General features: G+C 40.0%; 2 protein-coding genes across 2 annotated transcripts; both read right to left on the bottom strand.

The window, feature by feature from the left end:
- Positions 1 to 11,610: 11,610 nt before the first annotated feature.
- On the bottom strand, positions 11,611 to 74,127 carry HOMER3 (homer scaffold protein 3). Its single transcript, XM_070931830.1, has 10 exons — positions 74,041 to 74,127; positions 73,427 to 73,630; positions 40,437 to 40,593; positions 39,387 to 39,518; positions 37,675 to 37,782; positions 35,178 to 35,299; positions 30,623 to 30,779; positions 21,885 to 21,992; positions 14,340 to 14,420; positions 11,611 to 12,983 (listed from the first exon to the last, which is right to left on the bottom strand). Exons 2-10 carry the CDS (start codon positions 73,429 to 73,431, stop codon positions 12,795 to 12,797), a joined length of 1,059 nt encoding a protein of 352 aa, XP_070787931.1. The 5' UTR covers positions 73,432 to 73,630; positions 74,041 to 74,127; the 3' UTR covers positions 11,611 to 12,794.
- A 4,384-nt stretch (positions 74,128 to 78,511) lies between these two features.
- LOC139308322 (semaphorin-4E-like) lies at positions 78,512 to 112,394 on the bottom strand. Its single transcript, XM_070931828.1, has 14 exons — positions 112,286 to 112,394; positions 111,493 to 111,638; positions 108,774 to 108,833; positions 103,468 to 103,566; positions 99,889 to 99,988; positions 97,767 to 97,877; positions 91,624 to 91,769; positions 90,550 to 90,617; positions 87,800 to 87,956; positions 86,883 to 87,105; positions 85,706 to 85,821; positions 85,400 to 85,566; positions 83,349 to 83,401; positions 78,512 to 79,305 (listed from the first exon to the last, which is right to left on the bottom strand). Exons 1-14 carry the CDS (start codon positions 112,392 to 112,394, stop codon positions 78,512 to 78,514), a joined length of 2,349 nt encoding a protein of 782 aa, XP_070787929.1.
- Positions 112,395 to 115,362: the final 2,968 nt, after the last annotated feature.

The raw sequence follows: 115,362 nt of genomic DNA, 5'->3' as shown, positions 1-115,362 counted from the left end.
GGCTGACTCTGTAAACTACTTAGAGAGGGCTGTAAAGTGGTATATAAGTCTAAGGGCTATTACTATTGCAATGTTGTTCGCTTTCTATGAAGCCACAAGCTTCGCATCTCCTCTGGGAGGCTCAGACAATCTGTGCCAGTCTTTCCGTGCTCTCATGTTCTCTCCTCCCCTGGCAGAAATGGCCCAGATGGGATCTTAATTAACAACAGGGAATTCCGGAGGGAATTGCATCTCTTTCCTCCTGTTTTAACGTTCGGCGTAGGCAAACAAACCACCCTGCACTTAACTAAGCCTCTGATGGATGGCGTAGAAAATGAGAGAACATTGTTTGGATTCGTGCATCGAATAAACCGTCACTGGATTCAGCCAGATTTGACGTAGTACATGGTGTGAGCGCAAGCATTGAGGCTTAAGCCCTGGCTAAATCCACCACATAGACCCAGTCAATCATATAATGCTTCTTCATGCAAATGCAGAATTTTCCTGCCATAGGAGGCGAAAAAGTAGGAATGAACGTAACGTCAAGGGACATCTATGGTGGCCAACATCCCTTTTCCGGTTTTGAAAGAGAATATGGTAAAAAAAGCAATTGGAAATGTTTCTTTTACAAGATTTGGGAGGGGTGGTGAACTGCCTTGCCAGTTCACCTCTTTAAACTAGATGGGAGAGCAGATTAAAAAATATGGGGCAAAAATGTGTGCCTGATGGGTGTGATTCTTTCAAAAACTATGGAAAAGCCGGCTGGGTGAGTTTGGGCCAGTCCAGGGGTGAAATGCTCCCGGTTTGGACCGGATCGCCCAATCCGGTAGTGATGGTGGCGGGTGGTTCGGAGAATTGGTAGCAAAAATCCCTGCGGCCTCCACCCCCATGCCCAGCTGAGCTGCGCGATCATCAGAGGCTGTTTTTTTTACTTTTAAAAGCATTTTTTCTACAACCTCTTCAGCCGAAAAAATGCTTTTAAAAGTAAGAAAAAAGCCTCTGATGATCGCGCAACTCAGCTGGGATTGTCAGAGCCTTTTAAAAGCATTTTTTCTACAACCTCTTCGGCTGAAAAAATGCTTTTAAAAGTAAAAAAAAAAGCCTCTGATGATCGCGCAACTCAGCTGGGACCGCCAGAGGCTTTTAAAAGCATTTTTTCTACAACCTCTTTGGCCGAAGAGGCTGTAGAAAAAGAAAATGCCTTTAAAAGCCTCTGGCGATCCCAGCTGAGTTGCCTGATCGTCAGAGGCTTCTAAAATCATTTTTTTTCTGTGACCTCTTCGGCTGAAGAGGTTGTAGAAAAAATGCTTTTAAAAGAAAAAAAAAAGTTGGCCACACCCACAGTCACATTACCACCACCACCACCACCACCAAGCCATGCCCACAGAACTGGTAGTAACAAATTTTAGATTTCACCCCTGGGCCAATCCCTTTTCTCTCAGCTCAACCTCACAGGGTGGTGGGGAAAATAAAGAGGTGGAAGGATTAGGTATGTTGGTCACATTTGAGTTATTTATAAAAATAATCAAGGCAGGATAAAAAAATAAATAAAAACAAAGCTGTCAGTCACACCAGCAGAGGGGATTGTGATGCCATTGGATGAGACCCCTTCAGGAGGGATAATTCGTTTGTCTAGCAAAGTTCAAATTCACCAAGGGCTATTTTTTTATTATTATTTATTTATTTATTTATATGCCGCCCTTCTCCGGAGACTCAGGGCGGCTTACAATGTGTTAAGCAATAGCCTTCATACTTTTGTATATTTATACAAAGTCAGCTTATTGCCCCCACAAACTGGGTCCTCATTTAACCTACCTTAGAAAGGATGGAAGGCTGAGTCAACCTTGAGCCTGGTAAGATTCGAACCTGCAGAAATTGCAGGCAGCTGTGTTAATAACAGGGTGCATTAAACCACTGTACTACCAAGGTTCAGAAATTTATTCTGAATGTGCATGTCTTGCCTTGTTGTGTGAATGCACATGGCTTCAAGTAACTCCGACCCTGTTGGATCGGAGAATAATCCCCACCGAGGTGAGAATTCCAGTTCTAATAACATCCTTGGCAAGCCTACAAACTAGGGGTGAAATGTAAAATTTGTTACCACCGGTTCTGTGGTGTGTGGCTTGGTGGGAGGGTAATGTGACTGGGTGGGCGTGGCCAACTTTTTTTTTTTTAACTTTTCAAAGCATTTTTTCTAATGCTTTGAAAAGCCTCTGCCGATCAGGCAACTCAGCTGGGATCGTCAGAGAAGTATTTTTTAAAAAGCCTCTCTGACGATCCCAGCTGAGTTGCCTGAGTTATTTTTTAAAAAATACCTCTCTGCCGATCAGGCAACTCAGCTGAGATCGTCAGAGACTTTTCAAAGCATTTTTTTTTACTACCTCTTCGGCCAAGAAGTTGCAGAAAAAAATGCTTTGAAAAGCCTCTGAGGATCCCAGCTGCGCTGTGCGATCATCAGAGGCGCTTTTTTTCACTACAACCTCTTCCGACGAAAAAATGCTTTTAAAAGTAAAGAAAAAAAAAAGCCTCTGATGATCATGTGGCTCAGCTAGGCATGAGGGGGGCATGGGGGGGGCACAGGGACTTTTGCTACCGGATTGGGCGATTTTTGCTACCGAACCACCCGCCGCCATTGCTACCGGATCGGGCGAACCGGGAGCATTTCACCCCTGCTACAAACGGCTCACAAAAAAATGCCAGCCTTTCCCATTTGCTTAGAGTGGATGTTCTAAGGCAGGGGTCTCCAACCTTGGCAACTCTAAGACTTGTGGACTTCAACTCCCAGAATTCCTCAGCCAGCAAAGCAGCCAGCAAAGTAAAGTCAGCAGCAACAGCCACTCGACAAACAGTCTCCATTTACAATCCCAGTTGTGCTCCAAATTTCTGCTGCTAGCGAGACAGTTGAGTCTTGCCCCATTTTACGACCTTTCTTGCCACAGTTGGCAAGTGAATCACTGCAGTTAAGTTAGTAACAGGGTTGTTGAGTGAATCTGACTTCCCCGTTGACTTTGCTTGTCAGTAGGGTCGCAAAAGGGGATCACATGACTCGGGGACATGTCAACCGTCATAAATTTGAACCCAGTTGCCGAGCATCCGAATTTCGATCATAGCAATAGCACTTAGATTTATATACTGCTCCGTAATTCTTTACAGCATTCTCCGGGTGGTTTACAATGTCAGCATTATTTACATATTGCCCCCAATAATCTGGGTCCTCATTTTATCAACCTCGAGCCAGTCAGGATTGAACTACTGGCTGTGGGCAGAGTTAGCTTGGAATACTGCATTCTAAGAATGGATACCAATGAAAGCTCCTGTTAAGAACTTGCTACCACCCATTCAACTGTGGCCTATCTTTGACCTGACTGGATCAGACTGAAAGCTCTTCGCAGAAAGACCCTCCTCTAAAGCCTGATCCTCAGAGGTGGTTACTCTCTTCCAGTAAAGCCTAATAATGTGCCAATCAAAAAAGTGGTGCAGCAGGTGGAGCTCTTGCCTCACAATCAGGAGTCTGTGAGTTCAATCCTAGGTAGAGGCAGATATTTCTCTCTGGGCACGATGAGAATATATCTGCTGAATATAACTCCGCATTGGTGACAGGAAAGGCATCCGGCCAGTAAACCCTCAGCTCCGTTCAATTGCCCAGACTCCACCCTGTAAGGGATTATGGGGTTGTTAAAAAAAGATGATGATGATAGGATGAGGATCAAAAATACTAGATTCTCACTTTTTTTAATGGCCTTCTGCTGTTGTAAGTCTAGGGCAGGGGTTCCCAATCTTGGCAACTTTAAGACGTGTGGACTTCAACTCCCAGAATTCTCCAGCCAGCATGCTAAGATTGGGAGCCCCTGGTCTAGGGTAACACTTGGAGACATGTTGATTAAAGCCCAGAAATGATCTGTCTGGGGTGTTCTTCAATTTCCCACTGCAGCCTCCACTTCCAAGATCCCCTTGTGGTCTCCTCTCCAACCCTTCTTAGCTTCAGTGCCTTGGAAAACAAAAGGAACTCTAGAAATTCTTAACAGGAATCTGCCCCACCACCATCCAAGTAATCCTTGTCTTTTATCTACTGCACAGTTGGGATAATTATTATTATTTATATTAGACCTGCCGCATAATTTGCTGTAAAATAATATATGCAAAGTGGTTGGAATAGATTTAAAAATTCTTAGGGGATGATTAATGTAAGAGTGGCAAGTTCTTTGAATACATTTGTATTAATAATGAGTTATTGGGGGGGGGGATTTCTCCCCCCCCCCAGCTCAAAGGACTGATATAGTAAAGAATTAACTATCATCATTTTAAACATGGCTTATAAATTAAGGTCCAGCTCGCCTCTCTGGAAGGTCAGTTTGAGGCTCAAAGCTCCCAGGAATCTTTAAGAGGGTGTACGGTTTTTTTAAAAAGATCTGCTCATTTTTGAACTCTCTAGTGTTGCCTTTTTCCTCTGCGTTGAATGGTGATGTGGATCACAAAAAACACTGCTTTGGGATTTATCCTACAACTCTATTATTAATGAAAGGACTTGTGCAAGAGCATCACTTAAGAGAATTGATGCTGTCGAAGTGTGGCACTGGAGAAGTCTCTCGAGAATCTCTTGGACTGCAAGATCAAATCAGTCGATCCTGAAGTAAATCAATCCTGACAGTCCTTTGGAAGGACAGATGCTGAAGCTGAAGCTCAGATATTTTGGCCACCAGATGAGAAGAGAGGACTTCTTGGGAAAGGCCCTGATGCTGGGAAAGATGGAAGGTGAAAGGAGAAGGGGACGGCAGAGGAGGAGATAGTTAAATAGTGTCACTGATTCATGAGTTTGGGAAAACTTAGTGGCGGGTGGGGTGGGGTGGAGTCTGGCATGCTATGGTCCATAGGGTGGTGAAGAGCCAGACATAATGTAGCGAATGAAAAACAACAAATCGCTTAGAGAAAGGGACCCTCCCCAAATCCTTATGTAACCCCAGAGAGATCCTGGAAGAATCTTTACCAACGTTCCCTTCTTCCATACAATGGAAGGAACCTGGGTAGGAATCCAGAGATTTATTTTTAGCTTCATCCCAAGCAATAGAACTGGTAGAGAAAGTTATGGGAAATCATCGGTACTGCAATTCATGTTCTTAAGGAAAACTCCCCAAAAATAAATGAGAGGAAAGAAAAATCCAAGAAACTAGACTGTTGCCAGCAGTTATAAAGGATAACAAAAAGATCGAGATTAGTGGATAAAGGAAAATAAAGTAAAATAAAACTCAAGACAATACAGATGCTCTTAATAAATCTGGACCTGTGAACTGGGGTTAAATCTTTAGGGTTCCTTGCCCCAAAACAGGATGTTTGCTATTTGGGGGTGCTCCATGATCCAGAGTTTGTACCAGGGGTGAAATCCAACAGGTTCTGACATGTTCTGGAGAACTGGTAGTGGAAATTTTGAGTAGTTCGGAGAATCAGCAAATACCACCTCTGGCTGGCCCCCGTGGGTGGGAATGGAGATTTTGCAATATCCTTCTCCTGGAGTGGGGTGGGAATAGAGATTTTGCAGTATCCTTCCCCTGTCACACCCACCAAATCAAGCCCACAGAACCGGTAGTAAAAAATTTTGATTTCACCACTGGTTTGTACTCAGATGGTCAACAGCTGGAGTTGCATAATTGTGCCTAACAGGCCAACTGATTAGATTGGCAATCGTCCACAGCTTGGTTACATCCAACTTGACCAATGCAATGTGTTTTATGCAGGGTTTCTCTTAAAAGGATCCAGAAATTATAAAGTCACAGAAACCTAGGCTGTGACTTGAGATCAAATGCTGCCCATTAGAAAGATCTGAACAGTTGCCAGGTGCTTACTAAGCACAATTTAAATTGTTGGTATTGACCTTTAAAGCTGTAAATGGGAATTCTGGCTGTGGATATAATTCATCCTAATTTATGGAGATCCTACGATATTTAAACGAGCATATTGGAAATTATAGACTACGAAGAACACCATCCAACAGAAATGCAGTTGGTCTGAAAACCACTGAAAACTCTATTGGTATGACAGATGGGTCAGGAGCAGGTAACATGTGAACAGCTAAAGTCAGCTAGCATGAAGTCCTAGAACAGCCGCCCCACAAAAACGAAGTAGCTCTGGGAACTTCACCTTGCTGTTCATTTTAAGTTTTCATCCCCATCTCCTCATCCATATACAGTGTGAACTGAGGGAGTAAAGAATGGGACCTATGGGACCTGCCTAGTTATCTAAAATGTTGTCCACTTCCTGATTGTGGAGGAAATAAACCCTCAATCCATTCCTAGTCTGCTGTGAAGGCAACTTCTATTTTTTTTTTCTTGCTGGAGTATACCGGAGTATAAGATGCAGCTTAGTTTTTGGGGAGGAAAATAAGAAAAAAGCTGATTGGCGGGTGGATCGGCCTCCCGGAATACCCCCAATCAGCTGTTCCCAGAGGTGAATTTTAGCAACAGGTTCGTTGGTTGTGAGCTCTGTGCCTTGGTTTTTTTTCAGCCTCTGAAACCTCTGTTTCAGAGGCTTTTTTTCTGAAGCTCCATTTCGGAGGCTTTTTTTCTGAAGCTCCGTTTCAGAGGCTTTTTTTCTGAAGCTCCATTTCGGAGGCTTTTTTTCTGAAGCTCCGTTTCAGAGGCTTTTTTTCTGACGCTCCATTTCAGAGGCTTTTTTTCTGAAGCTCCGTTTCGGAGGCTTTTTTTCTGAAGCTCCATTTCGGAGGCTTTTTTTCTGAAGCTCCGTTTCAGAGGCTTTTTTTCTGAAGCTCCGTTTCAGAGGCTTTTTTTCTGAAGCTCCATTTCGGAGGCTTTTTTTCTGAAGCTCCGTTTCAGAGGCTTTTTTTCTGACGCTCCATTTCGGAGGCTTTTTTTCTGATGCTTCGTTTCAGAGGCTTTTTTCAGCCTCTGAAACCTCCATTTGAGAGGCTGGGCAGGGTTACATTGAGAGTATAAGTTGCACCCAGATTTTCACCTTCTTTGTTGGGGGAAAAAGGTGCGTCTTATACTCCGAAAAATACTGTAACTGGTGGGAAATAGAAGGATTTATATTCTTCCAGTCAGCTGTTCATTAGCACTCAGGGTCATTGAGGCCACTTGAGGGGTTATTTATACCCTCAGAGTCACCTGAATTAGAGTGCAAACAGGTGTGGAACCTTCTTGGAACTGCTGAAAGTGTCTAGTGCTTGCTTTTCTAGCATAGATGTTGTAAGGTCAGAGGTCTCCAACCTTGACAACTTTACAACTTGTGGACTTCAACTCCCAGAATTCCTCAGCCAGTCCACAAGTTGTAAAGTTGCCAAGGTTGGAGACCCCTGTTGTAAGCGAAGCAGGAGCAGAATCCAACAATCGGGGAACCACCATCTGGACAGAACAGCATTATTGTCAAAGCTTGACATCTGAACAGCCATTTCTCAAGCTCCCTTTCTTTCCAGCCAGCAGCAGAGAGACAAGCAGCTTAAGAGAGATGTTTGGAATTGTCCCCAGTCATTCATGTTACAAAAATAATCAATTAACAGCCTTTCGCTGGACAAGAACAAAGCTTTGAATGAGGAGCCAAGAGACTCTTATGCTGGATCCAAAACTTGGCAACTTGCTGAGAAAACAATGTCAGATGAACACGTGGAGGGAATCCTTATCACGCTAAGATAATAGACAAACAGGACTGGGTTTGACCGAAATGAACAAGAAAATTATCCCAAGGAAGGAAGATTAAAAGGACTGAAAGACTAACCAAGGTCTCTGAGTTACAGGCTTTATATGATTGTAATGGATGTTAAGGACTGCTTCACAGAAAGGCACAGTGGGGGGTTCTGCCATCTTTTCTAGTGGGGGGCAAAATGGGGTCTATGATCCCTCACTGGTTTGCAGTGGTCGAGTGCCTTCTTCAGCTGCTACATTCTCTTTCATGAATAATTGAACAATTCACTTTCTCAGCAGATTCATCCTTTCCCCTCCCCTCCCCTCCCCTCCCCTCCATAGCTCCATCTCTGCTGCCTGGACCATCAGAACCATTGACAGGCAGAGGGAGACAGGATGGCTTTTCTGAGAAAGAGCTCGTTTGTCAAGATGTGATTTTATGGAAGTCCTGGGAATCCATCTCACCTGGAAAAACAACACGATCCAGGTGGCCAGGAAGGCCCAACAGAGACTCCATTTCCTTAGGGTCTTGTGTAAAAACAGGGTGGAACAACTGATGACCTCCTTTTACCGGTCCACCATAGAAAGTGTCCTCACTTATTGCATCACGGTATGGCATGCTAGTCTGACAGCCGCGGATAGAAAAACATTACAGAGGGTGACGAGTACAGCACAAAACATCGTGGGCTGCCCCCTGATACCACTAGATGACATTGCTAGGGCTCGTTGCCTTAGAAGAGTGAGGATAATTCTCAGAGACAACTCTCACTACTGGTCACCACTTCTTTATCCTCCTACCATCAGGAAGGAGATACAGAAGTATAGCCAGCCGCACAAACGGGCTGAAGAATAATTTTTATCCGTGGGCTGAACGAGAAAAAACATTGTAACTATGTAGTATGTTGGACTGCAGGGCCGGCGCAATATGTAACATGTTCACACCGGTGCAATAGGACTGGGTGTTTTGTTGATATGGTTTATTGGGTTAGGGATTTTCTGTCTTCACTGTGAGTTGTATTGTGTTGGGGGCGGGTGTTGTGCACTGAGGGAGCTCAACCTATCTCATTGTACATATGTTGTGCACTGACAATAAAGATTTGAACTGAATTGGATTTGAATTGGTCCCATTAATGCAGAGTCCCCTTTCAGTTAAAATAAAACCTCCTTTGCATTGAAAGATCCTTCCCGTTCAGGACTGGCTGTAACCAGGAAAGGAAGGAGAGCCCCTCCAGTGGCAGAGAGGTGGGGCACGAAATGGCTCGAAATAGCCCTGCTGCATGATTTGACCCCGTGCCCCTACTCTAGCAGAGCGCAGCCTTTCTACAGCATTTTGCACGGGGTTACTTCGGTTTTGTTCTTTTAGCAAGTGAGTATTTTTTTTTCCCCCTTGTGATGTTAAGAGCATCACTGATCCCTTTTCTGACGAAAATCAAGAAATCTCCATGAACTGCCAACTCTGCAACGAGCCTATGGAGCTGTCTGGGGCCCATGAGTGCTGTTTGTGTCCTGATCCATGTTGGTGCCTTCAAGGACAGTAGAAGGAGCTGCGCTGTCCCTAATAGTGCAGGACAATGAGCACAATCAGGGGCATCGGGGAATCATCCTGACTTGATCCCAGAGAAGCAAAGCTGCCGTAAGGTTAGCTTTGATCTTAACACAAGAGTTAACGTACAGGGAAGGACAAGAAAGCCTCTGGAAAGAGAAGGCCTGGTTTTTTTTGCCATCTCAGGTCTTGTTGAGATGCTCCAACTCCATCCAAGTGGAAGGAAACTGTTAAAAGAAGTTGGAAAAGAAAAAGACCTGCAAAGTTACCTGTTCCTTTCCTTCATCACCGAGCTATAAGCTTGCTGTGACTGGGGTTTCAATTTACCTGGGTATGTACAGGTTCACTTGGGAGGTTATTCCAAATTCTATCACAATCAGCCCTGTAGCGTTAAGCAAGAGCAGCTGAGATCAAACCAACATTTCAGTTAAATTTCTGCCATGAAAAGGGGGGAGGGGGGGAAGGCAAAGAAAAAAAATGTGAGACTTGGACCGTCTTATTAACACTCCACCAAACATGAATCAGGATCCTTAAGGACAATCCGCAGGTTCAAATGTGTTCTTAAGCTTTGAATTCTGGGTCCAGCTGTTTAGATGTAATTATGACAGTATCTACTTTTTCTACTAATAATAGGAAGGCAACAACATGAGGGATTCTACATCCAGCCTTTGATGATAAATCCATTATTCAACCTACCAACGTTTGCAGATTTCACTGGGAATCGCTTAATTTCTCTCTCTCTCAATATATAATCAGATTCCAAATGAAAAGTCTTAGTTGACTTAGTAAGATTACAAACAAATGTATCAGGGGTGGGTTCTAAATTTTTTTACTACCGGTTCTGTGGGCGTGGCTTATTTTGTGGGCGTGGCTTGATGGTCATGTGACAATTATTTAGAATCGGTTCGGTGACATCATATCGTCACCGCTACCGGCTCGGCAAAACCGGGCCAAACTGGGAGGAACCCACCACTGAAATGTATCAGTGATGAAATCTGAACCGGTTTACTACCAGTTCGCTGGCTGCGCATGGACAGTGCGCACCACGCATCAAATGCAAATTTACTTGCATTTATACTTACGTGGTGGTAAGTAATACAGCACGTGAGGGGCAGGTGAACAGCTGTGGTGCACAATCTGGGCATATGGGGGGGGCAGGGATTTTTGCTACCGGTTCTCTGAACCATCTGCCGCCATCGCTACCGGATCGGGCAATCTGGTCCGAACCGGGAGCATTTCACCCCTGAAATGTACATATAGTACATTAGATATTAACTAGAATCTCGTCTTAGAAGTAATGTACCTTATTACTGATTGCAAGGGACAAACTGACTGCAAAGACCCAGCTCATCCTTATAAACTGTTCAGCCAACACTGGAAACCGATGCTGGGTTCAACGGGCAGGACAGATCCAACAAGATTCTTCTTATGTTCTCGCTCTTACGTTAAAAATCAAAAGTGCTAGAATCTTACAATGGAAAGTTAAATTTAGAACAAAGCTTGTCAGCCTTCCCCGCGGGATTTCACTTTGCCTGGTTGAAACCGTGAAGAAATTCAAGAGAGTCACACAAAGGTTTTGTCCATACAAATCACTTCTTGGGTTATTGTTCCAACCATATAGCACTAAACCGAAGTGAGAGAAAATATCAATAAAAAAAACTTTCACTAACACCATTATTAACCATGTTATCAAACTGCAAACAGTACCCAAACGAACAGAAGAACCCTATCGTAACTAAGCTCAGAGACTTGGGTTCTTGAGAAGGGGGGGGAAGAAATTGAGAGGGGGGGGAGACAGCAGGGTGAGATTTGAATTTTCTTCTCTTTTCAGATCACATCTCTGGAATCAATGCTCAGCCTGTTCCAAGGGATCTTTTAACAAGCTGCTGCTGCAGCTGCTGCTACCTTTCCAGAAGCACGCTGGATTCTCAAAGGCCCTTTATGTCTCATGCTCAGATGTAGACCGTTTGCCGTGGCTAACCCAGTCATCTCCTTCCCTGGCCAGCTGCCTGCCTTTTATGTGCCACTAGGACACAATCTGGGATAGATACTGCATGTCAGATCAATAGCCATTCTTAGCTCTGGCTCAGTTGCTGCCAAAGAAGCTGGAGGCTGCTGCTGCTGCTTCCCATCCCGTTGTCTTGCTTTTGGGAGTGAAAAAGGAAAAAAAGGACTAACTCGTGGTGCCATGAAGTTGGTGACAATAGAGCAAAGATTCACACGCCCCTTTCTGCTTCATTTTCCATCCCCAGAGGGTTGCAAGGCCTGAAAATACAAATTTATGGCAGACATGGGAGTGCTATAGAGCAGGGGTCTCCAACCTTGGCAACGTTAAGACTTGTGGACTTCAACTCCCAGAGTTCCTCAGCCAGCAAAGCTGGCTGAGGAACTCTGGGAGTTGAAGTCCACAAGTCTTAACGTTGCCAAGGTTGGAGACCCCTGCTATAGAGTGCACCTTCCTATGCGGTCTTTCTATAGAGTTCTAATTCAGAACAGGAAAAGATCAGTCGATTCCTAAGGAAGCTATAATGGCTCACTGGAGAGAATGACTTTAGCTCCAAACAAATCCAGGGCTGATCCCCTAAGATAATTCTCTGAGTGACATGACATGTTAGCCTCCTCTTTCAAGCCTCGCGCTTGGGCTAACAAAGACAAGGAAAGGGGAATTAAATCAAGGGACACCTTTCCGAACCAGGTACTCTCTAACTATGTTGGAATTCACCTCCCGTCTTTCCTGGCCACCATGATGCCAGGTTGAAGGAAGCTAAGTAACAGGGGTGCATGCTAGAACTTGTGTTCCTACAAACTCCCACACTTTCCCCCATTTCTGGATCTGTTGCTTGGTGCTGAATTGCATTGCTTTGCCAGACAAAAAAGAAAGAAGGTTTAGTCTATCCTAATTCATCAGCGTTTGGCAGCTGTCCAACTGAGAAATGGTCCAGCTTGTACCTCCCCACTCCAAGGGATCACCTTTTTCTCTGTGGCTTTCATACCCTCCCACTCTTGCCTTTCTTTTTTTTTTCCAGTTTTTTTTCAGCGGAATATCATAATTTGCAGATTTGCTAAAAAATATTCAGTGCTGATTTTGAGATTAAAAACAAACAGCCCTCCCCACAATACATATAATAAAAGAAGAAGAGAAAAGAAGAATCGTCTTTTCTCAAGATTTCTTCCCAAAATGGATTCTCTAGGAGTGCTTGACTGCAAAGCTTGACGGAAGCGTTGAGTCATCTATAAAAAGCAGTCTTGCTAAAAACACAACACCAGGGTTACAGGGAAACAATAGGGGGATTTTGACTCGGCCATCGGTTCCATAGGATGGCCGAGGGGAAGAGTGAAGAGTTCTCTATCAAAAACTACTGGGGTGGAAAAAACCCATCGTATTGCCTCAGGATAGGCAAAAAACACATCACGGTTTATAGAAATGGAAGCATCTGAAAGGAAAATAAGGCTGGAGAAACTGGCTTGGAGGTCCCTCTCCAGCCGCTACCTCCTCTAGACTCGCTTCTCCCAAGATGTCCAGAGAGGAGAAAGGATGCGACCACTGGACAAGTCAAGCAAGTCTTCACTTCATCTCCATGCTGATCGCCCAAGCCCACCAAGCCAGGGTTAAAAGAGGGTTGGTTCTTCTTCCGTTTCCTGCTTTAGTTGCTCTCCACAAGTTTAGCCAAGTCTTGTCTGAGCTCACTCAGCTCGAAGATTTTCATGTCCATGATCTCTGCCAATTTGGCTACCTCCTGGTACATCTTCTCCCGTTCAGAAAGGGTCTCCGAGAGAGACTGTTCGGCCAAATGCAAGCGCCGCTCCAGCTCTGTGTTCTGTCTCTCTAGGTCCTAAGGAAAGAAAAAGGAAGAGTCCAATATTTGATTGGAAATCAAATATTCATAAGCTTGGAAAGGCCTGGCTTGGGCACTCTCTGAAAAGGAACCTGAGCTTCTTAGGCAGACTTCCCCCCCGGGCATCTCCTATATAAAAGGATTTCTGCTACAGTAGAAGTGGGAAAAGTTTTCCCCTGTGGGAACCCATACAAAGTTGTGGATACTGGTCATTCTGGGCTACAGTCATCTGATCTGGCATAAGGCAGCTTCAAATATTCATAAGCTATGATTCAGACAAATAACGTAAACCAGAAGGTCGAGAGGAAAGTCTATGGAGATTCTCAGTCATCCAGGTCATGGTTGTCCCAAAGGTGCTTTTTCCAAGAGGCAACTGGACTTTCTGGTTTTTCTTTGAAGACATTTCACTTTTCATCCAAGAAGCTTCTTCAGCTCTGACTGGATGGTGGGGAATGGAAGGATTTATATTCCTTGCAGACAGCTGGTCATCTGCATCCTTTTAGCAAGTCGTTGGAGATTTATCTGTGTCCTCCGGGTCACCAGAATAGTGCAGATAGATGATGTCATATCCCTCACCCTCTGTTGATAGAGGGCTGTTTCAATTTTGACATAGATGGCCTCTTTGACCCCCCCCCTTTCAAACCAGCAGTCCTCTCTGTCCAAAATGTGGACTTTGCTGTCTTCAAAAGAGTGGCATTTGTCTTTTAAATGCAGATGGATGGATTGCTGAATCTACTCCTGATGGTTTTGTTCTCCTATGTTGTGCCATGCATTTATGAAGTGGTTGTTTTGTTTCCCCAATGTACAGATCTGCACATGGCTCACTGCATTGTATTGCATATACCACGTTGCTCAGTTTGTGTCTGGATGTTTTATCCTTGGGGTGGACAAGCTAATGCAGAAGCTTGTCCACCCGAAGGATAAAACACCCAGACACAAACTGAGCAACGTGGTATATGCACGTTATCTACAACACAGTAGACCCCGGTGACACAGATAAACCTCCAATAATAAGAGAGCCTTAACAACTCTCTAAAAGGATGCAAATGACCAGCTGTCTGCAAGAAGTATAAATCTTTCCATTCCCCACCATCCAGTCAGAGCTGAAGAAGCTTCTTGGATGAGAAGTGAAACATCCTCAAAGGAAAACCAGAAAATCCAGTTGCCTCTTGAAAAAGCAACTTTGGGTCGAGAGGAAAGAAAACCAGGAAGAAACAAAGAAATGAATCACATCAGAATTGTTCACAACCCAAGCTGCTTGGTGGCAAAGAAACCACCCCATACAGGTATTTTGCCATGTCCTCCCTTGGACTTTTTCCATAACCATTTCTCACCCTCCATTGTCTTTGTTACCTGCACCTTTTGGTGGGTTTCCTCATATTCATCATCTGGTTGCTGCTGCAGCCCCTTTTGGTTTCTCAGTTGTTGAAGCTCCTGAACCATAAGTAGGCAGGGAGAATGTCATGAAAGAAAACGGAGAAGCTATGTTAAAACAAAATTGAGCGTGAAAAATGTAATTCATACTTCCACAATTTATTTTTGGAAACAGGGCAGATTAAATTTTTCAGATGAAATGGAACATTTTTTTGGACGATCATCTCCAAATCATAGCTGCTCCCTTCAGTTCTTGGCACTGATGATCAGGTACAGAGCTTGCAAACAGAGAGGGAGGCAGGAAAAAAAATCCTGCTCAATAGAAGATTCACATAATACAGGTAATGGGGTCTTTTCATGGTCCAGGTGTTGTGGGAACCTTCTAATCCAGTCAAGTCGTGAGGTGTAGTTTTAACCTCAGAGTATTTTGTTCAAAGGAAACAGATGCCATAAACTGGGAAGATGAGCTACATTTACAAATATCTGTATCTTCTCAAAAATCCTAACGAATTAACCTGGCAATCATGAGAGCATTAAGGGAAGATTCCCTGGGCATGGAATACAAACTGCATCAGTCACTCTTGCAGATGACCTGTGGCAGGACTTGGATGGAGTGATATGTTCTTTTGCAATAGTGGCAAATACCTGAGTCTTCGGAGAGGGGCGGCATATGGGGAGGAACAGGCTCCGACTCAATCCCTTCAAGACTGAGTGGCTGTGGTTGCCGGCGTCCCGATATAGTCAGCTGGTGCCATCGCTGACTACTGGGGGTGAGACATTAGCCCCCACGGAGAGGGCGCGTAACTTGGGTGTCCTCCTGGATCCATGGCTGTCTTTAGAAGAGCACATGACGGCCGTGGCCAGGGGGGCTTTCTATTAGGTTCGCCTGATACACCAGTTGCACCCCTTTCTGGATCGGGACTCCTTATGCACGGTCACTCATGCCCTCGTCACTTCCCGCCTGGACTACTGCAATGTTCTCTACATGGGGCTCCCCTTGAGGAGCACTCGGAGGCTCCAACTGGTGCAGAATGCGGCCACACGGGTACTTATGGGGGCGACATGGTGCTCCCACGTGACACCTCTCCTACGCGAGCTGCATTGGCTTCCAGTGGTCTTCCGGGTGCGCTTCAAGGTATTGGTTCTCATCTTCAAAGCGCTCCATGGCTTAGGGCCCGGTTATTTACGAGACGACCTTCTGCCACCGATAACCTCCCACCGGCCAATACGCTCCCACAGAGAGGGCCTCCTCAGGGTGCTGTCGGTCAGGCAATGTCGGCTGGCGACCCCCCGGGGAAAAGCCTTCTCTGTGGGGGCACCCACCCTCTGGAATGAGCTACCCCCAGGGATATGACTGATCCCGGACCTCCGGACCTTCCACCAGGCTCTGAAGACTTTTTTATTTCAGCAAGCCGGGCTGGGTTAAAAAATTTTTAATTGGTGAATTTTATGGGTAAGGGGTTTTTAAATTGGGGGAAGCCTAAGATAAATTTAATTTTGTTTTATAGTATTTTAATGTTTATATTGCATGTTTTTTTAATTTTGGCTGTTCACCGCCCCGAGTCCTTCGGGAGAGGGGGCACTATAAAAATTTAAAAAATAAATAAATAAAAATAAATAAAAATATAAATTGAATAAATTAAATTAAATTAAATTAAATTATCTATAGTTCGGGTGTAGGATGAGGGTGAAGGTTTGTTCTCCGAGCTTGTGGGTTGGTTTCCGAATGCTTCGTTACCAGGCTAGGTAACATCTTCAGAGGAGTTTAGGGGATGTCGGTGTTCTTCTGGTTATAAGGGCTTCAGGTGTGGGTGTGTCAAGTGAGGGTCTTGTGATGGGTCAGGTGTGAATCATCAGCGAGAGTCTTGTGATAGGGAGGTTACATCAGGTCAGGGTCATGGAGAGATGAACTGCTGGTGGTGGTGGTGGGAGTTACGTGGGTCAGTTGAGGGTCGGTGCCATCTCTGGTTGGCTGTGTGGTTGATTTGGATTCTGAGAGGTTCATAGGCGGGTTGTAGGTCCATGTGTCTGTTGATGGAATTGACCTACAACCCGTCTACGAGCTCGTCAGAATCCAAATGCCCAAGGCTCTGTCAGCAACACTAGGTAAACCAGACCAGGAAATCAAGTCCAGAAAAAGACCAGAACTAACGGTATACTTTTTTCAGATTTGCTATAAGAACAGAATCTTGCAAATCTGATTGTGCTATAAATCCCTGCCTTCTTATAATACAGCGGCGCAGGGAAGTCTCTGCCTGAATATTCTGAAGACGAACTTGTTTATGATGACTTTAAAAAATATTTTAGCCATCCTTGCCTATGTAATGGTTCTTGCATACTTCTTGTCAAGGTCACCTCCCTTACTCTCTACAGGCTCACCTTCTCTCCCCATTAGTTTAAAGTTTACATGAAACTGCTGGCTGGGGAATTCTGGGAGTTGAAGTCCACAAGTCTTGAAGTTGTTAAGGTTGGAGACCCCCTGCAGTAGAGGACCCAGCAGTCAAAAAACACACTTCAGGCTAGCATTTAGTACAGTAATGTAGTAATGAAAGCCTTGGCAAAAACATTCAGATGGTCTGTCGGTCTGTCGGTCGGTCGGTCTGTCTGTCTGTCTGTCTGTCTGTCTGTCTGTCTGTCTGTCTGTCATCTATCTATCTATCTATCTATCTATCTATCTATCTATCTATCTATCTATCTATCTATCATATTTATTGGCTGCCAATCTTACCATAGGGTAACTCTGGGCAGTTACAATATTAAAATATAAAACTATATAACTATATAAGTAAAACACTACAAAAACATAAAAATACAAAATTCAATAACTAAAAGATGGGGAGAGAGGTGTAGGATGAGTGGGGGGGGGAGGTGGGATCTGATATTAATCTATCAGCCACTTCCAACATGAAGCCTCTCCTTTGGTGCCCCAAGGCAACTGGCACAGCCAGGTCTTTAGGCTCTTATGGAAGATCAGGAGGGTTGGAGCTGACCTCGCTCGGGGGGGGGGGTGTTCCAGAGGGCAGGCATTAATGGCAGAGAAGGCCCTTCTGCTGGACCCTGCCAGCTGGAATTCTCTGTCCAATGGGGTCTGCAGCATGCCTCCTCTGCTGTCATAGGTGGGACAGGTCAAACCAGTGGTGAAATCCAATTTTTTTTTTACTTCTGGTTCTGTGGGCGTGGCTTTGTGGGCGTGGCATGGCGGGCATGCCAGGGGAAGGATACTGCAAAATCCCCATTCCCTCCCCACTCCTGGGGGAAGGATATTGCAAAACCTCCATTCCCACCCCACTCTGGGGCCAGCCAGAGGTGGTATTTGCCAGTTCTCCGAACTGCTCAAAATTTCCACTACCAGTTCTCCAGAACCTGTCAGAACCTGCTGGATTTCACCCCTGGGTCAATCCCATACAAAATCAGAATCGTGCAGGCAATGATTTCCACCTACAGAAGTGAAAGTTGGATTTTGAAGACGCAGGATAGAAAGAGAGCTGATGCTTTTGAACTTTGATTCGGAGAAGACTCCTAAGAATAATGCGGATAGTCAAGAAAGCTAACAAATAGATCATAGAACAAATCAATCCACACTCTTTTCACTCCAGGCACAAATGACCACACATTATCGTATTTTGTGAAGACACAGCTCTATAGAAAACTCCACAATGCTGGGAAAAGTGGGGGGGGGGAGGGGGGGAAATAGCAGCAAGATGGATGGGCTTCATTACAACAGTGGAGTACACTCTGCCGGAAAACCTGATGGAGCAATTAGAAAACAGATTATCCTAGGGAAAAAAAAAATATCTCAGCTGTTCACTAGCAGTTGACACTGATGTAATGGAACATAATCATAATCAAACTGCTTAGGGTAATTTGATTGCAGCTAGGTAGAAATGTTCCCCAAAATAATTGTTGTTGACTCAATTAGCATGATTAAGTGATGCGAGATCTAGCGGGAGGGTCTGGAGTAATGGTGAACCAGGTTAAGAATTTGGGGTGAATACTGCCACATTGTCCAATTCTACATGCTGGTGAATTGTGGAGGTAGGCAACGTGGATTTAAGTTTTCAAAAGCTGTGTGTTTCTGGTGGTTTTTTTTCCCCTTTGCAAATTGCGAGTTGGATCCTATTCTCATCTCTTCCTGCTTTTTTAGCTTTGTTGTCTCCCTTAGAGGCAACTGCAGTCATTGTGCATGAATGGAGCGCTCCTTATTCTTGTGTGGCCCCCCTGAGCGTTTCCTGTCCCTGTCTGAGTCCCTTCTCCATCTGGGCTCATTGAAGGCCCGGTAAGCAGGGGAAGTCGCTGGAGGCAAGGGGTTGTCCGGCTCTGTTTCTGAATAGCAGAAAGAGGATTCGCACGCTTCAGAATCAGTCATGCTACAGCAAGGCATCAATAATGCATCAGTAATGCCATTACTAGCTAGGCCGCTCGTTTTGCTCGCTGTGTGCGAGGAGAAGGCGCACCTCTGTCACGCAGGCTCCCATTTGTATCTGCGGGTGCACAAGGTGTAGCATTTGGCAAAAGGATCCTAAGAGACGCAACTGTCATTTCTGTTTACATTTCGGGGGATTCCCCCTTCTCCTTTCAAGGTAGGCACTCATGGAATTCTATGGTTGTGTCTTCCTCATAGTAGTGTCAGTTCTCTGGTCTCTGGCAATTTGGGCACAAAATCATCCAATTCAGCTTTATCTAAACCAGGGCAGGCAGCTCAGGCAGTTATTATCCATCCTCTGCTCCTTTTTTTTGCAATTATTAAAGTCATGAAATTTGTCAAGTTACAAGAGTAAGATTGGGGGAGTGTTGTTTTTTTTTTTTTTTAAAAAGGAATATTGTATCAACAAATATAGGCAGAGGTTCCCACATGTTCTCAGACACCTCAGACATACTTCAGGCGACTCATCATCTCTCCTGCACAATTCCAGGAAAAGGAAGGTTGGCAATGTCCCCCCCCAGCACAATCACCTTGGATATTAGATCAATGCAAATTCTAATTACTGCAGTAAAGGACAGAAAAGGAAGCCAGCATCGGTGTCCCCTGAAATTCTGTTTCCTCTACACGTTTAATCGGATCACTTGCTAGCCCAGTCAAATCTCCTTGCCAGGAGTTCTGGCAGCACCGTCACATAAATCAAACTGACAATTAGGGTAATGCAGACGCTCCGTCCATTTTTCTCCAGGAAATACCTGGAGGGTTCTGCGAGTCCTTTGCAACCGAAGAGCAAGTAGCTTCACTCTAATTGACTCCGTTAACCCAAAATTGTGGATTCAAAGGCTCTGATCAATGAACACGTTACGTGACCTGGGTTTGTGCTCTTCTAGGCTGGTTCATGGTAGCTATTTATTTAATGTTATTTGTACAGCTGCCCATCTCACATTTCTGAATCTTTTAACTCACATAGTTAAAAAAAACCAAATAACAATAAACAAAATGCAGGAAAAGAGTAAAAACGCAATGCAGGTAGTCCTCGACTTACGACCACAACTGAGCCCAAAATTTCTGTTTGTGTTAATTGAGACATTTGTTAAGTGAATTTTGCTCCATTTTACGACTTTTCCTGCCTCGGTTGTTAAGTGAATCAGTTAGCACCCCAGGTATTAAGTGAATCCGGTTTCCTCATTGACTGCTTGTCAGAAGGTCACAAAAGGAGATCACATGATCTTTGACCCAGCAGCGATAAAAAATATGAACCAGTTGCCAAGCGGTTGAATTTTGATCACATGACCATGGGGACGCGGGAAAAATCATAACTGTGAAAAAATGGTCGTTAAGTCCCTTTTCCCAGTGCCGTTGGAACGTTGAACGGTCACTTAAATGAACTGTGGTAAGTAAGACGAGGACTACCTGTAATCCCGAAAGCCAAATAATAAAAAACAGCTAATTAAAAGCAAAATTAAAATCGAAAAGCATAAAAAGCAGGCAAGTCGTGCATCAATCCTTTTAACCTTCTTGCAGACTCCAAACTGTCAGATCCCCAGGTTGGTTGACAAAATCATGTTTTTAGAACCTTTCAAAGGCGTGAGTCCAATCTAACTTCCCGGGGGGCCGGGGTGGGGTGGGGATCATGTTCTAAAGGGCAGGTGCTGTGGCAGAAAAGTCACTCCCTCCTGCATCCCGTCAGATGACCCTGCTTAACCAATGGGACCCACAGCACGCCCTTTCCGGTGGACCTGATGGGATGGGTAGACGTACAGAGGCAGACCCACAAATAACGCACCTCCATGCCCTGTATAGCTTTATAAGTTATTATCAGCACTTTTGAATTTAACCCTGAAACAGACTGACAAACACAGCACAGCCCAAGTAATTTTTTTTCAATCTGCAAATAGTGTGTTATTACTAATCTAATCTTGCAGAATGAGATACAGAGAATCGAGGGGTCCTTGGTGCTCTCTGAGCTTGCTTTTTTTTCTTGCAGATATTTCATTACCCTAACTACCGTATTTTTCGGAGTATAAGACGCACCTTTTTTTCCCCCTAAAAGGGGGGTGAAAATTTAGGTGCGTCTTATACACCGAATGTAACCCTGCCCTCCCACTGGCCCCCACCCTTTGGTCTCTGCCTCTCAGCAGTTACCTTCTTGCAGCAAGCAGCAAGAAGAAACAGCCCATTTCAGCTTCAGCACAGCCTAATTAGTCTCAGCCTCCTGAGTCTCAGCTGTTTTGCTCTCAAATGTTTTGCGGGGGCCTCTGCTGCTTGCTGCAAGGAGGTAAATTGCTGGGAGCAGATTTTTCTTTTCTTGTGCTAATCAAGCTATGCTGAAAGCGAAAATGAAAGTAAAGGAGGCTATTTTCTGTTTGCTGCAAGGAGGCAAAATTCCAGGGAGGCAGAGGCAGATTTCTTTTTCTTGTTTTCCTCACCAAAAAAGGTAGGTGCATCTTATAGTCCGGTGCGTCTTATACTTTGAAAAATACGGTAGGTAACATCATCAGTGCCAGTGATGATAGCACAGATGATATGATCTAACCGGGTAATGAAATGTCTGCAAGAAAAACAAGCAAGGCCAGAGAGAAGCAAAGACCCCTCACGTCAACCCTCAGCTACAAATATTCCCCTTTATTAGTATACACAGAAGTACTTGAACTGTGGTGGTGCAGTGGTTAGAATGCAGGACTACTTCTGCCGACTGCCAGCTACCTGCAGTTTGGCAGTTCGATCCTGACCGGCTCAAGGTTGACTCGGCCTTCCATTCTTCCACGGTCGGTAAAATGAGGACCCAGATTGTTGGGGGTAATAGGCTGTATTAGAGAGAGGGCTGTAAAGAACTGTGAAGCGGTATATAAGTCTAAGTGCTATTGCCATAAGCTTTTTACTAGCACTGATGATGGTACCTAGTTTGCAAGAAAACAAGCAAGATCAGAGAGCACCAAGTACCCCTCATGTCAACCCTGAGCTACAAATATTCTCCTTTATCAGAGAATTACTTATGTAAAACCACCCACAGATTCTCTCTTCTTGTTCTTAATTGTGGGCTTCTGAATTTATAAGCTCTGCTCGAGATTGGCAGCTCAGAGACCTGGGATGCAGCTACTGACCTCATCTTTGGCCTTCACCAACTGTTCCAGGTCTTCTAAAGCTGGGCAGGTCTCTTTCCTGACATCGCTTGAGGAATTGTGGCCTCTCTGGGCTTCCAGCTCTGCCACCTATGGGAAATTGGAGAGAAGGAGAACGGAGGTGATTACTTAGAACGGTGTCAGCAGAATTGTCGAAAAGTGATGGGCTATCAAATAATCATGACCATCAGCTTGAGTCTGAATAACACATGGATTTGAGATGAACTGGGAACCATCTTTATGACAAAAAGAGCAGAAAATGAATTGTCTTCTAGCCACAAATCACCCTGAAATTGTTCAAGATATAGATACTAAGTGGTAATACCCTCATCTGGATGATCTCTGGAGGGCCCAGGACAGGGGTTGCTCCTCTGTCCTAGTCCTATTAGATCTCTCAGCGGCTTTTGATACCATCGACCATGGTATCATGCTGCAGCGGTTGAGAGGGTTAGGAGTAGGGGGCACCGTTTTGCGGTGGTTCTCTTCCTTCCTCTCCGGACTATTGTAATGCTCTCTACATGGGGCTCCCCTTGAAGAGCACTCGGAGGCTCCAACTGGTCCAGAATGCGGCCGCGCGGGTGGTTATGGGCGCAACCCGCTGTGCCCGCATGACACCCCTCCTGCGCGAGCTGCACTGGCTCCCAGTGGTCTTCCCGGTGCGATTCAAGGTGTTGGTTACCACCTTTAAAGCGCTCCATGGCTCAGGACCCGGGTACCTTCGAGACCGTCTTCTGCCACCAATAGCCTCCCACTGACCAGTCCGTTCCCACAGAGAGGGTCTCCTCAGGGTGCCATCAGCCAAGTTATGTCGGCTGTGACACCCAGGGGGAAGGCCTTCTCTGTGGGAGCCCCAGCCCTGTGGAATGAACTGCCCCCGGAAATACGCAAGATCTCCGACCTCCGGGTGTTCCACTGCGCATTGAAGACCTTGTTGTTCCACCAGGCAGGGCTGTCAATATAATAATTTTAAATTGGGGTATTTTAATTTTTAGAGTTTTAAATCAGCCAAATCTATTTAATTATTTTAATTTTTAATTATTGTTGTATCTTGTGTTTTTAAACTGGCTGTACACCGCCCTGAGTCCTTCGGGAGAAGGGCGGTATAGAAATAAAATTATTATTATTATTATTATTATTATTATTATTATTATTATTATTATTATTATTATTATTATTATTATTATTATTATTATTATTATCTATGCCCAATGCTCTGTTTAAGTGGAGGAAAGGGCCTCAATCTTCATAATGTTTTATTTGCTTATTTTGCTCTACTGTGACAATCCATCCACTTTCCATATCTGAGTTACTGTATTAGAATGTTTGTTTTGAATAGGAGGACTGTAAAATTTCTGGAGTTTTCTATCTCTTAGAAATTTTAGATAGTTAGCAAAGTGACTGATAAGATTCTTTCTCAAACTACTGGTTACTCAGTCCTTTTCCCTGAATACTACAACCTTAAGCCCAGTCAAACCCATACAGCTCTTTTCTAACGTAATATAATCCATGTTGAAAAATTACTGTGGATAAGGCCCTTTAATTTGCACCCAGAGCCCTCCCAGTCAATCCCTATATCCAGACCAGAGTAAGCATACATGTGGCATAGCTAGCAAAATATGATGCTTCATCAGGGGTGAAATCCAACAGGTTCTGGAGAACCGGTAGCAGAAATTTTGAGCCGTTTGGAGAACCAGCAAATATCACCTCTGGCTGGCCCCAGAGTGGGGTGGGAATGGAGATTTTGCAATATCTTTCCCCCAGGAGTGGGGAGGGAATGGGGATTTTGCAGTATCCTTCCCCTGCCACACTCACCAAGCCACGCCCACCAAGCCACACCACACCCACCAAGCCACACCCACAAAACCGGTAGTAAAAAAAATTGGATTTCACCACTGTGCTTGATGCTTATTTATTAAAATCAGCAAACATCCAAAGGGCAAAAAAGAGGAAGAGAAGAAAGCATGAAATGTACATAATATATAATTCATGTATCTTTACATGCCGTATGTGTACCTATCAAAAGGCAGGGACTTTCCAGAACTACTGGAACAATACTCTGTGTAATGAGCACGGACAGTCCCAAAGAGAATAGCCCTTAGTTATTCAGCTTCTATGTACCTAACAGCAGCAGAAAACAGAAGGAAAATAGCAGACCCGATGATTCCTCCCATATTCCGCACCATTGAAGAAACAATTTGGTGAGCAGGAATGATGCATCCAACAATTCAGATAGGAAGCTTACTGGGAAATGTACAATTATTTCTGCCCGAAATTTAGCCTATTCTCCTGACATGTGCTTCGCCTTTTCTGTACCCTTTCATTTCTTTCAAGTGCAATCACTGCTATTTCTTCTCAATCTCTCTGATACACACACACATACACACACACACACACACAAACAAACAAACTCAAATGCAAACATATGCTTTATCAGCTTTTTTAAAGCCAGAAACCTCTCTATTCATTCACAGAATTGCTCTTATATATCAAACCCGACACTTCGTAGCCGCTAAAAGAAGGGCATTCACTGAAGGTAAGGCATCCGCTTTGCATGCTAAAATTCAATGCTCTCAGCATTTCCAACTTCTAGGACAAAAAGGGTTTGCTTTAGAACATGGAAATACCTGTCACTTAGATAGAAAGTCACTGACTGCTACTTGTGGATGGGCATGTTACTGGAAGAATGAAGCAGTTCGTAAGATGGAAGGCAGTCCACCCATCTTAAAGCATGCTGGCTGGGGAATTCTGGGAGCTGAAGTGTGCCTTTCTTAACATTGCTAATGTCGAGAAACATTCTGATTCCACAGGCTTGTCCTATACCCGAAATTTGTGTTTTTCTATACATAAAATCAAAATCAGTATTGCAATTCTCTATATGCAATTCCTGATAGCTTCTAAGGCCGTTGATCCTCCTGGTTCCTAGAAAGAATCAAGGCGAGATCCAACCTAGGAGAAATTTCCTGACAGTTAGAACAATTAACCAGTGGAACTGCTTGCCTCCAGAAGTTTTGGGTGATCCAACACTGGAGGTTTTCAAGAAGAGATTGGACAACCATTTCATGGTTCATGGTATGGCATGGGCCCAGGGTACTTGCAGGAGCACCTACTGCCAGCCTCTCACCGACCAGCGCGCTCGCATAGGGCAGCCCTCCTCTGGGTGCCGACAGCCAGGCAATGTCGGCTGATGGCGCCCAGGATGAGGGCGTTCTCTGTGAGCGCGCCAACCCTCTGGAATGGTTTACCCACCGGGCTCCGCACGGCTCCCGACCTCCGCTCCTTCCGCAAAGACCTAAAGACGTGCCTTTTTAAACAAATCGCCTGATCTGTTTTTAGTTTGGGTTTTAATATGGGTTTTAATTGTTGGTTTTTTTAATTAATCTAAATTAATTTATTTTTACTGTTCTACGGTTTTAATCCTTTGTGAGCCGCCCCGAGTCCTTCGGGAGAAGGGCGGCATATAAATTTGACCAAATAAATAAATAAATAAATAAACCATTTGTCTAGGTCTCCTGCTTGAGCAGGGGGTTGGATTAGATGATCTCCAAGATCCCTTCCAAGTCTATTCTTCTATCTAATATCTAAATCCATTATACACAAAATCTTAAAATAAGAAAGCCAATGCTAGTCTGATGCTTTTTATTTAAGTAAAGTAAGTGACCTTATATAACTCTTTCTCCCTTTTCTTTCCATTCTTTCATGCAAAAAGCCTACACACTATGCCTGAAGGAGCTCAACAAAATCAGAGGCCCAGCTGTTTTATACTGCTAACTCAAATCTGCAAGACCCAAGGAAGGGTGATTGCTTACACCCTTGCAAAATTATCAAAGGTAGCCGGGCTTCCTCCTGTTCCAGGCACGGCTATGCAAACAGCAGTGAAAACAGAAGCCACATAGAAGGAAGATTAATTTTGGGAACGGGCTCAGTGAATTGGGGTGCAGAACTTGATACCGATTTGTTTTTTTTAATTTGATTTATATGCCGTCCTTCTCTGGAGACTCAGGGTGGCTTACAATGTGCTCAGCAATAGCCTTCATCCTTTTGTATATTTATACAAAGTCAGCTTATTGCCCCCACAACTGGGTCCTCAATTTACCTACCTTAGAAAGGATGGAAGGCTGAGTCAACCTTGAGCCTGGCGAGATTCGAACCTGCAGTAATTGCAGGCAGCTGGTCTTAATAATAGGGTGCTTTAGACCACTGTACTACCAAGGCTCTTGGTAAGATGCACTAGTAAAAATAATGGAGAAAAGAAAAATCCCTGATGTCTTCCTGATATAAATGTAGAATTACAAATTTAGAAGAAGACAAGAGGGTGCTTGAAATATTCCCATTCTGATGGATGTAAATATAAGCTTCAGGCATAAGAACAATTTTACTAAATCAGATCTTAAAAGATTTGAGTTCAGTATTCCATATCTTGACAATCTTGTTTTTAAAAATGTACGTTAGCTAGAATTTCTCTGAGTGGTAGACGCAACGCATCTGTGAGTCACCAAGTTGGAGAAAGCCGTGGCTAGGTCCGGCTTGAGAACTATGCTTTTCTGTTGGGAAATTGTTGAGTAATGGAGTGATCTTTCCCACTCGGAGGCTCAGCTCCCATGATAGTTTTAACTTGGTTAGTGAAGGAACAGGGATAGAGTGTTGTGAGAGCAACAAAAAGTCAAATGAATCCAAGATTAAATTTGGCCCAAAGGGGGCTTAGCTAACTGATCTTTGTCAGTCATGTTTTGAAAACATGTAAATATTCTAGACCAGTGAGGGCTAACCTTTTTGCTGTCGCATACCAAAAGCGGGGGTCGCGCGGGGGGTCGCGCGCATGCGTGCCCACACCCACAATTCAATGTGCTCCACCACCCCTGCGCATGCATGCACGACCCCCCCCCCATGCTCCCCTTGTTTTTGACACACGATGGCCCGGTAGGCCCGGTAGGCCCGTTTTTCGCCCTCCCCAGGCTCCAGAGGCTTTCTAGGAGTGAAAACGGCCTTCCCCACCCCCCTGAAGGCCCTCTGGAGGCCGGAAATGGCCCGTTTGCCAACTTCCGGTGTGCCCGGAAGCCCCGAAAATCAGTTGGCCTGTGCGCTCATGTGCGCTGCAGCTGAGCTAGGGCAATGCTCGCATGCCCACTGATATGGCTCCGCGTGCCACCTGTGGCACGTGTGCCATAGGTTCGCCATCCCGGTTCTAGACAATCCAGCTGTCTTGCTTCCTTATGCAGCCTGGCTGTGGCGGGAGCAACCACTGGCCGAGCTGCTGCTGGGGGCACCGTGCCAGGTGTGCGTTGCCCCTTCCAGCGGCCTGCTTCCAGCAGGGATGGAGAGGACCTACCACTCCCTGTCCCGCAAAAACCAAGGAGCACCAGAGAGTTGGGCTGGATGAGAGGGAGCCATCCCGCTTCCTGCCTCTTTGCCGCTTCAAAGGGTTCTTGACTGGAGGCGCCACACACATCTCACACTTCCCGTCCCAACCCTGAGGCCACCGCCCACACCACCCAGCCACTGGGAGGCTTGTTTAAACGTCCCCCACAACCAAACACCCAGGGATAATCGACCTTCAGTGAATTGCCCAGGTGAAGAGAGCAAGGCAGGAACACTGGCCAACCATTGCTGGGGAAAGAGTGCTGGCGCTGGACCTACCAAGCAAAACGCCGGTAGTAAATCGGCTGTGATGGGAGGGGGCTGTGGAGAAGTGGGCACAAAAATTTGGCCAGTGCCAATTGTCTTAGTCCCCTGTCAGAGAACTCATTGGTAAGGCCTAGCAATTAGAATACACCTTCAGAATATTGGATTATTAGGAGGAAGATGAATCAAAGTGAAATTAATTTGAGTGCTGGAAAGCACCCAAAAGTGCAGGGAAGGTGGGGCTACCTTTGTGGGGACTGTTGATCCGTTAAGCGTTATTTTTTCCTATGCTCATCTTATAGAAGAAGGCCAGTTTGATGTAGTGTTTAAAGTACCAGACTAGAAAGCAGGAGAGCATGATTTCTAGTCCTGCCTTAGCTACAAAGCCAGTTGGGTAATTTTGCTTTGCTTTGCTTTTTTTTTGCTTGCTTTTTTTTAATTTATATGCCGCCCTTCTCCGGAGACTCAGGGCGGCTTACAATGCATTAAGCAATAGCCTTCATACTTTTGTATATTTATACAAAGTCAGCTTATTGCCCCCACAATCTGAGTCCTCATTTTATCTACCTTAGAAAGGATGGAAGGCTGAGTCAACCTTGAGCCTGGTGAGATTTGAACTTGCAGTAATTGCAGGCAGCTGATGTTAATAACAGTACTTTAGTCCACTGTACTACAGGCTCTTGTAGTACAAACAAATTTTGTTTGTAATTTTGGGACACTCTCTCCCTCTGAGATCTAAGAAGGAGAAGGGGAAGCTATTTCTGAAAATGTTGTCAAGAAAATTGCAGGGACTTAACAACTGCAGGAGTCAATGCTGACTTTAAGGCACAAAAGCAAGCAAAGACTCACATTTGTAAACACAAACTTTACAGAAATCTTCACTGATCTTTTCTCCAAAAAGAAAAACATTTGTCCCAAGACAACATAAACATTGTCCGTGCAACTTGCCTCCTTTGGGGAAAGTGGGCACATACAATACGACTGAATCTACAACTTAATCCAGGTGATATTTTATTCATGCATAAATGCACCCTTGCATACCAGTAAAATGCCCACAAAAATATTACAATAAGAGTTCTTCTCTCACTGAAGGCAAAGACATTGTTGGTGGACAATATGCTGACTCTGTAAACTGCTTAGACTGGACTGGAAAGCCCTGTGAAGCGGCATAGAAGTCTAAGTTATTAGTAAAGCAAAGGAAGATGAAAAATGAAAATGAATGGGAAGGTCAGAAAGAAATAATGAATGATACATGCGTGGCACTCTATTCAAGAATTCAGACACTTTTAAAAAAACGGAAACAGTGAAGTCTTATCAGTTCTGTTTTGGAATTACTGAATGTCCATGTAATTTGGAATCCCAAATTTTAGGAAGACACGTTTGGAGGAGGAGGAGGAGGAGTTGGAAACGGCACATGTTGCAAATGATGGCTTCATTCATTGCCAAATCAGCCTGAATGGCAAAATACACTAAGCGAGGCCGGATTGATCTACAGATAAAATCTATTTCGTCACACACAGATTCTCAAGTGTAGCAAAGCTGCTGCAGTAGATAAAAATTGTGAATGAAGGTTAAAAGAAGGTCACCGTGGGCTCTGAGCCGCCTTTCTTAAAACTAGCTTGTCACAGACTTTAGCAGCAATGTTTACTCAATAAGTAGGAAAAAGTCTCAGTTTGCCACCGCTCAACACTAGCCAGCTGCAATTAAGCGTGACAAAGCAGGGATTTGGGGGAAATAACATGTGCAACTTCAGAAGTGCTTCCCCGTGGTACCCTTTCTTCACCAAGCCTTACGGGAAACCAAGGCTCCATCAGAATTTGGTGTGCGATCCCAAATCCAGACAGCAACATGCATACCGCACAGAGAAGCTAAACTGATTGTATTTTTTAGAGAACGACTTCCCTCCCAACATTTCAACACAGGTAGCCTCAACTTACAACAGTTCATTCAGTGATCATTCAATGTTACGACGACACTGAAAAAAGTGACTTATGACTGCTTTTCACACTTATGACCGATTCAGCATCCCCATGGTCACACGATCAAAATTCAGACACTTGGCAAATGACTCATATTTATGACAGTTACAGTCGTGTCCCAGGGTCATGTGATCCCCTTTTGCGACCTTCTAACAAGCAAAGTTGAATGGGGTAGTCAGATTCACTTAATAACCATGTTACTAATTTAACTATTACAGTGATTCACTTAACAATTGGGATAAACATGGTCGTAAAATGGGGCAAAGCTCCCTTAACAAATGTCTCACTTAGCAAGACAATTTGTTTGGGCTCCACTGAGATTGTAAGTCAAGGACTACCTGAATTAAATCTAGTTTATTTTCACCATGGAAAATGTACAACAGATGGAAAATTCTGTTTTTTTACACACAATAATGAGTGAGAGCTGAAATTCTAAGAATGCACCTCATTCAATGCTTTTGTTAAAAAAATCTTTCAACAAATAGGTTTTTCTAGCTATTTTATGCCACCAATAAAAACAAAAACGTGGGAAAAAGAAAAGAATGCAATTTTGTTACAAGTATCCTAATTTTTTAAAAAAAATCTTAAAAGAAACAAAACAGTTTCAGGAGCTTAATCTATTTTATTTAGTTATTTCAAATGTCAATACTTCCCTTTTTATAAGTGAAAATAAAATTTGAGAGTTTGGACGTTTTATTTTGTACGTGTGAATGTTAAGATAAAGGCCACTTGTTAAGTTAGTCCCACGGTTGTTAAGTGAATCAAGCTTCCCCATTGATTTTGCTTGTCATAAGGTTGCAAGAGGTGACACTGCAATTGTCATAAATATGAGTCAGTTGTCAAGGGTCTGAATTTTAAGCATGCAATCACGGGGATGTTGCAATCGTTGTAAATCTGAAAAATGGTCATAAATCACTTTTTTCGGTGCTGCTGTAACTTCGAATGGTCACTAAATGAACTGTTGCAAGTCAAGGACTACCTGTATGGGCCTCAAAGGAATATGGTGGGGGAGAGAGGGCTTCCACCAGCCAGGATGAGAGGCCCTGTGGGATGAGGATGCCTTACTTCCCTATCCCTCCTCCAATGGAGAACCTTGAGTGAATCTCTTGGACCTCCACTCACTCGTTGGCGCAGTGCTTCCGTCTCCTCCTGATATGCTGCCAGCTGCTGCTTCCATTGTTCCACATTGGCATTAGCTTCATGCAAGGCAGCCACCAGTTTGTTGTTATTGTCTTGCAGACTGAAAAATTCGGCTTCCCACTGGACTTCACAAACAGACCTAGGAAACACAGGGACAGGAAAAATACAAAGCATTCTAAGTATTTCACTTATGCTGTACCTTTCTATCTTTCTTACAGCAGCTGGCATACTTTCCGTTAATCTATTATTAATAAAAATAATATTTCTATATTATAAATATAAATATAATATATAAATATATTAATATTTATATTTATATAATATTTATATAAAATATTTAATAATCCACATAACAACAGCAGCACGTATAATTTTTGCACAAAATTGGAAGAGTAATGACATACCAAGTGAAGAGAGAGTAATTAGTAAAATCATGGAATGTGCAGAAATGGACAGACTCACAAAGGGAACTCCAAGATAAAGAGGAACATGAATATTATTTAGTATGGGATAAGTGGTTGCAAGATAGGAAAAGGAAAAAACAGGACTAGGAGGTAGCCAGTGGAACCCAAGATAGATATAGAAATACAAATTACTTAATGTAGGCCAATAGTGACTTTAAAAAGTTTAGACAAAATGTAAAAGACCCAATTAGGGAGGAGTCAAATATGCAAATGAGAATCATATAACAGACTACAGTTGTGAAAACTTTGACAAGATTATACCTGACTTCTTTTTTCATTTACATGTTTTGTATGTCTTGTTATTACTTGTTTTGTTCTGTTTGTATCTTTAAATAAACAAAATTAAAAAAAAAAATGAAGGACAGCAAAGTGGGTGGAGGATTTCCCACAAGGGCTTTGAGGGCAGGTATATTTGGAGATGGTTATCCTGAATTTCAAAGTAAAACGACTTCAAAGGCAGCACGATAAACAGACTCTAAAAATACCCATACCCAATGAGCAATTAAGCAATTGTATTTGAATTAACTGCTGTTTCTCATATTGCTTTCAAGTTTCACTCAATCAATATGGTTGTCACCCACATGTCTAGAAGCCAAATAAAAACAATATTAAAATACAAATATTATCAATTTAACACAGCATAAAATCTTGCCTTCTACTAAGAAAAAACTCTGGGGAACTGCAGTAGAGCAACTCTGAAGACACACTGTTCCCCAGAGGGAAGCTAGTTTTTTTTTTTTTTTAAATTAATATTTACCTTTAGTGTTTAAAGGCATCAGCTGCCGCCACACAGCAAAAATTAACCGTGTGGCCGAGTTGCGTGGAAACAAGTTCACCATAGCCAGCTTTCAAATTATTGGTGTTGGTACTTCTAAATACATGCAATAGGCCCTCCCTTGTTAAGCACACTATGTTCTGTGTTAAAAGGAAAAAAAGAAAAAAAACCAGGTAATTCCCTTATTGTAACATATCGGGATAGAGAAAAAAACAGGGTGGGGATCTATACCTGAGCTCTGAGTAAGGAAATGAATAAATTGCATCACAAAAAGTCTTGATTCAGTCGGGGGCGGGGGGGGGACATGTTTTTGGAAAAACCTGATGAATAAATAAACCCCAATCCAACGCCCTACTTTCCTTCCCAGGATTTTGATAATGGAGTGGAACTACAGAGCCTACGGGGAGAATATAACTGCAAAAAGAAAGAAAAAAGAAACAGGAGGAGAGCACCCTGATACTATAGCTAATTTGTCTGAATTACCACAATTTTAGAGGTCCCACCAGTTATGTCACATGTAGAACACAGAAGCAGCTCAGCAGCTCACTGACTGCTACGACACTTTCTTCTGCATTCCAAGCTGCATTAAAGTTTCCTCCAAGTGAATTTGTTCCTCGATTTGGAGGATTCTAAAAGGTTTCGCTCATATTTTCAAAGCAGAAGCAATGAATCTAGAACAGGGGTGTCAAATTCTATTTCATTGAGGGCCGCATCAGGGCTGTGGTTGACCTCGGGGGTGTGCGTGTGTGTGTGTGTGTGGCCGATTGGGTGGGCGCGACCAACTGGGTGGGCGTGGCCAACTTGACACCACTCCCCAAACTGCTGGCATGTTTCCTCTTCGCCTCCTCTTCCTTGTTCTGCCCAGCTCTGGATTCCCAAGGATATTGACACACACCAACGGTCCTTATCAAATTTATTAAGTAGCAAGAATAAATCAAAGTCTGGCAAAGGTTGGCAACCAGCCCAGAAAACAAGATATGATAAGATTTTTCCAAAAATGCTCTGATGATAATTACAAGTTGTTTCTAGCAAGAAATTACTAACTGCGTGCGACTTAAATAGGCTAAGGGAGTGGCCAATTATCCTCAAGCCTTACTCTCGAGGAGACCTCCTCCTCCTGAGTAGCCACTCCTGCCTTTTGGCAGCCCTGCGTGCTCAAGCATTGAGGAGAGGCTCCTCCACTTCGCTCTCTCCATTTGAAGGAGCCTCTGGAGGTTCTGATGGTCCTGGCTGAGTCTCTGCCTCTGGCATCACATCCTCTTCGGCTTCCTCGCTGTCCGACGTGAGCGCCGGCTGTGCCGGCTGCTGGCACAACGCCACACCAGCCTCCTCCTCGTCGGGATCAACCATGATCCGCGCAGGCCGCTGGCGGGCCACAACAGCATTGGGTAGACTGGGCCGAAGCCACGCTGGTCTGATCTTTCCTCTTCGCACTGGGTAGACCAGGATGGCCCTGCGGGCCAGATCCGACCACATCGCGGGTCACATTGCGTTTGACATCCCTGATCTAGAGTAATTTTTGTTTCCTTTGGTACATTTTTATGGGAGCTTTTCAACATAAGCAAAGGTGGCACAATTTCATTGGGACTAACGATTGCCTCTGATCCTGGACTTGGTGGAATTATAGCAACTCTTGAAAAAGTAGTGCAGGAGGCCCGAACAAAAGTTAAATTTGACTTAAGTGAATGCACACGCAATTCATATTGGACACAGTTTCGTCTATGCTGCAGTAACTTATTTCAAAACGTTCTTGCTCACTTGCATGAAAAATTACAGCTTGATAACAAATGTTAGAGATCTCTGGAGGCTGCATTCCAGGTTTCTCAGACTGCATCAGTGAATTAAAAGTTCCTAGAATGGCTTGTAACAAAATAAAAATAATAGCAGCAATACCACACGACATGAAATTAGTAAGAAACTGAAAAGTTTTGTGAGGAAGCTATGCTTCCTCTGTTAGCAATGTTCATTTCGCAAACACTGCAAAAGATAATATTGTTGTGGCTATGTATAAAGTTGTATCTGCGTATGCAAAATGCACAATATTGATGCAAACTACAAAAAAGCTATTTCTCTGCAATCACATTAGTGGGTTGTGGGTTTTTTTGCAGGTATTTATTAATACACACATGTACACTGATAATAGAGAGAATTATGCCAATGAATGGAAGGAAATGAGTGGTACAGTAATCAGCACATACTCCAATTTAGCATTTAATTTTAGATATTTTTCTAGGGATCTGAATTTAGCAGGAGCAAAATGCATTAGCAGAGTGAATACTAAAGGAGCAAAGCAGGAAATCTCTTCATCACGAGCTGAATGGGGCACTCTATAAAAAGAGCATTTCATCCATTAGTAAAGGACGAAGTTTTGTGTGCGTGAGAGAGAGAAATAGTATACTTAAGGGAAGGAAGTGTTCTGGTGTGCAATGCTTTAAAAGCTGTTCGATCTGTTCCTGGGATCACACAGCTGTCCTTTGAAGCTGCCATGTGTGCCACAGGAAAAAATGTGACTGTTTTTAAGACTCGCAGATACACGTTATTTTCTCAGTCTGTGTATTCCAAAGCAGAGTTTGTAGAAGTGTGGAGACAGCCATGAAGAAGATATGTGACAGCCATTAGCAAAACTTAAGCTTAGCTTGAAAAGACAGGAAAGAGTAGGAAAGAAATTCCAGATTGCCCTGTGTCAATTCCCTTTAGTGTACAAGGAAGGGAAAGAGAAACACTGTCAGGTTTTCTATACTCTCTGTTATAGCCTATTATATCAATAAAGCAGAATTCCTGTATTTTTTGTGGTATCTGTTTTCTGACCTGGTTTAAGTTAAAGGGGTGACATTTTGGGGGTTGAATCAGAGGTGGGTTTCAGCAGGTTCTGACCAGTTCTGGAGAACCGGTAACGGAAATTTTGAGTAGTTTGGAGAACCGGTAGTAAAAATTCTGACTGGCCCCGCCCCCATCTATTCTCTGCCTCCCGAGTCCCAGCTGATTGGGAGGAAATGGGGATTTTGCAGTAACCTTCCCCTGGATTGAGGATGGAATAGAGATTTTACAGTATCCTTCCCCTGCCACGCCCACCAAGCCACACTCACAGAACCAGTAGTAAAAAAATTTGAAATCCACCATTGGGTTGAATCCAAAGCAACAGATAATCCTATAAAGTAACAAATCCACTGACATTTAAAAAAATAAAACAGGAAATAGTATCTCAGCATCTTCTTGATAATTCCACTTGCTTTTGTTAAACCACTCGGTGTAAAATGAAATGCAGAATATGTGAATCACACTCTAACTGGTTGCTCACCCTTCAGAGAGCATTTTTTTAATGCGCTCTCTTTCGGTTGTCATCTCCATGTCAGCACTCTGGCTCCGGAACAGCTTGTCATCTCCAGGACCATTGGAACTAATGATGGGGCTGGCCAGAATCTGTCAAGCAAAGGAACATGACAATTAAACACATGAAGGGAGGGGTTGCCTTTGCTATCTTCAAGGCAGCTTGTTAAGAAATTATTCTATCTTCCCGCCACACCCACATGCATATACCAAAAAAGCATCTCGACTCGTCCCAATGGGATTGGCCCACCCCATCCGTGCTGGCAGAGAAGGCACACTGTAGGCTAGTGGCCCCCAACCTTTAGGGTACCAGGGACCGGTTCCATAGAAAGAGGTTTTCCGTGGACCGGAGGAGACATGGTTTTGCATGCTGCCTGCATCTCTTGGATGCGGCTTCACTTATTTGTGTGGCCTGGTTGCTGGCATGCCGGTCCATGGATTGGGGGTTGGGTATCCCTGCTCTAGGCCATCAGGGAATTCCGGCTGGCAGGGTCCAAGAGAAGAGCCTTCTCTGCCATGGCTCCTGCCCTTTGGAACAACTTGTCCCCACCCACCCCACCCCAAGCGAGATCAGTTCCCACCCTCCTGACCTTCTACAAGAGCCAGAATACCTGGCTCTGCCAGCTGGTTTGGGACCCCAATGGAAGAGTATCACACTTGGAGGTTGTTTGATGGATCAATAGCAGATTTCCCCCCCCCCAATTCTACTCTCCCTTCCCTCCCCATCTTTCAGCTATAATTTGTAATCTGTATTTTTATGGCAGTTAGATAAATGGATCTATGGTTTTATTGCTCTTACTGTGGTAAGCCACTCAGAGTCGCCTTGTGGCGAGATGGTCGGCAAAGAAATCTAATCAATAGATCTCCAAATGGTTAATCTCAGTGCTGCACTAGAACTTCTGAACCTGTTCACCATCCAGGGAATCTAAAACATTCAATCTAGAATATCATCCCTCTCTTTCTCATATCCAAACTTAGAATAGCATTCTTAATTTTTAAGAGAATGCTATTCCTCCGACATTCTTTGCTGCTGGATACTCAAGCTTGTACTAAAATTATTCTGTTAAAATGGTCAAATAACACTTATATAGCCAAAGGGTCTGGTTTCAAAAATCCTATGTAATCATGACAATGATTCTATTAACTTCCTCTCTCTGCTCTCTTCCAGGGTTAGTTAAGTTTCCTCTCATTCTCCTCTCCTCCAGGCCAATGGACTGTTCAGACATCCTCCTCCTCATGTACTACTAATCCATCTGTGACTAGCCTAGGGAACACATGTCTTTCATCCTCCAGATCCATCTACCCCTGTTACCCAGGAGATCAGAGGAAAACAGCCATCCCTTGGTGGTGTTGTGAAGGAGATTGTCCTCCAAGCAAAAATCCCTGGTGTCTACTTTCTTCTCTTCTAAGCAACAAGGAGGCAGGGGAGATCAAAGGCATAATTTGTGGACACGTGTAAATTGCTCAAAATCATATCCTAAATAGGCAGTCCAAGCTGTGGAAGCTCTCTACTGATACACTCAAACCAAGTCAATTAAACCTACTGGTTGCATTCATGCAACGTACTGAGCAAATCTGATTCATTTGTTTTGTGGGTTGGCATACTGTGAAAGTCTGCTTGTTTATGATACGGTGCGTTGTATGGATCCAAAACTAAGCTAGAACAGTAACCAAGTTATGGAATCTGCAGAGTGAAAGAGAAAAAACAATGGAGTGTAATCCCCCCTAGTCCTACCATTTATCCACTTAAAAATAGTGGGATTCCCTGGAATAAAAACAGCAATAAGCTAACGTTGAAATCAAATTCAGAAAGCCCATTTCTTGTCTAGCAGCCCAAAACATTATATCGCTGGTCCTCAGAGCCACCTATAGTTCCTTAGCTGCCTTACTGTTGCAAAGCCTGGCCCTGTTATCTTGTCTCTTGACTTTTTTGTTGTTGCATCCGCACACTTAGCTTTATATCTGCTATTCAAAGGAGCTTATCTCAAAGGATCAAAGGAGCTTATCTCAATGGTAAAGGACCTTTCTTGTCAACAGAAAGTTCAGTCCCCAGTAACTCCAATTAAAAGGGTCTCTGGCGAGGATCAGTGAGAGGATCAGTTTTGGATCCTGGAGAGTCATTGCCAGTTAAAAATGGATGGGTAAACACTGGCTGAATGCAGTTCCCCTGGTGTTTTTTTTTTTTGCGCAGCCTCTCAGAGTCCTGCAAAATCCTACTAAGTTCAGCTTCAAGATGCTAATTTTGCACTGTGCAATTTCTTTACAAAAATAAAAATGAAAACAAATTGTGAGCCCCAGGGCTTTTTCATTTCATTCCATTTTTTAAAAAAATCCATGGGCCCCCGACTACAAAAAAAGATTTGCTGTCATTGACAGAGAGGTTGACCTGAATCATGTTTAATTTACAGTGAATTCAACCATCCCACTAAGGACCGGTGGATATGGGGACTTAGTCCCTCCAGACTTACTTGGTGGGAAGTCAAACTGAGAGCGGGGCTGGTTAGTTCAGTCTTATCCTGTGATTTCTCTCTGGCCAAGCGAGCAGCTTCTTTTACTTCTTGGAATTTTGCTGCAAACTGTTTTTAGAGCATACAGAACAGAAAACAAACAAAATACAAAAAAGAAGTCATCTACTGCTCTGGAACTTTCAATCTAAGCTGTGAAACTACAACCTTTGTTTTATCAGCTTCTCACCCTCCTCTGCCATCTTTCCTCTCTTTTGCTGAGGACTGTTGATTTCCACATTCTGAATGATAGGAAATCAATGTTTTCTGGACAGGAGTAAGGGTTTGGCTGCAGGAGTAAGAGCTATAAGCACTTTTCCAGGACTGAGTTTCAAATTAACTCTTACCTAAGCAAACACCCTTGTTGCAATAATGGGAAATGCTGGGAAGCAGCCATTTACAATGAATCTGAAGAGTTGGGAAAAAATGGTCACCTCATCCCTCTTATTTCTCCTTTTGGTTTAGGAACCTTGCAATTAAGGCATCCCTGCTTAAGTATTTCCAGTCAAGATGACTCACCACTACCGAATACAGTCTGGCAGTTCCACCATTAATCAGCAACTGCCACTAGAAGGAATTTTTCCTATGTTTATTCAAAATCTCTTTCCTGCAATTTGCACTATGATGCGAATTGAAGACAGAAGGGTCTTCAAATTAACTGAAGATCTACTCAGATAATTTCCATAGTTTTATGCCTCACTCTTCAGCCTGAATTCTTCGAGTAAGTTACAGAATCATTAAAGATACACATGGTTGTTTATACAAGACGAATTGGTTAAGAGTTTCAGACTAAGGAAACCCAGCTTCAAATCCCTATTTAGCCATGGAGCTCACTGGATGAGACAATCTCATATACCAGTGGTTCTCAACCTGTGGGTCGGGACCCCTTTCACAGGGGTCACCTAAGACCATCGGAAAACACACATTTTCAATGGTTTTAGGAATAATTTTATTGTTGGGGGTCACCACAACATGAGGAACTGTATTAAAGGGTCACAGCATTAGGAAGGTTGAGAACCACTGTCATATACTGTGTACTTTCTCTTACATTCACCCATCTCACAGGATGATTGTGAGGAAAAAAAAGACAAGGCAAAACCCTTAATACATTAAAAGTGAGTATTATAAATAATAAAGAGATAATTGAAAGAAAACTGTAGGCAAAGTATCAGTTTATAATGATGGAAATACTTTCAAAATGTAAATTTCATCTAGTGCTAAAAATATATTAAATCATACATCAAACAAACCTCGGGGGTGAGGAGTCTCTTGTTCAAAAGAAGGGCTGTTAAGGAAGACGAGTCATGCTTATATATCAACCTTCGCTAATCTGTTGGCCTCCAGATCTGTGGAAGTAGAATTCCTATTCTTTCCCTGCCATATGGCTTTGCAGGTTGGGATTGATGGTTGATGACATGGTCCAATACACCATGAAAAGTGGGGAAATTGATCTAGTTTGGTTGCCAACAACTGGCCTTGTTACTCTGTAAAGCTGTTAAAATCCTTCCTGAGATTGAAACACTGGTCTTTGTTGCTTTAAAACAATGAAAGAAATGAGAACACCCGCTAAACTCTGCCCGGGTTTTCTTGGAAAAGCGAGTAGGATCCAAACTACCTTTGAAAAACTTCTTTAGTAAAATGGTCCTTTCCCCCATCCCATTCCTATAATTCATCACCTGAGTGAGATGTTGTTCAGAAGGAAAGCCCAGCCCATACACTGTGTTGGCCCTGCTGTCTGCCCACTGGCCAAACTTCTGTGAGGTCTTTGTGAAGGTCATGTTGGGGGTGATGGTGCTATTGATGATGGCCTATAAGGAAGACAAACACCAAGACTTTTAGAGAGATTAGAAAAGGAATAATTTCCACAACTGGCAATTGCATCAATAGCTTTTGAAAAATGACAGGAAGCATGGGTGCAGGATGCAGTGATGCCCAGGCAGGCAACAACAAATTAAATGTATGTTCCCCCGCCAGCTTGCTGGTTATCCAGTCTGGGCAGCTCACACACCACCCTTACAATTTTGAAGAGATGCTTGCACAATTATGAACATTGTGCAAATGTTTTTAAATGTTCTTCATTGGCTCTAAATCAAGACCGTTGGGAAATCTGAATAAGCGTACTTTGGAATTTTGCATGATCAAATCAAACTGTTTCATTAATTAAAAAAAATGTATTTCTGGTACAGCCAATGCAGTATGATCACAAGGTCATGGGAGATATGGGTAGAAATTCCCATTCGGCAATGAGCTGTCGGCTGAACATGCCTCGGCTGGGTTGACATGAGGCTGTTTATCATATTTCAACTTAATTCACCCCACAGAATCTGTTATGAAGAATTATTAAGTAGTATATGTTTTAAGTTCCTTAAAGAAAACAGAATATAATTACAAATGAAGACAAATATATGTGTCCCAGGATAATGCTGCAGGATCCAATCTGGGTCGGTCACCAGGACCAGAGATTTTGTTTTCTGAGCTTTCGGACTCGTGCCGGAGTCCATCTTCAGGGAGCCTCTCTCTACCAGAGTGTGTACTGTTCTGTGTGTGGTATTTATAGCGGCTATTGTAAGTGGCTTTCCGAAAGCTTGGAAAAGCTCTGGTCCCGCTGACTGACCCAGATTGGATCCTGATGAATATAATTATCACAATTATTTTTCAATACTAGTATCATTGTTTTAAAACAAGAAACTGGACATGGGAGAAGCTGTTTGACCGTTAGGTCTCACCTTGGTGCCTCCCACACTGATGATCCGATAGACATTGCGAGTAGCATCATAGAAATAGGACACTGTCAAGGCATGTTTACTGGCAGGGATCCAGTTCCTCTTGGTGGCAGGATCAATCTGAAAGATGTGGGCCCTGGTGCTAAAAATTGGTTGCTCCCTGCAGAAGTGAAGAAAATAGAGCATGAGGACCTCAACTGTAGCAGGGAAGAATTAGGCAACCCCTATCCTTGAAGGGTGTGTTTCTCTAAGTTCACACACACACACACACACACTCACACACACACACACACACTAGGTCAAGGGTTATGTGAAATCCCTGGGTAGAGACAAAATTAGAATTTAAGAGGCTGATCTCAGTCAACAATGAACAAACTATGCCTTAAACTGTTATTCTTCTTCTTGTACATAATTGTGCAGAAGTGGGGAGTCTGTGGTAGCTAGTTTAGATATTCACTGTGATCAGAAAAGAAGGAATTTTGATATATTTAAGGATGTTGGTTTTTTTTGGGGGGGGCTACCTAGAAATATAGAAATATGCTCTCTCACATACACATATATTAGTAATGAAAATGAAGTTTTTCTCATTTTTAAGACTGAAAACAATATTCTCCCTACTCTGACCCAGATCGAAGTACAGATGAATTCAGCTTTCTCACTGCTTTCTGCCTCAAAGCTCTAATCAAAAAGGGAATTATACAACATCTTTAAACTGTTAATTTGAATGTTCAAGTACAGATTCTGTCTCTCTCTTCCTCGCACGCACTCAAGCACACCAACACAGATTATGGGATGATTAAGATAAGACATTACCTAATTGTTGACATTGGTTAAGACTGATTAAGGCAGCTGGTTTGGCAATAGAGGTAGTTAAAAGATCAGGTCATCTACCATTAGGTTAGTACAGTTGCTGGGCTAATATCCCACTTGAGTTAAGGTCTGGAACCAATTCATTTCCTACCAATGGAAATGTACACTGTTAATTGACACTGTACAATGCAGGAAAGGAGAAATAAAATGGAGGCAGGACACACATAATATTAGTTCTAAATTAGAACCAGCTAAAGCTTTTTAAAAATGTTAATCTGAAATTATTGGCTTCTAAAGGAAAGGCGAGGGAGAAATCCATGCAGCTTCCAAATATTAGGTTATGACAGCTTATTAACAATTCCCAAATTTGTGTCAGAAGGGTAACTAAGGAACTGGGCATTTTCTCTGGCAACATCTGAAATCTATGGGGAGCTGTTAGAATTTTTAAAAATCCACAAACCATTAAATTATATGTTTCCATATCAGCACGGTTTACAAAAAAACAAAGGATAAATGTCAGTTTGGTCACAACAGGTGAAATATAGCAATAGCTATAAAGCTTTTCATTGACTGTAGGCTTATTGTAGGCAGCCAATGAGTTTTACTGAGCTTAGAAAAGGGTGACAGGGCAAAAATTATTGGAATTGATCTTTTCAACACTGTAGCATGCTGAACAGGAGTGATCTCTAAGACACAGGGAGTCTGAATTTCAGTAACAGCATTTAGAAAACATCTGCCTTTGCAACACAACCATCCTCGGATGCAATGGCTTTGGTTTCCTGATGGGACATCAATTAGGAGCCTTGGTACTACAGTGGTTTAAAGCACCCTTTTATTAAGACCAGCTGCCTGCAATTACTGCAGGTTCGAATCTCGCCAGGCTCAAGGTTGACTCAGCCTTCCATCCTTTCTAAGGTAGGTAAATTGAGGACCCAGTTTGTGGGGGCAATAAGCTGACTTTGTATAAAAATATACAAAAAAGGATGAAGGCTATTGCTTAAGCATTGTAAGCCGCCCTGAGTCTCCGGAGAAGGGCGGCATATAAATCAAATTAAAAAAAAAAAAAAATTGGGAACCTGCCTTGGTACCCAAATGCTTCTCTGCAAGGTTCTTTTCTTTGTGGAGATAAATAGCTAAGTATTTGAAACACATAATATACATGAAAGCTGTAGAATTTTATAAGCAATAATGTAGGATAACATATTTTTTACTATGGTGGTTTAGCTTCCATTTTACAATCTATGCTACAGGGCACATTTCAGCCACATCATGGGTTATGTTTTCACTAAGATTCCTTTTGAATCTTCTATGTCTCAATGCACTGCAGCATGCAAGTTTTCTGGTCAAACGCTGCATGCAGATAATTTGGAAGTCTTGTCTATTGATTGCTTTGATTTCTGCAGTACTTTATGGGCATACGTACATTAGGGTGCAGGAGGAGCCTGGTGGTGCAGTGGACTAAACTACTGTTAAAGTAGTATTTAGCTGCCAGCTGCCTGCAATTACTGCGAGTTCAATTCTCACCAGGCTCAAGGTTGACTCAGCCTTCCATCCTTCCGAGGTAGGTAAAATGAGGACCCGGTTTGTGGGGGCAATAAGCTGACTTTGTATAAAATAGAACACCACTTGGGGGTGGGGGCAAAAGCCCTACTAAGCAGGTATATACAAAAGTATGAAGGCTATTGCTTAAAAGCATTGTAAGCCGCCCTGAGTCTCCGGAGAAGGGTGGCATATAAATCAAACTAATAAAATAAAATAAAATAAAATAAAATAAAATAAAATAAAATAAAATAATAAAATAAAATAAAATAAAATAAAATAAAATAAAATAAAATAAAATAAAATAAAATAATAAAATAAAATAAAATAAAATAAAATAAAATAAAATAAATTAGTTATACGTAGAGATGCTACCTGACTAAAAGCTGCTGTCCAAGTTATATTATTTCAGTCTGTTAGGGTGTGTGTAAAAGTATTTGTTGCTTGTGCAACGAGCAGAGCAGAAACACACAGGGAAGGAGATAAACGTCCAGCTTGTGTGAGAATAATACTTTATAGATAACAAACAGTCTCGGTGTAAGTAAAACAGTCCAAGGTCATAAACAGTAATATCAGTCCAGTAAGTATCTTCCCTTACCAAAGCAAACAGACTTTAGTAACTATTGGTATACAGTACCATATAATAGACTCAGTAAGCAACAGGATACAATCAGGTATCAATCCGGAAGAAGCAGGAAGAACCAGGAAGAAGGAACGCTTCTCTGTGCTGCTTATTTATGCACTGTAGCCTAATTACAGGGTTCAGCAAACCCTGATTACGTGGCTCAGTTGTTCCTTAAAGAAACAGATATTGCCTGACCAACAAGTTAGGAGTACGCTGCAAGCTGAACCTAACATTCTCCCCATTGGGCAGGACAATATACACAATAGATACAGAAATAAAAATACACATCCAAATCATACATAGTACAGTGGTATCAGTTACATTTCAGATTCTTAATCCAAATCTTTCACAACAATTGGTGTGTTTAATGGCACCTTGCGCTTTGGTAAAGTTGTCGGCAATATTGTCCTCTGATGCGCAATATTCCAATATAATCATGTTATCCTTAACACATTGCCGAACATTCAGATAACGTATATCAGTGTATTTAGTCCTTGTCTTTACAGCAAGATTCATTGCCATTGTAATGGCTGCCTGGTTATCTTCATAAACCGTAATAGGATAATCCATTTTGAATCCAATATCCTCCATCAACTGTTTATAATAAATCAGTTCAGTACATGTAAGTGATAGACAAGAAAACTCCGCTTCCATGGTAGACAAACTTATGTGTTTCTGGCGAATTGATTTCCATCCAATCAGGCAGTTATCCAACATGATTGCTATTCCAGACGTAGATTTTCTGGCAAAACTGGCATCAGCATATGCCTTTAATATCATATTGGCATTTGGTTCTAAATACATAGCAAAATGCAATGTTCTTTTAAGATACCTAAGAACACGTTTAGCAGCCTGCCAATGCCTATCAGTAGGCTCTGAACTATATTGTGCTAGTTGATTAACACTAAAAGCTATATCAGGCCGTGTCCAGTTGCTCAAATACGACAAACTGCCTATTAATGATTGATACAGTTCTTTACTGAACTGTGGACTCTGCAAACTATCCTGTTGGAATTCCTGTGCCATAGGAGTCTTGGCAGGTTTACATAATTCCATCCCATATTTTTTCAACAATTTGCAGATCTTATTAGATTGTGATATTTTAAATCCTCTAGATGTTTTCAGGATATTCAGCCCTAGATAATGCCGTATATGTCCTAGATTTCTAAGTTTAAATTTTGTTTGCAACTGACCGATAATCTCTCTGGCCTCAGCGTCAGTTCTGGTAATTATGGCAATGTCGTCTGTAAAGAGTAACAAGAATGAAACACATCCATCCTGTTCTTTTTTAAACAGACATTTATCTGCTACGCCCTCATAGAACCCAATGTTATGTAATTCCTGCACTATACATTGGTTCCACTCGTAACCTGATTGCCTTAAACCATATAGGCTTTTCTGTAGCCTCCAACACTCAGTTCTATCCTGTGTATCATAACCAGGAGGTTTCTTCATATATATTGTATGCCTCAACGGAGCGTTCAAATAAGCTGTCTCGACATCTATATGAGTAATAGAGCATTTATTTCTAGCTGCCCAAACTAGCATCGTTCTCAAAGTGCTCGCTCGTAAACTGGGAGCAAAAACCTCGTCATAGTCTCTATCTGTCTGTGAGAACCCTTGTGCAACAAGCCGAGCTTTATGGGTTACTACCCCATCTACACTTTTCTTTACCTTATAGACCCACCTACAGCCTATAAGTTTCTCATTTGGTGGTATCCTTACAACTTCATAGACACCAAGCCTCTTCAAAGAATTAATTTCTCTATCCATTGCCTCTTGCCAGGCTTTTTGCTCCTTTTCTGGATATAATTTTATATCATGATAACTAGATGGTTCGATATCTACTTGGCAAACCACTGTGGCATTATAGCGATCTGGTGGATGCCGGTCCCTGGAAGATCGTCTAGGCATAACAGGACTAACATCAGGTATATTGGGTTCATCCTCCCCTAACCCTAATTCCTGTTCCTGTTCTTCCACCTTAATAGATGGTTTATCATCCATCTCAGATGAACTATCATCAGGAATATGGTCTATCTTAACATCAACATCTGTAAAACCATAGTCTGCTTTTTCTAACCTGTCCCAGCCTTCATGTTCTAGGAATTTAGCATTAGTGCTACACAAAACTTTTGTTGTTCCTGTTTCCCAGAACCTATAGGACCTATGGTTAGCCTCATAGCCAACAAAAATCATTTTCTTTGCTCTCTGTTGGTCCTTCCTTCTCTGACTAACCGGTATATGCACCCAGGCTGGTGCACCAAAAGTATGTATATAACTTAAATCCGGCTTCCTCCCGTGCCATAAAGTAAAAGGAATTTTTCCTGTAGAGGAGTGCACCACATTATTTAAAATATGATTGGCACATAGTATTGCTTCTCCCCATAATTTATCAGGTAAACAAGCATCAGCCAGCATAGTCCTAGTCATAGCTTGTAGGGTCTGGCCTCTTCGTTCAATATATGCATTATGTTCTGGCCGAAAAGGGGCAGAACGTTTATGCTGTATCCCAGCATCCTTCAAAAACTTAGCCAACTGATGGTTAGTAAACTCAGTTCCATTGTCAGTAACAATGCATTTCACCTTAAACCTCTGCTTCCTTTCAACAAAACGAAGCCAATTTGTGATACATTGAAACGTATCACTTTTGGACTTCATAAGGTAGCAAAAACCATATCTGGTAAAGTGATCAACTATACTCAAAATATAGCATGCTCCCCCTAAACTGGGTTTCTTTGGCCCTATTAAGTCTAAAAAGACTACCTCCAAAGGTTTAGTTGTTTTAAACCCATTGCAGCGGTTTGCAGGTGTAACTTTACTTTTATGCTGGTTACAAGTATTACAGTTCAGGTATTTGCTGCAAGCCCTTAATTTTATGCCGTTAGACTGCTTAACAGTCAAATTCAACAACCTGAAATTCAGATGACCAAGCCTTCTATGTAATAAATGTAAGCATTCATCATGCGGCTTTATATTTCCAAATTTAGCTTTTGACTGAACTAACAGTAATGACTTATCCCTAATAACAAATAAGTCGTCTTCTAATTCTGCAGTAACTACAGTGCCTTCACATTCCAGCAAACATTTGTTGTTTTTAAAAGTTACTGTAAACCCAGAATGTAGTAATGACTTTACAGATAAAAGGTTATATTTCAAACTAGGGATATAAAGCATGGGTAAAGGGTGCTTACTAATAGAACATTGAACAAGTCCCTCCCCAGCTACAGTCACATTCCAGCCATTAGCTAATTTGACCTTTTTAGTACTTTTCTTCATATTTAGAAACAGTTTTCTGTTTTTTGTTATGGATTGAGAGGCACCGCTATCAATCACCCACCAATCATCTTTTATATTATTAGATGAACTGGTTGCTAAATTACACCCTTTCCTGGGTTTAGCAGAGTTTCTAGCAGATACTTTCTTATTATTACAATATTTTGCAATGTGCCCCTTAGCCCCACAAGCATAACAGCGTTTAACAATATTGACATTCTCATATACAGCTTCCACATTTGGTTGCTGTTGCATCCTTAACTGGTCTCGTTCTTGCCTACGTTTGGCCTCATCCAGTAACCTACCAGTTATACTGGCCAATGTTAGTTCATCTCTAGACAATACTTCTAATGATGAAACAAAAGAGTCATAACTGTCATCCAATGATGAAAGAATAATATAAACTTGCTGCAGTTCAGTAAACACAAGGTATTTCTCATGTAGCTCCTGGAAAAGCCCTGTCATGGAGTCCAGGTGAGCCATCATGTCTCCTCCTTTCTGAAGATGTAAGCGAAATAGTTTCCGTGTCAGGTAGATATGGACACCCACAGAGTCACGAACGTAGAGCTTCTTTAGCTTTGACCAACACCTCGCAGCAGACTCTTCGCCCCGGAAATGGACAAGTTGCTGGTCTCCCAGTGTCAGGCCAATGATGCATAAAGCACGCTCGTTGTCCCTGTGAAACTTCGCTATCTTTTTGGCATCTTCTTCGTCAGCAGCATTCAATGCAGTTATGTCCGGTGGATTATTAACCATGTCCCACAGTCCTTCTTTTCGCAAAAGTAGACAGCACTTTGTGGACCAAGTAACATAGTTTGTTCCATCCAACCGGGTTATAGTAGAATAACTTGTACCTTGCTCAAAAACCATCATCTTGACTACTACACCCACTGCCTGCACTTCTCACTTCCACAAAAACAAATTAAAGAGCCCTGGAACGTTCTGGGCCCATAACCAATGTTAGGGTGTGTGTAAAAGTATTTGTTGCTTGTGCAACGAGCAGAGCAGAAACACACAGGGAAGGAGATAAACGTCCAGCTTGTGTGAGAATAATACTTTATAGATAACAAACAGTCTCGGTGTAAGTAAAACAGTCCAAGGTCATAAACAGTAATATCAGTCCAGTAAGTATCTTCCCTTACCAAAGCAAACAGACTTTAGTAACTATTGGTATACAGTACCATATAATAGACTCAGTAAGCAACAGGATACAATCAGGTATCAATCCGGAAGAAGCAGGAAGAACCAGGAAGAAGGAACGCTTCTCTGTGCTGCTTATTTATGCACTGTAGCCTAATTACAGGGTTCAGCAAACCCTGATTACGTGGCTCAGTTGTTCCTTAAAGAAACAGATATTGCCTGACCAACAAGTTAGGAGTACGCTGCAAGCTGAACCTAACACAGTCAATCAGAACAGAGCTGGAAGGGACCTTGGAGGTCTTCTAGTCCAACCCCCTGCTCAAGCAGGAGACCCTATACCAGGGGTGTCGAACTCGCATCACGGCGGCATCACATGACGTATTGTGACTTTTCCCCCCTTTGCTAAACCTGGCGTGGGCATTGCCAGCAGGTGACGCATCTGGCCTGAGGGCCATGAGTTTGACACTTCTGCCCTGTACCATTTCAGACAAATGGCTGTCTAGTCTGGTCTTAAAAACCTCCAGTGATGAAGCACCCACAACTCCTGAAGGCAAGCTGTTCCACTGGTTAATTGTCCTCACTGTTAGGAAGTTTCTCCTTAATTCCAGGTTGCTTCTCTCCTTGATTAGTTTCCATCCATTGTCTTTTGTCTTGAATTCTGATGCTTTGGAAAATAAGGAGCCTTGGTAGTACAGTGGTTTAAAGCACCCTGCTATTAACATAGCTGCCTGCAATTATTGCAGGTTCGAATCTCACCAGGCTCAAGGTTGACTCAGCCTTCCATCCTTTCTAAGGTAGGTAAATTGAGGACCCAGTTTATGGGGGCAATAAGCTGACTTTGTATAAATATACAAAAGTATGAAGGCTATTGCTTAACGCATTGTAAGCCGCCCTGAGTCTCCGGAGAGGGGCGGCATATAAATCAAAATTAAAAAAAAAAAAGTTGACCCCCTCTACTTTGTGGCAGCCCCTCAAATACTGGAATACTGCTATCATGTCACCCCTGGTCTTTATTTTCTCTTTCAGCGATCAAAACATTAGAAACTTTTAGAAACATTAGAACATTTCAGACCATTTATTTTTATTTAATAATGACGTAGAAATAAACATTTCTAACAATTAGTAAACTAGAAACACTTAGAAAATTTCAGCAATCAAAACATTGGAAACTCTTCTGTTTAAAGGTCAATTAAGAAGAAAATGATCGGGCGATTCAGGGTTTCAAAAGAATAAAAAGAACAGAATGGCTAGGGGGATACTTTTCAGTCTTTAGAAGAAAATTGGAGCTCGGACAGTTTCGTTCCCCCAAAGTCTGCACTCTACAGCCAGGCTCACATGGGTGGATATTTCAAAGCAGCTGCTGAGACAGCTATTTCTAATCTTGGACAATTTTACACCCAGTACTGTAGCTTACATGTCAGCGGCACATGGTTGCCCAGAGGACAAAGGGGAGAACTTCACCCACAGCTTGAGAAGATTTCAGAGTTGTAAAATGTTTCACACCACCACAGCCTCATCCAGAGAAAGAAGGATTTATAATGAGATGGAGACCATCCTCTGCAAGACAGCGGGGGCAAGGATCACCTTCTTCCTGAGTATTATGAACATCAGCTTATTACAGTGCGCTCACCTGCTAACTGAATAAGGAAGAAAAGCTGGATGCGAGGAGCACAATAAAGCAGAAAAAAGAAATGGAAGGAAACCAATTTCTAAGGAAGGAAATGACCCAAGAAAAGGGAAGCAACGATGGAAGCACATGTTGATGAAAACCAAAACCTACCAAAGTAGGCAAAATCCCGACGTTTGTTGATGAAGAAAAACAGATGTAAGGATGAAAGGATCTGCCTTTCTGGAGGTCTGTCTAGTTAATCCTTCTTGCCTCCACCAAGAGTGAATCAGAGGGCAAGTGCATAAATATAGCAAGAAAAGGAGAACTGCTTCGCAACATGGAAGTGAAGTCAAATGAAAAGAGGCAGGCAAAGCGGAAAGCTGAATGCTGATCCAGCATCTTCTTACATTTTTTTTAAAGGCTCTGAAAATGCATTTTCAAGATCATGTCTATGTGAAATATCCAAATATCGGGGCAGTCTAGGCCTTAGTGCCAAATACCAAGAAAAGGAAACATGGACAAAACTGTTAGCTTTTTTGCCTTCTTTGGGGGCTTTCTAAAGGCATCTGACTGACAGGTTTTGGAAAGGGAGGAAATGCAGGTAGTCCTCGACTTACGACCAAAATTGAACCGAAAATTTCTGTTGCTAAGTGAGACAGTAATTACTGTAAGTGAATTCCCCCCGTTTTACGACTTTTCTTGCCACAGTTATTAAGTGAATCACTGCAATTGTTAACTTAATAACACGGCCATTAAATGAATCTGAATTTCCCATTGACTTTGCTTGTCAGAAAGTCACAAAAGTTGATCACGTGACCCTGGGACATTGCAACCGTCATAAATACGAGTCAGTTGCCAAGCGTCTCAGTTTTGGTCACGTGGCCATGGGGATGCTGCAAAGGTTGTAAGTATGAAAAAACGGTCACACATTGCTTTTTTCAGTGCCGTTGTAACTTTGGTCACCAAATGAACTGTTGTAAGTCAAGGACAACCTGTACAATTTAATCTCATCCAACAAAGCTCTTTTTCTGAACAACAAATATCTGTGTTGAGAGTATGCTGGTGAGCTAGACGCACCTCTCTTTTCCTCCAATCAATCTTATATGGATTCGCTTGTATTTTAGTTACATGTAGGATTTCTCCAACGGTTAAGATTCTCTGCAAAATAAAACGGCACTTGCATAACAACAAAAGGAAAAATTGCCAGTAATTGTGATTAATGCAAAATATCTAACAAGTAAACTTAAATGTTTTTATTTTATTTTTTTAAAAAAGAAGAAATCTTTCCCCGACAACAGACACCAAGCGAGTCATCCTAAGAAGGCATTCCACAAGCTAAATGGAATCAATTCATTCAGCACTGAGCCATGCCATCTCACACTAACCAGATATTATAGAAGATAGCTGATTCCATCAAGCCCAAGCTGGCTGCTATCCAGAGGTCATCCTATTTGGCCGGTGTATTGGAAAACAGGATGCAGGACTAGACACGTCTGGTTTGAATTTAAAGGCAATTGTCATTCTTTGCTGCCTCTGATGGTTGCAATGCCTGTGGTGACACTTCTCTCTGTTCATACAAAGCGCTTTTAAAATCTCACATACATATTTTTGTGAAACCCTTTGGAAGGACTTTTGGCCGTTCACAGAGCTACTTTCTTCCTGTATTTCTCTCAAATGTAGATTGTAAACCATGGCAATAGCTTTTGGGAAAGGAGCTGAACCAATTGTCTAAGGATAGGGGTAGGGGTAGGGGTAGGGGTAAAATAGAAATAGAAATAGAAATAGAAATAGAAATAGAAATAGAAATAGAAATAGAGAATAGAATTCTTCAAAGCACCTGAGGGTAGAACAAGAAGCAATGGGTGGAAACTAATCAAGGAGAGAAACAATTTAAAACTAAGGAGAAATTTCCTGACAGTTAGAACAATTAATAAGTGGAACAACTTGCCTGCAGAAGTTGTGAATGCCCCAATACTGGAAATTTATAAGAAGATGTTGGATAACCATTTGTCTGAAGTGGTGTAGGGTTTCCTGCCTAAGCAGGGGGTTGGACTAGAAGACCTCCAAGGTCCCTTCCAACTCTGTTATTCTATTCTATTTTAAAATAGAGTTCAGTAATGAACAAAAAAGGAAACAAGGAAAAGATATTCATCACTAAACAAAGGTTTCAATTCTTGTTTCTTGCTTGCTTCATTTTAGAGGTGTACAATCTGAGATTTGGTCTCATGGTCAAGGCACCAGGCTGGAAACCAGGAAACTGGGAGTTCTAGTCCCACCTTAGGTACAAAAGTCGGCTGGGTGACTTTGGGACAATCACTAGGAAATGGTGAATTCTAGACCCCGTTTAGGTATGAAAGCCAGCTAGGTGACTCCCTCTCAGTCCAACCCACCTCACAGGATTGTTGTTGTGGAGAAAACAGGAAGAGGGAAGGAGTATTATGTAGGTTCGCTTCCTTGAGTTATTTGTAAAAATAACTAAATAAAATAAAATTTGTGATTCCTGAAAGTCTTGGATGTGGCCCAGACATTTCAAAAGTTGCTACATGTTACAATGCGGTACCTGTGCTTTTGGAAGCTGTTCAGATTTTTAAAAACTGAACTGGCATAAAAACACTTATAATAAATGAATGAATAAATCAAACATGATGGGGGGGGGAAATAATTCAACATAGAAGTGGAGAGTAATCATACTCACTGTAAGTTTGGCTAAAATTTAAATGCCATACAGATTTTAATTCCACCCATTTTTTTTGGGAAAATTCTGTTCATTTAATGTTTTTCCCTTTTCTGACTGTGCTTCATGACCCAGAAAATATGTGCAGAACCACGTCGTTTTTTATATCTTGCCATTTTTCTTCTTTATTGTCTCTTCTGCTTCTTTCACTTAGCATCAGCAAACATATGAATCCTATTGTTCAACCAAGGAACACATTGCATCTTTAGTTTAAGATTAAAGGAACTGTATAATATTATTGATCTTAATATGCCTTGAAGCAAATAGCTAAGCATACATCTCAAACTGATAGTATATATATATATATATATACTAACTATATAAACTGATAGTATATATATAGATGGGCTGGAATACATTTCCTCCCATTCTCCAGAAATGCTCAATTGCTAGAGATGATGGAGCTATAGCTTCATAAATCTGGGGTGTAATAGGTTGTGGAAAAAAGCTGGCATCCCTATTGGAATTCAGAGTGAAATACACAGCTCTTAGTTCATGTTTAGTTTTCACTGAATAAAAGGTAGTGGAAAAAAATATGAGCCAACAAAAATACGTCGCCTCAGGCCTAGTTTAACCTTGTTCCCAAGGACAAGGTACATAATCCCCCAAACCAACTTCCGGGAGGTTTAATTCTCTCAGATAAGAAAAATGCAATAATATTGAGCTGATTTAAACAACCAAATAATTTGTGACTTTCATGAACACAAATATTTAATTTTATTTATCTGATTCAATTCTGGAACTCCAAAACAATTTTGGCAACTCAAAATGTTAAAGGAAAATGAGATAGGAGTACAATCAGGTAAATAAAAATATAATGAAGGAAATAATCAAGATAGGAAATCCAGACAACCACACACACACACACCCGCCCCCAAATAGATGCAAAATATGTCAGGAACATTTAACCAGGGATTACCTCCACCCAAGGCCTGGAAGAATGTCAACAGGGTTCTGTTAGCTAAGCAGTGCAACAACCTCATTTTGCTTTAGTGCAAGATCAGTAATGCTGCCCCACAATGAGGAGATTCTACTTTACTAGCTGTATTAATAGCCATCAACAGATTGTTCCTCATCTGTAAATGTATCGAATTTCCCCTAACTTAGAGGCCATACTATCTTGTGTGAGTGAGTTCTAAAAGTTAAAACTTGTGTTTTTGGCAACAACATTGCCAAAAAGGCATTAAGAGTTGTTAACCTAATTTATTTATTTATTTATTTATTTATCAAATTTCTATACCGCCCTACTCTCGAAGGACTCAGGGCGGTGAACAGCCAAGATAAAATACAGATAATACAAACATTAAAAGTCCATTAAAATTATTAAATATTTTGGCCGAAAACAAATTTAAAACACCCAATTTATAAAACAAATTAAACGACTTAAAAATTTAAAAGGGAGAGTTAGGCCAGGCCAGCCTGCTGAAATAAAAATGTTTTGAGAGCACGACGAAACGTGCGCAGATCCGGGATCCTCCGTATCTCTTGCATAGCTTCTTCTCTGGTAATATTGTACTACTAACTAGAGCAGAGGTCTTCTAACTTGGCAGCTTTAAGACCTGTGGACTTCAACTCCCAGAATTCTCCAGCCAGCATAGCATTACCAAACTCAAGGTAAACCGCTCCAAACTCGATTGCAGAAAATACGGCATCAGCAACAGAGTGGTCAATGCCTGGAATGCACTTCCTGACTCTGTAGTTTCTTCCCCAAACCCCCAAAACTTTAACCTTAGACTATCTACTGTTGACCTCACCCCATTCCTAAGAGGTCTGTAAGGGGTGTGCATAAGTGCACCAGTGTGCCTACCATCCCTGTCCTAATATTCCTTTTTACTCTTTCTCTTTTCATGTATTCAAATTATGTTTATACTTTTACCTGTTATCTTATATATGCTTGACAAATAAATAAATAAATAAAAAATATACATTGGGATTGTTGCAATATTTTCAGGATCAGACTCAATAAAGATAATAAGAATTAGAGATTTAAATATATTTCTCTTTAATAATAATAGGCATTCTATATTCGCTGAATATTCAAGATAGAAGCAAAGAAAATGGTGAGGGTGGCTCCTTATATATACAAGGGGTGGAGCCAGGAATGGGAGTGGTAAATTATGAATACATTAAAATCCAAAGAATAAGTTAACCCCTGATGTCCCATATATACATTATTTACACAATAGAGAATAAGGCATTTACATCTGACAAATCCCCCTCTAAATGCCGGTTCGCTATACAACACCAATTACATTCAGATTCAGGACAATATAATACATACAATTTAGAAGTTAAATATTTGTGCTGTTTAGAAGGTAAAGGCTTCGTTAATATGTCAGCTAATTGTTCAGAAGTATCACAATGTATTGCTTTGATGAATCCATCTTGAGATAATTGTCTCACGTGCTTAAATTTTATATCAATATGCCTGGACCTTTGTCCAATGGCATCGGATCTGGATATTTCAATGGCTGCTTTATTATCTTCATGCACAACAAAAGGTAATGCAGGTTTTTTCCAAACATCTGAGATCAAGTCATTGAACCATACAAGGTTATTTGCAGCTTTGGATAAACAAACATATTCCGCTTCTGTGGTTGAAGTGGCTACCAGTTCTTGTTTACCAGTGTACCAGTAAACTGGACAATCATTCAATAGAAAAATATAACCAGAAGTACTCTTTCTGCATGATGTATCACCAGCCCAATCTGCATCCGCATAACAGGTAATTTTTGGTTCTTTGTCATTATTAGGTTCTAATACTAAACAAAAATCTAATGTACTTTTCAAATATCTTAGAATTCTTTTGACAGCTTCCCAATGATACATGGTTGGTTTGCTAACATATCTTGACAATAAATTGAGAGGTAATGCAATATCTGGTCTGGTCCAATTAGATATATAAAGAAGTGAGCCTATAACTGATCTGTAAAATGTATTATCTTTAAATTCAGGGGAAGACTCATCAGTGTTTCTAAGGAAATCAGTTTGCATAGGAGTGTCACAGGTTTTGGCATTGTTTAAATTACATTTGTTTAGAAGTTCAATGATCTTATCTTTCTGAGTAAGTTTGAATCCCCTTCTAGTTTTGTTAATTTGTACACCAAGGTATTTATTCACTTTACCTAGAGATTTCAACGAGAAATGTTCGTTTAACTTATTTACAAAGATTTCTCTGCTCTCTTTGTGTTTTCCTATATATAAAATATCATCCACATAAATTAATACAAATTCAATGTGATCATCACTCTTTTTTACAAAGAAACAGTTATCAGCAGTGGTAGCGTTGAAATCCATGGTCTTTAGTACTTTTACCAAGCAATCGTACCATCTCTTGCCAGATTGCTTTAATCCGTATAGACTCTTGTTTAATAACCAAATTTCATTCTTATTAGTGTATTGACTATGTGGTGCTCTTACATATATTTCCTTATCTAGTTTTGCGTGTAAATACGCAGTCTGTATGTCATATTGAAATACGTCCAGATTGAGTGCAGATGCTACTACTAGAGCTGTTTTAACACTCTCTGTCCTCACCGTGGGGGAGTATGTGTCAGTATAATCTTCTGGATATTTTTGTGCATAACCTTGTGCAACTAGTCTAGCCTTGTATAAAGTATTGCCTCCTTCTAGGTTCTTAATTTTATAAATCCACCTGGTACCTATAATTGTTTTATCCTTAGGTGCGATCGCAGGAGTGAATACATTTAATCCTTGCAAACTTTCCATCTCTTTTTTCATAGCTAGTTCCCATTTTTCTCTTTCTTCACGAGGGAGTTTTAATACTTCCTCATATGTATTAGGTGTTATTTGTTCTCCATTCATATGCATTATGTAATCTTTGTATTTACTTGGTATTTGATTTCTATTGTTTCTAATAGCTCTTTCAGGTTTGCTATGGTTGTCGTGCAAATATCTAGCTTCCTTTTTTGTTAATGTGTCTGTCTTTATTTTATGCTGACTATTTGTCCAAGTTTTGGTTTTGTTCTTATTTTTGTTAATGTTTTGATTTTCTATTGTCCCTTCCTCGCAAGATATCGCATCTTTGCGTTTATTTGGAAATATTTCATTAAGGTGCAGTTTAGACCAATTGGCCTGCTCATGAAACACAGCTGTTCTGGAGACTATAAATTTGTTATTATTATCAATGAATCTGTACCCTTTGGTTCCAGTTTCATATCCCATAAATCTTAATCTTCTGGATACGTTTTCTCCCTTTCTCCTCAACTGCTTAGGTATGTGCACATCTGCAGTGACTCCAAATATGTGCATGTGTGCTAATTTAGGTTTCCTATTGTACATCACCTCATACGGTGTCTTATTCACAATACTGGACCAGGTTCTATTTTGAGTGTAATTTGAATAATGTAGGGCTTCTGACCAGAATTGTTTGCCTAAACCAGCATCCTCTAATGTGCATCTAATCATGGTTTGTAGTGTGGAATTCTTTCTCTCTGCAATCCCGTTTTGAAACGCAGAAAATGGATTGGACGTGAAATGTAGCATTCCCCTATCCTTTAACCATTGGGAGAATTCTTTAGACATGAATTCACATCCCCTATCTGTCATAATTTGTTTTATTCTGATATTATGTTGTGTTTCTATGCGTTTGTAGAATTCCTTAAATTTCTGAAAGGTTTCATCCTTGTGCTTTAATGTGTAAACAAAACCATAGCGACTATAATCATCCACTATTGTTAGAAAGTAACGTTTTCTATAGGTAATTGATGGAGTTAATGGACCAACTAAATCCATATGTACTAAGTCAAAAATATTGTTAGTTGATCTGTTAGATTTTTTTGGTCTGGGACTGGTTTTTAGTTTGGTGGATTTACATACTGAGCATTCCAAATAATTTTCACAATTTTTTATTTTGACACCTTCTGCGTGTTCAGTCATTTTTTGAACTACAGGAAAGCTTGCATGTCCTAACTTCCTATGTAAGATGTGAGCACACTCATCATGAATTGGTTTACCTATTTTTGGTTTCTTCTCATTGTGTGTATTTTTGTGATCATGAGGTATTTTACATTCATCATTGTCACTGTTACTAACATTTTCATCATCTGCTTCAATACAATCTTCCATATTTGAATCAATGTTATGTAACCATCTTTCTTTCGTTATCAGATAGGGTAGACCTCCTTTTATCATCACAGTGCCTATATTTGTTTTGTCCTTCTCTAAAGTTGCTTTCCCCTTTGAGAAAACTATATTGATGTCAGAATCTCTGCTTAGTTTTATAGCACTTAGTATGTTATGAGGTATTTCTGGGATTAATAATACCCCCTCTATTTTACCTAAACCAGGCAAGGTCACATTTCCTCTGCCTAATACTTGAACCTTTTCTTGATTAGCTACCTTTATCACAAACTTATCTTCTGTAAATGAAGATAATATACTTTTGTTGTTAGTGGTGTGATTGGTTGCACCAGAATCAATAAGCCAATTATTGTTCTCATTTTGTTGTGTTTTGGTGTTTTCTTGTTTGTTTAGTCCATTTAGTGACCCAGATTTTCTCTCTTTTGAATTTTCTCTACCCCCTCTACTTTCTCTGTAATTTGGTGGGCTTCTATATTTGTGTCTATCTGTGGAAGACTGTCTATAATTGTATTTGCTCCTATATTCTGGCCTATGTCTCTCCCTTGAGACTTTGGGACAGTCTCTTCTACTGTGTTCCCTGGACCCACAATTGTGGCATCTAAAGGCTTCATTATATTTTTCTTGGAAAGCTACTTTCCTAAAAGATTTGTGTTCTGTTTGATTACTGGAACGATTTTTTCTTGAATTGTCTTCTGCTATCAATTTGTTAGATAGACTTTCTATGGTTAAATATCCTAAATTAATAGTATCTAAGTGTGACATAAAGCTATCCCATGATGGATCAAGTGAATTGATAATAACACTTTTCATTGTTTGATCTGAAATCACTTCCCCCCTCAATTGCAGCTCAGCTCTTATTTTGTTTAGAGATATCAAATGCTCACTTATAGAAACCCCTGGTTTCACTCTAGAAGAAAAGAAATCCTTAGACATTCTTGTAGTTGTAGCTACGCTATCGCTGTGAAATAGATTAAACATGCATTGAATTATTTCTGACACAGTTAGGTTTGATTTGATGCTATGATACATTGCAGGAGATACGCTAGATATTATTATGAAAAATGCTCTATGATGTAAACAATCTATTTTTAAAGTCCAAGGTCTTCTTGGAGGACTAGTTATAAAGAATAGTAAATTTTCTTTCATAAAGACAACCTGAAGCTGTTGATACCACTCTTGTAAATTAATGCCATCAATTCTAAGTTTTGGGAAGTCACTGGGTAAGTTCCCCACATTATTTTGTCCATTACTTACAACCTGAGGCAGTCCGTGGTCTCGCAAGTGCAGGAAATTACAGAACGGCATGGGGATGCTCGCAACGAGTCTGCGCGGTTCTCTGGCCAGTTCAAGTCTTTCGGGGCCGTCTACGTAGCTTTGCACATGCGCGTTGCTCATTTCTTCCTTGGCGTCGTTGTGGAAGGTTCTCTCCATTTCAGCTCTCTCGTTCCGCTCCTCTTCAGATGAGTCGGTCTCTGGTTCGGTTTTAGGGGTTCTGGTGGTGGCGACAGCTCTTCTCTTTCTTTCGTGTGCGTTGGCACTTGATCCGGTCTGCGGTGTAGGACGGAATCGGCATGGCTCTCTGGGCTCAGGTGTCGTCGCCTTCGAAGTCAGGATGGGAGCGTGCAGGTCTCGAGTTGTCGGTTTGATCTCTTGCTTCTTCGTTGGTGCCTTGGAAATTTTCAATCTTGGCCCAAAAGCAGCAAAAAGCGTTTTCATTGCTGACTTTACTTGAGACTTTGTTAAATCGTCTTCACTTTCTGAATCTGGTTCTTCTGAAGAGTTTGAGTCTTCTTTTTCACTTTCGTCGTCTGATAGCGTTTTTCGCGCCAGAAATTTTGAACTGAGCGTTTTGATTGGCTCTGCTCCATTCTCTTTTGAAGTTCGTTGAAACCAAGATGGCTGCCATTCAAAATTTCGCGCGGGATCACATCTTTTCTTTTTTACAACGACTTTCTCAGTATTCATTTCACTCACAGTTTTTTGATCTTTGGGTTTTTCTTTAACGACGTTTTTCTCTCTCGCTGCTCCGTTGTTCTTCAGCATTTCTTGGAGGTTCGCGATGAGGCTTTCATCGTTCTTCTGGCTTTTTAGTATCTTCAATATCTCTGACCTGAGTTCGTTATTTTCTATTTCGGTTTCTTCCTGGTCATTATTTTCATTTATCAGTTCTTCTTCTTCAGTGGTGTATTCTTCGGATTCTCTCGAAATCGCGTTAGTGGATTCGTTGACCATCTCTTGTTCAGTTTCTATTTCCTTGCTGTAGGCCCTGGTGTTGGGCCTATCTTTCTTAGACATTTTTAATTATTTATTGAGTCAATTAACCATCCTCTGCTACCAGCTTGTTGCAATATTTTCAGGATCAGACTCAATAAAGATAATAAGAATTAGAGATTTAAATATATTTCTCTTTAATAATAATAGGCATTCTATATTCGCTGAATATTCAAGATAGAAGCAAAGAAAATGGTGAGGGTGGCTCCTTATATATACAAGGGGTGGAGCCAGGAATGGGAGTGGTAAATTATGAATACATTAAAATCCAAAGAATAAGTTAACCCCTGATGTCCCATATATACATTATTTACACAATAGAGAATAAGGCATTTACATCTGACAGGGATAAAAAAAATGTGCTTTCTGCAAAACACTAGACTCCCTCCGTTTCCCCCCCCCCTCTCTTTTCTTTTAAATTTAACTGTATAAATCCAACTTCGGAAAGTTGAATAAGGTTTGTTTTTATATAGTATTTTTTCCTGCAAAAGCAAAACAAGTTCACTGGATAATTCTAGTTTTTGATCTCAAATTTTTTATCACCACTGTTCTTGTCACCCTGCAGCATTACTGGTCAAGTGTCTATGGAGATTCTCAATTATCAATGTCATCGTTGTCCCGAAGGTACTTTTCAAAAGGTAACTGGACTTGTCTTTTTTTCCCCTTGAAAATATTTCACTTTTAATCCGAGAGGATTCTTGAATTTATTTATTTATTTATTTATTTATTTATTTATTTATTTATTTATTTATTTATTATTTATTTATTTATTTATTCATTTATTCATTTATTCATTCATTCATTCATTCATTCATTTATTTATTTATTTATTTATTTATTTATTTGTATACCGCCCTTCTCCTTTCGGAATCAGGGTGGTGAACAGCCAGAATAAAAACATTTATACACAAAAGTTAAAATAATTATTTAAAACTAATTAAATAAACTTTGGCCCATAATTTAAAACATATCAATTAAAAATCAGTATCAAACGTTAAGTTTGATAAGTTTAACGTTCAGTTCTTGAACTGAAGAAGCTTCTTGGATGAGGAGCGAAACATTTTTAAGGAAAGAAAAAAAAAATACCAAGAAACTCCAGTTGCCTTTTGAAAAGCACCTTTGGGATTACTGGCTAAGAAGTATCAGTTAATAAAATGCACACCCTCCTTGCCACACGCAAAGGGGTATGGAGAGGGAATGGTGATTCTGACTTGTTAGAACTGACTATCCTATGCACCTTATAGCTATATGCATTTTATCAGCAGTAGGTTGATTCACAGGAGAGGGGCTAGGAATAAAAACAATACAGTTCAAAACCAGTAAATTAAAAGATTTTGTTCCACTTATTCTTGTCTGTCTGTTGCTTCCTCCTTTTTTTGCAGTTGCCAGTTTGTAATAAACATTCCTCTGACAATCTTTATTCTTGTTAACCCTCATGTTTTTCTTTCAAGTTCTATGGGCAGTCTGTGCAACTGGTTCATTGAACTGCTGCTTATGTCTTCCATGCCTGTTGTGACCCTCTTCCCTTTCTGCTTACAGAGTGCAGAAAGATATTTTATATATTTGGCAAAGGACACTTTTTCGAATGCCACAGCTGTCTCCTGCAAGCCATTTGAAAGACGTATGCTTCTTGACTTGATCTAAATTTCAAACCAGAATATACAATTGCTATCCATAATGGATGGCATGAAAGTGACCCATTAGCTCAGATAAACCTAGTATTGTTGCTGATAGCTATAGAATATTGAAGGAGGAAGTTTAAGTAAGACACAATCAATCAATATTTGAGAAACTCAAAATTGTTGTTGAAGTTATTGGCCAGGGAGCACTTTACAACTGGTATTATCCCAAAGGTGCTTTTTCAAAAGGCAACTGGACTTCGCTTTTTCCTTGAAGAGGTTTTGCTTCTTAGATGAGAAATGAAACGTCTTCAAGGAAAAACCAAAATTCAGTTGCCTTTTGAAAAAGCATCATTGGGACAATCTGACCTGGATGACTGAGACTCCATAGACAACTGCTACTATCCTTGGATAATTTGACTGCTAAAAGGAAAAAAAAAAAAAGAAGATGCAGTGGCTCAGTGCCTAAAATGCTGAGCTTGTCGATTGAAAGGTCAGCAGTTCAGCGGTTCGAATCTCTAGTGCCGTGTAACGGGGTGAGCTCCCGTTACTTGTCCCAGCTTCTGCCAACCTAGCAGTTCGAAAGCACGTAAAAAATGCAAGTAGAAAAATAGGGACCACCTTTGGTGGGAAGGTCACAGCGTTCCGTGCGCCTTTGGCGTTTAGTCATGCCGGCCACATGACCACGGAGACGTCTTCGGACAGCGCTGGCTCTTCGGCTTTGAAACGGAGATGGGCACCGCCCCCTAGAGTCAGGAACAACTAGCACATATGTGTGAGGGGAACCTTTACCTTTTTAAAAGGAAAGTAGGATAGAAATCTAACAAACACTGAGCCGGCATGCTGTAGTTAATTAGCACTGAGTCAGAATTGGGAACACCGAGCACAAGGTCACTCTCAACCATGGAAACTCGCTGGGTGACTTGGAGTATCAAGTCTTTATGTATTATCCAACTGATCTGACAGGGCTACTGTAGAGGAAAATAGGAGGAGGAAGACCTATTTACACTACCTTGACCTCCTGAAGAAATACAGAATATAAAATTAATGCACACTGCAACCAACTTTGTATCTAAGAAACCTCTTTTGGACCAAATCGTTGGTTTAATAACCAACATTTCCTACAATGACCAAAAGACAAAAGGATAATCGTCCCCTAATTATTCTCTAGCAATTGGTTATTCAAGTTTCTCTTGAATAGTCTGAGAATCAGACTATTCTCAATTCTGAGAATCAGTCTGAGCAAAGAGGTTTTACAGTCTGATCAGTAAGCTTATTCTCCAAGAACACAGGTGGGTAAATTCTGTTGGTCTGTAGGCTCCACAAACCATGTTTGACATGTTTCAATGTCAAATCCTGAAGCAGCAATCGCTTGGAATCAATCAAATTTTAGAGGCTGTGTTTGGAAAGGAAGTGGGGCAATCATATGGAATGTGAACATATTAGGGAATGAAAATTGAAGAACGATGTATATAGGCAGAAGGGAGAAAGCTAGCTGGGAGTAGATTCAGGACAAGGAGATAATAATAATAATAATAATAATAATAATAATAATAATAATAATAATAATAATAATAATAATAATAATAATAATAATTTTATTTCTATACCGCCCTTCTCCCGAAGGACTCAGGGCGGTGTACAGCCTATTTAAAAACACAGAAACAAAACAACAATTAAAATTTAAAATCATTAAATAATTAGGCTCCAATTAAAATCCCAGAAATTTTAAATACCCCAATTTAAAATCGTTATGTTGATAGCCCGGCCTGGCGGAACAACAGGGTCTTCAGTGCGCAGCGAAACACCCGGAGGTCGGAGATCTTACGTATTTCCGGGGGCAGTTCATTCCACAGGGCTGGGGCTCCCACAGAGAAGGCCCTCCCCCTGGGTGTCGCCAGCTGACATAACTTGGCCGATGGCACCCTGAGGAGACCCTCTCTGTGGAAGCGGACTGGTCGGTGGGAGGCTATTGGTGGCAGAAGTCGGTCTCGAAGGTACCCGGGTCCTATGCCATGGCGCGCCAGATGGGCTGGTGGAGGCCACTCTAGGATAATCCTAGCTTTAGTGGGCCTGCAGGGAGGGTGATAAATGGATGTTTTCAGCATTTATGGGATTCCTCCCTCTGGCAGAGGTTTGTTGCAAGGATGTAGGAAATAAGCAGGCTAAGCCTGAGGGCAGGGTCAAATGCATTATCAGTTTGTAGTCAATGCGCTTCCGCAAGAAACCCAAGTCCAGCCACCAGTGAATTCCGTTGACCCTTATCTAGCACCAATTTGGCTTGAACGTTAGTAGATCTTAGGTACAGATTGCATGAAATAAACTTGTAGTAGTGCTTTGAACTCAGCTCCTGTTACTGGTTACTTGCACCTGATAAGGGGCTTTTTATGCGAGTCAAGCTCAATGTTATTTAGCTGTTGTTTTTTCTTTTCCCATAGGATGATTCTAAAATCTTGAAGAAATTTGTTTTCTTCTAATTATCTAATCCAACATAGCTCTTACGAAAGTTGATTTCAGCCAAATATTTCAAGGACTCTGACAGCTCTGAACGACTATGTTACCTTGGCAGGTAGTCCTTGACTTACGATCAGTCATTTAACCACTGTTCAAAGTAACAACAGCCATAGAAAGGGTGCTTTATGGTCTGTAAAGCATTTCTGGTCTTCGCAAAATGCTGCACCCTCCCACGGCACATTACTGCATTTCGAGTATTTGGCAAGTGGGTCACATTTATGACTGATTACAACATCTTGCAGTCATGTGACAAATTGCTCTCTTTTTTGCCGGTTTCCAGCAGAAAACATCCATTCAGGAGAATGGATTCACTTAACGGCTTCTGTAGAAATAATATAAGAATTGGGTCCAGTCATGTGGGTACCTCGACTTATGACTAAAATTCTAATCCCAATTGTGGTTCTTAAATCAAGGACTGCCTGTATTAATTTGGGGTTGGATAGACTAGATCAACTAAGGTGTTTTTCACTTTAATTTTTTATTCTACAAGAAAATATTTCTGTGACAAGATCAGTATTTTAAAAACCCAATAGTCTGACAATTCCAAAACATCTACATCAAGGCATATGGCAAAATTATTTCTAAATTGCAATAACCATAACTCCACAGAATAAATCACTGGGGAGAACTCTTTACTAAGGCTACCAAATTAGTAGGCTTCAAATAAAAATTTTCATTGAAGCTACTTATTGAAGTGACTTAATGAATTAAATGATATCTCAAAGTCCACAGGGAACAGGTCTTGAACTTCAGAATAAATGCTTTGCATTCTACTTGTAAGGGATTGGAGAAAATAGCAAGCTAAATTAAGCGATCAATAAGATTAGATTCTTAAATACTGCAGCGAAGAGTAAAATAAACAATGTAAAACCTACAGTTGTGCCCTGAGAAAACAGAAATATATTCTCCAATTCTTTTAAAAGATTTCAAAAGAAAAGAATTTTAAAAACTAAAATCACCCTGACTATGTTTGATGATATACATACCCAGATCATTGCAGCTGCATTCATACAATATGCTAAGCTTTGATTAGTTTCAATCTTGCTTTGCTTTTTTTGTGCCTTATTTCTTATTGACATCATTTTTATATTACTCCAATCAAATGATCTGGACATTATACAGAAGAATCTGTATAATGTACAGTATACAGATATATACAGTAATCAAGAAAATGAGTAACTACACAATCCAAAAACTATAGTCAGATGGCCAGCCAATATTTAGAGGTAGTTCTAATTTACGACCACAATTAAATCCAAAGTTTCTGTTGCTATACAAGACATTTGTTGTGAGCTTTGCACCACTTTATGACCTTCTTGCCACAGTTGTCAAATGAATTACTGCAGTTGTTAAATTAGCAACATGGTTTTTAAGTAAACCTGGCTTCTCCTTTGACTCTGCTTGTCAGAAGTTTGCAAAAGGGGAACATGTGACTCTAGGACATTGCAACTGTCATAAATACGAATCTGTTGCCAAGCATCCTAATTCTTATCACAGGACCATGGTAATGGTCATAAGTGTGAAAAATGGTCATAAGTCACTTTTTTCAGTCCCTTTGTAACTTCAAGTGGTCGCTAAATGAATTGCTGTAAATCGAGGACTATTTGTACTACCAGGCATAAAGCGAGAGGTGTCAAACTCAAGGCCCGTGAGCTGGATCCAGCCCGCAGGGTGCCTAGATCTGCCCCGTGGGGCCGCCCTGCAAACAGCAAAGGACCGACCCGCAGTGTCTCTGCCAGTGAAAATGGAGTTCAGGAGGGCCGCATATGGCCTTCCTGAACCCCGTTTTCACTGGCAGAGGGTTGCAGGAGGCCGTTGCAGCCGAAAACGGAGCTCGGGAGCCTGTTTTTTTCTGTCAGAGCACTTGGGCCACCACAGGCGCCCGACACAAGTGACATCGAACTGGCCTTGCCCCTTGGCCACGCCCCCCCACGCCCTCCTGAGGTCAAACACAATACTGATGCAGCCCTCAATGAAACTGAGTTTGACACCTCTGCATAAAGCAATCAAAAGCACAAATAAAAATAACAGTTTTTAATTTTTCCAGGAAGCCAAGACATTTGAACATAATATTCCATTTGTGTTTCCAGAACTATAGTAAAGGATATTTTCATAAGCAGAAATGATTGGATTTTGACTAGTATTTCCTGGAAAATGCAAGTGGCTGTCCCAATCACATCCTGTTTGTCAGCTTCTAACCAGCATCTGGCTTGTGTCTTTGAAAATAGAAGTGGAGAGTTTATCATGGTTTTTACCCTTAGCAACCTAACAGAATACGGGGAAGAAATCACTGCATCTAAAATGGGGACTGAGGACTAGGTTAGGATCTCTCTGCCAATCATCAGGAATACACTCCAAAGCCAAAACAGAATGACATTACTATATTTGGTGCAATGGAAAAAGCCAATAAGAGAAAGCTTAAATTTAAAAATGTGCCAGATTTGGTTGAGTTAGGGTTAGGGTTAGGATTAGGGTTAGAGAGAAAAAAAAAAATCAGAAAAAAATCTCTGTTGAGCGAGGCAATTGGTCACCAATCATAAAATTATTGAGTCCTCCATTCAATGTCCCCTCCCACCTCCTTCCAGTCATGTGACCTCCAGTAGAGCTTTTAAAGAGCTGGAAACGATTGGGAAGCCATTTTCTAAATGCTTTCCTCTAACTGGTGATATGTTCTTATGACATCTGTGACCATGTTACTTCATCACAGTTATTGATCAGATGCTAAGCTAGATAGCAAGGAGTCCCTGGTGCTCTCAGAGCTTGGCTGTTTTCTTGCAGACGTTTTCATTACCAAAACTAGGTAGCATCATCAGTGATGCCAAAGGTGCCCTTTTTCAAGAGGCAACTGGACTTTCTGGTTTTTCTTTGAAGACGTTTCACTTCTCATCCAAGAAGCTTCTTCAGCTCTGACTGGATGGTGGGGAATGGAAGGATTTATATCAGGGGTATCAAACTCGCCATCCCCAGCCAGATGCATCATATGCTGGCCATGCCCACCCCCGTTTTAGCAAAGGGGGAAAAGTCACGATATCTCACATGACAATGCTGTGATGACGCAAGTTTGACACCCCTGATTTATATATATATATATATATATATATATCCTTCCATTCCAGGGGTGGGTTCTAAATTTTTTTACTACTGGTTCTGTGGGCGTGGCTTATTTTGTGGGTGTGGCTTGACAGTCATGTGACAATTATTTAGGATTTAGCAGAGGTACTGGTCTACCAGGCTTTTAACTGCTTGCAGAACTGTACCGATCTACCCATTTATTTTTGCAGGCACTGATCTACTCATTTGTTTTCTTTTAACACTGATCAGCTGTAGGGCGGCCCTTTGAAGCCCTGCGGCAAGAGATTAAACAGTTTTTTCCCTCTAGCCATCAGCTGGGACTCAGGAAGCAGCAATAGATTGGGGGTGGGGCCAAATAAAAGGTAAGAATAACGCAGGGGGGGTGAGGGGGTGGGAAGGCGCGGGGGGGCAGAATTGGTTTGGTGACGTCATATCGTCACCGCTACCGGTTTGGGAGAACCGGGCCGAACCCACCACTGCTCCATTCCTCACCATCCAGTCAGAGCTGAAGAAGCTTCTTGGATGAGAAGCGAAACGTCTTCAAAGAAAAACCACTAAATCCAGCTGCCTCGTGAAAAAAGCACCTCTGGGACAACCATGACCTGGGTGACTGAGAATCTCCATAGACATCGAAGTGATGTTACCTACTTTGCGTTATGAAACGCCTTCAAGAAAACAACCCAAAAGCACTAAGGAGTCCTTATTTCAACCCTGACCTACAAATATTCTCCTTTATAAGTTAGAGTGTCCTGTGGTCTGATGGCAAATTAGCCCTCATACCGTTTTGCTCTTCTGCTTGTTACTTACTGTGAGCCTAATTTGAAATCGAAAAGATGCTCCTGGCAATGCAGGTTGAGAGCAGACCATAAAACTGCAGTTTAAGGACATAACATATTAGTAGTCCTGCTGGATCAAGATAGCAATCCATTTTATTCAGAGGTGGACAACTCTTTGGCAGCCCTAGGCTGCATTAACATTAGGTGAAGGCCAAGGATATAAAATGCACAATGCTATATTACACCCGCGGGTAGGATTAGAATGTTTTGGAGTCAGTTTGCAACCTATGCATTTTCAGTGTGTCACATGTACAGTGGTTTTTTTTATGTTTCCTGCCTAGAAACAGTGAGAAATGTCCATCAGAGGGAAAACCCCTAAGAGCACAAACGTAACATAACTCAGAATGTCCCTAAGAGCACAAAAAAGGTCTGTACAAGTCGCCCTCAACTTACGACCACAATTGAGCCCAAATTTATGTTGCTAAGAGAGAAATTTGTTTAAGTTTTACTCCATTTGCCACATTTGTTAAGTGAATCACTGCAGTTCTGAAATTAGTAACACGGTTGTTAAGTGAATCCAGTTTCCACATTGACTTTGCTTGTCAGAAGGGGATCACATGACTCCAGGACACAGCAACCATCATAAGTGTCAGTCAGTTGTCAAGCTTTCCATTAATGGATGGAAACTGTCAAGTATTTGCAAGCCATTGGCACATGTGTCATACAGACACCAGTGGAGGCAGAGAGTGTCTCCACCCCTATGTGGAAAGGAGGGGCTTACCCTGAGTATAAAACCCCCTCCAACCTTTTCCACCTCGCTCTCTCCATCTCTCTCTTTTCATGTTTGTTCCTCATGAGACTTGATCTCTGTTGTACATAATTAATATGATTTATTATATGAATAAATAAGTTTAAGACATTTATGTATGCATCTGCCTCTGAACTCTTTTATGCTCCTGGGTGTTTCTACGATCCCAATTCCACAGATACTAATCAAGGAGAGAAGCAACTTAGAACTAAGGAGAAATTTCCTGACAGTTAGAACAATTAATCAGTGGAACAACTTGCCTCCAGAAGCTGTGAATGCTCCAACACTGGAAGTTTTTAAGAAGATGTTCATTTGTCTGAAGTGGTGTAGGGTTTCCTGCCTGGGCAGGGGGTTGGACTAGAAAACCTCCAAGGTCCCTTCCAACTCTGTTATTCTATTCCATTCTATCCGAATGTATGACCATGGGGATTCTTGTAATGGTCATAAGTGTGAAAAATGATCATAAGTTACTTTTTTCAGTGCCATTGTAACTTTGAATAGTCACTAAATGAACTGTGGTAGGCTAAGACTACCTATATGTGCCAGACTCACTCTGCATGTATAGGTTACCCACCCTGACTCAATCCAATATCTTATTTCTTCAGTAGGCAGCCAAATGCCTCCAGAAATAAAGTATAGAGGAGACATATTTGTTCCCCATCAATGAACATTCACAGATGCTCTACAGGTAGTCCTCGACTTATGACCACAACTGAACCCAGAATTTATGTTGCTAAGTGAGAAATTTGTTGAGTGAGTTTTGCCCCATTTTACAATTTTTCTTGCCACATTTGTTAAGTGAATCACTGCAGCTGTTAAAATTAATAACAAGGTTGTTAAGTGAATCTATCTTCCCCCATTGACTTTGCTTGTCAGAAAATCGCAAAAGATGATCACATGACCCTGGGACCAGTGGTGAAATCTAAAATTTGTTACTACTAGTTCTGTGGGCGTGGCTTGGGGGGGTAATGTGACTGGGTGGGCGTGGCCAATTTATTATTATTATTATTTTTAAAACCATTTTTCCTACAACCTCTTTGGCGAAGAGGTTGTAAAAAATGCTTTCAAAAGGCTCTGACGATCCCAGCTGAGTTGCCTGATCGGCAGAGACTTTTTTTCTTTTAAATGCCTCTAACGATCAGACAACTCAGCTTGGATCGTCAGAGGCATTTAAAAGGAAAAAGGTTTTTTTTCTTTTAAAAGCCTTTGATGATCCCAGCTGATCCGCGGGATCATCAGAGGCTTTTTTTTTTACTTTTAAAAGCATTTTTTCGGCGGAAGAGGTTGTAGAAAAAATGCTTTTAAAAGTAAAAAAAAAGCCTCTGATGATTGTGCGGCTCAGCTGGGCATGGGGGGGGGCAGGGATTTTTGCTACCGGTTCTCTGAACCACCTGCCTCCATCACTACCGGATCAGGCGATCCGGTCCGAACCGGGAGCATTTCACCCCTGCCTGGGACACTGTTAAGTGTTGTAACTATGAACCAGGTGTCAAGCATCTGAATATAAATCACATGACCACAGGGATGCTGCAATCATCATAAGTGCAAGAAATGGTAATAAGTCACTTTTTTCAGTGCCATTGTAACTTCAGATCAGGGGTGGGTTCTTCTTACCTTTACTACCGGTTCGCAACGGGAGCGTGCACACACGCGCTTCTGCACATCCGCAGATCGTCAATTATGACGTCCGGGTGGGTGGGCGGAGCCTCCCAGTTTCTAAAGAACCAGACAGAACCGGGAGCAACCCACCACTGCTTCAAATGGTCACTAAGTGAACTGATGTAAGTCGAGGACTACCTGTATTGCCTTTGAATATGGAAGCTCCATTACATGGCAGGGATATTTTAAGGCAGGGGTGTCAAACTGGCGGCCCGCGGGTCGGATGCATCATGTGCAGGCCACGCCCATCCCAGCTCCGCGAAGGGGAAAAAAAAAACACATGACGGCAACGCGACATGGCGAGTTTGACACCCATGTTTTAAGGACTTGATTTGGGGACCACCATTTCAAAACTAAACTTGAAAAAAGAAACCATCTGTCAGTTTCATAAAGGTGCAGATTCCAGTTTAAGGAAGAAACAGTCAGAGGTGAGACTTAAAGATCCAGTGTTCGATGAATGACCAGAAACCCCCCACTCCCCCTGTACAAAATGCCTCTGTATTTCCCTTGTGTTTAACAAGAATAACCATTCTTTTCCATTGTCTGCATGCATCCCTGGATGCTTTTCTCAAAGTATGCATGTAAGGCCCTGTCTGCAGTTTATTAGGGTGGGGGGACGTCTTCATTTTAAAACTCTGGAACATCTGCCTTTTCCTTTTGAGCTTGTTTTCTGAGCTAGCAGCAGCATGAAGGAATCTGGGAAATGTGGCTCATCGCTGGCAGACAGCCGATTGCTGAGTCAGCTGGATTGAAGGTGCCAAGGTGAAAGTTGTGTTGCTTTGACCTCTTCTTTTCTCCAGCTTATTTGGAGGAAAACTTTGAAAGCAGAAGATTATATTTTCTCCCTGTGACAAATAAGTTCCATTAAAAATACTTGGAAAGGAAAACATAGTGACACCTATGACAGGACCTGAACACTCTTCCGTACAATGCCCTTCCAATTGTGGAAATACCACTATTGGATTTCTTTAACAGAATAATAGAGTTCGAAGAGACCTTGGAGGTCTGTAATCCAATCCCCTCAAGCAGGAAACCCTATACTATTCCAGACTAATGGTTGTCCAATTTCTTCTTAAAAACCTCGATTGATGGAGCACCCACAACTTCTGGAGGCACCCACAACATCTGGAGGTGTTCCTCTGATTAATACTTCTGATAGGAAATTTCTCCTTAGTTCTAGGTTGCTTCTCTCCTTGATTAGGCTTCATCCACTGCTTCTTGTCCTGATTTCATGTACTTTGGAGAATAGCTTGACTCCCTCTTCTTTGTGGCAGCCCTTTAGATATTGGAACACTGCTATCATGTCTCCCCTAGTCCTTCTTTTCATTAAACTGGACATACCCAGTTCCTGCAACCGTTCTTCATATGTTTTAGCTTCCAATCCCCTAATCATCTTTGTTGCTCTTCTCTGCACTCTTTCCAGAGCCTCTACATCTTTTTTTTATATCATGGCGACCAAAACTGGATGCAATATTCCAATTGCGGTTTTACCAAGGCGTTATAAAGTGGTATTAATATTTCATATGATTCTATCCCAAGGGAACTGAAGAAGCTTCTTGGATGAGAAGCGAAATGTCTTCAAGGAAAAAAAAACAAAGTCCAATTGTGTTTTGGAAAAGCACCTTTGGGACAACCATGACCCGGATGACTGAGAATCTCCATAGACGTATCTCTCTGTTAATGCAGCCTAGGACTGTGTTGGCTTTGTAACTCCATAGATCCCTCCATAGGTTGCCCAGCTGATATGGTGAGGTACTTCAGAGAGCCATGAGCCTTAAAGACAATGACATCCGTATCTCATTGCTGAGTATGGATAACACTGACTGAAGGCAGACCTCAGCCCTTGTTCATTGACTAAACTATTTCACTGAATCTAATGTTAAGCCTGGGGTGATGGAGGAAGGGGAAAAAAATAATCCTGCCCTTGGGTCTAATTCCATCTCTCCACTAGTCATAGATACATAATAACAGGAAGCCGCTTCCTTTGTTCTTCTGTTTGCTTCACCAGCACTTAGTTGATCCCTAAAGACATTCTGGTAGCTAGTGCAAGGTTAATCAATCTCTTATCCATCTTACATCATTACATACTATCAATCTACATGCACACATAAAAACATTTGAATTACGCGCAGGGTATCTTGTGCCAGTGAATTCCTGCAAGTTCTCACCTTCATCCAATACTCAGCTTTGTAAGATCTTTACTTTCTCCATAGTAGTATGGAGATAGTGTATATTACAACGAATATATATTTATATATTATAAAATACATAATAGCATGCCATATATTATGTTGCTTTTAATAAACCTAGACAATATTATTTCCCCCCCTCTGGATTCTTACACCATTTATGTCTGCTTCTTTCTATCAAGTTGACTGCACCTCCATGTTTCCTTATCAACTGGAATGGGTCTCTCTCTCTCGCTCACACCCACAGACTGCCCAAAGTATGTACGTTTGCAATCACGAGACTTACATGATTGTCCATTTCATGTGTTATAACTTATATACGACTACAACAAAAAGGGTATAAAGAAAGAACAAAAACCAATATCCCCTCCAAACCCAGCCCCCAATTTCTGTACCCTAAAATATTTTTTTTATTAAAAATAAAAACCCAAGTGTATGTGTTCAGCCTTATATCCTATTCCAATGCCTGGGGAAAAAGTCAGATTTTTAAGGCTTTCTGGAAGGCTAGAAAGGGCAGGAGCCTGCTGGAAATCAACCACAAGGTTTCTCAAACTAAATTTTGCACCTTTGAACGGGCTTTCGTGAGCTATATTCAATGATTCAATAATAAACGGGATGATTAGGAAGGACAGGGGGGGTCACACCAATAAAACTTACTTGCTGTCTACTTTGGGCTTATATTTATCTATGGGATGGAGGAAAGAATCTTGGAACGACAAACTCCACCCCTTTGTCAAATTGATGGACCCGTGGAAGTATTGGTTGGTGACCAGGGTAATATGACTTACAATATGCAGATAGGCACTACGCTCCCAACAGGAATGAATGGGGGAGGGAGGGCTGACCATTCACAAGCTACTTTAAAAGGGAACCATTTGTGTGCTGTGGTGAAAGAGTGTGGCAGTGTGAAATGGGGGGGTGGGGATGAGAACAAAGTGTGCACCAGTATTAATTTAAAGTGGATACAGTCAAAACACAAAATAAATGCCACCCTTTTAACATGCAGAAAGATTTATATCACTACATTCCTCCTATTCTTCCCATCACATTAAAACCCTGAATAGCAGGAAATTCACTCTCTCTCTTCCCCCGGATTAATAAACTTTGTTGATTCATTTTTTTTAAAAAAACAACAAAACTAAAATAATAATAATAATAATGAAAAAAACCGCCCCCAACCCAGTAATGTCAAACTCCTTTGATTTCTCTGCAAGCACCGTTAAGGTCAAATTATCATCGGTTTTCTCACCCCATCTTCTCCTGTCCGCCTGCCAGGATCTCTTTTTTTCAGTTGTTCCTTTGATCGAATTTCCACGTTGCCTCTTTTTTTTTTTTTTTTTTCTTTCCTCTGTTCACTCTTTCTCCGGATCCGGATACTCCTCAAATTTCCTCCGGAATTTCACTTTGGAAATCCATGACTTTGTGATGGAAAAGGCGGGGTTGGGTTCTGGGGCTTGAAAGAAAGGGAGAGCATTACCACATGCGCATTCACACACATAGGCACACACACTTCTATACGTTCCCAAGGGTGTGGGGAGGGAAAGAGAAGCATAAAGATGAGAGCAGCTGTTCCTTTCGCTCCAAAAAGCACTCCCTCCAAATCACTCTAAGGGACCCCAGAGATAAGAACTTTCTTTTTCCCAAAAAATAAATAAATAAATTATATATACATCCCAGGTTCTCTTTCTTCCTCTTGAGTTGGAAAGAGGGTGGAAGCGGGAGATCTTTTTGTTGTTGTTGTTTCTCTGTTGCAAATATTTCTCGCTCTTTTCTAGCGCTTCAGACAAACCGATAGCTTTCTCTGCAGAGCTTTAAAACGAAAAGAGGGGGGAGAAAAATCATGTTAAAAATGGAGCTGCTTACCCACTTTGTTCTTTTGTGCAGGATAATGCCGGCGGCCTTTGTTCTCCTTTTTTTTTTTTTTAATTTTTAATTTTATTTTAATTTATCTTCCTTCATCTGCAAACTCCGCTTCGTTTCTATCACATTTCTTCTGAGTTATTTCCAAAAGGGGCGGGCGGGGGCGGGGAAGGTGGCTTCTTTTGTTGGCTCTGTATTGCCATCTGCCGGAGGAAACCGGACTCCACAGCTTCTGCAGTCACCGCCGGAGCCCTAGAATTAAAACCTTTTTAAACGTGTCAAATATCCGATTGACAAGAGGGAAGTTGCTATAAGATTAGAATTGGCCCTGGCCTGGCAGCTTTCACAGTTAGAACTGAAGCCATTGTTTAAAAATCTATCATTAAGAATCACGGAATTGGAAGGGACTTTGAAGTTGCCTTATTCCAAGAAGTCCTAATTAACTTCTGCCTACGAACATCTCAGGTAGGAAATAGCTATATGCTCACGTACTTTATTCTCAACCCATAGGACCACAGAGTTCTTAATCTTTCATTAAAGTCTTTATTGTAATTAGAAGCCATTAGTCTGGATTTTGTTTTCTAGAGCAGGAAAATGCAATTTGCTCCCCCCAGTGTGAGGTTTTTCAAATATCTGGCCAACTTGAGCAAACTAAATATATTTAATTTACTATGACTTTGCTCACAGAATGTAACCACCACAATCTCTACCATCTTTTTAAAGAGCGCTGTCCAGCCAGCTCAGGCACAGAACATTCAACAAGATGGGTGGGTGGGTGAATAAATTTAATTAAATAAATACATTTACTCTAGCATCCTGACTGATTCCAGGAAGCCGGAAAGAATAAGAACCCATCCATGCTACTGATTTATAGATAATTTATTCAATACTAAGTTGCATCTGAAATATGGAAGAGCTGCCTTTTCTAAGATTAAAAAAAAAACCACAAGTGTTCTTCCAGATACTATCTCTACCCAACCATGGTAATTAGAGGGAAAAGACAAACCAGGATCAGGCCAAGAAATGTTGCTGTTTGGTGTTTTACTGATTTCAGGTGTGGCTCAGTAGAAATAGAATAGAATAGAATAGAATAGAATAGAAATAGAGTCCAGGTATTTGCCTCGATAAGCTTTACGCGTTTATTCAGCTGAATAAAGATGGCCCCTCATAGCAAGAGGGAACCTGAACACACTTTGACACTCATATTTACTGTATTTTTCGGACTATAACACACACTTCCCCCCCCCAAAAAAAGTGGAAATATCTGTGCGTCTTATAGAGCGAATGTTGCTGAAGCCCAGCCCACCCGCCGGCCCCCACCCTTCAGCCTCTGCCTCCCAGCAATTTGCCTCCTTGCAGCAAACAGCAAACAGCCTGGTCAGCTTTAGCACATTTAGCATGATTTAGCATGAGCAGCTGATTGGCGGTTGGATTGCCTCGGTTGGAATACCACCAATCACCTGTTCCAGGCTGCGGGGATCGCTGCCACTCATCGGTGCTGTTGCCACCTATTGCTGCTGCCACCTATCGCTGCCTCCGCATGCCCCGTTTTTGCCCTGTGCATGTCCTGTTTCTGGCCCGTTCAAGGCAGTGGAGATAGGTGGTGGCAGCTATCTTGTTTTCCTCCCCAAAAGCTAGGTGCGTCTTATAGTCTGGAGCTTCTTGTAGTCTGAAAAATATGGTATATATTTGCTACATTGTCTACTTCTCCAGCCAGACACACTGGCACACCCCATCCAGAAAAGCTGGCACACTCCAGATAAGATTAAGAAGTACAGAAATAGTCATCCACCTCCCCTGGAGGTTTTCCAAGGGCATTGAGTGTCATCAATGCCCTTGGAAAACCTGAGTTCCTCATTTCCTGAGGAACTTTCCATGACCTTGAAAAGGCCTACAGAGGCAATAATGACATCGGCACATATGCTCCCTCAAGACTGCCATTAGAAACATTGGATTTCCTGGTCAACATTGGTATGGTGATGGCTCATGCAGACAGCCAATTGGACTGGCAGTTGCCTTAAAACAGGCGCTAGGACATCACTCTCCAACTATCTGAGGGCAACCCTTAGGCCATATGGCAGTGATGATGAAACTTTTCGGCACTGAGTGCCCAAACCAGAATGCACGCTCCGGAAACCTGAACACACATGTGCACATGCGCAATCTGAAAACCTGAAGACCAGCTGGCCAGCGCGCATGGGAAACCAGAAGAACAGCTGTTGATGGTGCATGTGCCCACAGAGAGGGCTCTGCATGCCACCTCTGGCACACGTGCCATAAGTTCGCCATCACGGCCATATGGTCTGTTCTTTCAAACACTTTTTTTGCTTTTAATTCTATTATGTCTGATGACTGAGGTGACCTGACTTTTCTTCATGATCATGTAGCCCTGACCCGGCCATATTCAAAGGCAATATATCAAGCAACAGTTCGTGTTTTGTCTGGAACAAGAGCAACGGTTGCTTTTGTGGCTAACTTGTAAGCTTTGCAGGATATCTGTTTATTGTTGGAAGATGCATGAGATACCAGACAGATTGGGCAGTTTTTACAGGTGAAGATTAAATCAGTGGCTATCATGATCATTAATAAAAAAGCTTATCTATGGACAAGAACAAGATAATCAGGATGCAAAGCACCCGTGGTAATTTCTTCCATAATTTGGTTAATGGCTTCACTACTGACTGGCTATTGTTGGAAACTAAATGTTGGAGCACATCAGCTTTCCCCAATTTTTCCTAAGAAAGAATTAGGATGATGAAAGATCTTTCCTAGTGTGTAGGACAATTCTATTCTTTTCAAACAGTCTGACTTAATTACTTAATTACTAGGCCTTATGGGAGCTAGTAATTTGGAGAGCACCAGATTGGGGAAGATTCTCTTTGTTTTTATTTCAGTGGATACACCACAAACTCAAGCAGGCTATCAGCGAGCCAAGCCTTGCCTTGCCTTCAAGGAACATGGATTACAGTGAGTCCTGAACCCAACCTTCTGTTCAAGTAACAACATCTCAAAGACTGTGAGTCACAAGTCTCAGTGAGAACTTCATGTGGAAACTTGTGAATAGCTGAGTAATTAGTGCTCCAAATAAACTGCCCCTTCACATTTCCAACTGCAAGTTTCAAGGATGCCCTTTAGATGAACAAGTCATGATATCCATAGTGATCCCACCAACATTCATCTCCTATTTCTGTTGACCCAATTAAAATAATCCACCTTGTGCCAGATAATTAGTTTCTAAAAAAGGCTGTCAATATTAGATAGCCGATTGCTAGCAAGTTGAGGATGCTGTCTGCTCTACTTTTCAAAATCTCCTTTCAATACTTAAAACTTTAGCCTTCTCTTACCAGTGGTAATGAAAGGACAGTGAAAGTGAAGCTAAAGCAAGGAAAGGTCTTGTTTTAGATCCAAGGTAAACCCAGGATGTCATGACATTCTCAGCATTTTTATCTGATCATACTTTTGAAAGGCATAACACCTACAATTTCTCATTGTAGTTGCTAGAATGGCTAGTCTGCCAGAAGAACCAATGTTCAAAGATACCTTCTTCAAGAGATGCTCAGCAGCCTGCCTGCTGAATCTCTGCTTTAAGCATATCTTCCTTCCAATCAGCCGTCACTTGGAGTAGGTAGATGATTCTGCTCTATTTCTGCATTAGGTACCATTAGTTCCCTCAGTTATTCCCAAAACAGAACAATGTGCTTTCAGAGAAGAGTGCCTGATGCACTCCTGGAAAAATCACTGGTCTGAGTTACTCATTGCCAGGCACCAAATGGACAATTTTACTGCTTTTCAATATCTGGTTTAACTGGCTCAGTTCCTGGAACAAAATCACTGCTTCAAGAAAGAGATTATTTTTGCATATCCAAAGGAATCACTGTTTCTTCCACTTCAGAGGCTTGCTGCAAATCAATGATTCAGAAATAAGTGTGAAAAGTGGTTTTTTTCAAAGGGCAGATCATTCTTATAAATTCTAAAATGAAATCTCAGATGCAAGAACAGTTGCTAATTAGAGTTCTGGAAAGCAATTACTACAATGGCAGAGTGTCCTATGGACCAATTGAAGTTTCGCAATAGAAATGGATTATTTCTTTCCATTTATACAACAATGGAAAATACAATCCCATCTTTAAAACAAATGGTTTGTCTAGTATGAACAGAAAATGCTGTTCACAAACATCCTGGAATCCATACATAATACTTCTCAGTTTTAAATAGCTATACTAATTTTAAGAATTAGAAATGGGAAGTGTTTATAATTTGCCGAATGGATGGTGGCCATCTCCTACAGTGATCTGAAAATATGGGAAACAATATGGAGGAAGAATGAGGCTTGATAAAAACTTTTTTTGAAAAGATTTATTTTTCAGAACATTCTGAAAATGGCAGGAAGAAAAAGGTAATCTACAAAGAAATTGAACAACACTTAAAGAAAAAGCAAAAAGGTATTTCTTTACATACCAACTAGTTTGTGGAATCAAAGAAGTGTTGAACTTCCCTTGGAGCAATCTTGTATTTCATGGTCATTATCGGGAATTTTGGTTTCATCCATGACCAGACAATTTGAAGAACTACAGATTTTAGTGGAGTTAATGCTTGGCTTCATATTTATACTGGAATCCACTTTAGAGGAAGACATCAATGGGCTTGATTTGCCAGTGGAGAGGGTCATTGTTTGTGAGGTTGAGCTTGTCTGAGTAAGGTCTATTTGCTCCAGACTCATTTCTGGACTTGCCGATTCATCTGCTGATGTTTTAGATATAGAGGCCCAGGGCAGAGAGATATAGCCTTTGTAAATATTCCAAGAAAGCAAAAGTAAGAAAAGGAAGCCAACAGTGGACCCCACAATTATTAGACTGAACAATGAACTTTGGATTCTTCTGGATAGCAGTTTCCTTGGGTTCTCCGTCTCTGGGCCTGCCAAAGGTTTGCTTTTTGAACCTGCTATTTCAGAACACATCTGGTTTGACAAATCACACTTAGGACTGTAGAAAGTTTTCTCTGGCTGGGGCTGAAGGAGATAGACAGCCATTGTTACACGAAATGTTCTCCCATTGACTTTTTCAACAGACTGACATTCATAAAGACCGGTATCAGCAATTGTTGCATTAAAGATAACCAGGCCTTTTGTATGGATGAGATATTTAGCCTCTTCTTCCAGCAACTGGCTCTTGTTAAACATCCAGAGGAGATTGGCTGTGTTGGACAAAGGTTCACAGTTAAGATGAGGGCTGCTGCCAAGGGTGATAGGGTACCTTTTGATTTTCTTTTCTGAAAAGCAAGAAGACTTGGTGGTCAGTTTATAGCTTCCTGCCTCATGCTAGGAACTATGCTAACCTTGTACTATTGTCTGTACTAACTGCCCATCATACAATCTGTATCGTCATTAATGGAAGGGGACTAATATAATATATTAACGTTTTAGATAATACAGTAAAAGATACTGTATCTTAAATTATACATATTTGTGATCCTGCAGAGGTATCCAATATGAAGGATCTCCTTACAAGTAAATGCATTTAATTTTATGTAGTTATTGTCAGAGAAAGAATAAAAGATGTTCTAGCTACCATTTGCCTCTGTATCATATGCTTTGAAAGCACTGTTTAAAATGTGTTGCATGGTGCTTTGGGTTTTTTAAAAATTTAATGTGTTTTCAGCTTTTTAATATTCGCAATCTGATACCAGCTTCTCTCAGTGGCAACAGTACCAGGGATTTTGCTATAAGTCAATGTGCTGATTCTGCTGATGCTCACTCTCGTGTAGGAATTCCCTGGGTTCAGGCCAAGGTTAAAAATGAAGAAGCAGTACTTCAGAGAAAATGACTCCAAAAGGAAAAAGTACACTTGTCCCTATCTTCAATCGACTCCCCAAAGTCAAGACAATTTATATTCAAAAACAGCATGCCTTTTAAATCAAATAATATTAAGCTTGGAGAAACTGCATTTTAAACCCATACACATACAAATTGCAAGACTTTTGGTGTGTATCTCTGGGAAAATCACAGTCATCCTCTGCTGGATTGAAAAAGAGATGAAAGCACTTAGACAAGCAGGCAACAACCCTCCTGAGTCTTTCAGTGAATTTTATCCTATATTCAGACCTACTATGGTTGTCTGTACTGCTGTTTTTAAAAATGGATAAATGGTTTGATTAGAAGGACTTCCAGTTCTACTGTGTGCTATGAAATTATTGGGACAGGATGGCATAGTGCTCATGAGTGACAAGATAGAAAAATGTAGTTATGATCTTTATGTTGGAAAGAATTCAGGTCCAATTAAACAGTTCCATGGGTCTGTAGAGAAACATTTATCCATAGCTGTGCAACGGGGAGAGGGAAGAATAGACCATTATTATAGTTACTATGGAGAAATACCATATTTGGAGGAGAGAAATTTTGCTGTTACACACCCACCTCTGACATTACTGTTGCCAGGCAAAGTCAAATAGCAAGGTGATCCCAATGCATTAGCATAACTCCAGATCTCTGCTGTGGTTTGTGTGTGTAGATATAAATAATATGTATGTGCCACATACATATAAATTTGTTGCATTTATCTTATGCATAATAAGTACATAATTGTTGCATTCTGCCTGAAAAATGCACACAAATAATTAACTTCAAAAAATCTGCAGTTATATTCTCAACCTTATAAAACTATTCTGCTGTTGAATGTAAGCAAAGACTGGCGTTGTAAGATCCCTGGGCAGAAGAATAATGCTCGTCTTTTGGAGCGAACACAAGAACACTTTTCCAATAAATGCACTGATAAATGGTGCAGTTAAGTAATTTTAGGACACTGGATGAGCAGGAAAATTCTTTACATGATAATGTGTTTTAATTTCTCTCTTCAAAATATATTAAATCACTTTTAATGTAATGTAGACCTTTTTACTGACTCTAGGGAGAAAAATGTTTTTTCTCCGAAGTCTGCCTTGATAATACTTCTTCTCCTTCAAAACGTATATTAAGCCCTTGCTATTTTACTATTTATAAATTGATTTGGCTTGATCCCAATTCTGGGCAAGCTGGCCTTCCCCTGAAAAAGCAGGTCCATGACTTAAAGGTTCTGCTAGAATTGCAGCTACTGCTGAAGCACATATTCAAGTTATATGAGAATATGGAATGGATATAAACCCATTGGTTGGGCCCAAAAACACCTTTGTGGATATCCACACAAGAAGGCGAAGAGAAAAGCAGGCAAAGATATACCAGTAATTATTGGGAAATCATCAAGGGGAATTTAAGATGAAAACAAGAGAGCAACTAATAGCAGAGAAATATAGTTTTACCATTTATAATTATCAGAAAGATTCAAAATGAATAAAAAGGCTTAAGGTATAGAGCAAAGTAACACAGAGTTTGAAGTACAACTGTGCACTGATCATACACATGTAGTTGCTAAAAGGTATAAAGTTTTATTGGAATGTGAAACAGAGGAAGGACAGACTGTATGACAAAGTTGGCTAAGAATTCTGGTTATAACATACAGATGAATCAATGGCAAAAGGGTTGAAATTTACATTATGCTATGACCTTAAAGAGAATGTTTATAAATTAATATACTGTTGGTACATCACACCAGAGAAATTAACTAAGATGTATAGAGGTATTTCAAATGTATGTTGGAAATGTGAACAACATAAAGGGACATTCTATCATTCTTGGTGTTCATTTAAAAAACTAAAAAAATGATGCTTGGAGTCATGGAAGATTATTTCAATATACGATTATTGCAGCGAGAATATTATATGAACTAAGATGAAAGATTTGACAATATTCCCTATGGAGGAATGGTTTGTGAAATTGATAGATCTTGCTGAAATGGATAAATTAGCTTCTTTAATTAGAGAAAAGACAATATCTACATTAATTGGTGACTGGAAACAATTATGGTGTAAAAATGAACATATGATTTTGAAGATTAGATAGGATATATTACAAAAAAAAAGAGGATCGTGATGTAACTTTAGAAAGAGTTTAAAATATAATTATAATTGCTATGAAGAATATCAGAAGTTTCTATCCTTTTCTTTCTTTTTTATTTTTATTGTATTTTATTTTATTTTCTGGCATTTTTGGCTATGACTTTTATTTCTTCTTCTTTTCTTCCTTATTTTATATTGGTTTGGTTTAATGTTTATCTTTTTTAAATGTTTAATAATAATTACAAATAAAAATATGGAAATGATGCCATCTCTTATGCTCTTACCGTAAATATATTCACAACACATTTGTTGCATCAGATCACAATCTGAATACTTGCTTATATGAGATAGGCTCTTTTTTTCCCTTTAAAGCCATATTAGATTACTACTACTGCTGTTTCTTCTTCACATTTAATTATTTCAATGCATAAAAAGTAATATAGGCTGTCCTCATTTAGCAACCCCAATTGAGACTGTCAATGTGGTCATTAGGAAAGTGATTGGTAAGTGAAACCGCAACTATGCTTATGATCTTACTCCAGCTTTTCATTGCTTTACAGAGCTGCGAAGATTGTAGATGCAAGGATTGGACATAAAATTACTTTATTCAGTTATTGTTGTAACTGAAAGTTGCTAAATGAGGCAGTCGTTAAACAAGAACTACCTGTAATTAAAAGTTTAATTCACCTAATTTTGTCTAAAGAACTTTTCTCCTGCCAATTAATGACATATGATGATCTTATCTATTAGCTGCACTTCCAATCTCTTTGTAAAATTTAGAGTATTCTGCATTTTTCTTCAAGCTCATTATGTGGCATCCTGACAATTGTTGAATGTAGACAGATATATTAAAAAATTGGGTAGCTTACATAGCTGAGCTGGATAGACATTAGATAGCTGAGTCCGAGAGTAATCAATTTAAATTTTTCACAGTATATTAGAATGATGTTACATTATAAACATCAGGGAAAATGTAAATGGCAGCTTCCTGATTAGCACAAACTAGAGTACTAATAAAGTATTTGTTTAAGAGAAAGCGAGCATGGCAGTTGTCAGCAGTGGATCCTATTTAGACAGTAAAGGCCCAGAAACTGCCCAAGGTTATGGAGAAACTGCTACCAATGTGTCCTTTAGCTTTGAGTAAAATTGGTTTAAAGAATGAAATTACCCATACTGCGAAAGAAAGAAATCTGCCCTAAGCAATTGAACTTTGAGTAAATGAGGATGAATTATAGCATTTAATATTAAATGATTCACCTAAACTTGGAATACTTGTATGGTGCAATTTATTCATATAATTTATTATATCAACGATTTTATAACTAAACAATACTTTGCTGTTTAGAAAATATATGTTGCCTTATTTTTTTAAAAAAATCCCCTACCTACTTCAGGACACCTGTTGATATCACCATTCCTGATGCTCTGGATTAGATCTCTTGATAAAAGAAGAAAGAAAAAAAACTACTTCATAAAGATATTCAAAAACATTCAAAGTGGACAGAAATCTTCTATTAAAAATCTACTTTCAGCCTTGAAGTGCAGAGAAGGAAGTCTGAGAATAGCAACAATCAGAAATTCTACTTCAAAGAGAGGCTAAGGAGAATTTGCTTCAATGGCATAAACTAGATAGAAGATGGGATTTACCACTTGCAGCTGTGTGCACTTCTGTATGGCTTTCACCTTACACCTATCCTAGCTTTTCTACTGAGCAACCAATGCCCATCCCCTGTTTCCTTGGCATTTCCCTCTCCCTGCAACTGACAAGCTGCCTTACTGCCTCAAACTCACATACTGGGCTTCAATGTTGAAGCCTCATCATAAATACCAGGTAGGACAATGGTTTTGGTCCCTCCTCACTAGACAGTTGGACAATGAGGGTGGTCATGGCTAGCGAATGTTTGCAATGGCTGAAACAGGGATAACCATGGATACCACCCATGCAACTTTGTCAAAAAGTGCCTAATTACTCATTATATCATATCTGAGTGTTGACTGGGAGGTGACCAAGGCATAATCTACAGTGAACAAAACCTTCTGACTCAGGAAAACCTGTGCTATACCAGATGGATCTGTGCAAAGACTCTCCTAGTCAGAGCTTCTGTCTGTTTTTCTTAAGGATGAGCTGTGAATCTAGGAGAACCCAGATATTACAAACCAGCTCTGCATTGGAAAGTATAAATCGAGGTCGGGGGGAGGGGGGAGGGGGGGATGAAATATCTCAGGTTTCCCTCTTCAAAAGCTCCCAATTTTGTTGGGATTACGTCTATACCTCTTTGTCCCCCTCTAAACCCTCACAATCTCCAGACATATTTTAAGGCTTGTTTGCACAATACACCAACTATGGTTATGGATAGATTGACACAATTCTGTATCATAAAATAATCTAGTATTAAAGGATAAAAAACCTGATCTCAGTCCCAAAGAGTATGCAATCAAATGAAATCAAACCTTTATTATAGTTAATGACCAGCATAATGCTTGCAATCTAAACATTGCCAAGCAACATAGGTTGTGTTGAAATTCTCTTAACCTCCCATCCTTTTCAGGGACTTATTCATTGAGTGCAAAATATGCTCTTTTTAAAGAGGAAATATTAACAAAATAAGTTGGAAAGGATCTTGGAGGTCTTCCAGTCCAACACTCTCCTCAAGCAGGAGATGGTTGTCCAATCTCTTCTTAAAAACCTCCAGTGTTGGAGCATTCACAACTTTTAGAGGCAAGCTTTTCCACTGATTAATTGTTCTAACTGTCAGGAAATTTCTCCTTAGTTCTAGGTTGCTTCTCTCCTTGATTTATCCTTGATTCATTGTATCACTGAAATATTTTGTGAATTGGGGAGGGTTATGAAACTCCTTAGCTATTCTGCCTTGTCCTCAGCAGGACCTGGAGGTTCTAATAAAACTCCTTTTTTCATGGTCACATGCCACACTGACTCCCCACTCCAAAAGCAGATGGGGAAATAACTTCAGCATTCATTTAGCCATCTAAAAAATTAAACTTGTGGTTGGTTCCCCTATTCAGAATTCTCTCCTACAATAAAACCTGAAAAGGCCTCTTCAGAGAAAAAAATTGGGATTCAATAGAAACACCACTTCCACTGGAAAAAGATGTTAGAATCATCAATAGTACAAAGGCTGGCTAAAGCTTCATCTCCTCTCCATTGCAAGTAGCTCCTCAGTTATCAGCTAGGGAAAAAATACCTACAGGGAACGAGCTTCACTGCTTCCTGAAGAAACACGAACAAGTTCACCAAAAATAGAGGCAGCAAAAACAGACAATGCTGAGCAGTGTCTTTGATTTGTTTTACTCTGTTGCAAGCCGATTCAGACAAAGCTTCAAAGCAAACAAAAGATTAAAAATGTAGAGCAATAATGTACACATTTTAAAATCTGAATTGAGTCTCATTACTTGTTCCATTGATTATATTACTCACTGTGAATTCTCAAGGTGTTTAGCCAGGAGGATACAATTGTGAAGAGAGAGGGACCATGCACAGTAGGGATCCCTTGCCAAGATACAATGAAAGCATTGTTTATACCAGCTGCAAATTGCAACAGGGAGCTGTACTAGCTGGGAAGGAGAACTGGCATACAACAGGCCCTGGAAAGACAACACTAAACAGTTAACCTTTTCCCTAAATAATACTAAAAACTATTCAAATAGATAAATCCAAAAGTAGACAATGGAATGAAACAGAAGGAAAGGGTGTCATGCTGAATGGACCAGGACAATATTGTACCTTTAGAGAAGCTAGCTTGAGTATCTGTACAGGCTCCGCTGATGGGAACAGCTGTATTTCTTCCAAAATAATGATTTCTCCATGACAATTGAGAGTTTTATGCAAATAGCCCTTATCTGTATAAAATAAAACACAGTTAAACCTCAGTTGCTTTATGTTTTATAGATGTGTTAGAAACACATAACCCAAATTGTATTTCTTTAATAACAGAGCTTAGTTATTTTGTCTGGCTAGTGAATAAATAGAGCTAAATCAAACTTGGTGACAAATTTGTAATCACTGAAATAGCAAAATTCAAACATTCAAGTTTCTCAGATCCTCATGAGAGTATAAATAGATGTTAATCCTGCAATGTATAGTAGTCCAGACAACAAGCACAAAGGTTAGATTAACAAAATCATGTAAGACTGAAATTTCCCCCATCCTTCCTTTTTACTCTCTGGAAAACAAGAGAGGGTTCTTTTCTGACACCACCAAGTTATGTCGGCTGGCGACACCCAGGGGGAGGGCCTTCTCTGTGAGAGCCCCAGCCCTGTGGAACGAACTCCCCCCGGAAATACGTAAGATCTCCGATCTCCGGGTGTTTCGCTGCACACTGAAGACCCTGTTGTTCCGCCAGGCTGGGCTATCAACATAATAGTTTTAAATTGGGGTATTTAAATTTCTGGGGTTTTAAATTTGAGCCAAATCTATTTAATTATTTTAAATTTTAATCGCTGTTTTGTCTTGTGTTTTTAAATAGGCTGTACACCGCCCTGAGTCCTTCGGGAGAAGGGCGGTATAGAAATAAAATTATTATCATTATCATTATCATTATCATTATCATTATCATTATTATTATTATTATTATTATTATCTCTATTTCCATGGGCTAAGATACCATTTACATGTTGGTTGTCTGTGGTTCTCCTTCCTGTCTCCCGAGCTCATTCCCACATACCATTACAATAGAATCTACTGGAAAATACATTATGGGGAGCAAAGACTTGATCTATATTTTCTATAAGATATCACTAAGAAACCAAAAATATGTTATGGGTATGATGTGCTAGTATAGAGGTGGACTAGAGCTGTTATTTGCTTCTCCTTGCTTTAAAACACCTAAACATTCACATATCTTGAAAACTGACAAGTTTAAAAAAAGCATACTATGAAAGCAGCATAGTAGGTGCTTTACCTGTTCCTAGGAAAAAGATGTCATATGTGACATTATCCAAGTCAGTGGCTTGGCTTATTACGAATTGAGTGTACTTGGTATCCCTTTTCAAGAAGACAGGCTGAAGACCAACTGAATTCACAATACTGTCCATCAAAGGGTGGTCTCGGGCAAACTGGAGGACTTTGTCTGGCAAGTCAAGTGAAGAGTTGTACCCCAAGTGTAGAGCAGAAACATCGGCACACTGTAAAATATTGAACAAGTGAGTTACTGTATATATTCTGTTTATTTAGAAAATCAGCTATTACTATTTACCAAGGGGCGATATAGATAATTTTGGGGGATGTCTTATTACTTTGGGGCGCTTGGAGCAAGATGGGACTCCTCTTGCCATCTTACCTGATTTCCAGCTCTGTATCCCTAACTCTAACCAAAAGAAATGTCGGGGACCAGCTGCACATGCAGTTAAATATTTTTGGGGAAGGCTTATTTTAGTGCATGCGTTCAAAAGCCCGATTGGGCTTATTATCAGGGGATGTCTTATTTTAGGGGAAACAGGGTAATAGACACTTGATAACTTAACACATGGTACAGTCTGGGTTCAGTCAAGGAGTTAAGTTCAATTAATTACCACATATCCAATATTATTTGTAAATTCTTAAATATTTAAAACTGTTTTGTGCTATAATATCATTCCTGTCAAAGAGTTTTATCCTATACTTTGTAAGATAGTATAGTTTTGATTAAGAAATGGCAGAGTCAAATGAAAAGTACAATTAATCTTCTGACAGCAGCATCTGTTACTTAAATATGTTAGCCTGCAGGGTGTGAAAAATATTTGGAATGTGAGTTCTAATTCAAACCTCTCAGTCTTGAGACCAAATCATATTCATACTCAACAAGGAAATGCCTATTCAACAGGAGAAATTGAGACTTACAGCCCCAGGGCGAGGAGTTGGGACATTTCCCCTGTACATCACCCATTTCAAATGAGAACCTTCCAAAGCAACAGGACCTTTGAAGCTCCCTTTCAGAAAAATTTCTTGAATTGTCTCCATCTGGAATGCACAAACAGCTGAAATATCCAACTTTCCCCTTAAATAAAGCACAAAATAGAATTCTGCAATGAACAGCTTTTTTGAAAGTGGGAAATAATCTATTCTAATGCAGAAATGTGGCAAAAAATTTCTATGACCCAATGGAATAGAATGTGCTGAAGTTAAAACTGGCCTTTGGTTCCACTTGAGATATATTGCCCAAAATGGATCAAAATTAACTGGTATTATCCTTACTGCTAGAGGTATTGCTGCATGTAGTAAAGTGTGGCTAAGCCTGATAACACAAGATACTTCAATTTACTAAACTATGAGTAGCAGAGGTGAGTATCTATGGGCCTATCTGGTAAGAACTATGGCTCATGAAAGATTGCCACTTGAATGTAAGAGGAGTAAATGGTAAAGAACATAAAGGAATTAAATGTATGTTTTGTGTTTCTTAGTTTAAGAAAGCAGACAACAGCTTGCAAAATATTATATTTATAAAATTTTATAAAATTATAAATATTATTATAAAGAGCCTTGGTGGCGCAGCAGACTAAAGTGCTGTTAAATAGCACCAGCTGTCTGCAATTACTGCAAGTTCAAATCTCACCAGGCTCAAGGTTGACTCAGCCTTCCATCCTTCCGAGGTAGGTAAATTGAGGACCTGGATTGTGGGGGCAATAAACTGACTTTGTATAAAAAAACCCACCGCTTAGAGGGGCCCGAAGCCCTACTAACCAGGTATATATAAAAGTATGAAGGCTATTACTTAACGCATTGTAAGCCGCCCTGAGTCTCCGGAGAAGGGCAGCATATAAAACGAACCAATAAATAAATAAATAAATAAACAAATAAACAAATAAACAAATAAATAAATAAATAAATAAATAAATAAATACCTCAGATTGCTATACATTTCTCCATTTTAAAAAATGCTAAGTCACTTAACTTGATGGCCATACTATTACATTAATCAATCAAATGTTATGACAATATTTAATATGATCAAAAACTTATATCTGTGAACAGCCTGATCCTTCAGATCTTCCAACCTATTGCTGCTGTAATTAAATCCATTATCTTGCTTCCTCGTCATTCTCCAGTCTCTCTTACCTTCCACCTTTGCCAGCATTACAGACTTCTCCAGAGAACTAGATTTTAACATAATTTGTTCAAAGGGTGATAATTTGGTTATTCGTGTCACCTTGAGCAAGGTCTGTGGATTGATTTCTTCTATGATCTATTTGTCTATCTATGTATAGTTGATTTATTTCTTCTTTTAATGTGTTTAACTTTTATACTACTTACATTCCATACATCTCCTGCAGCTTCAATTTTCTTTTCCTGCATGGAAAACATGCAGGAAAACAACTAGATGTTTTGAAGGCTCTAATCCAGCTATGTCATAAACACTATTGGTACCCCAAAAGATCCTCAACTCTTCCTCAGCAGCAAGTTGAGTGCCATCTCACCTGAAGGGTCAATCATCCAGCACCTCAATCACTTTACACTATTTCTTCCTTGTAGTTTTCTTGGCATATCTTTCCAGCGCTCTTTCCTCATCTCTCCCAGGAACACATATAAACACATATACCACAATGATCGGTATGAGATGGATTTGGAGTGAAACCCAGCAGCTTAGGGGTTTTTTTACTCCAAGATTTCAGTTGCTTTTTAATTCCATCATTAAAGTTTGGATAAACTTGGGTTAGGGTCTAATCTAGGATTGAGCAACCCTTTTTTTTCTAGAATTATTTTAGCCTTAGCTAAAATAGCTAAAAGGCCAATAGCTAGTAATAGGGTGATATCTCTATACAAATGGAGCTGAAAAATTCTTTTGTGGGGGTTGAAAGGGAGGAGTTAAGCAGCTTTGAGGGTCAACGTGGAAAATTTAATTTAATTAAACAAACATTAATTGGGCCAGTGGGATGAGCTTCATATCTGGTGATCCTGCTGTGAGTATATATTCAGCGTACACAGTGTACACAGATTTTTTTGCTCATTTCTCCCAGGACCATCCCATCTCTGCCATAGCAAGACAAATTAGCAGGATTTATGGGAGAAATCATAGAATGGTATGCTTATTTCTGACTATGTTTATATGACCCATCCTCATTGAGTCTTAGTATAATGTATTAATCTGGCAACCATGGTTTGTTCAGTAAGCAAGAATTCAAAATATAACTTTGAACATGTATAATAATTTAATCTTGAGGTCACCAAAACATGAATTAAATCATTTATCAATCAGTATTCCCTAACAATATTAGGGAATTGATGCCACAAAAGTATTCTCAACAAAACCAATATGGTGGCCATAAGATGATACAGCAGTTTTTTTTAAAATTCAGGACCATTGTACTAGTTTAACTGCTGCAGTAAATTTCTCAGTTCAAGCCTCCTGAATGCTTTATAAGAGTTCACAAATCTGAGTGCTTTTGACCTTTTATTCTTCATGCCAGAGTATAGTACAAAAATAATGGAATCAAATGCCATACCTTTACCTTAACTTGAATCTGTATTTGCCAGTGATTATAGATCTTTCCTTAAACTATGTGGTTATTATTATACTTTCAATATACCTGTCCTTTGTGGTTAATTTTAAGAGATTGAAAATGTCTTGGGATATTATGGAGAAGAATTCTTACCATTGTTGGGTAAAAATCCCATAAATTATGGTTTCCCGCCAGTTTGAATTCTTGACTACAAAGACATCCTGAAGGATATTAAATTGAAATTGCAGTTCAGGAACAGAGCACAGAAGGGTAGATTTTAAAAATGAGGTCCATCTTTTTTTTAATGTTCGCTTTCCACCAAGATCACCCTTGAGGAGAGAAAAATCAAATCCTGTTACAAAACTACTTAGCAAAATGTTCCAAAATGCTAACTTGTTTTATGATTTTAATACATTATTTCATTGCTTTATGAAAATAAATCAAGCAGCTTGATAAACACCACTGAAAAATGAGTCTGTAATAGATCCAGAAGATGCACCAAGAGAACAGGAAAAATAATAAACACAACAGAAAATATTCATAATTGATTTGGAACTGAAATCTCTGGATATTTAATTCACTAAATACTAAACCTGTACAAAACTTCAAAGACTCACTTCACTTCAGAAAATGAAACTTCCCTTTCTTTAAAGTAAACCCACTTCTAGCAGCTGGTATGCCATGTCAAAGCAGTAGCCTTCAGCAATCTTTTATGCATATCTGCATTTGCCGAGACAAATTGTTGGCCAAAACAAAGAGGCTTGCCCTGGTGCTCCAGTTGGCGCAGGTTTTATGAGTTCTCTCAATTCTGATCTAAATTCTGTATTGAGGCAGAATTCCACCGTTTTGAATTAAGCTTGGTGAAACAAAGGACCACCACTTCAAACAGCTGTACTAAGCCTTTTTCAGGACTGGGACATCTTGAGTAGGGAAACATTATGCATACATATGTAAGGTCTATAGAATTTTAAAGATTCACTTGATGGTTAACCATTTGAGAGCTAGCTGCCTGTCTTCCTTCCTCTTAATACAGTAGCAAAAAGGAAAAAATGTGTTCTACAGAGTCAAAATAAAGGGCTCTCTTTCTTAAAGAGATGGAGTACAATTTCCTTCTTCTAATTCTGTTTTCTCAATGAAAATATGAACCATTTCCTATCAGCCCAATATCTCCACTGACTCCATTTTTCACAGTCTAATAGAGAAGCAAATAGGAATTCAAACACGCACTTTGCAGAGTTGAGCTACTCGTGACACCCGAAGCTTATCGTAGAACTCAAACTCAGTAGCAGTTTCCGTGAAGAACACATAAATTCTGTCAGAGTCAGAGATTGCTTCATTCTCCTGTATGAGTTCCATATGAATAAAAGTGGGTTCTGGAACACATAAAAATAAGCAAGGCTACAAAGAAAATCCAGATGATTTTAGAATTTTTGTTGTTATCTAGCTTTAGCTAAAGACAGGGAAGAATACTAAGAAGCTATTGCTATTCCATTTTTCTCTTTAAAATAATCAAAATGTCCAGTAAAATGTGGGCAGTAATGATTTTATGAATTCAAATGTTGTAATTTCAGTCTTTAAAAACATAATAGTCAAATACATCAAAGCTCAACACCTAGCTCCTGCATTGGCCAAATATGGCTTTGATTTCCACTTTCCTAGAAATATTCTTTACATTTTTCCTCCCTAATGTATAAAATAGCAACCCATTTGACCTGATAGCTTTTTCTTTCCCATCAACTCACCTCTTTATGTATAGTTGGGTGTCTTTATTTAAACCAATACACAATCTATTAGTAAAGTATAAATTTTCAGCAGGTACTGAAACTTGCATGAGTTAAAATGAGGACATGAATTACCTCATGGTGATATTTTAAATCCTGTCCTTTGTGCATATTTGCTTGAGTCCGTCCCCTTTTCCAATTTTACTTCTTAAAAATTAGGGCACAGCAGAAATTAACACAGATTAACATAAGACACCCAGCTATAACATGAAACATTAATCTTTTATAAGAAGGATAATGTGTTATTACCCAAATTAAATGAGAGCAATTTTGTCCTTTTTTAAATAAAAGAACTGTTTATAGAAACTAATTAAATCTCTTTGTATCTTGTTTCTGTTATTATGTCACAAAAGGAATAAGGAGTCCTGCTGGCAAGTAAAACTGGTGAAAAATAAGCCTGTCAGTGGATTGAAGAACTTTATTTATGGATTAATTATCTGATTTTGAAGCAATTAATTAAATGAAATAAGTTTACAAATTATAAACTATTAATGATGGAATCCTTGGGAGAACCTTGATATCATGCTAGAAGGTTATAATTAAATTTAATAAACTAGTATGCAGTTTTTCCTAAGAGTAAAGGACACAGACTTGGTGCTACTCTTCTGGCAGTTTAGCTTAGGACAGTCAAAAAAGCAATTTGTAATTCAGATACTATGAAAGAAAATCAGATAGCTTTGATAGGATTTAAAATGCATTAGGGATAATTGAGAGATCTGAGGAAGGAATTTGAGGCAAGGCAGAGAAGAAATGGTGTAAAGTAAATCCTGGGCTAGAAAGAACTTGAAGAAAAGTCAGGTAGGAATTGAGAATTTAAGTAATATGGAACTGAGTTAAAAAAGGGCTAACCAGAAATGTCCCCGAAGAAATATTATTGTGCTAAAGATCTGTAGAATTTATGTTAGGGGAAGATAATGAATATCAAAGATACTGTATAAGTAAAAGGTATATCTAAAGCAGTGTTTCCCAAAGTGTGGTATGCGTATCCCCAGGGGTACAGGAAGAGTTTGGTGGGGGTACGCGTTGCACCGGAGTTTGGTGGGGATCACGTGGGAATATCCACTGCACCGTGCTTAGCTGTGCCCACAGAACAAGGAAAGAAATAGGCGCGTATCGCAGTTTTTACACGGGAACTGGGGCCATTGTACATCGTATCACAACTCATTATGGCGGGAACTTCTGCGCATCCTTCGCGCAGATCGGGTTCGGCCATTTTTAAACTGCGGGAACATTAACAGTTGACGCTGAGCCACGGAGCTGTTTAAACATTGGAGAATTGCAGTGTTATCTAATGGTTAGACAGTCTTGTGAGGCATGACACGGCATGAATATACTGCACTTCGTTACAGAGACAACTTACTTCTTTAATAGTTAGTTCCGGGCGCCTGTTATCGTGCTTTAGTAAGTTCCACTGATTTTGATTATTTATTATAATTATTGATTATTATAAGATATCGGTTGGAGTTAGCTTCGGACGGATTCTTGAGAAATAAACATAAGGAGTGTACTTTAACATCATTCTGGTTACAAATGCAACATGTGTATCCGGTTTTAACAGAAAAAGTCCTGAAATACATCTTGCCTTTTCCAATTTCATATTTATGCAAAGTTGCTTTTTCTGCATTTGTAGACATTAAGTCGAAAAAAAGGAACAGACTATTGGACGTGGAACCGCATCTCAGATTAAAATTAACAACCAGGGAACCAAATTATGATGATCTGTCATCTCAACATAAACAATTTAATCCTTCTCATTGAATCAAATAAATGTTCTTTATAATATAACTTTCGTTTATTTTGTGTTTGTACCAAAAAAAGAAAAAATAAATATATTTTGATTTTTATTAAAGCATATGTTTTTTATGAGGGGTACTCAGTGTTACGAAAATTATAGAAGGGGTACACATATGTCAAAAGTTTGGGAAACACTGATCTAAAGGAAACAGGCCAAATCAGGCAGCTTTCCAAAAAGCAAGATTCTAGCAAAGCAAAAAGTGATGGACAAACTATTTCACTAAACATGACAAGAATATTTATGGAAAGAGGCTCAACAAAAAGGAACAGAATCATGGGCGCATAGAAATAAATAATAAATTAAATACGTAAATAAGTAAGTATATAAATAATAAAAACTTGTCAACGGATAAGATCCTGATGTCTGGAACAGGGGTGGGTTCTACTTAGCTTTACTACTGGTTTGCAACGGGGCCACGCACATGCACACATGCACGCATGTGTAGAAGCTTCCTGATGACATTGTGGTTGATGGGCGGAGCCTCCCGCCGGTTTTACTACCGGTTCTATAGAACCGGTCTGAACCAGGGGCAACCCACCACTGGTCTGGAAGTAACAGAAACCTCATCAAGTAGTAGGACATGATTGTATTGAAGCTTCCAGAGGTTTGGAAATTGACATAGCCATACTGAAAAGTGTTGGAAAATATGAACTAGGAATCTAATGATGCCCAGATAATGACTGATAGATGTCTGGACAGAAAAAAACTGTTGATTGCTAGCATTCTGTCAGCATTTCAAATGACAGTTTTATACCTGGATGACTCCAAATGGACAACACCATGTTCGAACTGACTATAAGCCATCAGGGTGATATCAGCTCTTAGTGGCCATACAGAAAGACCTCCCCCAAGATGATCTGTCTTCAACCTAGCCCTTTAGGTCTTCTAAGGGCGAACCATCACACCTTAACCCATTTTTATTTATTTTTAAATTTATTACTAGATTTGGAGACTGACACTGAGAGCTTTATAATACAGAGAAAACCCAAATATTAAGAAAAGATGTGCATCAGGAACAGTGAAACAATAAGAAAAATGTCAAACAAAAATAATAAAATATCGGCATCCTGAAACCAACCAACCCCCCCACCCAAAAAAACAAGCCCTAACAAAGGGTTTTTTTGTTTGTCCACCATAGCCGCAGCCCTAAAAACAGAGCCATGTTTTAACAACTTTAAGAACAACTGTAGGATACGTGACATATGAATCTACAAAAATCATCTGACGGGGGGGGGGGGGGGGGGACACAGATACTACACTGCCTAGGCTTGGCTAGATGACATTACTTGACTAAAAGGATCTGAAGTGCACCCACTGTCCCCAATCTCATTAAGCAGACAGAAATTATTAGAGATAGACCCCAGATAGATAACCAGGCTCTAAGTCATATAGGTCTTCATAGATGATCATCAGCAATTTGAATTTAACTTGGAAGCCAACTGGTAACCAGTAAAGCTCACAAAGCAAGAACGACACATACATGTAACATGATGCACACCCCGCTGCTCACATTGCTGTATTCTGGACCAGCTGTGGCTTCCAAATTATCTTCTAGGATAGTCCTATGTAGAGCACATTAACTAGGGCATCAATGTCTGAAATACCTCTCACTCTAGGAAAGGGTACAGCTGAAGCACTTGATGGAGCTTATAAAGCAGGGGTGTCAAATTTGCGTTGTCATGGTGGCATCACATGACATATCCTCTTTGCTAAACAGGGCATGGGCATGGCCAGTGTGTGACGCACCTGGCCCACGGGCTGTTAGTTTGACAGCCCTGTTATAAAAGCTCTCCTGAACACAGCTGCCACAGCTATTCTTTGAACAGGAGCTGTTCAGATTTCCACCATATCTACTTCTGACCATTAATATTTCTACCTGCCCTCTCTCTACCTCCATGTTTCTTCCCACCCCAGTCTCTACCTTCCAGACTGAGTCACTCAGACTTACACTCACATTTATTCACTTATTCATCCATGGCACTACCCAAGGTCCCAAAGTCATTCTAGTCCCTCATGGATCCCCATCACTCTGTCAGCTGCTTTTGCCTTAGAGCCCAGCAGCAACAGCTCACAACCTGAGGAAATCTTAGAGTGCTCCTCAAGCCCCCCAACTTTGCACAGGTGTGCAGAGGATTTAAAGTCCCAGAGCAGTATATCAACAGAAAAAGATCAGGCCCTAGTGTAGGTGAGGGACCTGTGAACTTGAAGCTTGAACAAGAGTCAACAACATGGGCCACTTTCCCAGGCCAAAAGCACCCATGAGTCATGAGACTATCAATTCTGCTGCCCAAGCCAAATGTTCAAGAAGGTGGCAGAGTACATACTGCCCCAGAGTCTAGACAGTATCGGGCCTTGCCTGATTACATTATGTTACCTTGCCACCCCAGCCTCTTGCTTTGCCAGCCTTGCTCACCTTGCCGTACTGAGCATTACCCCTGGTATTTGACCTATGACAGCTTGTCAGTCAAAGAACCACACAGCGCTTCAAGCCTCAATCTTCTTTGTAGTCTTTCCGGTCCCTAGCAAACCTTTGCAGTAGCTTCACAACTTATGTCAAAACTCAGTTGGTTCTGTCTTACTCTGGGCAACTGTATTTACAATATGTATCCATGGTACTACTAGCTCCATTGACTCCACTCCATTGGTGCTGCCAATGTTGCTGATTCCAGTGCACACAAGTCCAGAGATCCCAAATGTCTTATAGCTCCTAATCGAAGTCTCAGATGCCTCCATCTCCAGTCTAGAGTTATAGCTATACTGGTTTCTGGTCAACTGTTTTTGACTTTAAGAACCTCATATGGTTTCTGCAGCACTGCCTTCTCCAAGTAGAACTGATTTATCCGATACGCTCATTTCAGAGGGAAACACTATGGATTCCCACTGCACAAGTTACATCAATGCAAACTTGAGAAAGGTGAATTTTAGTGATGGCTCCTACCTTATAGGAAAGCCCTATCTCCCCACCCAGAACATATTGATGTCTACCTTGAGTCTATTTTAAGGAGGAGTTGAGATGGACTATTCTGAATGTATTTAAGATTTATTTATTTACAAGACTTATATAACCACCCATTTTAAAAAAATCTGGCAAGCTACATAAACAAAGAAAAAAGCCAAAACACCAATAAAACCAAAATATGGTGCCTCAACTATCCTTCTCTAATGCATCAAATGAAACCAGTTCTATCCTCACCCTATTCCAAAGCTTAATCATTTGATTCTTTATACTTTGTTTTTATGTATATAGATTTGTGTTGTTATGGCTGTAAAATATCATGCCTCTGGATTCTGGTGATATATCAATATCAGAAATCAATAAATAAAATACACTAGGTATATTCTAGAGCAGTTAGCAAACTTGTGGAGCAAGAATGAATGGGGATGGCGACAGATCCATTATTTTAATATTTTCTAAAACAGCCCTTACTTCAAAGCTCTCCAACTAAAATCTGCAACAATTCTTTTATACAGCTGTTTTTGTCTAAAGACTAGGTTATAATTTTGGAGTATTGTCTTGGGTTACATTTATCCCTGATAAAATCGGAAAAAAGACTTCTTGTTTCAATAAAAAATTACTTACTTATTAAGCTACTACTGTAACTCCAGAATGCTCCTTATAGTGTTATTTTCTCATCAGGCAATTTTTTCCTATGCTGACAAGTTTAATTGTATGTTAAAAATTTGGTTTGTGACAATCTGTGACACAGGCAGCTGAGATCACGGTAAAAACTAACTTGCAAAAAAAGCCCTACTGTACACCATTTTCTTCATTAATTTTGTATAAAATGTCTTACCATTAAGCCAAGATGCTTTATATTCTGTCCTTAAAGGATTCCTGAAACTCCGCAATATAATTGGCTCTGTACCCAAGAAGTTATTTGAAGTGGCTGTATAAAGTGCACCATCTGAGACAAAGCAAATAAAAAAACGTATCTTTTTATCCCTGCCACAATTTGCAGGAGGAGATGGGTATATTGTGTGTGCTATAGCTCAAGGTTAAATATAGAAGCAAAAGCATAGAAGACACAAGTGTGAGCCATGTCAAATCCCATATCTGGGCCACTACTTCAAATGGCACCTTTGGAATTTAATAACATGTATGCAGGTTATGGAAAGGTCGATGATCACAATATGATGCTGGACTGGGGTCTCACAGCTGCTTTTCCTTTAAAATAAAAATAGAAATAGATTAAAGATGGTTGTTTAGCATGTGAGTAGCCTAACATTAGTCTGAGTTACAGCAGTTCTCCACAGAATGATGAACCATGCACAACAATTTATTTATTTATTTATTTATTTAATCTAATTTTTATACCACCCTTCTCCCGAAGGACTCAGGGTGGTGCACAGCCAAAGATAAAACAAACACATATATAAAATTTAAAAACAATTTAAAAACATAATAGATAATTTGGCCCCAACATCATTAAAAACAAAAACAACCCATTAAAATTAATGTTTAGGCCAACCCAGCTTGTTGGAACAATAACGTCTTGAGGGCACGGTGAAAGGTGCGTAGGTCAGGGATCATCCGTATCTCTGGGGGCAATTCATTACAGAGGGCGGGTGCCCCCACAGAGAAGGCTCTCCCCCTGGGGGTCACCAGTCAACATTGTTTGACCGACGGTACCCTGAGGAGTCCCTCTCTGTGGGAGCGTACTGGCCGGTGGGAGGCTGTCGGTAGCAGAAGGCGATCTCGTAAGTAACAATTGTTTATTGTTACGATCTTGTAACAATAAACCTGCTTAATCTTATTTTAATTTAGCAAGTTAAATAAATGTTGCTATAATTCATGGCAAGAAATAAAGGAAGTAGAAGAGGAAAACTATGGCTAAAGGTTGATATGTGGTATCAAAAACAGAATAGGAATATCATTAGAAAAATTACACTTTTGTAAGCCAGGTCAGAATTATGAGTATTCAATTGCCAGAAATTTAATCTGACTCAATGGTACAGTATATAACCATCCAATACATAATAAATAATATGAACACAAAAAGCCATCCTTGCATTATTGCAAGTCCAACAGCATAGCTTTCTTCATCTTAATATGAAAATATTAATGCCAACATTAAGGACTGGCAAAGTCAGTCCTTCCTACTCTATACCAACATCTGTTCCTCCTCACTCTTACTATTTCTCCTTGCTATGGCTATCTGTTCAACTGTGCTTGAAGGTGACTTGGCACTGACAAGAAAAATGGACTGAAGTCAGAGAATGGAGACAGCTATAATAATGACAACTATGTGGAATTACAATGGAGGTGGGAGGAGAGAGTTGAGGGCATTTTGCTTAAGAGCTATGTACAGCCTTTGGCTGAGACTGACACGTTGACTGCTGTCAGCAATTTAGCTTCCATTGCAAACATGCCTGACAGAATGAAGCAGTGGTCAAACATATCAGCAAGTTCCAAAAATAGAGGAAAACAAGCAGCTAAGTTTAAAAGGCTACATTGATTGTCCAATGACAATAGAAAATAGTTTGAAAAGAGTCTTTGTATAAAATATCAGCTTCTTTTTTTAAAATTACTTTTTAACCAAAAAGCTGCTGCCTGCAGAATAGGGTAACATTCTTCCCCCCACTATGACCTTGTACTTCATTTGAAATCTACAGTATGCAGAAAAGAACAAAGGCTATAAGCAGACAAAGTTGAAAAAGAATAAATATGTCATTAGAGTCTTTCAAAAAAAAATCCTACATCAGCCAGCTATTGAGGAAGAGCTGATATACTGTATAGGCAGATTGCATATGCAATTAGTTTCCTGATAGCTTTTTCAAACCAGTCTTTTATTCAAAGACTGATAAGCAACATCACATCTGAAATATATTCACTCTAATTTGAGTAATCAGTGCTTGACAACCATGACTAAATGAAAAAGATATCAAGACATTTTTCAGGGCAAGGAGAAAACTTACCAACAATTAAAGAGGCATAACTCACAGTTGGTTCATATGGACATCTTCCTCTGCTTTCTGTAGCTCTTGTATACAACTTTAATTTCATATTGTCAATTACCTATTTTAAATAATTCCCAGAGAGCAGATGAATTAGTGACAATGTTCATATTTCTTGCTAAATCAGTTTCCTTATCCATTAAAAGGTAAAGACCACTTGACTCCATTCAACTTCCAAGCTGAGCATGAATCTGGATGACTGAAATAGTGCTTTATATGAAACAAAAACTAAGGAGGTTCTATTGAGAAAAATCTCAAGTCTGGAAACCAAAGTCTAGGATGTTCTCCATATTCTGATGCTATAAAAAATTCTGGTTATCAAAGGGTTGAGTAGAAAAATGTAAGTGTCCTAAAAATCAACTGACAGTAGTCCATCTGCCATTTCCACTAGCTGTCAAAAATCTACCCTAATTTTGCTGCTGATTGCAGTTGTGAAAAAATCCATTCCTTTGATTCCATGTCCACCCACCTGAGCCAGATTTCTGTTAAATGTCGAGACCTAATATGCTCTATACTAGAACAGAAAGTGAGAATCTGATCATAAAAAAACGAATAGAAGCCTAACTCATCAGACAATATAACTTAAAGTGTCCTTTGTAAGGGTCAGGAATTATCTTTGATTATCCTAACATATAATGGGCTGAACAGAGACTGGAAACTAGACAATGCTATGATGACTGTATGGTGTTCAAAAAAAAAAAAGTTACTATAGGATTCCAAAGCATTCCCAAGGCTATATCATCTTTCATGAGCAATGTACTTCCCATCTCCATATACTAACACCAGAGGTTACAATAATGCATTGGAGAATCCATAAAGGTGTCCATATGAAAAGCAAAGGTCAGCCACCTCTGAAGGGAAGTGGTTATCAATACGAAATCAGAATAAGCTTATGGGAGTATTTTCACTTCTCAAAATTATCTCACTATATACCATCATGAGCCCCTGTAGGGTGACTAGGCTTATAAAGTCATGACTCTTGGCATGCAGAACCTAATAATCCTTTTCAAGGTTTGTTTTCTGTTCATCTGAAGAAAAATATAGCCACATGTATACATGTATACAATGATGAAAACATAATTGTAAAGAAGGAACGTGTTATCATTTTTGGTGGACTTGAAATAAAACAAAGTAATATTCAGACCAGATTTACATTTTAATGTAGGAATTTCCTAAAATAAATATAATATTGAAACCAGAGATTTTCCTTTTAGGACTATTGGTCCAAAGAAAAAGAAAAAGAAAAAACTTTGCATATGCTGACTACAACAAAAATTATTTATGTGCAAAAATGGAAACATGTATTAAGAATGGATGGAAAAACTGATGGAGCTAGCAGAGATGGACAAATTAACTGCTTTAATCGAAGAAAAAATATATCCAGCTTTCTCTCTACTTGGAAAGACTTCTAAACTTTGTGTTTGAGACAGAAAAAAATTGAAATTCTGACTGGGATAAGTTTGTTCTTAGAGAAATGACTAGTTTATAGTTATGTAAAAGTAAAAAATTAAGGCTTGCCTTATTATTTTTATTTTATTATGCTGAAAAAGGTTGGAACTTAATTTTCTTTCCTGTTTCCTTTAACCCACACTTCTTTTTTTCTCTCTTCCCTTCCACATTTCCCTAATATCTTTATTTTCATTTTCATTTTATATTATGATAATTTAAATAAAATTATATTTTTTAAAAAGAGAAAAATATACAGCTGAATATCTAAAAACAGCTCACAAGTGATACAATCTTTTGTGAGGAAGCTGTATGACTCTTCTCTAAATTTTCTTATGGCTCTTATGTCTACTTTGCCTTGATGGCAAGGCAAGGACAGCAGATAATGGAAACTGTCCAGATGTGAACACAGTTTCCTACAATGAACAGTTTCCTGCAACTATAATCTTAATAAACACTTTTGTTCCAGAGAATATTAATTATTAGAAGTAAAACTCATACTCAAAGATGGCTTTATAAGCTGAATGAATTGATATGTGAAAATAAGCCTCCTAGAGATCCAAAGAGGCTACCGTAGTATAACTTCTTTCCATACTATTCCAGAATTTATCTCATTCCACAGAGAATCTGTAATCTCACATTATCAGTTCACCCTTTTAAGGTCTAAGCTGGCTCTCCAACCCCATTAATTTTTCTTGAATAGAGTTTTAAAAATTGGAGAACTTTTGTGAAGTTTCTATTTTATCACCTACATTAAGGGAAGATGTCATTCATCACTGGGTGGCATTTCTCTGGAACGGGAGAATAGAGAAAACAGTTGGGAGGATGAGATAAAACACCTACTGTACATGTTTTCCAGAGGGTATTCTGATTCTTTCATCTGATGTTATTTTGACTCTCTGATATTGAAGGTTGTAATTGCCCTGTTTGTTAGATTGTCCTAGTCCAGTACTTAATTAAAACTGTGAGGCTGTTACTGTTTGTGAGGGATCTGATCCCATCCTATGAGAGGTATCTCCTTTGACTTAGGCAGAGGAGTGTGATCTAAAAGAGCAAAGAGGACTGGGAACTTATTCCTAAATTGTAAGCCTTTTTTATAATATTAGCAAAACTTTTTTCTTAGTAGCTATTAATATCATCCATTCTTCCATTGTGGGGATTAGTGATATTCCCAATTTCACTAAATTTCACTGGTAGTTAAGGGTTGATTAACTAGTTCAGATAATATGCTAAATTAGAATTGTTATAAAGAATTCTAACTTATCAGGAGAAAGCTAGTGTGCTGGTATGTTCTGTTGAATTCTTCCTGCTTCCTGGAAAACCTAATCAACAGATTATATTCAAGGATTGTTCATAATTTATGACCTTGTTTAGGGTAACATAACAGTTCTGAAAGCCAAGTAAAAGAAATAGGATGAATATGGTTGGATCTTGTACTATCTTTTGTAAATAGTACCATTTCCTCCATGGCTACTAAGATTTTAACAGGGTGAAGAAAAAGCTTCCAATGGACAGTCCTAATGGTAGTCCTTGATTTACAACAGTTCATTTAGTGACCATTCAAAGTTACAACAGCAACACTAAAAAAAGTAACTTAAGATCATTTTTCACATTTACAACCATTGCAGCATCTCTATGTTCACGTGATCAAAATTTAGATGCTTGGCAACTGGTTAATATTTATGACGGTTGCAGTGTTTCAGGGTCATGTGATCACCTTTTGTGAGTTCTGACAAGCAAAGTCAATGGAGAAGCCAGATTCACTTAACAGCCATGTTACTAACTTAACAACTACAGTGATTCACTTAACAACTGTGACAAGAAAGTCATAAAATGGGGCAAAACTCACTTAACAAATATTCATTTAGCACACAGAAATTTGGGCTCAGTTATGGTTGTAAATCAAGGGCTACCTGTACTTGCTTCAAACGGTGTATCCTACATTACTTATTTCTAGAATTCTTATGCTATTTTGTAGCTCCCCCTGACTCAGAAAGTGGCTTAAGATAAATACTGTGAGTAAATAAGAAATTTCTTTGTTCCCATAAGTAAAAGACATAGTGCAATAATCCAAAAAATATGCCATGAACTTACCATGTAACGACAAGCTGGATTAAATGCATTTGTGCCACATACATATAAATTTGTTGCATTTATCTTATGCATAATAAGTATATAATTGTTGCATTCTGCCTGAAAAATGCACACAAATGATTAACTTCAACAAATCTGCAGTTATATTCTCAACCTTATAAAACTATTCTGCTGTTGAATGTAAGCAAAGACTGGCGTTGTAAGATCCTTGGGCAGAAGAACAATGCTTTTCTTTTGGAGAGAACACAAGAACACTTTTCCAACAAATGCACTGATAAATGGTGCAGTTAAGTAATTTTAGGACACTGGATGAGCAGGAAAATTCTTTACATGATAATGTGTTTTAATTTCTCTCTTCACAATATATTAAATCACTTCTAATGTAATTTAGACCTTTTTACTGATTCTAGGGAGAAAAAAATGTTTTTTCTCCAAAGTCTGCCTTGATGATACTTCTCATTCAAAGCATATATTAAGCCCTTGTTATTTTACTATTTATAAATTGATTTGGCTTGATCCCAATTTTGGACAAGCTGGCCTTCCCCTGAAAAACCAGGTCCATGACTTAAAGGTTCTGCTAGAATTGCAGCTACTGCTGAAGCAGCAGATGGAGATAATAGCCATAACTATCTTATTCTGGCACTCCCTTCAGGTGGATGGTAGTCTAGGTTTCTATCAAGTAGTGAGGTTAGACTGATATAGAAATGTTGTAATAAATCAATCACACATAACCTTCCTTCTTCCTATACAAGACAATTCACAGTTTTCGCAATGTTTCCTATATTTCTATTCAAAACTGTGTTTTTGGAATACAAACAAATCCATAACTGCTTTGGAAAGCAGTTTGCAGTGAAGCACAAATATAAGTACAGGTAATCCTTGATTTATGACCACAATTGAGCCCAAAATTTATAATGTGAGAAATTTGTTAAGTGAGTTTTGTCCCATTTTACAACTTTTCTTGCCGTATTTGTTAAGTGAATCACTGCAGTTGTTAAATTAGTAACATGGCTGTTAAGTGAATCTGACTTAACAATCTGACTTTACTTGATAGAAGGTTGCAAAATATGGTCACATGACCCCGGGACACTGCAGCCATCATAAATATGAACCAATTATCAGGCATCTGATTCTGAATGTAAATCATGTAACCATGGGGATACTGCAACGGTCATAAGTGTGAAAAATGGTCATAAGTCACTTTTTTCAATGCTGTTGTAACTTCAAACAGTTACTAAATGAACTGCTGTAAGTCAAGGACTACTTGTACTTAAACGGGATCTAAAAGTGTGATGATATTCTATTTAATAGTTAATGGTCAGGATAATCGCCGGACCATGCATATTACTACTTGGATTTGGAGATGGATGGAAATAAAAGGTTCATAATTCAGTGGATTTGCATTAACAGCCTCACCTGTTAAAGACAGCAGTTGAGGGAAAGAAATCCTAACTCCTTTCTCCTAAGTGAAACATGAGGATGCGTTTGGAAAAGGTAGTTTGAAGAACAGAGCCCCAGATCAGTAACAGAGCAGAGGGTATACATCAGGGGTGTCAAACTCGCGACAACACGTCGTCAAATGACGTATCGTAACTTTTTTCCCCTTTGCTAAAACGGGGGGGGTGGGGGGTGGCTAGTGCATGATGCATCCAGCCTGAGGACTATGAGTTTGACACTCCTGGTATACATGAATCAAGTTCTCAGTTTCTAGCTGTAGTATTTCCATTCAAAGGACTTTATGAAAGAAGAGAAATCTTAGAGAGTTTCTTTGCTAGAACAGAGTTCGAAAATACCATTTAGACTGTTAAATCCAAAATGTGGCTCTGTGAAAATTAAATTAAAACATCTTAGACCAATGACAGTTTAGTTTCTGCTGTAACATTTCCAGTGAAAGAGACCCACTGCTTCTATTTGTGTAATTGGTTTCACTACTGAAAGCTTTTGCTCTTAGGAAGTATTTAATTAACTTATTATAAGACTTATACAGCCTCCTATCTATTTATCATAACCCTTGGCAGCTCACAAAATAACAAAAAACACAACACCTGTCAAACCACAACAAAAGCTCCCTGCACCCATTTCCCCATCACACAAATACTCACATTCAGCTGTATTCAGCTGCAGCTTCACACTACTACACACTACACTTCCCAATGCTTATGGGAAGAACCAGTTTTTCAAGGCCTTATGAAAGGTAGAAGACTTACATTTTCTAAATTTTCTAACATTTAATCATGTCTCCCCTCAGTCTGATTTTCTTAGAAGTCTAGACATTATTAATTCCTTTGTTTTCTTTCACAAAACATAGCTTCTAGTGCTATGATAATCCCTGTTAGAATTCTAGAAGTTGAAGCAACATTTAATGCATTCTCAATGCAGGAATCCAAATTTCAAACACTATTGAATCTAATATTGTAGGAAACTGATGAATTTATTACAATCCATCTTGTCATTTTCAATAAATCTTGGCAGGATCACTCAATATGTTTAAAAAGAACGTTTGATGGTCAAGCGTCCAATGTTTATATGGGTCTAGTCAGAAGTGAAACATTTTGGTGGTGTGATGAGTCATTTATCACTAAAATTAATGTTGAAGCTATTCTTCAATCAACTCCAAAAAGGAGATCTAGAAATGCCTGGGAACAGTTGATTGATACCAGTTTCTTAATCACAATGATTTGTGATTCAACTTCACAGATTTGGAACTGTGAACACTAAACTTCAACTCACAGATTTTTTTCAGCCATTTTAAAGTTGCTGAGGTTGAAAAACATTGGTTTAGACTGTCCATTCCTATCTTCTCAAATGGTCCCACCTTACTGAACACATTCATAAATACTAGTAATAGCCAAACATTACTTCAGTAATTGAAGTGCACATTTTATCAAGCCCCAATGTTTAAAAAATCCTGTTTTTATAGCACTTTGTAATGAAATGCTTTACGAAATGACAACTAGTGATGGTATTTGAACAAGAATAAAGAAGGCTGGATGATACCACAAGAAACCAACCTCAACCATGGATTATAAATGTTTAGTTACCATTAAAGGAGAAGTAAACAATACTCCAATCAAGAAACTGCCAAAGAGCCAACAGTAAACTGCCCAAGCAAAAAAATCTTTAAGACCACCCCCACCAACACTCACAGGGTAAGCCACCAGAATATAAACTGACAGCACACAACACTCCTCTCTAGCACTGATGATGTTACCTAGTTTGCGTAATGAAACATCTGCAAGAAAACAAGCAAACTCAAAGAGCACCAAGGACCCTTCATGTTTAAATACAGTACTAAGTGGACAATACAATCTCTTCATTATTAGCTGTTAGGCAAGCCCATCTATTAACCACTACTGAAATGACACACTAACCAACACACAACTAAACACTGTTCTTTAACATTGCAATCCAATCAGTTCACTGTTGTTGATGGCAGATTATTTGTCCTGAATGCAAAGACAATTTATAGCAGACTAAACTAATAGAATATACAAGACTACCAAACAGTCTTATATATTCACTTTCAAATAAAAGGAGGGACTCAAAACTTCCTGTAACCTGGTCCAAACTAATGAAAAAAATTGCTCCAAGACTTCAGACACCAACTTCAGTTCATATCTCTTTCTCCTGAGATAACTAGTCTCCAATAGTCCATAACACAAGACTATCTGAGAACTAAGAAGAGGGTAATGATGTACAGAGGGAGCACTTGTTTTCTTTTCAGGACTTTAGAATAAGTTTTGAAAGGAACATTCAGCCTTTCTCCCAATAAGGACTACTTAGGGAAGAGAACTACTGGCCTGCAAAAAATTGTTTTTATTTTAAGGCCCAATTTATCAGTCAGGGATACAAGAGTCAATAACTAAAAGATTCCAAGAAGCCTTGTGTTTTGGGAGAACGGCTGTCAAATTTCAAGATTAACAGCTGACTGCAGATGATTGCATCTCAAATAAGAGCCAGAGTTTTCAAAAATTATAGATAACTTTTAGTTAGATGGGCTCATTGGAAATTCCAGAAATTGGAGATTAGAAATTTCCTGTCATTATAGCCTCCAGGACCACCAGGGATGAGGAAATTGACTTCAATATGGGCATTTTCTTTCATTTAAAGCTATAGATTTAAGGTAGGCCTGAAGCTTCAAACAGCCAGTTGTGCTTTCTTAGGAGATGGAAGTCAAAAATGATTTAAGTTTTCCCAGTTTGTAACTTGTAAAATATATGACTGAAGTTCTCATTCTACCTAATATTTGCCCCATCATCCTTTCAGATGGTGCAAGATGACTAATAATAATTTGATAATTTGGTTTTGAAAGATGATTTCTTGAATGTTTTGAATTGCAGATTTGTATATTTTTTCTTATGCTTTTATCTTTTTTACTATTTTAGTCATTTAAGTACAATTATAAAACACAATTGATTTGCCTGTTTTGGAATTACATTAACAAGAAAAAGAAAGGGGTGATGAAAAGAAAATTAAAAGTAAAATAAATTAACAAAACTGGACATGTATTGATCAGACAGAAAAGTTAATAGTATAAGGACAACCATATCTATTTATTTTATGTATTTAACAAATCTGTCCTGTATACTTCTGAAGGCAGGTTTCTTTATATATTAGCCAATCACAGATACTAGCTTGGCAGGCAGGACTGTCAAACGCAGGAAATCAGGCAGTTTAAATGAACACAAAGGTTTGTTACAAGCTGTCTACAAGAATCTGAACTACTAACGGTTGAAGCAAGTTGGCGGGAGATAAGAGTCAATGGAATTCAAGGTGGGCTGGACTTGGATCTCTTGTGAGTACAAAGGGACTTGAGACTGATGATGCATTTGACCCCTCCCTTGGGCTCAAATCTGGTAATCTCTTACAAGGACTATTCCCATCAAATCTCCCACTATTTTATTAGTGTTCCCAAGTAATTTCTGTTTGAGGTTTCAATTCACATTTCACTTTAGTAAATGAAATTGTTAAAATCAATTTAACCCTAGAGTATTATATTAGTTTATCAAAATATAAAATACAGAAGTACAAAGAAAACTGTAAATAATGGGAAAATAAAGAAGGAAAAGTGTAGGGGAAAGGGGAAAAGAAAAAGAAAAGCATTGACTTCTTACTCTTTGGGCACATTAGTAACATAACATACATAAAACCTCAGCTTTTTACTTTTATATGATAATATACACTAGCCATTTCTATAACAAATCCATCTAAATCAATTTAAGAACAATTTAAGAAAATCAGTTTAAGCCTGAAGTGCAACCATACTCTATCCCAGAAATCAATTTAATATTTATACCAAGGCACACCTTGCTTTTTCCTTTGCGAAGACATTGAAGCTTACTATCTTCTGAAGCAAACCAGGATATCTAGGAATAAAAACAGGCAAATGAACATATTAAAATCTTCCATAAAGTAAAAGTGCTGAGCCAATGCTATTGTTTCTAGCCAGTTCCTTCAGTTAGGTGTACCCTCTTCCTATATAGGATGATTAACACATAAAATCCAAGTATTAAGATTTTATGGCCAGGATGATATCAGACATGATCTTAAATTAGAAATGGCTTCATATTTAGACTATTTTTCTGAGAGAAACACTTTCTAAAAAATCTACTATAGTTTTCTCTCTCAGTTATGCCTCTCTGCTCCAATTTCTGTATCAATCTCTAGTTCTCTTTCTGACAATTGCCAAGGGACTAGCTGGGAAAGGGGGAAACCAATATCCTATAAACCCAGGATGATGTGGAGGGGTGGTGTCTCATGCTTTTTTTTCCAGTAGTAGTAGAACAAATAGGTAAGATTATCCTTCTCTGCCTGCTCCTTCATTCCCCCTCAATGAGAGAAGGTAGCAGATTTTTGCCAGAAGCCTGAGAATGGTAATTTGCAAATAATGAAGGGCTTTAGGTCCATTCTATAAAATCAAAACTAAAGAGCCAAGCCAAAAGCAATGGAAATATAATTTATTTATTTATTTATTTTATGCAATTTATATGCCGCCCTATCTCCGAGGACTCAGGGCGGCTCACAACCGTAAAATGCATAATTCCTCTTAAAACGATATGAAGTTAAAACCCAGTTTAAAACAGTTTAAAATTCATTAAACCCACCCACCCCCAATCAGTCCAGGCTATGGAACAACCAGGTCTTCAACTCGTGGCGGAACGAGTGAAGGTCAGGGGCCATCGGAGCTCCAACGGAAGTTGGCTCCAGAAGGTGGGTGCGCCCACAGAGAAAGCTCTCCCCCTGGGGGTCGCCAGCTGACACTGTCTGGCCGACAGCACCCTGAGGAGGCCCTGTCTGTGGGAATAATGCCCAACAGGACCTGCTTAGCCTCTTAAGTCTTACATAGTTCACATCTAATTTCCTGTTTGGGCACAGACAGCTTCATTTTCTTAGCAAAAAATGACCAAATAGTAAATGAAACCTTAACTATTATTGCCAGTGAGAGCAGTCATTAGGCTAGATAATCTGATTAAAAAATAGCTTGTCAGTTGCTGAGATGAGCTATATGGTGCTAATTGTGTTTTAGAACAGAAATTATGGAAGCAGGGATCAGACAATGGAAGCAAAAGGAAATGCAAAAAATAATTTTGATGCTTCATCAGCATTGAATCAGGCTGTGATTATTAGGAATATAGCCTGCTTGCCAGTCTCTATACTTTCCATGAGTGAGAGGTGGCTATCACATTTTCTCAGAACCAGATTACACCTGCTCTTCCCTCTACTAATAAATATTTTTCGTCTTCTCAAAATGAAGAGAACTTCCTTTGAGAAGTCCATGAAGAGAAACTAAGAAAGAGTAAGGTTTTCCATTTCTCCAAAGATCTCTGAATAATGTGTGAAAGCCCAAAGAATTGGGAACTCTAAGTAAGTGAAGCAGAGAAACATATGCTTCAGGTAAAAATATTTAGCCAGGAATAGATTGGATTTTCTAAATTCCTGTAGGAAGTGTTGTGCTTAAAGAAAAGTCCTTTGTATCTCTATACAGGTTTGGATATTAGGTCATTCTTTGTTGGTGAAATGGCAACTTTCTTGTAGTTTGCAATACTATTTAGAACTCTCTTCCTAATTTCCTTACAAATTTACAAAATTTGTAAGGAAATTTATAAATTTACAAAAATTTAGGGGAGAAAATTTCCCTCTGCTGCAATTTATCTTCTTCTGTACCAATGCTTGTATTTTAATATCTGAAATAACTTTTAGACATTTTAAAAAGTTTTTATCTCCAGTGAGATTGAAGTATTTCCCATCAATCTTGTACGTCTCATCTCTTTGCTTCTTGAACAGAAGTGGTATTATCGTAAGTACTTCCAAAAACTTTTAATTGCGCAAAGATCAGCACAGAATATGACAGCACTTTGGCTCTCTCACAAACAGCAGGCTTAGGGGGAAGATGCTAAGAAACTATTCAATGGAACATAGGTGACAATAGGAACTACCAAAGCAGGAAGTGCAACCAGGGTATGGTTCAGGTTGTGGACCTCCGGCCATAGTCACCTAACATTATCAGCTTGGTGCACTTGTCTTGCGTCAAGCACTATGAAATACTGAGTTTTCAATCCAACAAAATCAGACTATGTGTCATTTGGTCTTATTTAGTGGGAAGGCTGGTGTTGAGTGACAGGTGGCAGTCAAACTCCCCTGACACTATTCCCCCCCTCCCCCGTGGCCCCATTCCAGTCAGTAATCCTTCTCTAGATAAAAACCATGGGAGGCACATTCCTTGTTGCCCCACAATACACTGTTTCACTCAGACAAGAGTTTTAGTAGTATACTAGATTCATGTTTTCAAGAGGTTCCACTTCTCGGTGAACTGAAGATATGCTTTGCACTTTTTAAAATTACACCTTGTTAAAGCTTTCTTACTGATGGGATTAGAAAAGAAAGGTCTCTGACATTACAGGGAATTTCTGATGGTTAGAGTCAGCACTACCAAATTACCGAGATAAATAGGTAAAATAAAGAACTTTATTGAAAATAAACAAAAGTTTTCAATAGAAAGATACATGAGAATTTTAAAATACTTACTCTGGATATTTCTTTAGAAATGTCATTTAAGTCAAAAACAAGGATATAATCTTTGACTCCAGCATATAAAGTATTTGTTTCTTCACTCAGCAAAACAGTAGAAAAATTGGACAGTCCTTGCTTTTTAAATACCTTTAGATTTTCAGCTTTAAAAAAAGAAAGGAATGCTTTAAATCTTTGGTGTTGTTAAATATGATCCTGAATAAAATTTTTACATAGCTTAAAAAAACTGGTTTCTAGTTTCAGTTTCCACATATGGAGTTCTCTTGCATTACTTCCTTTTTGCTTTGAAATATTGTCCATTGCCACAGGCATTTTTAAATGGAAAACTGGCTTATAAATGTGCAAAAAGAAAATGGATAACACAAGTATATTATCATATACTGTAAGTACTGGTATTTTATTGGCCAAACCTCAGTTTTGCATAAAAAATAATATTGAAAGAAGTTCAGCCTTCCTAGTGAGGAAAGTTGGATAAGTCCATTTATAAAGTTTCAGGAACTCTCAATATAAGCATTATATTCTAGTTGGCTCAAAACTCAGCCTAGTCCAGATTTTGATAGGAATAAACCAGATATTTTTGAAAATTCAGACTATACATTAATGCAAGATAACTATTTAATTTTTATTCATCGTAAACAGCCTGCCCTATATGATTATATTTGCACAAAACAATTCAATTTAATTTCCATAACTAATAAACAGGTGATGAAAGCCATATTTAATAAGAAATTGCCCTGTTGGACACATATTTCTGTAGAATTCTTAATAATAGATTCAACAAGATGCTTACACTGGTATTTCACTGTTTTTCTTGGTATGATATTCAGAAGATTGCTTGAATCCTGCTGCTGAATTATTCCACAAAGCATTAGAAGACAAAAAGCAGCTGTAGTGCCCATGGATTTTAACTAGATTGTTGCACATTCTATGCATTAGTTCATGGAATTTCAGTCCAAAACACAGAAACAAACACAGGGACAGTCACTAGTTTGCTCTACAATATTAATTTAAATGTTAAAGTTTTAATTGCTGATCAACTCCTTTATTGGAAGGAAGGAAGGAATCTACTATTTCTAAATTCTAATTCTAACTCATCTTTCAGGATTTTACTTTCTCCACCTGAAAATGAAAAAATACCTAGTTTCTACTGAAAATCACTCCAAATCTCTGCCAGTAAATTCTTCCTCCTTCTACTGGTATCTCTAGGCAATTCTACTCTCCTCTCAATTTTTCATTTTAGAAAATATACTTCAAATTGGAGGCAGTCCTGTTATTCTTCTCAGGATACCATAAATACCTTCCTCCACTCTGGGCACTTTTGCAGATACATGGTATAGGACTACCACTCACATCATACTCAGCCAGTATTCAATTACTAACATACAGATGAAACTTGAAAATTAGAATATCGTGCAAAAGTTCATTTATTTCAGTAATGCAACTTAAAAGGTGAAACCAATATATGAGATAGACTCATTACATGCAAAGCGAGATAGTTCAAGCCTTGATTTGTCATAATTTTGATGATTATGGCTTACAGCTCATGAAAACCCCAAATTCACAATCTCAGAAAATTAGACTATTGTGAAAAGGTTCAATATTTTAGGCTCAAAGTGTCCCACTCTAATCAACTAATTAAGCCATAACACCTGCAAAGGGTTCCTGAGCCTTTAAATGGTCTCTCAGTCTGGTTCAGTAGGAATCACAATCATGGGAAAGACTGACCTGACAGTTGTGCAGAAAACCATCATTGACACCCTCCATAAGGAGGGAAAACCTCAAAAGGTAAATGCAAAAGAAGTTGGATGTTCCCAAAGTGCTGTATCAAAGCACATTAATAGAAAGTTACGTGGAAGGGAAAAGTGTGTAAGAAAAAGGTGCACAAGCAGCAGGGATGACCGCAGCCTGGAGAGGAGTGTCAGGAAAAGGCCATTCAAAAGTGTTGTGGACTTTCACAAGGAGAGGACTGAGGCTGGAGTCAGTGCATCAAGAGCCACCACACACAGACGGATCCTGGACATGGGCTTCAAATGTCGTATTCCTCTTGTCAAGCCGCTCCTGAACAACAATGTCAGAAGTGTCTTACCTGGGCTAAAGAAAAAAAGAACTGGTCTGTTGCTCAGTGGTCCAAAGTCCTCTTTTCTGATGAGAGCAACTTTTGCATCTCATTTGGAAACCAAGGACCCAGAGTCTGGAGGAAGAATGGAGAGGCACACACTGCAAGATGCTTGAAGTCCAGTGTGAAGTTTCCACAGTCTGTGTTGATTTGGGAAGCCATGTCATCTGCTGGTGTTGGTCCACTGTGCTTCATTAAGTCCAGGGTTAACGCAGCCGTCTACCAGGAGATTTTGGAGCACTTCATGCTTCCTTCCGCAGACAAGCTTTATGGGGATGCTGACTTCATTTTCCAGCAGGACTTGGCACCTGCCCACATTGCCAAAAGTACCAAAACCTGGTTCAATGACCATGGGATTACTGTGCTTGATTGGCCAGCAAACTCGCCTGACCTGAATCCCATAGAGAATCAATGGGGCATTGCCAAGAGAAAGATGAGAGACATAAGACCGAACAATGCAGAAGAGCTGAAGGCCGCTATTGAAGCATCCTGGTCTTCCATAAAACCTCAGCACTGCCACAGGCTGATAGCATCCATGCCATGCCACATTGAGGCAGTAATTGATGCAAAAGGGCCCAAACCAAATACTGAGTACATATGCATGCTTATACTTTTCAGAGGTCCGATATTGTTCTATGTACAATCCTTGTTTTATTGATTTCATGTAATATTCTAATTTTCTGAGATTGTGAATTTGGGGTTTTCATGAGCTATAAGCCATAATCATCAAAATTATGACAAATCAAGGCTTGAACTATCTCGCTTTGCATGTAATGAATCTATCTCATATATTAGTTTCACCTTCTAAGTTGTATTACTGAAATAAATGAACTTTTGCACGATATTCTAATTTTTCAAGTTTCACCTGTGTATATATATAGCTTTCAAATTTTTAACTTTTATATTTATCTTTTTACTGTCTGCAAACCCCTCCCCCCTAAATGAGAGGAGCAGCATATAAATTTAAATATTCCTGTGATATCATGTACTTAGAGGGATAGTAACACTCCCTGAACTGGCATTTGTATTCTTATTTTCTCCATTTCCTCCACCCTTCCTCTCACTCAATGTCTATGGAGATTCTCAGTTTGGGACAAGTCATGGTTGTCCCAAAAATGCTTTTTCAAGAGGCAACTGGATTACTGGTTTTTGTTTTGTTTTGAAGAAGTTTGGCTTCTCATCCAAGAAGCTTCTTCAGCTCTGACTGGATCCTTCCATTCCTCACCATCCAGTCCAGTTGCCTCTTGAAAAAAGGCACCTTTGGGACTTCCTCTGAGAGTTTTCTCTATATATTGACCTTAAATCCTCTCAAACTTCACCTTCCACCTAACTCTCTTTTCCCCTGGTAAGCCCCCCCACCCCACCAGCCATTCCTTAATTCACCCACCCACCGTCCCATTCCACTTTCCCCAATTTCTCCTCTCAGCCTCCTTCCCAATTTCTCCTTCTCCTTTATGACAAGCTTCTCAGGACAAGAAGCCACGCCTCACATGGTGGATCCCCGCCATAATTAACCAAGTCAACGCTCCCCTCAGACCCTCTAAATGCCTAATGAAATGGGTAACGTTTATTTTTCTCTCGCCTTTATTATTTTTTAAGTAACTCAAGGCGGCAAACATTCCTCATATACTCCTTCCTCCTATTTCCCTCACAACAACTCTTGTGAGGCGAGTTGGGCTGACAGAGCGACTGGGCGAAAGTCACCCACCATGTTTTCATGCTTTTAAGAAATTCCCCTCTTCATATCCATA

Source organism: Pituophis catenifer, unplaced genomic scaffold (genome assembly GCF_029215685.1).
Source record: "Pituophis catenifer annectens isolate HBS135680 unplaced genomic scaffold, rPitCat1.0.hap2 SCAF_1, whole genome shotgun sequence".
Taxonomy (NCBI): Eukaryota; Metazoa; Chordata; class Lepidosauria; order Squamata; family Colubridae; genus Pituophis; species Pituophis catenifer.
Note: the sequence above shows the minus strand (reverse complement) of the source record. Positions and strands in the feature narration are given on the sequence as shown.

Bases quoted from the DNA above. Each gene is read 5' to 3' on its own strand.
- LOC139308322 (XM_070931828.1), bottom strand. From the start codon at position 112,394: ATGGGCACTACAGCTGCTTTTTGTCTTCTAATGCTTTGTGGAATAATT. The intron at 108,834-111,492 runs GTAAGTATTTTA...TTTTATTCCTAG, and splicing joins TTTCTAAAGAAATATCCAGA to ATATCCTGGTTTGCTTCAGA. The intron at 90,618-91,623 runs GTGCGTGTTTGA...AATATCCTTCAG, and splicing joins GAGTAGCTCAACTCTGCAAA to GATGTCTTTGTAGTCAAGAA.
- HOMER3 (XM_070931830.1), bottom strand. The intron at 37,783-39,386 runs GTGATGAATTAT...CTCTAAAAACAG, and splicing joins CTGAACAACATCTCACTCAG to TTTGCAGCAAAATTCCAAGA. The intron at 21,993-30,622 runs GTGAGTGGAGGT...AATTTCCCATAG, and splicing joins CGGAAGCACTGCGCCAACGA to GTGGCAGAGCTGGAAGCCCA.